The sequence below is a fragment of the Sorex fumeus genome, unplaced genomic scaffold (assembly GCF_029834395.1).
Source record: "Sorex fumeus unplaced genomic scaffold, SorFum_2.1 ptg000078l, whole genome shotgun sequence".
NCBI classification, from domain to species: domain Eukaryota; kingdom Metazoa; phylum Chordata; class Mammalia; order Eulipotyphla; family Soricidae; genus Sorex; species Sorex fumeus.
In genome coordinates this window covers 10490924-10626403 of record NW_026606135.1, presented here as the reverse complement: position 1 = coordinate 10626403, position 135480 = coordinate 10490924, and the positions used below count along the sequence as shown (strand labels likewise).

Sequence of the window (135480 nt, the reverse complement as noted above, 5' to 3'; positions counted from 1 at the left end):
ACTTAGGTCTTACTCCTTGCTTCGTCTATTCACTCTTGGAAAGTGCTGGGAAGACCATCTGTGGTGCTAGGGATAGAAGCTGGGTTGGCTGTATATGAGGCAAATTACCTGCTATATGATCTCTCCAGGGATGAAGGTTTAATGATGGCATAGGCAATTGAGGCATAGAGCATAGAAAACTGCAAACAGATTATGTTAAGAGTCTTTGCTCTGATCCTCATCAGCTGTGTGATCGTGTATAGAACATTAGATGTGTTGAAACTCAAAGTCCAACCTTATCATGCCATGAGAGAACTGGGAGTCTAAGGGAGAGTATATGAAGTGACATGTGATTGTGAAGGGTTGCTAGGAACAATTTTTCAAGAATTGAGGGCAATATAATGGAGTAAATGTTTGGAGGGCCAGAGAGACAATCCTAAAAACTTCTCAGAGTTTATTAAGGAACCACCTAGTCACATGGCTATTGATTTCAACCTTAGGGTATGAACACTTGTTCCCTCATTACCTTAAATTCCTTTTGCCACCCATCTGGTTCTTTAATGTCTAATTAAAATTTGGAAGTTTTGTGAAAATTCGACAGGAACAGTTTTTTTGTGAAATGTTTTCTCTAGTGGAGCAGATTGTGCTGCTCATCCGAGTCAGTTCTCAAACTAATTTAACTCAGCCTTGTAGCCTTCATACAGGAAGGCAGGGAAAGGAAAAATGGAGCTGTGATGAGCAGTGCCAATTGGATGGCCTCATACTCCTGACTCATTTCAGAACCATGATCTTGCCAATAGAAGCATCTCCTTTACCCCCAGTTTCAGTCTTATTTTGTTTGGGGGCCATACCTGGCAGTGCCTGGAAGGGAACATGTTTGTTACACTGCTCCAAGAATGATATGTTGTCAGGGATTGAACTCAAAGCTTCAGCATGCACAGCATGTGCTCCAACCCTCTTCCTGGTCCATCCTCCAATGTTTTTTTCCCTCATAGAGAAGCTATTAGTAAAACCAGGCCCAGAGAGATGCAGCATATTAATGTTGAGATCAGGCATAAAGACAAAGCACAATTAACCCTACAAAAGAAATATTTTGAACACTGTCTCAAAGGCAAGAATAACATTGGAAAATAGCATAGAAAAAGTCTATAGCTAAAAGAGCTTTAGAGAGCATATAAAAATGAATAGCAACTGCTTACTAAGCATTTACTATAGTCTTGACACTGTGCTTAGAAGTAAATTATCTCATCTGAAATGCACAATTGCTATATTAATTAGGACAGGATAACTACCATAACAGAGAATCTTTAAGTCTCAGTGACTTAAGATAGTAAAGGTTGATTGTTGGTCATGTCTACAGCTTCTCCAAACCTTGGAGCCATCTACTGGACTCTGTATACCACAGAAATAAAAAGGAAGAGAGTCTAAACTATGATGGAGCATGCATCACTTCCCACACTCTGCTGGCCAGAACTCAATCACATGAACCACCTTAGCTGCAAGGGAGACTGGAGATTGTTCGTTAGCATATGACAGGAGGAAAAGAAAACAGGTCTGGTGAATATAGTCTCTCCTATAACTAAGACCATTGATTCCATTTTACAGATTAAACTGGGTTTTGGGTTTTGCACAGGGCAAGGGATCACGCAAAGTGTTGGTGTCAGCACTGCCAAGTGCGGTTCCCAAAGAAAAACAAACAAACTGCGTTTTGTATTGCTGGAGCAACTTATCTACTAGCGCATAGCAAGTAAGTGGTAAAACTAGCATGAGTTATCAGCACGAGTTCTTGGTAAGCCCCCAAACCTGTCTCTAGGTTATTAGGTTTTGCAACCCTAGAAGAAACTGACACTTGTGAGCACATTTACTAAGTCTGAGGATTCTCTGCAATTTGCAAGGTAACATGTGAATGTTATTATTTTCAAGAATCTAATAGACATTTGTGGGAAGGACAGGGTACTAAGCACGGTACCTTCATTGCCTACTTGACTCCCAGCAAAAGGGTAGGTCCTTGTTCCCAATGTGTTAGATGACAGGATTGATAGGCTATTATGCTGTGTTCCCTTTTCCACTGAACCTTTATCAAAGATTTCCTTGAGATTCTCTTGTTTAATATCATCTGCTATCGTATAGCAGAAACATCTACCACATTTTAAGTTTGGGGACAGGAAATTAGAACCTTCCATCCTATTTTCTATGCCATCATCTGCATGTTCTCTGGAGCAGGTGTCACCTGAGACTACAGGTGATGTTTTTCATTTCCCTGCTCTGTGTTCCAGCCATGTAGGACTAAGAATATCTCCAAAAGGTCTAGAAAAATAAGGCACAGGCCTAGAAAAATGAGGGATTTTATAATGCCCAGGGTATTTCTGTTTTATGATCAAAGAGGATCATAGCCAATCACATACTCTTTGGCCAAATAAGTTAATAAAGGTACTCTTTACCAATCGAGATAAATAATACTTTTTAGGTTCACTCTCATGACCATAATTATTTCTCTATTTATTCCTAGATAATCTTAAGTATGTTTTTAACTTTTCTTATCATAGAATTTATTAGTTTATGTTATGTGATAAAGTGGACTGAAATTCTGTTCTGACAATAGGGTAGCTGTCTATTTGGAAGACTGTCTGAATCCAATGTGGTTTGTGGCTTTTTGGAGTCAACGGGAACTACCCTGCTCTGCAGGACCCTCAAGTGGTAGAAGTAGGTATTGGTTTCTTGCCGAGTCTAATACATTTTCAGGGTATCTTGATCATATTCCAAAGAAAGAATAACTGCTTCTTTAAATCTTGATGCTTTTGTACTCCAAACAGTCCCCTAATATAACTGTGCCTTACAATGTTATCGACCACTTTCCAGGGTCATTATGGATTCTGTATTCGGTCAGATGAAAGTTGCTGATTCTCTGGGTCTCCTTTTCTTGCATCTTTGTGGTACTGTTTCCTTTCCTAGCTATATGTCCATCACCTCTTCACCTTCCCATCCTTAAGGTTCTGCTCGGATATTGCCTTCATTAATTCAAGCTCAGGTTTCTGGACTCTTTATGGAAGAGACTAATAAAGAAAAGTGCCCTGGGGTGGTGCAAAACCAGTGACCAACCTCCAGATCCAGCCACCCAGACACTGTAGACAGGGCCTTCGGGCTAAAAGACTTATGGTGTTACTTAGTGGAAGCAGCACATTCTATGTCACAGAAGGTGCCACATTGCCTTTACACGGGAAAGTCTATACTTGTTTAGTGAAAAGTTTCCAAGGGTGAATGTGAGATCAAAGAGAAAGTGAAGTGTTTTCTTCTGACCTTTCCTAACAAAACTTTCCGATCCATCCATGTCTGTCATGTGCTATAGGCATAACTCAAACAACCCCATTCTGTGACAGCTCCCCTTTGAGGGGCACCAATCTAGTATAGCTCAAGAGGCAGACAAAAGAGCCCTTTGGTACACTGACCAGATTAGTGACAAGGTCTCTATTTCTTGAAGTAATACTAACTAGTTGATTAATTAGCTCCCCCGCCCCCCAGATTTTGTGTTCCTAGAGCACTTGTTCTTATTCACGGGTACAAGAGTCTTAGTGAGAGTAGAATCAACTCCTCTGATCATTAAGATTAAACATCAGAAACATAATTGTTTGACTATAAAGCAAATGGAAACTTTCTTTGCACCAAAGGCTGATGAAGCAAGACACACATCAATTAATTTGCTGCCATAAAGCACCTTTCATTTAATGTCTTGTTTTCTTCTTCGTATCTCTATTGTGCTGAACTCATTCAGGAAAAGTTGTATACCCAGTATTCTTGTCAGTGTTACGAAGTGCTAGGAAACTTGCCCCTGCCCCAAGGAGCTTATTGTCTGTGACCTGAACTTCTTGCTCATCCTCAGACTCTGCTTTGTAGGTGTGTGGGGAAATTCAAAGGCAGCTTTTTTGTTTTCCTCTAGAATCTAGTGGTAGTGATATGAGGAGAGGGGAATAGCCTCGTGGATGCCCACGATTTGAAGGCTTTGTTTCATGCCTGTTTGCTCCATGTGAGAAGCAGTTAGCTCTACTGATTATGTACTGTTGAGGGTGACCTTTCCAGTTTTCTCTCTTAGGAACATGTAATTGAATGTGAAGCATCTGGTGGTGGCTGCTAGTATGAAGAATTCTCAGGATAATGTGCTTGATTTTCACTTTGACATGCAATTCACATTTCTTAAGTGCCTTTTATATGTAAGGCACTGAGAAAGGTGCTTCACAAACATTATCTCATCTAGTATCATTTAAACCTCCCAGTCACCTCTGATATTAGCATTATTAGCCAGCTTTTTATAGGCAAGATAAAAGGGTGAAAAGGAAATGGTAGTTCAGGTCTCTGAAAAGTGCTAATTCACTTCCAGCGGATGAATAAGCGTACTATCTAGTTTCTATCAGATGCATTTCAATAAACATGTTTAATATTAACACCTGCCTCCCATTTGCATAATCCTTTCAACTTTTCAAAGCACAATTACTCCTTTCATTCCTCATTGATGCCTTTGCTTGTCCTGTGCTGCTGACAGTTGAGGGCTGTTTGTTTGATAATATCTTGTTTTTTCTGACTTAAATTTGTGCACAGGACCCTGTATTGTTGCATTACTAAAGTTCAGGACTAACCCCCCCCCCCCAAAAAGAAGAAATCTTGCTTCCAGAAATCAAATCTGCATTTTCATTTGCAGAGTCTCTCTGGGCTGGTGTAATTGCTGCTCCGTACCAGCAGCACACGCAGAGCTCTCCTCCCAGAGCTGATTGCTATGGTTACACCGGCCCTCAACATTCTCAAAAACTCTGTTTTAGAAATCAAAGTGCCTTTATGATATTCTTTTCTGAATTTTCCTGTCTATCAGTTGGTGTCAGTGTTAATAATAGTCAAAGGAAAAAAAGAAAGGAAAGAAGAAAGCAGGTTTGCGTGCTTGTGTCATGGGGTGCATTTATTCTTAAAAAATAAAAATAAAAGACCAGAAAGCAGAAGAAATGGAGCCACGAGGAGATGACGGCAGAGCGGACAGGTGCTTATTTAATTGCTGCAGCTGGTGCCAAGTGTTTGGCATAATTTTTCTCCTCATTTTGAGTTGGCACTAGTGCTCACTTAACTTTTTAGCTCAAATATCTGAGGAGTCTAGGAAACTTCTCCTCTTTTTTCACTTCTACAGGAAAGTAAGCAATAGTTTTCTTATAAATATTGTAAGTCAATACCATTCTGACATTTTGTTTTGGGGCTCTAAACTACCCATTGATTTTAGAAAGGGAAATTGGCTTACATGCAATTTGGCATTTTATTTGGTGTTGCCAAAATTGCTATGTGTAAGACTTTTAATTTGTTTCAAGAGATTTGATTTAACTGTTCAGACCCATATGTGTTGTGGGCATGGAGGCCACTCCTGTGAATTTTTACCAATCTGACTCTCAGTTCACTTATGGACCTGGGTTATGTGGTGGCAGGGATGGAGCCTGGTTGGGTACATCCTGGGCACGCATCCTAACTTTTGCTCCCAACAGTGTGATTTTTATTTCAGAATTATATATTTGAGTCCAGACTTTCAAACTGTTATAAAAAGCAGTTCTCTAAATTCTTCCATTGATGTGATATATTCCTTTTGCTGTTTTCATTTTCCCCCTTTAAGCAGCAAAGGGAATAGTTGCAAAAATATTGTATGAGAGCTATTGTATGCACTGTCATTCTGCAAATGTTTATGAAGCACGAGCCCTGTGCCAAACCCTTATGAAGAACAAGCCCTGTGCCAAAAACAATACAAAGAACCAGAAGGATTATGGAGGCAAATAAGATAAGGTCTTTGCCTTTCAGCACGTTTGGTCCCCAAAGGAAAGGGAAATAAGTCAGGAATAATATAATACAGTTCCTAGGGAAATAACGATCAGACTAAAGAAAAGTCTCTGTGGTAAATCGCCTCTGATGACAGCCTTAACATCATGGAAAAAATTCTTTATCTTCCCCTCTCTGAAGTAATTATACTAAGAGAATGCTATTCAATTACTTTAAGGCAATCTTTGAATGTCCACACATTTCCCATGGCCTTTATCTTTCCTATGAACATACATAGATACTGGAGAGTTTTGAAGCTAAAAAAAAATAATGTTTGGAATTTTGTTTCAAGTTGTATTCCATGGAAAAAAATCAAAAAGTTTATAGTTTAGAGCAGTGTTTTGCAACCTTTTTCCCAGTGGATCCTTCAAACTTGTTTCTTTTCTGAGGCACCCCACCCTTGCATCCTGTCCATCAGTCTCTTAGTCTGGTGCTCCCTATTCATATCATTTTTACCTGTAGCCCTCTTGGAACATCCAAGGCTCCCTCAGGGGTGGCATATGGCCCCCAAATAAGAAACTCTGACTTAGAGGGCATTAAGGCCTGGGTTCTGGTTTTGTCTTCACTTCTCCTCTAGTTACTTGTCATCCTGTAGGCTTAGCCTGAATGACACAAAGATTCTCTTGGTCCTAAAGATCTGTTGTTTCCCATTATCCTCTCAGAACCTAGAAGAGCAAGAGGTTTGAGATCAGCAGAAGTGCTAGAAGTGGGAAGGAAAAAGCAGTATTTGGGTGAGACTCTCTTATCCTCTCTGCCCTGTCACTGTCAACTTTAAATACCACAAGCTTGCAGAAAGCCATATCTCTAAAGCCACTGACAGTTCATACTTGGCCTGACTCCTACAATTCCACTGGGTGAAAGACTGAGTCTGAAAACTGTAGAAATCTAGTGAGACATTCCTTCAGGATCTACAGTTAGCTAGACTTTGTGTGGAGCCCATGAATAAAGCTTGAAGGTAAATGAATTGAGTTTATAAGGAACTGACGGAAGGAAATGGGGTATTTGTGGCAGGAGAGTGAGGAATTCAATGTCTTCTGTGGTTTCTTTCCTGTCTCATTTTACAGTAAGCAATCTGACCAGGCCCTCATTATATATGCATACATGTTGCTGAGTCTGCATGATTCTTCCTGTCCAGTTCACAGAGTATTGCCCTGCCAACCATTGAACGTTGAAATATCCCATTCCACTTTCAACATGACGCTTCTTTTGATTGATTTTATCACCAGTCCCTGTTATCTATCACATCTCATCCCAATTTATTAGCTCAGGCTTCAGGGCCCTCCGTCTTTGATAGTATTAAAAATAGCAGCCAGGATATGGAAATAACTAATATGTCCAATGATGACTGAAAGATAAATAAGTGGCGTGTGTGTATATATAGATACGCAACGTAATACTATGCAGATATATGAATAGATGAAATCTTCCGTGCTGCTGAAACTTGGATCAAAATGGAAGGCATTATGTTAAAAAAAAAAAAAAAGCCAAAGAGTGAAGGACAAAAAACAGGTGATCTCACTCATCTGTGGTATTTAGAAAGATAAAACATGGAAAAGGATAGTATCACAAAATGACAGATCTTTAGCCTTAGATTAACAAACCTATATTACCAAAGAGGGAAGCAGTGAGGGAGGGATGATATGGTGGATTAGAAATGATATTCAGTCATTGATGGAGGGTCTTGGGCACTTTGGTGGTGGTAAGGTGTGGTAACTGTGTACCTCAAGATCATAAGCATTTATGCTACTGTCAACATGGTGCATAAACTATAATCATAAAGATAAACTAGCAAAAATTTAAAAATTTAAGCAACAGGAAATCCAGTTTCGGTCTTGGCTCCTGTTTCCTTAATATTGTATGGTTTGAAGCAAATTGTTAAATTTCCTCTACCTTCATTTCCTTTGTGGATGAAATAAAAGTTGAAACTGAAATCTTTCACTGTAAATGATCTTTGGTAACTGCTGATCCAATGTAACCACCAAGGCCTTCCCTTTCTCAGAAATGCCCGGATTGAAATATGCTGGCCCCCACTGTCAATAGCATATACAAATTTGACAGGCTCTGTGTCATAAGTTTTAGTCTTTAATATGCCATTCCCCTGATTTTCAAGGCCATCTCCTGTAATTATTTGCAGCATTCCTCTGCCCTGGACAAGTCACGGATTTTAAGAGTTCTGAACAAACCCAACTGCTTCCATTCTGTCTGCTCTGGCTCTGAGCCATTCTGTGCAGAAAGCAGCTACAAGTCCTCTTAAACCCATGACTGTCAAATGCCAACTCAAAGCCCATCTTATTTACAAGTCCTTGCTGAATAACTGACCTGAAAATGATTGTTGTTTACTTAGAGGCAAGTTCAATAGCCATACCTATGGCCCCAGTGGTGTTTCACTATCCTATTAAAAAAATTAGAGGGCAGGGAGAGAGGAGGCTCCCAAGAAATGCTCAGGGGACCTGGGAGCCACTCCCTCAGTTCTCAACCAACCAGCCATATGGTTCAATGCTAGGGCTAGTGATGCAATGCTGCTCTGGCCTAGTGGGTTAAGGGATCCAGGATAATATTTTGCAGTGCTTGGACTAGAAGGGTGCATGGACCAGGCTGGATTCAAACTCTGGGCCTTATGCATGTAAGGCATATGTCCCCCTGACCACTGAGATATCTCCTCAGTTTCTCTATGTTCTGTTTTAAAGTCCAAATAATTCTTCCAATATTGCCCTTTAAAAAGACATAACTGGGGGCTGGAGCGATAGCACAGTGGGTAGGGTGTTTGCCTTGCATGCAGCCGACCCAGGTTCGATTCCCAGCATCCCATATGGTCTCCTGAGCACCGCCATGAGTAACTCCTGAGTGCAGAGCCAGGAATAACCCCTGTGCATCTCTGGGTGTGACCCAAAAAGCCAAAAAAAAAAAAAAGACATAACTGCCTTTTGTACTTACGAACAATGTTGGAGTTTTTTTTTTTTAATTCATCATGGGGTGGGGCCAGTGAGATAGTATGATATTAAGGCACTTGCCTTGCACAAAGCTGACATGGATTGCTAGTACCCCACGTAGTCCCCTGAGCATCTCCAGGAGTGATCCCTGAGCACAGAGCCAGGAGTAAGCCCTGAGCACCATTGGGTTTGATACTGAAACAGAACAATACAAATGGCATCATAAGTATTTTATCTCATTGATGGTTATTGTGAAACATTACTGAATGCCCTAGCATTAGCTCTTCTTCCAGTGTTGGGCAGTGAGGGATAAATTTTTTCAATAATATAAATACACATAGCTTTCTGAATATTTTTAGTTATTTCCCCATTGACTCAGATGTGTCGTCATTGTTATTTGGAGGCTTTCTCCCTCTTATGGAACTTGGAGTCGCCCAACTTCTATTGTCTAGACCTTCTCTACTTTCTCAGTCTCCATCAGCAGATCTTGCCAAAGGCAGACATAATTTTAAATCATAGACCCCTGCACATCAATGATTCCCTAGAATCCCTATTATTTTTTTAAAATTCGTATTTATTAGGACTTTGGGGTGAGGTTCACAACAGTGTTGGAGGCCACCGGGCTACATTCTGAGTTGCTCAGGAGGCCATGTGGTGCTGGGGATTGAGCCTGGGACCTTATGCTGGCCAGGCATGTGCTCCAGTCCGTTGAACCATCTTCTCAACTTTATTTCATTCTTCTTAAGTTACAGATGTGTTGCAATCACCAGGAAGGCTTGTTCAAAGACCCATCCACACAGTTTCTGATGCCAGAGGTATGGAGCATTTCGAAAAGTAACCTGGGGTACTAAGGCTACTGCCCCAGGATCCATACTTGGTAAAGTCATGATATATTCCTTCCCTCAGATGTTCCCAATCTTCTAATTTCCTTCTCATTCTCCTAGGACTAAGACCACAATCCTGTCTCTTTTCATTTAGTGTCTTCCATATCTGCACCATTGAGATCTCCCTTATTTTTCCTTCATGGCTTTTTAACAGTGCCCAGTTCTACCAGCCCAAAAGTCTTTTGTGAATTTTCCTGGACTTTGTGGTGCTAGCAACTCTGCTCTCTAAGATTCCAGGTGCCGCAGCCATGTTCAAGCTCTGGTGCATCCCCAGAGGTGTGAGTGCACCACATCTAAAGTGTGTGACTCCTCAGTGAGCACCACAACAAAGAATGCAAATGAGCACCACCATCAGGAGCAGGACTCCCACTACATTATATGTGCACAACACAGTGACCTCTCAGAACGCACCACATACGGCTGCTTGAGAATGCCCGAACCAGATGTGCAACCCCTGGAGAGCATCAGAGCCAAATCCAAGCAATCCCACCATGGCAACAATAACAAAGGAAAGGGGAAGAGACAAAACAAACTGGTTTTTAAAAATTAACTTTTCTTCCCCAAGCCAGTAGACTCTATAATGTAATAATAGCAATAAATGTTCTTTGACTTCCAACTGTGTTGCTTCCAGGCATCTCACTAATCACTGCATAGTTTTTATATATAGTCTCATGTGATAAGATATCCTTGTATCAACCCTCTGTAGATTTGTTTTTACAGATTTAAAAATAAACTAGTCTCAAAGAGAATCAGCAATTAATGGCCCAGTAGCACCTCTGACAATGCTAATTCCTATCTCCTGTGCCAGAGGCTTCCAAACTAGGTGTGACTGAATCCTGGGAATTTAAATGTGGGACTAAGAATCCTTCATAATCCCTCAAGTGTAAATCTGATGTGGGTGTTCTTAGAACCACATAAATTTTGAGAAACATTCCCTTAGTATTGACATAATTGGCCATTTCCTTGCTTTAAACATTTCCCTCGGTTGCTATGATACACTATTTTTCTGGTTCTGCAGCCTTTCAGAGTTAGTTGTTCTCCATCTTTGACTTCATCTCCTGCCCGTCTCTGCCCTCCGCCTTGTCCTCCCTCTGTTCTCTGTCCCCAGGAGCCCATCCACCACTTGCAGGGCTCCAACTTGGGCAGATGGTTTGCAACCTTGCCCTTCTGGCGCCAGCCTCCTGGTGAGAGTCAGGCAGCAGTGTGGAATGATTTTGGAACCGTGGGAAACCATTGCCCAGACCCTGGCTACAGGCTGAGAAAGGTGACATTGACCTGGGGCCCCAAGGGCTCGTAACACCCCTGGTTTTCCTGTTTCCTAAGATCCCTGGGCTTTGCAGCTTTCTAATCAAATCAGTTCCATCAAAGAGCTGATCACTTTACGCAGCCACACTAATGTGCTCATTCCCCGACTCATTTGCATATTTAAAGCCTTTTATCTCATTTTGTGGGCTCAACTGTGGAGCTATTAAAGACATTTCAGGCTTTGCTTAGCAGATCCTGGGAATTTAGACTGTGAAGAAAGGAGGACAGAGGAGGGATTTTAGAAGAGGCTCTTTCTCCCCACTGGAAATACTTGGAAGCTTGTAGGAAAAGCAGCCAGTAACCCCATAGAGCAGGCAGGACTCTGCCTGACCAGCCTCCATCCCGTACACCAGCTGCAGTTGCAGCAGATCTGTCTCTCCAAGCTCAGAGGATGAGGACACATTGCCGTGTTGGCAGCTCATTGGCTTCCCACACCCACAATGGCTTGCTGACTCCTCCTAAACCTTCAATATTGCTTTTTTTCAGCTCTCTCTGCCACACTGCTTACATAGGTTCCTCCTGGTGACTTTGTGTTGGTAGCTGTTTTCCTTCATCGTGTGGGTCACAGTTCGTGATTATTTTGCTCATCGTCTTGTCCGTCCTGTACCTGTTTGGAGAGTCAGCCTTCCCAGGTGGAAGTCCTCGGGCCTTGATGCCCACAGTGATTCTCAGAGCATAATGCTGGCTCATGGCAGTATCAACTCAGGCTCCCCCGAAATGTTCAGAAAGCTTTTTCCCAAGATGTCCAGGCTTTCTTTAAGACTTATCACCTAAGTATGTGGAACTAAGGTCCACCGAGGCTCTGAGGACCTTTGGAGAAACTGAAACTATTACTTAAAGAATGCAGATGTAGTGACTTTGCCGAAATAACTTTTTTGTTCTTCTTTTGCTTTCTTTTGTTTGAGGGCCACACCCTGCGATATTCAGGGCTTACTCCTGGATCATTGCTTAGGGATCACTCTTGGTAGGGCTTATGGGGAGCCAGGGATCAAACCCAGATTTGTTGTGGGCAAGGCAAGAGTCCTACACACTGTAGGCCCCAAAATAACTTTTTAAATGAGAGAACTGTCTTTTTTTTTTTAGTTTAAAAAAATTTAATGAATGACCATGAGGTACAGTTACAGACTTACAAACTTTTGTGCTTACTTTTCAGTCATACAATGATTGAGTATCCATCCCTCCACCAGTGCCCATTCTCCACCACCAATGTTCCCAGTATCCTACCACCCCTACCCTGTTTCCCCCCACCTCTTCCCTTTTACTCTCTCTCTCCTTTTGGGTATTATAGTTTGCAATCACAGTCCTCCCGTTGTTCATTGATTTGCTCAAGCAGGCCCAGTAATGTGAGACTTATTGTTACTGTGTTTGGCATATCGAATATGTCACGGGTAGCTTGCCAGGCTCTCCTCTGCAGGCGAGATACTCTCGGTAGCTTGCCGGACTCTCCGAGAGGGGCGGAGGAATCGAACTCGGGTCGGCCACATTGGCTGCGTGCAAGGCAAATGCCCTACCGCTGTGCTATCACTCTAGCCCAAGAGTTTGCGATACAGATATTAAGTGACCACCATGTTCGGTCTATAGTTTACTTTCAGCATGCATCTCCCATCCCGAGGAAGTCCTCCAAGCATCCTTTACTTGGTGGTTCCTTCTCTATCTCAGCTGCCTTTTCCCCCAGCATGTGAGGTCAGCCTCCAAGCCATGAAGCAGTCTTCCTGGTCCTTATCTCTACTGTCCTTGGGTGTTAGTCTCCCATTATTTTACTTTATATTCCACAAATGAGTGTAGTCCTTCTATGTCTGTCCATCTCTTTCTGACTCATTTTACTTAGCATGATATTCTCCATGTCGATCCACTTACATGCAAATTTCATGACTTCATCTTTTCTAACAGCTGCATTGTATTTCATTGTGTAGATGTACCAGGGTTTCTTTAACCATTCATGTGAAAGAACCCTATCTTAAGGCAGTGCAAATACTGACAGGCAAGGTTTATCTCATGAAATCATCTCCTCTCTGTCATGTGAGACTGCCCCCAATCCTTGACTCTACGCCCAGATTGAAATGATTTTTTTTTTTTTTTTTTGCTCTTTGGTCACACCCGGCTATGCACAGGAATTACTCCTTTCTCTGCACTCAGGAATCACTCCTGGCGGTGCTCAGGGGATTATATGGGATGCTGGGAATTGAACCCGGGTTGGCTGCATGCAAGACAAATGCCCTACCCGCTGTGCTATCTCTACAGCCCCAGAAATTATCTATTTCTTAATTCAGTGCATAACTGCTGCATTTGTACCATTTAATTTAGAATAGCACAGCGGGTAGGGCGTTTGCCTTGCAAGCGGCCAACATGGCCCACCCGAGTTCGATTCCTCCGCACCACTTGATGAGCCCGGCAACCTACCGAGAGTATCTTGCCTGCACGGCAAAGCCTGGCAAGCTACCTGTGACGTATTTGATATGCCAAACACAATAACAATTGTCACAATGGAGAAGTTACTGGGCCCGCTCGAGCAAATCGATGAACAACGGAGGACAGTGACAGTGACAGTGAATAAATTTTACACATATTAGCAATTGTCTTTTTATACCACTCAAGTGTCTGATTTTGTTTGCTTGTTCAGCTGTAGAAGAATTCAGAGGAGTGAGGTGTCACTCTGGGTCCCAAGGTGGATATCTGCAGGAACAATGGCTGGCAAGCGACACTGCCACCACCAAGCACTTTCAACTCTGTGAGAAGCAGCAGCTTCGCTCTCCTGTAGTTAACCCAGTGGTGAAAGATTTTAGGTGTTCATTCTGAGGGGAGTGGAGTCACTTCGCCATTAGGGCTGGCATAGAGGAAAGTGGAAGTGACATTGGGGAAATTATGAGAAACCCTGAAATAGACTACAAATTATTATAAATCAGGATCCAGAGAGATAGTTCTAGGGGTTGGAGCACATCTCTTGCATGCTGCAAGTTTAACCTCACATTGTCTTCCCTCGTTCCCCTACCACAAGGCTAGCCAGAGGCGCTAAACACTAGTGGGCCCAAGCACTGAAACATATGGCTGGGTTGGCCAAGTATGGGAATGGTCCAAGGTCTTCTGAGCAGTGCTTGAGCTCTTCCTGTCCCAAACTGAAAAAAAGGAACAGAAAAAACTACCAGGCACCCTGTGAAGAAGTTCAGAACAAATTTCCCCAAGACATATCACTTTGCCATGAGATTCTTTTGCAGAAGTACTGGAGATATTGTAGGCTCAAAGGAAAGGTTTGTCTCCCTCTTAATTAGAAGAATTAAGATAGGTGGTGAAATATATAGAATTATTAACAGAAATAACTTTAGATGACTCATCTGTAAGATAAGGCAAATATCTAATTACAAACCATCTGATCTTTTCAATGTCCTTTGAATTGTCTTTCTCCCTTTAAAGCCCCATTTCTTAGTTCTTAATGACATATCTAAATTATTTTACCTTTCTGTCCTCTGAACCTCTCATGTTTGAGGGGGTTCCACAGTGGGAAACTTAATTTGCTTCTCTTCTGTTAATTTGTTTTATGCTAATATAACTATTAGATCAGTCCAAAGAACCTTGAAAGGTCGAAGAAATGTTTTCTTCTCTAACATCTGTGTAACATCCTCTTATTATCTTTGGATTATTTTACAAAGTCACAAAAAGTTGGTACCAGTGCAAATTATTCCTAAAATAAACATACAAATACATTTTTGTCTTTTGGAAATTATTGCTCTGGGAATACTGATCTTTTTAACATCTATAGGTAAATTTATTTTAACTTTCTTGATTGCTGATATTTTTAATTTATCTTTGAACTGGTGATAAGACCTTATTATTTCTCTCAAAAATTCGCTAATAAAATCAGTAGAGCATTAAATTTGTATCTGTACAAGAGATACAATTTTAGACTGTAAAAATTTGTGATTTTCAAAGGAGATTTTTAATGATGCACACCAAAAACATGTTATGCTGCAATGGTATTCAATAAAAAAGAAAGGGTATATATATATATATATATATTTATATGTATATATATATATATGTTATCACTGTCACTGTCCTCTCGTTATTCATTAATTTGCTCAAGCAGGCCCAGTAACGTCTCCATCACGAGACTTTTTGCTACTGTGTTTGGCATATTGAATACGTCATGGGTAGCTTGCCAGGCTTTGCCTTGAGGGCGAGATACTCTCTGTAGCTTGCTGGGCTCTCTGAGAAGGGCGGAGGAATTGAACACGGCTTGTCCATTGAACCCGGCTCGTCCGGGCTGGCTGTGCGCAGGGCTAATGTTCTACCGCTGTGCTATCGCTCCAGCCCATATAAGTTAAACTTTATAAAAGTTAAAAAAGTTTTTTTTGTGTGTGTGCATCAAAGGATATTAACAAGAAATGACAACCTACAGAATGGGAGAAAATGTTTGCAAATTATCAGATAAGAGGTCAATACCAGAAATCTATAAATAATGAACACCCAACAAAAAGATAAAACAAAGAAACTTCTTCATAACTGGGGAAAAGACTTCAATAGACATCCAAAGAAAATATATAAAGGTCCAATAAGCACATTAAAATATGCTCACACCATTAATTATTAGGGAAATGTAAATCAAAACCACAGTGAAATACTTTTTTCATGTCTATTGGAATAGCTTGGCCCTCCCGTTGATCGTCGATTTGCTCGAGCAGGCCCAGTAACGTCTCCACTGGAGACTTTGTTGTTACTGTGTCTGAATAACACCAAATAGAAAACAAGTCTTAGGATTGTGAGAAGGTTGGAATACAGAATGATGCAGTTGCTATAAAGTGCAGCTTGGTGATTTCTCTAAGTTTTTAAAGTTAAGATCCCATATCCCAGCAGTTCTATTTCCAGGCATATAAGTAACAGAATAGAAAGTAGGGACTCAAGTAACTCTTAACACAGTGATGGCTATATCATTATTATTCACAACAGCCAACAGGCAGAAGGAGCCCAAGTGTCTACAAACATAAGAATGAATAAATAAATGTATAATTTTCTACAATGGAATATCACCCATTAAAATAAATAATTTTTTTGTATATTGCTGCAATAAGGATGTCAATTTAAAAGCATTATGCTTAGTGAAATAAGGCAAAAACAGACACAGGGCAAATATTACTTGATTCTACTTACACAAAATGTATTGAGAAAGTGGAATAGAGGTTATCAGAGGTTGCTCAATTCTTGTGTTGTGAGTGCAGCATCCAGTAAACTATACTCTTGTTCAGAAACACAATATTTTTCAACAACTCAATTTGCTGTCAGAAATAATGCAAATATCACAAGACATTGTCAAATATAAAACAGAAATGGATTAGCCAGAACAATTTATAATTTCAAAAGATTATTTCAAGGGAGGAAGGGACTACTGAAATAAAGTGGACATAAAAATGTCCAAAGGGTTGAGGAAAAAGGCTTTCTATTAAAGAGAGGCTGGAGCGATAGCACAGCGGGTAGGGCGTTTGCCTTACAAGCGGCCAACATGGCCGACCCGAGTTCGATTCCTCCGCCCCTCTCGGAGAGCCCGAGCCCGGCAAGCTACCGAGAGTATTCGATATGCCAGACACAGTAACAACAAAGTCTCCAATGGAGACGTTACTGGGCCCGCTCGAGCAAATCGACGATCAACGGGAGGGCCTTTACCTTTACCTTTACCTTATTAAAGAGAGGCATGAAGGTTTTCTATTTTAAATGTTTTTTTTTAATTAAAGGGGAATAAGTGTAGGGAAATAGGATGGAAGGGTGTGATCTGAGAGCAGAACAGAGAATGTTTTATGAGGAGGCCAGTCTATTCTCAGAAGGGGCTATGTGCTGGGTAGGTCAAAGTTCAGGGCTTGGAAGAAGGAGGGGAGCTTGTGCAGTTTGCTTGACAAGTAATTTGTTCTAAATGATCTGAGGAGACAAGCAGTTCAGTTTATCATTTGTGAGTCGAAGAATGGTAATTTGGAGAGCCTTGTCAGAGATTAAGCTTGAAGCATGACTTTTCTCTAAGTCATATGGGAAAGAACAATTTTTTGCCTTAAGTAGTTTTCCAGAACACAGAAATGAGGTGGGAGTGGAGGGAAGAGATTTCCTCAATAGCCTTGGTTTCTCATGAGCTTAGGTAAAATTCAACATTATGGGTTTGGGCTGGAGTAATAGCACAGTGGGTAGGGCGTTTGCCTTGTACGCGGCCAACCTGGGTTCGATTTCCAGCATCCCATATGGCCCCCTGAGCACCGCCAGGGGTAATTCCTGAGCGCAGAACCAGGAGTAACCCCTGTGTATTGCCGAGTGTGACCCAAAAAGCAAACAACAATAACAACAGCAACAACAACAAAACATTATGGGCTTGAGAGAGAGCTCAGTGGACTAGAACACATGCTCTGCATGCAAGAGACATCTTCAGCTGTAATAGTCCCCTGAGCACTACCAGGAATAAGTCCTGAGAACTGATTCAGAAGTAGCCCCTTTGCATGGTAAGCAAGCAAACAAAAGCAATTAAACATTCTCAGCATGCTTCAGTCTTTCCAGTATTGGTGACATCCTCCTCTTTGCAGACAGTATAGACATTCTTGCCTGGGGATTCTCAGAGCACTTTTACCATGTGGCCCAGCCTGGGACCATGCTGAGACTCCTTTCTGGGTGTTTCAGCTAGACTTGATTCCTTCCTTACGCTCATGCCTGCTTGACGTTTCTTTTTTTTTTTTTTTTTTTTTTAATTTATTTATTGAATCACTGTGGGAAAGGTTACAAAGCTTTCAGGTTTATGTCTCAGTCATGCAAATATCAAACACATTTCCCTTTACCAATACTTATTTTTTCCCATGAAGAACCCCAATAAAACCCCACCCCCCACCCCTCCCCGTCCCTGTGAGGCAGATGAATTCTAGTTAACACTCTATCCGCTTTGATTAGATTGTTTCAATATAAGACTCACCACTATTATTTAGAGTTTACCCCCCCCCCAAATCAGACATGCTGAAAAAGCATTGTGAAGTGATTTGCTTTCTACAGCTGGGTTCAAGAATTAAATGTTGCTTTTGGATTTCTGCTATTTTACCTATTAACCCTGGAAGTATTTCTACTGAAAGTCAGATAGTTAAGAAATTGGTTTCTGTGTTCTGGAGTCGTGGCCGTGCTGGAGAGCCGCTCGTGGGGGGCAACTGGTGGCCTCGGTAGGGCGTGAAGGGCGGAGCGAAACGCCCCCTTCCCATGAGGTTTTAGTCGCCCCCACACTCCTGGCTCATACCTGCTGTCCACAAGGCTCCCATGTGGCTGCCATCTTTCTTTCCAGAGAGGAGAGAGCGAATGGGGCAACACCCTTTCCCCTCCGGCAGACTTGATGGGCTGGATCAACGCATAGTCCGTTCACTTTTCTGCTCCAAGCTGCTGGGTTCTGCATTAAGTCCTTGTGCTTCTGGGGCCATGGCCGTGCTGGAGAGCCACTCGCGGGGGGCGACTTGTGACCTCGGTAGGGCGTGAAGGACGGACCGGAACGCCCCCCGACCCATGAGGTTTTAGTCGCCCCACTCCCCCAGCTCATACCTGCTGTCCACAAGGCTCCCATGTGGCCGCCATCTTTCTTTCCAGAGAGGAGAGGGCGAATGGGGCAACACCCTTTCCCCTCCGGCAGACTTGATGGCCTGGGTCAATGCATAGTCCGTTCACTTTTCTGCTCCAAGCTGCTGGGTTCTGCATTAAGTCCTTGTGCTTCTGGGGCCGTGGCTGTGCTGGAGAGCCGCTCGTGGGGGGTGACTGGTGACCTCGGTAGGGCGTGACGGACGGACCGGAACGCCCCCCTTCCCATGAGGTTTTAGTCGCCCCCACACCCCCGGCTCATACCTGCTGTCCACAAGGCTCCCATGTGGCCGCCATCTTTCTTTCCAGAGGGAGGAGGGCGGAAGGGAGCAACACCCTTTCCCCTCTGGGCAGAAATGATTGCCTGGATTAACGCATAGTCCTTTCACTTTTCTGCTCCAAGCTGCTGGGTTCTGCATTAAGCCCTTGCGCTTCTGGGGCTGTGGCCGTGCTGGAGAGCCGCTCGCGGGGGGCAACTGGTGACCTCGGTAGGGCGTGAAGGACAGACCGGAACGCCCTACTTCCCATGAGGTTTTAGTCGCCCCCACACTCCCGGCTCATACCTGCTGTCCACAAGGCTCCCATGTGGCCGCCATCTTTCTTTCCAGAGAGGAGAGGGCGAATGGGGCGACACCCTTTCCCCTCCGGCAGACTTGATGGCCTGGGTCAATGCATAGTCCGTTCACTTTTCTGCTCCAAGCTGCTGGGTTCTGCATTAAGTCCTTGTGCTTCTGGGGCCGTGGCTGTGCTGGAGAGCCGCTCGTGGGGGGCGACTGGTGACCTCGGTAGGGCGTGAAGGACGGACCGGAACGCCCCCCTTCCCATGAGGTTTTAGTCACCCCCACACTCCCGGCTCATACCTGCTGTCCACAAGGCTCCCATGTGGCCGCCATCTTTCTTTCCAGAGAGGAGAGGGCGAATGGGGCAACACCCTTTCCCCTCCGGCAGACTTGATGGCCTGGGTCAATGCATAGTCCGTTCACTTTTCTGCTCCAAGCTGCTGGGTTCTGCATTAAGTCCTTGTGTTTCTGGGGCTGTGGCCGTGCTCCAAACTTAACTCTGACTTTCAGGGAGAAAGATTGGGTGGTTTACTTCTCATTGATCACTTTGTATATAGAGAGATGTCTCGCGGCCACGCGGTTTTGAGAAAAAGTCCTCGTTCCCGCATACTCGAGCTGTGTTTGTAGAGGCTTCTGGTCACCGGGGTTCCATCTGGGGGAGGCGGGATGCGGCACCTACTCCATCTGGAACTTGCGGGTGAACTCGGCTCTTTTTGGAACCTGTTTTTTCTTTTTTTTTTTTTTTCCCCTCCGGGATCCCGCACCCTCCATGTGTTCTTTCTCTTATGCTTAAGGCTTCAAAGATGGCGCTGGGGGTCGGGCTGTGGGCGTGACTTCCGGAATCAGAGGTTACCTGGGAGGTGTAGTCCGGCAGATTTGAGAAAAAGTCCTCGTTCCCGCATACTCGAGCTGTGTTTGTAGAGGCTTCTGGTCACCGGGGTTCCATCTGGGGGAGGCGGGATGCGGCACCTACTCCATCTGGAACTTGCGGGTGAACTCGGCTCTTTTTGGAACCTGTTTTTTCTTTTTTTTTTTCCTCCGGGATCCCGCACCCTCCATGTGTTCTTTCTCTTATCTGACGTTTCTTTTAAGGAGCCTGTCACATCTGCAAGAGAAGGATACGAGACAGTCTCTGAGCCTTTGCTCTTCAGTCACCACCCTAAAGGCACAGTTGTGAGGGGAACGGATCATTGACTTGAAATCTGCATCGCATGCACTGAATTCAGTTCACAGAAGTGTTTTGTTCCATGTGGTGTTTTGCCTCAATTTAAAAACTTGATCTGGATGCCAATATTAAAAATAAGAATCTCAAGTCTAAAAATCTAACTTCTCTGGGAAAATAGATTGCTTTAGCAATCCTGGCCTGCATTCCTATTCTATGCCTCCTACACTATTTAACAAAATTCCTGTCAATAAAGTGTGGCATGGAAAAAGTTCTATTTATAAAGCCAAGTATAGCTTCAGATGCTGTGGCTTTTAGACAACCAAAGCAAGGATGGGTAGGCATTGTCCATCTCCTGTGTATCTCCATTCTCCTGGACCAACATAGTCATCTGTGTGACCTCTGTATGTTTGTTTCCATTTCCTACTAACAACGATCAGGTCAATCTGTGAAAGAGGTTTTGATTTCAGAGAATACGATAATTAGGGGATATTATAAAAAATGCTTGTTATATATGGCTAATTATCTGATTTCATAATAATGATTTTATGTAGCTCTAAGTAAGTGATAGATCTACTTTACAGAACACATCACTGATTGTAGCTAATCTCTACATGGTCAACTTGTGTGCATCAATTGTAAAGTCATATAGCATAGTCAGTTCTCTCTTGGTGCTTGCTCACCCCTCATTAAAAGAGAGAAGCTCAAGACTGGGGAATGTGAATCAGTGGTAGAGTGCTTATCTTGCAGGCGTGAGCTTGCTAATTTGATCCCTGCTTTGCCCTAGATATCAAATACGAACCCTATAATACAGCCATTTGTGATCCCGAGTACTGAAAGCCAGTGTTACATTTCTAGTGTACTACAAGTGAGTCACCACCACCCTGCTCATTACAACAACAACCACAAAAGGGTAAGGGGTAGATGGAGGTGGGAGTGGAGGAGTGAAAGAGGCTTTTGGGGCACAGGCAAATATGGGAGACCTGGGAAGGCATCCTTCCCTTTCTTTGGAGGAAACGTCAGTGAAGTTTGTAGCTATGAGTTAAATCTCTGGAGTAAGCATTTTGAACATAAAGTTCTTGCTCTCCCAAGCATTTCCTCATCTTCCTTCTCCCAGGGCCTCTGGGTTCCTTCCTACACCCCAGTTTTATAGCCTCGTGGCCTTATTCCTATCACTGCCCTCAGTCCTCTAGAGGAATGACCTATTTCTGTGCCTGTGTGTGTCCCATTTAAGGTTTGAGCATTGGTGGAGCAGATTCTAGCTCTTCCAAGATTAGAGTCCCATACCTAGCCAGTCCCTGAGGAAAGATCCAGAAATGCAGCATCCCTCAGTCTTCATTTTCCGTAGTGAGGCTTTTCACTTGGCATGTCCTGAGTGAGAAATAGAATCTTTATACTCACAAAATTATCGGGCAAAAAATTAATGCATCCTTTTCCCGGTGATGTTTAGCGCTGCTGGTCTCTGCTTCTCATCTCATCTGACCTGATAAGTGTCTTTCCTCTCTTAATCACAAAGTCTTCTGTCTCTGAGAGCTGTTCTATAGACATTCTGTCTCTATTTCCCTCTCCCGGGAGCAGACTGAAAAATGACAATTCATTTGGCTAATTGGTATATTGCTATCTCTCCACCTTGCTTCCCAATGTCCCTCCAACCACAGTATTCGTGCTCCAGCAGCCGCCAGATTCTTACATAAGTGACTAACCTTTGACCAAGTTTTAAAAGCAAACTATGGAGACCTGCCTTCCTTCTGCTAGATTTTGGCTTCTCAAGAACAGGCCGACCTTGACAAGTGTTCAAGGCCTGGGTGTTTTCAATCATTTGAGTGTTGACTTGTTTTTTTTTTTCCAGAACTTACAGAGTCCCCTATCTGCCTCCATCTCGAAGCCTGCAAGAAATATGTAAACTTGAGTGTGATATGGTTTCAGAGGTCCCAAGAAATCCCTTCTATTCACAAATCACAAATCACAAATCACAAATCATCCTGTTAATCGTCGATTGCCTCGAGCAGGCCCCAGTAACGGCTCCTTCATCCTAGCCCTGAGGTTATATTCAAGGCTCTTTAGGAGAATGAGACCCATCATTGTTACTGGCATTTGGCATATTGGGTACGCCACGGGGAGTTTGTCAGACTCTGCCCTGTGGGCAGGCTACATTCAATAGCCTGCAAGTTTGTCCAAAGTAGGAATGAGATAATAAGATGTCATAATAAGCTCCCGGGAGCTGGATTTTATAGTCTCTGAGTCTTGGCCGCTGATGGGATTACACGGCGCCAGGGGGCCAGGTGGTGGGTGTGACCCCCGCCTACTGGAATTTGGAGGATCTGGGTGGAGGAAGCTCGGCCCCAATCCCAGTAGGCTTGGAGATCCCTTCTATTCACTCCCACATAATTCAATCATGCCTGAAATTTCTTTTTCTTGCCAAACACTTCCATTTACCAATTCAAATTAAAGTCTTAGAAACCTCTAGGAGTAAATTTTTTAAAAAGTTAAACTTTCATTGAAATATAACATGCATACATACATACATACACATACAAAAATCATAACTCACTTAAGAAATTAATGCCAGCGTCAGCAAAACAAAACATTAGTGTTTCCTCAGTAGCCTCTTCACGTGTTTGGTGCCCTCCTAGTTTTCTCTCCTGTATCTATAGTATAGCAAATAGAAGACTGACTTGAACCAAATAGAAGACTTTTGTTTTTGTATTTATAATGCAAATAATAAATGGAATCATGCCCTATGTGTTCTTTTGCATAGATAATATTTCTTTTTGCTTTTGTTATTTTTATTTTTTAGTTCTGCCTCTTGGACCGCACCTGGCTATGCTCAGGGCTTACTCCTGATTCTGTGCTCATGACTTACTCTTGACTCTGCTCAGTAATCACTCTTGGCAGAGATTGGGGGACTATATGCAATGCCAGTGATTGAACTTAGATCTGCTGTATGCCTTATCCACTGTATTATCTCTCCAGCTCTATAATGCTTCTTTTACTCAATACTATATGGATGAGATTCATCCATGTTATTAATATAGAGTTGTAGTTTGTTTTCATGTCCTTATATATGGTCTCGTATGAGTTCATATATAAGAATTATAGTCATGGGTTGGGGAGATGATCCAAAGGGTTAGAGCACATGCTTTACTCTTTCAATTCCTGGCACCTGGTGGGTAATGTCCTCCTCTCTCCCAAGTTCCTCAAAAAGAGTTACAGTCACGTCACACATGTCATTATCAGGATCATATCTATCTTTTCCATTTAGCCACTCTTGTGGGTGAGTGATGGTTTGCATTCTGTTCTTCATTTCTACTCCTCTGATGGCTTAGTAAGAACACTTTGTTTTATGCTCTTGTGTGTCTGAGAATTATCTACTCAAGTCATAATGAAAATAAATTTAGTTCTTTATTCATTCTTTTGACTTGCTGAATGTACATGCCACAGAACTCAGATAATTGCTCTCATTCACAATTACTTTTTATTTTCCAGTAGAATCTTTTAAGAGTTCTTAAGGCCAGAGAGATAGTACAGGGTTAAGATACTTGGCTTGCACCCCAGGTGGGAAAAGGTGTCATCCCTCTGCCTATTCCCCCTGGCGACTCGGTGGCTGCCATCTTCCAGGGGCCATTAGACAGTCAGGTATGGGCCAGCAGTGATGAGATATGCATGGCCTCACAGGATGGGGGTGGAGCCAGTTTTTGTCCTCCCTGGTCCCAACAAGACCCCAGGTCGCCACCCACACCGGCCCTTCTGGCTACTGATTAAGTTGCTTAATGGCCATGATCCCAGAGACACACAAACGAATCTCGGAACCCAGAGGCTTTTGTCAGAAATCCTTCCAGACTTAATTATTAAAATTTCAGGATTCCAAAAGCTGCCACGTGACATCATATGCTGTTCATAATCAACAATAGAAAACAAATGGTCTAATGTTGCCTTTTTGGCAGGTCTGAGTGTTGGGGGGAAATCCCAAATAATAATGGTGAATCTGGTGTCTAAATATTAAATGTAATCAAAGTAGAGAGAGAGTAATGTCGAAATCATCTGCCACATAGGTAGGGGGAGGGTGTGGGATGAGGGGTATACTGGGGTTTTTGTGGTAGAAAATGTTGACTGGTGAAGGGATGGGTGTTTCATCATTGTATGACTGAGACTTAAATCCAAAAGCTTTGTAACTGTTCTCACAGTGATTCAATAAATAAATTTATAAAAAATAAAAGATACTTGGCTTGATACAGCTTACTCAAGTTCAATCTCCTACACAACTAGTAGTGACTCCTAAGCACAGCGCCAGGAGTCATTCCTAAGCATCACTGAGTATGGACTACTGCCCCCATTCTGCCCCAATAAGAAAAGAAAAGAAGAATTCTTCCAAAAAGATTTATTTAATTTAATCACAGTGATATACACAGTTACAAAGTTGTTCATGATTTGTTTTCAGTTGCATAATGTTCCAACACCCATCCCTTCACTAGTATACATTTCCCACCACCAATGTCCCCAGTTTCCTGTCCCCTGCATGCCTGCCTTTGTGGCAGGCACTTTTCTTTTCCCGTGCTCTCTCCCTCTCTCCTGTATCTCTCTCTCTTTCTCTCTCTCTCTTCTTCTCTCTCTTTCTCTATTTCTTTCAAAAAAGAATTCTTAATTTATATTTTTTTCTTTACAGTTAGCTTGTTCTGTGTCTTATTTCAGAAGTTTTCTTGCCCTAAGAAGAAGATATCATGAAGCTGTCTCCTTATGGCTTTTTTTGGTTAAATTAAATTTTTCTATCTCACAGTAATTCAATAAAAAAGTTTAAAAAATAAATAAATGTTATTTACGATGTGAGTTGACAATCAAGACTTAAAAAATAGCATTCAATTAATTTATTGAAAATACCATACATAAACCTAAATATTATATAACATACTTACCCATACTTAAATACCATGCCACTTTCATATTGTGAAGATCTGTTTCTGTACTGTATTCAAGAAGCCATTAATTACCAAACTTATTCTCAAGAGAGAATTCCTTTAATCTGAGGCTTTCTCAAGTAGTATTTAATACCTACTTATTACTATGAACTAGACATCATGCCAAACATTTTAGCTGCAACATTTCATTTAAACCTCATCAAGCCCCTAAGAGATTTGTGCTATTATTGTCTCCATTTGATCAATGAGAAAATTAAGGCTCAGAGAATTTAATAACTTGCCCAAGATCTCCAGATCCTTAATGACAGAAATTTGACTTGAATGCAGATCTGACTGACTTTGATGTGTGTCCTATGCTGCTCCTCAATTCTTTTCCATTCTCACTATCTCTAGACCGAACTCAACAGCCTGGCATTTAAGATTGCCCCAAGTCTATCCCTAACCTACCCTTTCAGCCTTTTCCAAAAAATTATTATTTAAAAAAGTCTGCTAAAACCAAAGCATTCTGCTCATATTTTTCCTAAACAACCTTGGATATTTCTATCACTAGTATTTTACTAAGACTCTTTTGCCCGGAGTGCCCTCTCCCCTAGATCCTTTCTTTGACATTAATCATAGCCTTAAGATTTAAAGTTAAATTACAGTTTAATTCCCACATCTTCCACATGACCTTTCCAACCCCTAAGCAACCCCTGTGTCTCAACCTTTTTGCTAACTTTTCTCCACAAAAATAGTTTATACTATTTCTAAAAATCAAAAGCACCATCCACAAAGTGTACGGTGATCAATAGCATGAACTTTGGAGTCAATGATTTCTAGAATTCAGTTTACTTGTTTATGACTCCTGAGTGTTATTTAATTTCTAGAAGACTGTTTCCTTGTTTGAAAGTGGCAATAATGACAGTATATACTTCATTTTTTCAATACATATTTTGAGTATTATACTAAATTTAGGAGATTTAGCATCAAATTATAGAGCTTGTGATCCCTGCCCTTGTGTTGGTAACATCTCAGTGAGGCACTGAATTATTATTATGTACGTATCTATTACAGGCAAGGAAAGAAACCCTTTTCCTTCTAGGTTCTTGGCTGGGGCTCTATCACAATAGGTAGATTTTTTATTTTATTTTTTAGCTTTTTGATTCCCACCTGGTGATACTGAGGAGTTATTCCTGGCTCTGCATTAAGGAATTGCTCCTGGTGGTGCTGGGGGACCATATGCCTGGGATAGAATCTGGGTTGGCCACATGCAAGGCAACCCTACCTGCTATACTGTCACTCCAGCCCTACAACAGGTAGATTTACAAGAGAAAGGCATGCGGTTTTATAAGCTTTAACATTAGAAATATACTACCATAACTTTTAATTTACAGGAAATAAGGATATAAATAAGTGTTTAAACATTTTATTCTAGATTTATCAGGAATAGAAAGTTCTTAAAAAATAGAAAATTTGTCATTAAGAGTAATAAGCTGAGGGGGCAGGATTACTGTTTATTTTGATTCCTCTCTGAAAATTTCCATCTCTTAACAAAATGATTTTTCCTCTTTGAGTATAGGAAAGCTACAATTCACATGGGGATCTTAATGACTTGCTTCAAGAGAGATGGGAAAGGGTAGTCACTCTGGCACCTGCCATTTCTCAAATCCCTTCCACGCAGAAAATCCAATAATCCAAAGTGTCACTTTCTGGCATAATAAGTCTCGAACCCCATCAGTAACTAAGTAATCCTGTTAGTAGAAAGGAATGGGGGCATGTGACAGGTAATCTTACTTAACTTAATGAGATAGAGTGATAATTAAAGGATTTTTTTTCTTAAGCTGAATTTTGAAGGATAAGCAAAAGTTAGGCAAGCAAAGAGTCAGGAGAACCATTGGGAGGAAGAAGGAGAAGGTAAATGTAAAGACGTGTGCATGTTGAGGAAACAGACAGATCCCAGCAGAGGAAACACCTCATCAAATGTTGTGGACTTAAGTGAGATAGCATATTGTTCCAGTTACCTAATTGTGATATGATCCATAACTCTAAAACCTAGTGATTTGAACCAACATTTATTTTGTTCATTGGTCTGTGGTCAGGATGTGGCTCATCTCAGCTCTATTCCATTTCACAGAGGATACAGAGAGACAAAGTGAATCAGGAATAGGCTATATTATCTTTTGCAATGTAGCCTCAGAAGTAATTTATTGTCATTTCTGCTGTAGTCATTGGCATGTATAGATGCAAGGCTAGAAAGAGCTATGCAGTCAAATCAAAATGTCTTTAAAAACAAGATCTCAAGCATAACATGGAGTGACTTTTGCTGCTAATCCCCATATTTTCAAACTAAGACATAATACCAATATTTTCAGCTTTTCCAGAACTATAATCTTAAACCAGCCAATCAGGAATCAACTGATCAGCCCTAGGTAAACTGCAGATAGACCCCTGCTATCTCTTTTTTTAAAAAAAAAAGTCACTATGCAATAATCAGTCTTTTTTTATATATAATTTTCTTGTTACTGCTGCCTTCTTGCTATAAAAGTCTATCATTTGGTACAGTTCCTTAGAGATCCTTTCTATCTGTACAATTGTATAATGTTCAAACAAATTCTTTTTTTTTTCCCCTCCGGGAGCTGTGGATCCCACCCTCCATGTGGCCCTTCTCTTCGGCTGTATCAAAAAAATTCTTTAAAATTTTGATATACTTTAGTTTATCTTTTAATCAATGAGCTATATTGATGTGACCATTTTTGGAAAATGTAATCTTCACGATGATATGTTAGCAGAATAAGGCTCATAGCTTATATTACAAATGTCCTTGTTATTATTAGCAACAACATTAACAACTTTCCTTACCTCACCACCTACCCATCCTAGTATTTGACCACATTTACATTTTTATATCCATTGAATAACACATTAAACATATTAGAATCAAAGATTCATGCAATTTATGAGGAGTTTCTCATTTTATATAATACAGTTTTTATTCTAAATATTCTTTCCTTCATACTAGTCAACCTTAAGAATAGGGATAGGTATTGTGCATTTTAAAAGTCCTGACTAGAGAGTATCCAGAAATGTTATATACATTAAAAGAAATATTGTTGAGCTATGATTACTAACTTGAGATTTTTCTGATCATATAACTTTTTTTTATCCTGTATTTAGTTCAGATCATCTAATATATCCCTAACATGTCTTCTATTTTACCCCTTTCAAAAACTGAAGCAGCTATGAAAAATGCAAATCCATAGTCAAATGGTCCAGTAATAACAATAACAGATCTAAGATTTTTTTGTTTGTTTTTTTATTTGTTTGTTTTTATTCTGTTTTCTAGACCACATTCAGAGAGGCTCAGAAGTCATGCCTTGCCTGGTCAGTGCTCAGGGGACAAAAGGTGATGCCAGAGAGAGATAAAATCGGAGTTTCCTATTTTAAAAGGATGTGCCCACACCCATTGAGCTGTTTCTCTGGCCACCACATATGAGATTCTTAACATGTTAGACCCAGGAGCTACTTCCCACATCACTGATGAGTTAAAAATAAAGATAAAAAGGAGAAAAGGGAAAAGGAAGGGAAGGGGGGGATGTGTCTCATATAGAGAGACAAGTCGATTCCAGTCTACACCCTCACCAGCTTTGTGGCTTTGTGCTTGTGCCACTTATGTGCAAATGGGCCTACCAATACAGCAGCCCTGGGTCTTGAAATGTCACTTAGTGTATTGGTGAAGCAGGATGTATCTATGGTCCACTGTCAGGGCCGGAAGGAACCCTGCACCAATTTGGATATTGTCACCTACTGTTTAGTGAAAAAGATGTAAAGAAATGATTATGTATCAAGTGACGAGGTTTTTTAAAAAAATAAATTCGCTGTAAGTCAGAGACAACCAGCACAGTTCAAAAATAATTAGCATTTGTGATTTTTCAGGCACCATGTTGAGGAGGCTAGGATGTTCAGGGCTAGGATGAAAGAGACGTTACTGGGGCCTGCTCGAGGCAATTGACGAATAACAGGATGATTTGTGATTTTTTGTGATGTTGAGGAGAAGCAAGATAGATGTATGAATGGCGAGGAGACAAGAACCCAGTAACTAAGCTACAAAGTAGAATGGGGTTTTCATGATGTAGAAAAGAGACCCTGAAGGATCTTCCAACAATTTAGCATTACCTGCCAGGACGTTTTATTGGTACTATATTTAAAGGATGTTTGGCTATGATGATTATCATTGGTAATTGTTACTTTGCGGGTGTCTTATCATCGTTTTGTATTAATTTTAAAGACCTGTTTCTGGATCCCATCTCCATGAGACAGGCAGCTTGAATGGAATCTGAACCGCTTTGAAATCTCCCCCGAGCCCTAATCTTCTTGTCCTCACAAATTCGGCAGCATCTCTGCCACCGGCACTGCATTTGGAACGCTATCTATTGTGTGGGTGGTGAAACGATGGAAAGTTATTTTTGTTCTAATTATGAGAACTGTTTTTATAGGGGGAGGCAGGCAGCTCTGAGCTTGAGCGGCTCTGCTGGGATGCTCGAGGAGGAGGCGTTACTAAGGTTACTAGAAAGAGGACGGCAGTGATATTCAGACAGGCTTACCCCCCCGCCCCCAATTAAAGCATCCTTTCACACGAGAGGCTTGAGCTCAGTGCGGGCAATGCTACATGGCATTAAATGCTGGGCTCCGGAGAGGGAAAGGAAGGGGGGAGACAGGAAAAAACTGGGGGGCCGGTTGGAGAAAGCAGAGCGCCACTGCTTCCCCTTCCGGCCCTATGCTTCTGTCGCCTTTGTTTCCGGGGGGAGATGTTACGCTTGTAGCGCAAAGCCCGGCACTTCCGGGACGGTGGTATTTCGGTGTGGCACGCAGCCCAGCCGGACCGGAAGCAGGTTCCAGCGGGGACCCGTATTGGAGGCGTGGAGCGGGCGGGCCCTGCAGCGTCTCGCTCCGGCCGCGGTGGTCGCTGCAGCCGCGCGGCGGGAGGAAACGGCGACCCCCGGGGCCGAGCCTGGCCGAAGTGGGAGCTGGGGAAGGGGTGGGTGAGCAGGGCCCGGCGCGGCTCGATCCTTGCTCCGCTCCCGGGAGGCAGATTCTGCAGACCCCGGCGTCGCCCGGCGCTCGTAGTAGTTGTTGACTTCGTAGCCCGAAGTGAGTGGGAGCTTCTGAGTTCCACCACTGCCTTGAGTTAGGAATGGGGGACGGGGGAGTGAACCCCCCGCCCCCCGCCCCCGGGGAAGAAGTGGGCTTGGGGAGCCTGGGGGGGCGGCGCGGTGGGGCCCCGAGGGATGTGCTCACTCCGGGACCCTTGCGGGGGCTTCGCGGCGTTTGAGGCCGTTTCAAAGGCCCGCGGAGTGGCTCGTTGAATGTTCCCAGCCCCGAGCCCCCCCCTCCCCCCCCCCCCGGGCTGCTGGAGAAGCTGAACGTGCCCCCGAGGATTATTGACTTCTGGTAGGCTGATCCCCCAGGGGTCTCCAGGCCCCGCACGGTAGTTGCTCCCTCCCCGCCAGCATGTGAAGGGGCTGGTCGGATTGGGCCCGAATCGGGCCTTGGTAGCGGACCTGAAGCCAGGGGCAGAGCTGGCGGGGGGCGAGGTCCAGGTGTTGGGGGGAGGTGGGGGTGGGCGATGCGCGAGAACGGGGCTGTAACTGGTGTAGGCTCCGCCGCCTGCCTGGGTTGGGGTGGGTTCTAGTTGGACGGGGAGAGAAGAAAGGCAGCCGCCCCCCTACCCTCGGTTGGACGGAATTACGGAAAGACTCAAGAATCGAGGATGAAACTCGAAGCCACTTTGTTTCAGTCGGTTACTTCGCCGGTCCAGGTTGCCCGGACTAGAAACTACTCCTTGCTGGCTTCGGGGCAGTGAAGTTGAGGGAGCCCCTTCCGCACCTCCTGCTGTATTTGCTACAGTGAATATTTTTTTTTGTATTTCTAATAATTTTTATTTTGTATTTTATTTATTTATTTTTTAATAGTGAGAGACCATGAGGTACAGTTGTAGACCTACATATTTTTGTGCTTGGGTTTCAGTTATACAATGATCAAACACCCATCCCTCCACCAGTGCGCATTTCCCACCACCTCGGATCCCAGCATCTCCTCCCCCCCCCAGCCCCCATCCCACCCTGCCTCTGTGGCAGGGCATTTCCCTCTCTCTCCTTTTGAGTGCCATGGTCTGCAAAAGAGGCATTGAGTGGCAACATGCTTGGTGGACAGTCTACCCTCAGCATGCTCTCCCATCGTGGGCGGATCCTCCCAACACCCTCTATTTGGTGTTCCCTTCTCTTTCGCTACAGTGAATATTAAAGTTTAAAAACAAATGTTACAGTTTCAAAATACGGATTTTAAGTCTGCTCTGGTTGCAAGCACGTATTTAAGTTTTCTGATGATTGATTGATCATGTCAGAATAGTTCTTTTAGCCATATGTTATTTATGAAATGCCCATTCAAAAATCGAGTGTGAAATAGCGGGTAGATCATCCATTACACTGCAGTAATGTATGTCCCAACTTTTTTTGTTTTTTTTTTTTTTTTTGCTTTTGGGCCACACCTAGTGGTGCTCAGGAATTGCTCCTGGCAGTGCTTGGGGGACCATATGGGATGTCAGGATCAAACCAGCATGCCAGGCACTGGTTCCAACAGGACTGGGGGGAATTGAGATCTTTCAGAATTTCTAAGAATTTTAATTAAAAAAATAAACTGAAACAAGATAAAGTAGATCAAAACAAAGAAAAGACAAGGGTGTGTGCCTTGAAGAACATATGTTTACAAGACAAAGAAAGAGGAAAGTTTTGTTGGAAAAGGTAACAGGAAGGTTTCGATCATTTGGTAGTATACGAATATAGAAAGTAGTGGAGAATAGCTAATCAGAAAAAAAGTTAACACTCTACAGTGTTCGGGGAAGCAGGAATTGAACCAAGGTCTGCTGCTGCATGCGAGGCAGATACCCCCTGTACTACCTCTCCAGCTCCCATATTCTGAGGAGATGGTTTGAAATAATTGCAATCATGGCCATGAAAACAAAGTGGATCAGTCAAACCACTTACTGGCTCTGTATAATTGATAAATTTCACTTCAGTTGTCCTTGATTTCTTAATCTGTAAATTGGAGATAATAGTCCCTAACTGTATAGAATTAAAAGTATAAAGAATGGCCCATTACAGTATCTGGAGCATCGTTGATAATAAATACACAGCAACCATGTTAAGTGAACTGTTGAACTTTCTAGGCCTGGGTTACCACCTAGAGACCTTGCTTTCAGTGGAAAGATCAAGGTCCCCTTTGTTGGTCTTGATGGGAATTAATGTGGACGTGACTCATTCTGCAATTCAAGTCAGTTATTTCTATGTGAATGGAAGTTGTGGACGGCTCAATCACTCAACAACAATATGCCCATGACTTTTAAAATTTGTTGTGAATTAGAACTTATTTGGGGGGCTATTTCATTTCCCCGACTGTTGGCAATTGAAGTTTCTTTGTTGCTGACTTTTTTGCTCCTGCCAGATGCATGGTCATGGAGGCTACGACTCTGACTTCAGTGATGATGAACATTGTGGAGAATCTGGCAAAAAGAGAAAAAGGTAATTACTTACTCATCTGTGTTTCTGATCCCTTCTAGATTGAGCTGGAATACAAACATTGTAAAATTGTGTTTTCATGTGAGGACCATTATACTCATTATGAATGTGTCTATTAAACGATGATGAATTGACTCGGAACTTTGAGAATAGTTGTGTAAAAAAATAACATATTTATGTTATGAAGGAATGGAAAGGGTAGCAGAAAAAAATAAATGCAATTAAAGCTCTTAGATTTCCAGTTTTTATCCAACAAATAAGAACTTTTAATTTGTGAATATTATAGCTAAATAGGGACCAGATTGTTGGTTTCTTTGCTACTATTTAACTTCATAATGATTTAGTTGGCAGGGGAGGGGGGGATGAAATTGGGAGCCAGGACAATTTTTATAGTTATGTGAATGAGTAGACTCTTAAGTGATCAAAAGAAGGAGTTCATGAATGATTTTCTTAAATTGAAAGATCATTTTCAGCAGATTTAATCTGGGCCTTATAAGGAGGGCTACAACTCATTGCCATATCTATGGTTAGGAACAAAGTTCTTAATCTTTAGTATTTAGAAACTTTATTTCATTCATTAACCCAGAAGTGGTTGACTGCTATTAACCAGATTTTGAGTAAATCTAGTTGAATACTCTCCTCAAGAGTTATATCTGAGTAACTCAGATTGTTCATCTACAGTCTATATTATCTGTAAATAGATCCTTTACCCCCCATAGCTGGAGCGATAGCACAGCGGATAGGGCGTTCGCCTGGCACGCAGCCAACATGGTCGACCCGAGTTCGATTCCTCTGCCCCTCTCGGAGAGCCCGGCAAGCTACCGAGAGTATCTCGCCCATGCGGCAGAGCCTGGCAAGCTCCCTGTGACGTATTCAATATGCCAGACACAGTAACAACAAAGTCTCCAATGGAGACTTTACTGGGCCTGCTCGAGCAAATCGATGATCAACGGGAGGGCCTAGTTGGATTAAGATTGTAAACAGGCCCAGAATTGGAAATATAGATCCTAGGTGATTTGACACCAAAACTCAGATTTTTGTAGTTTCATCCCCATTTTATAGAAAATTGTTACTAATTTATTTAAGTGCATCTAGCGTCTCATTAAAGATTCATGAATTTTGGGGCTGGAGCGATAGCACAGCAGGTAGGGCGTTTGCCTTGCACGCAGCCTACATGGCCGACCCGGGTTCGATTCCCAGCATCCCATATGGTCCCCCGAGCACCGCCAGGAGTAATTCCTGAGTGCATGAGCCAGGAGTAACCCCTGAGCATCGCCGGGTGTGACCCAAAAAGGTAAAGGTAAAGGCCCTCCCGTTGATCGTCGATTTGCTCGAGCGGGCCCAGTAACGTCTCCATTGGAGACTTTGTTGTTACTGTGTCTGGCATATCGAATACTCTCGGTAGCTTGCCGGGCTCTCAAAAAGCAAAAAAAAAAAAAAAAAAAAATTCATGAATTTTGAGACTCAAATCCTTCAAATATGTTCTAGTTATAAGATTTAAAGACATAGATATGCCCGTTTAGGCGAAGTGAACTCTTTTAATAATTTTTATTCTTAATAAACCAGGACTGTGGAAGATGATTTACTGCTCAAAAAGCCATTTCAGAAAGAAAAACATGGAAAAGTGGCCCATAAACAAGTTGCAGCAGAACTGCTGGACAGGTATGTTATGTCAGTATAAATCATTTTGGTTAAAGATGTTTCTGTTATCTCAGGAACTTTGGGGTTTGATTATATTCATTACACTGTGGAAGGGAAGGGTGTGTGTGAGAAAATCCTAAATTTGAACTTGCTTAAAATAAAAATTTCTTTAACAGGGAAGAAGCAAGAAATAGAAGATTTCATCTCATAGCTATGGATGCTGTATCCTTTTTGTGTCTAGATTTTTATAACTGATAGAGTGTTTCATAATCTATTTTTTTCCTTCAAAAAGTCATGTGGTCATTTCATAAGGTCACATAGACCTTTTTTAATTTTAAGAAATATTTATTGTTGTGGAATTTTGCCATTTATATTTTTTGAGTACAGTTATCTTTTGCTAATATAGCACTGTAGCACTGTCCTCCCGTTGTTCATCGATTTGCTCGAGCGGGCACCAGTAGGGTCTCTATTGTGAGACTTGTTTTTGGCATATTGAACACATCACGGGTGGCTTGCCAGGCTTTGCTGTGCGGGCAGGATGCTCTCAGTAGCTTGCTGGGCTCTCCGAGAGGGAGGAATTGAACCCGGGTCGGCCACGTGCAAGGTAAACACCCTACCCATTGTGCTATCCCTTTGCTAATATATAGAAATTATTTAGAGCCTGATTATAACTAATATTCTATAAATACATTCATAGAATCTGTTAATTTAGAATTGTTTTTCCCAACCTGTTTTTGCCAAATGCATGTTTCTCATTTTTACGCTTCTCTTTATTTTCAGTCTTGTTTCAACTCTTATTCTCTTCCTCCCTTAGGTTGAATATTCAGCGTCTTTGTAAACTTCTTTTTCCTTTAATTCATAATTTGATTATTTTTGAGGTAAAATTTGTTCGCTAGAGTGTAAGTGCTGGTAAACCTTAAAGGTACAGTGCTACCTTACCGTGCCCTGCCGTATCCTGCACCCCAGGACCCTTCTTATCTGTTCCCTCCCTGCTTTAGTTCCTGCAGTTCTATTGTCAGTGTCTGTTCGTTTACACAAGGCATTGCCTATTATCTTGCTTTGTTTACAAACTGTGTTGCCAGTTTAGAACTGTGTATTCTGATTGAATATTCTCCTCAAACATCTTCTCAGTTAAATCACTATCTTTAATAAAATATGGTGTCACAGACAGTATTAAAGATGAAATTAGCTGTTACATGCATATCCAACTCTAGAGAGAACCACTGTAATTTTTATTGCAAAAGTTAAATGCTTCTATATCTTGTTAGAATGCGTTGAAAATTGTTTGAATATTAAAAGCAAGTATAAAAGGTAACATCTAATTTTTTATACATACTTTTTTGGGGAAAACCTGTTCTCAGGATTTATATTATAAACTTGGTATCTTCTTAGTGGCTTTATGACCACTAGAATGGCTGAAATAGATTTATAAAAGATAAATCCACTTCTTACCTTTAATTTTAGAAACTTACTTGTTTTCCATGTTGTGGTGTTTAAAGTGAGCAGTGGTGAGAGTTGGTATGCAATTCAATAATGGAATTAGGAAGCTCTTTTTCTCCTCAGGTGTACACATATTTTATCACTGGAGTAATTTATGCTTGAAAAATGTTTAAGACAGTAAGCAGTAGAAGGTTTACCAAGTTACTCTTATTTGGGGATTGGGATAGTTTGGGCCATACCCAGTATTTAGGGTTTACTGCTGACTGTGCTCAAGTGTCAAGTCTGGTGCTATTCAGAGGACCTTTTGCAGTGCTGGGGATTGAACCAGGGTTGGCTGCTTACAGGGCAAGAACCCAAAATCCCTATCTCTCTAGCGCCATAATCTTTACTCTTACAATTTAATGTTTATTCTTCTAGATATTGAATGTGTAATTGTGTATAGTACATATTTGCATATTGATAAATATTATAATTTTTTTACTCAATGTTGACAGAACAAATTCTAGTGAGTAAATTCCTTAATTTTGTGCATTTTAGTATCAGAGACATACAAAATTTGTAAATGACTATATTTTATACTATGGCGGCAAAAAAGACGACTTCAAGAGATTAGGGTAAGCATCATAAAACTTACATAGAATGGGGCATTGATATCAGCATCCTTAAGAATCCACAACTGCTAAATCTTTGGATTCTGCCACACTCCCCTCATTTCCATTCCAGCTCCCTTGTTATGTTGTAAGTTGCAGAGGCCATTCATAACGTCTAGCATAAATCCCATTTTCCTTGGCAAGAGGTCTCAGATAACTTCATCTGCTGCGCTAGATATATCCTTGGCAATAACAGGGTATGCGAGGCATGCACTTACTGTATGATTAGCGGGTAATTATTTTCTTGCAAGGATATTTGACATAGTGAACTTTTTACACCTTTGTGTTTGGGATTGCTTTTTAAAAGGAAAGGCAGATAAGCAACCTTACTTTCATATTTCCCATATATCACAATTTTTTGGTTTTGTGTTGATTTGTTTGTTCTGTTCTTTTGGACTTAATATTTTTTTTTTGTATTGGTAGATGCTTAAACATTACTACAGTGTCATCTACCTCAACTTCACCTCTCTTCTCAAAAGTACTTTGTCCTTTTCCCGAACTGATAGCATCTTGAAAAGTTATCCCCTTAAACCTATTTTCTGACCTCACTCAATTTTCTTAGGGAGCTTTATTGAAATATGAGATATGGAATAGTCGTGTGTTTTAAAAGTTAGATCTCAGTAAAATGATGAAACATTTTTATTAGATCCTTAAACATTTTCATTCACTTTCCTTATCTATTTGATGCTTATTCAGCTTTCTTATCTTAGCTTCATTAATTTTGCACCATTTGTAAATTGGAACTAGTACTAGAAATGGATTAATTCCTGATCCATGTTTCTGTGGAAGCAGCCGTTGAGTAGTGGTATGGTTTTATAAATAGATCACCATATATACATACGTAATTTTTAAAAATTTTTAGATATTTTTTATTTAGGTGTTTAAAAATCTCACAGAACTGCTTAACATCCTAAATTTTAGTAATTTTATATTAAGTTGAAATCATTTTATTTTCCAGGGAAAATGATAAGACTGATATGGACGTTATACGAGAAAATCATAGGTTTCTATGGAATGAGGAGGATGAAGTGGATATGAATTGGTAATTTTGGCCATCAGAGACGTAAGGGGTCAGATCTTAGTTTTTCTCCTATCCAGGGCAAGGTTCTTGTGCAAGATTCTTGCACAGTTCTAAATCTTAGACAAAAATCACTGTCACTGTCACTGTCCCCCCATTATTCATCGGTTTTTTTGAGCGGGCCCCATAACGTCTCCAATGTGAGACTTTGTTGTTACTGTGTTTGGCTTATCGAATACGTTATGGGTATCTTGCCGGGCTCTTCGAGAGAGGTAGAGGAATCGAACTCGGGTCTGCCGGGTTGGCGGCGTGCAAGGCAAACACCCTACCCGCTGTGCTGTCGCTCCAGCCCGACAAAAATCATTCCTTGAATTAATGAATCTGGTTCATTTGATAATTTTCTGTAGAGTTTTTTTTCATTTTTGTTTTTTTTTTGGTGGGGCACAATTAGCGGTGTTCAGGGCTTGTTCCTTGCCCTTGTTTCAGCAATCATTCCTTGTGATGCTTAGGGGACCATATGTGGGGCGAAGGATCAAACCTGGTGCATCAAGGCAAGCACCTTACCTGCCGTACTATCTTTCTGCCCCCAGTATCTGTAGTTTTAACATTCTTTGACTTTGTCTTTGGAAAATAGTTCATAATATTTTTATTAAATTGTATGTTGGTATGTAGTATGCCGATTATGATCTTCCTTAAAAATTTTTAAGGTATTTTGGAAAAAGTTACGACTGATAATGGTTTAAAAGACTTAAGCATAATAAAGGGTAGAAAGTTAAGGATAAATAGCCCCTTCTCTGTCGGTCCTTTTGTGCCCCTTAAGAGAACCACTATAAAGAGTTTATAAATATTCATATTCAGATATTCTTTGTACATATAAGTACTTGGCATTTAAAAAACGTTAATATTTATACCATTTGGCTTTGCTTTCAAGTACACTATGGTTGAATTTCTAAATGTGTGAGATTTATTATTTTTAATGGGTCTAGGGAGAAGAGGCTTGCAAAGAAATACTATGATAAATTATTCAAAGAATACTGCATAGCAGATCTCAGTAGATACAAAGAAAATAAGGTATGCCTTCAAAATATGTGTAAAAGAAGGTTGTAATTCAAGTATACTGTTAATTTTTATTATACTGTATGTCACATATAATCTTAGGATTTATTTTATGGCAATATTTCTTTTTTAATTTAGTTATATCTCAAAGTAATGATTAGGTTCTTTTTTTATGAGTACCTTTGATTTGTAGCTTGCTTCACTGTACTCTCATAGATAATAATACTCATTTTTATAGTCCTGTTGAAAGCACTTGGTGTTTTTCAAAAACATCCTCAATTTCTTTTAAACTAGTGCTTATCTCTATTAGTTACTGACCTTATCAAATTCAAAAAATTACCTGACTGCAGTGGACATTACTCGAAGTTACTTATGTTGCAAGTTGAGTGTGAAATATCTATTTCAGAAGCATATAACAGAGCAGTTCTCTCAGACTGGTTTGTCTGTTGATTGTTTTTCATTTTTGAGTGCTGGCCGGGTACTGTATGTCTGCTGTGTAATATATAACATATATATGTATATATACTATATACACATACAAAAACGTATGTGTCGCCCCAAAAGAAAATTATTGTCTACTTGAAATGAGAAAGTATATAAAAATAATTAAATATTTGTATTCTATCAAGTTAAACAATATTATTAATAGAAACCATAGTTGAGGGAAAGCTTAAAATAAGCATATTTCCCTATTTGAACATGATTACTCGATATGAGAATAAGTACAGATAGAAAATTTGATGTGTTTAATGGGTTTTTTGGTGTTTTTTGTTTTGTTTTATTTCAATATGGCTACTAGGGAAGTTTGAACTATGGAGATGGATTTTTTTATTCAAGAAATAATTTTAGGCCAGCTTTAGCAAAATTAAACGGAGATTTCTCATACACCCTCTTCCCCCTACATGTCAGGAAGACCTTTTTTGTGAGAAAAGGTAGTGACTTTTCTGACACTCTGTTTTTGTGATATTGGAGAAAGTGGAAAATAATGTTTTTGATGAATATATTTTAAAAATTTGGAAACTATTGCTGTATGTATTTGCGCATGCTTCAATAGACATCCTAACCATGTTCGATGGCATGCAGTACTTACGTGCATACATACATAGGCTTGAAAAAAGAGGCAGTAAATAGGGTTAAAACGCATGTCTTGGATGCATCTGATCCTACTTTGATCCTTAGCACCATACCACATGGTCCCCCAAGCACACTCCCAAAAACTAGAAGTTAGCAGTTAAGATTTCAATTTTCCCTAGCCTTGGGTAAATTTAATCAGAATATTTCAAAATATTTTTAGTCCTGGTTAAAGAAACTTTGGTACATCTACACAATGGAGTACTATGTAGCTCTTAGAAAAGATGAAGTCATGAAATTTACATACAAGTGGTACAATATGGAAAGTATCATGCTAAGCGAAATGAGTCAGAAAGAGAGGGATAGACATAGAAAGATTGCATTCATCTGGGGGATATAAAGTAACAAAGTATGAGATTAATACCCAAGAATAGCTGAGATCAGCACCAGGAGGATTACTCCATAACTTAGAGGCCAGCCGGGTATCCTAGAGGAAAGGGCAGTTCAGATAGAGAAGGGAGCACCAAATAAAGGATGTTTGGAGGATCCTCCCAGGAGGGGAGATGCATGTCGAAAGTAGACTATGGACTGAACATGTTTGCCACTCAATGCCTCTTTTGCAGACCACAACACCCAAAAGGAGAGAGAGAACACAGGGGATTGCCCTGCCACAGAGACAGGGGGGATGGGGGGATGGGGGTGGGAGGGATATTGTCCATGGTGGTGGAAGATGGGCACTGGTGGAGGGATGGGTGTCTGATCATTGTATAATTGAAACCAAAGCACAAAAAATTGTAAATCTACAACTTTAAAAAAAATAAAATAAAATAAAGGGAAAAAAAAAAAGAAAGCAAAAAAAAAATATTTTTAGTCCTTATTTGCATTTATAATAGAAAATTCCCTAGTTCAGTTAGTAGATGATTTGTGAAAATCAATTAACCAGAAAATGAACACTTTGAATTATCTTTCCTGGTACAATACCTATGAATAAAGGTTATTGCTATCCTCATTTTGTTGAAAAGGAAATAAATAGAAGTAATGTTGCCAAGGTCAACAGAAGTAGTTAATAAATAGTAGAACTTGTTTTGTGTCTGCATCATTCTAGAGATGACCTTTAACCTTTTCTAACCTGAATAGAAAACTAAGCCATTTTCTGAAATTATCCTGCTCGCTGCGGAATGTAATCATATGAATGAAAAATCTTAGAAGTTATTGAAGAAAAATAATTTTAATTGTTATTACTATTTTTGATTTGGGGGCCACACCTGGCAGTACTTAGGGCTTACTCCTGGTGTTGTGCTCAGGGATCACTCCTGACAGTGCATAGGGGATCTTGTAGGTTGCTGACAAGCTCCTTATCTGTTGTGCTGTAGCTCCATCCCCAGAAAAATCATTTTAGGCCAAAAAATAAAGTTTTATTTAGTACTATGGAACTTTTATGACTTTCTAGTTCAGGATTCCTGACTGGTCCTATCGCCCTTGCCTGTTGTCTTGGTCCACGTTTTGCTGATGAGTAAAGACCGAGTTATGCTGGTATTTAGTTTAGTAAGAGACTTCCCAGCGTAGATGGATGTGATCAGGGCTGTGGTCTCTTCCTTTTAAATTTTATGTTATCTTGTGTATGGGAGAAAGCTGATTGTATCCTCTGGTGAACCCGAGAGATCTGTAATAGTGTCAGCTAATGAATAAGAGTATTTATTATACATGAGTTGGCAAACATTCAGGTAGGCTTTGTTGGCCATAGGATCTCTATTACAGCTACGAAGTCTGCCTTTGTAGCGGGAAAGAGCCGTACATGAATGCCTGTAATTGTGTTCTGGTAGAACTTTATTCATAAAAATAGGCAGCAAGCAATGGCTAGCTAACCCCCATGTATTGTGTATGAGGTATTGTAAGTGCTTTACATATCTATATTGTCCCATTTGAATCTCTTTACTCATAAAAATAAATTTTTTGTACTATTTTTTCTTTTTATGTGAGGAAATAGACACAAAAAAGCTGAGAACTATCTGGTCAACTTTACACAGTAGTCAAATGACAGAGCTAAGCTGTAAATGCAAACCATCTGACTCTCCAGCAGTTCTCTTTTTATTCTATTTAATCTGTTGTACCTCTTGTCTTTTATTCCATGTCACAGAGAAGCGTGTATATTTTTTTAATCAGATATCTTTTTGCCTGACATTATAACTTTTTTTTCCCTTTATTTTATTTTATTTTTTTTTTTACAGTTGTAAATTTACAATTTTTTGTGCTTTGGTTTCAATTATACAATGATCAGATACCCATCCCTCCACCAGTGCCCATCTTCCACCACCATGGATAATATCCCTCCCACCCCCACCCCCCATCCCCCCGTCTCTGTGGCAGGGCAATCCCCTGTGTTCTCTCTCTCCTTTTGGGTGTTGTGGTCTGCAAAAGAGGCATTGAGTGGCAAACATGTTCAGTCCATAGTCTACTTTCGACATGCATCTCCCCTCCTGGGAGGATCCTCCAAACATCCTTTATTTGGTGCTCCCTTCTCTATCTGAACTGCCCTTTCCTCTAGGATACCCGGCTGGCCTCTAAGTTATGGAGTAATCCTCCTGGTGCTGATCTCAGCTATTCTTGGGTATTAATCTCATATTTTGTTACTTTATATCCCCCAGATGAATGCAATCTTTCTATGTCTATCCCTCTCTTTCTGACTCATTTCGCTTAGCATGATACTTTCCATATTGTACCACTTGTATGTAAATTTCATGACTTCATCTTTTCTAACAGCTACATAGTACTCCATTGTGTAGATGTACCAAAGTTTCTTTAACCAGTCATCTGTTCTTGGGCATTCAGGTTTCTTCCAGTTTCTGGCTATTGTAAAGAGTGCTGCAATGAACAAACAAGTGCAGATGTCACTTCGACTATACATTTTTGCCTCTCTGGGATATATTCCCAGGAGTGGTATTGCTGGGTCAAATGGGAGCTCAATTTCTAATTTTTTGAGAATCATCCATACTGTTGTCCAGAAGGGCTGAACCAGTGGACATTCCCACCAACAGTGAAGGAGTGTCCCTTTCTCGCCACATCCACGCCAGCATCGGTTGCTTTTGTTCTTTTGAATGTGGGCCAGTCTCTGAGGTGTGAGATGGTATCTCATTGTGGTTTTGATCTGCATCTCCCTGATGATTAATGATGTAGAGCATTTTCTCATGTGCTTTTTTTCCATTCGGATTTCTTCTTTGAGAAAGTTTCTGTTCATTTCATTGCCCCGTTTTTGGATGGGGTTGGATGTTTTCTTCTTGTGGAGTTTAACCAGTATTTTGTATATCCTGGATATCAACCCCTTGTCAGATGTGTATTCGGTGAATATCCTTTCCCATTCTGTAGACTGTCTTTGTATTTTGGTCACTGTTTCTTTGGAGGTGCAGAAGCTTCTTAGTTTAAGATAGTCCCATTTATCTATCTCTGTTTTCACTTGCTCGGCCAGTGGCGTGGCATCTTTGAAGATACCATTAGCTTCAATGTCATGGAGGGTTTTGCCAACTTTATCTTCAGACATTATAACTTTTAAGATTATAAATATAGAAGATTCTTCCTTAAAAGATCAGTTGGTAATTGTTCAAAGTACTGTGAACAATTTTTTTTAAGTACTTTGAATTCTGTAAGTGGAGAAGAAGCTATCATGATAGGAGTTGTACTTTTTTTAGTATGATAAATGTTTGCTCCATGTTTGGGTTTACATTGTACTTAAATGTAGTGGTTAATTTGGAGGGCATAACATTTTTCCTTATCAGTTTGGATTTAGGTGGCGAATAGAAAAAGAAGTAATTTCAGGAAAAGGTAATCTGTTTATTTTTTCCCTTTTTAATAGGATGTCATTGTTTATGTTGTTGACCTAAAGTCATTAGTTAAAATCATTCCTAATGTATACAGTGAAAAATTATTCACAGAACAAAGTTAAAGGTATATTCCTGAGTAGCAAAGGAAAAAAAGAAAATGTTTCAAAGACTTGAATTTTTGCATTAGTGCATACAATGGAGAATATGTAGAAAGTGTTTAAAGCAGTAAAGATTTTGTAGCAACAGAACTTTTAATTAAATGAGTACTTGATTCTTTACCTTTATTTTTGGAAAACAAGTTGGCATTACTGTATTCAGTCAAATCTACATTTTGAAAATAAAAACTAAATGAACCTCTTGAACCTAAAATATATTTAGAACAGGCGAATTCTTATTTTGAAGAGTCATTGAGATTGGGCCTGCAACAAATGACCAAAATTTTGGTAACCATTGTTCATCGATTTACTTGAATGGGCACCAGTAACGTCTCCATAGTGAAACTTGTTACTGTTTTGGCATATCGAATACGCCATGGGGAGCTTGCCAGGCTATTGCACAAAATCAACCTTTCATCAAATAATTGTATTTTCAAGTGTTAATACTGCTTACAACTGAATAGTAACATTTAGAAGTTTAAATTTGCAACTGAAAATTAAAGGGTACCTTGAAAAATTATTAAATACTGGATAAGTTTATAACTGGTATGAAGTTAGATATGCAATAAAACAAATTGTAGATAGTAAAGGATTGTTCCTGAAGTACTTTAGAGGAAAAGGGAAAATAAAGTCACGGTTCTTTTTAACTTTTTTAGGATTACATTTTAGTATGTATATGGATGGGAGGAGAATTTGGGTTTTTACATAAAGACAATGAGAAATCCTAAAGTGTCTATTCTAATTAAAAAGTTTCATGCTTTCATTGAATGATATATAAATAGTGCTGCTATAAAAACTTTGACAGATATTTTCTAAATTCAAATAACTAAATAATTAATTGGGAAGTATAGAGAAGGTTTATTGCTGTGATTTCTTGGGAGCTTTTGATGTTTGGGGGTTTTTTGTTTGTTTTTTTGTTGTCAAAGTTAATAATTGTTGAGTAGCTTTTTTTCCCTCTGAAATCATCAATTCTGTTTTGCAACTGACTTTAATATACAATGGGCATAGATATGTATTAATTTTGTGTCAAGAGATTTAGATTTTAGATCATTGGACTTTATGACTTATTCTATATCATGTTCCAGTACTAACATTTTAAACTGCTTTAGATGTTTATTTGTTAATTAAAATGTTAATTTTAATCAACTTTTCTATAAAATATTGAAAAGGATTAACCTAGATGGAAGTGCATATATTTTGGAAAATGTATGTATTCTTTGAGTTACTCTCAGTTTTCAAAGTGCCAGGATCCCGAATAGGAAATCATTAAAATGCTTTAACTAAATTTAATACTTTTTTATGAGCAAAAAGTCCGACTTTTTCTTGGACATGTTTTCAGGTTTTTGATTTGTCATTTGTATACACTTTTGTAGAGCATGCTGTAGTTATTGTAGTCAAGTTGTCTTTTAGCACTGACTTCATAGAAATAAATATTTATCTTGAATAAATTTCAGAGTTAATATGGATCTTATTGGCAAAAGCTCTTACAGACTATCATAGTTAATATTTCTTTCTTTTTTGCAGGTCAGTTTTTCTGTGGAAATAAAAGTTGTGATAAAAAAGAAGGCTTGAAGAGTTGGGAAGTTAATTTTGGTTATATTGAGCAAGGTGAAAAGAGAAATGCACTCGTTAAATTAAGTAAGTTGATTTTAGTTGTGATGATAGATTGCCAAGTATATGTAATAGTTTAGATTAAAAATTACATAAGCTAATTTTTAATTAATGTTCAAAAATTTTACTGTATCTTTCTGGAAGTGCTTTTTTTTCTTCAAGATGTCCCAAAGTTTCAGAGAACTATGGAGTCTCAGATTTTTGCATTCCCAGTATTTAAGTTTTATCTAAGTGAAGCAATTCTAATGCTGAATGTAAGCTGATAATTTCTCTTCCCATTAACTTGAGAGTGTCACCAAATTACATGTTTGAGATTCAGAGTATCAGGAAGAACTGGTATAAAATCTCACATTAGGTAAAGACATATTGTTTTGGTGTGGTTAATAAATAAATACACTCTCTTTGTGTCAGTAAAGACAAATTTTTGGAGTGCATAATTGTTCTCCATTTCAGTCTTAAAAGTTTAGGATTATAACCTAGGCCATAGCAATTTCTCTTAATATGCATGCTTTATTGTCTGTCACTTTTTTCCCTTTCTTTTATTTTTTTAAGCTCATTTTTATGTGTCAGCTTATTTTCTCCATCATGATAGCCTTATCTGGGTCTTAATTAAATGCTCTCTCATCTTTCCAGAGCCCACATGCACTTTTTTTGCTCATTTTTGATATTGGGGCTACACCGTGTTGTGAGTAGGGGAACTGCTCCCAGCCAGGTGCTCTGGGGACCCTCCTGTCGGTGCTCAGTACCAAGGATCGAAGTGGGAGTTTCAACATGCAAAGCTTGTTATACTTTGGCTGAACACATAATAACAGTATTCTGATTTTTAATTTCCTCCTGGGAGAGCTCATAAGAAATCAAATTATTATGAACTAAGATAAGGGCAAAAGAGAAAAAAGATGGAAATATTTGAAAAGCTTTTCATTTGAAAACTTATAATACTTCAGGGAAATAACTATTCGACATTATTATTTGCATCTTTGACATATCAGACAGATGTTGATGTTGCCCATGAAACAAACACAGTTTGCTTTCAAATGACTTCACAGTTTTCCAAAGTAATGTTAGAATATTTTCAATTCCTTAAGCATTTTGGTAAAGGTAAAGGTAAAGGCCCTCCCGTTGATCGTCGATTTGCTCGAGCGGGCCCATTAACGTCTCCATTGGAGACTTTGTTTTTACTGTGTTTGGCATATCGAATACTCTCGGTAGCTTGCCGGGCTCTCCATTTTGGTATTTTTTAAAAATATATAAGCGTCTTGTTTGTTTCTGGTGGTAGTACTGTGGGGAGTTTGGGCCACACTTAATGGTACTCAGGAGTTACTTCTGCCTCTATACTCAGGGATCACTCCTGATGGTACTCAGGAAATCATTTGTGATAGTGGTGGGTAAAATGGGTTGGCTGTGTTCAAGTCATGCACCTTAGGTGCTATTTCTCCATAAGCCAATGATTTTGAAATGGAGATGTAATCAGATTGTTTTTTTTCAATTATAGTAAAGAAATAGAAACATAAGAATGTAAAATTGAATTTATGGTATTTAGCAGTATTGATGTTAAAATTCAGCAATTCAGTGCTATTACTCTATTTTTTTTTTTGATAGGATTATGCCAAGAATGTTCCCATAAATTAAATTTTCATCACAGGTAACTCTTTTAAAATGTGTTTAGCTTGGACATAAGTCATTTAAGTCATTTACCTGCACTAAATGTTAACTCAGTTGATGTCTTATTTCTGATTATTATTAATTAGTTGATTTAATTATCAGGCATTGCTCTTTGACCTAATATAGAGAAGTATACTCTGTCTTGCTCTAGCTAGTAATTCCAAATGTGAAGCTTGTGCAAGGCAGCAGATAGATGCTATAATTTTTAGTTTGGGGCTATTGTTCACATATCATAATATACTTTCAGGTTTTGTTTTAAGGCAAATCTTCATTAAGTTATTTTGTTTTGTTTTTCCTTTTGGGGTGGCGCCTCACCCAGTGATACTCAAGGATTGCTCCTGGCTCTGCAATCAGGAATCAATCCTCCTGGCTCAGGGGACCATATGGGATGCCGGGAATCTAACCCAGGTTGGCCACATGCAAAGCAAGCACCCTACATGCGGTACTATCTCTCCAGTCCTCTATAAAGTGATTTTGATAGGCCAAAACTGTTGTCACTGATGATTTTTGTGTTTTTAATGGATTGTATAGCTGGATCTACAATTATTGCGTGTTAAAATCAGGTTCCCTTGGGGCTGGAGAAATAATATGGAGAGTAGGGTGCTTGCTTTGCATGTAGTCTACCAGGCTTCTGTCCCCTCTGATTCCCGGAGCACTTCTCAGAGTGATTCCTGAGTACAGAGCCAAGAGTAAGCTTGAGCAGCTCTGGATGTGGCCCCAAAACAAAACAAAACGAAATCAGGTTCCTTTTGGATGAGTGAATTAGAATGGATCAGTGTAGTGATTCGGGAAGAAGTCCAGTATTCTATAATGTTTAGTATATGTGAGTTTGTGATATTGTGAGTTTTTAAATCAGACTCCAGTTGTTCTCCCAGTTTATCATTTACTAGTCCTCTTCTTAGGCAAGCTACTTAATCTCTCTGTAATTTGATTTTATCATCTCTGCGCATGAGGATATTAAGTTTATTGTGGGGATTAAATTAAATTGCATCTCAAATCCCTGGCATATGGTAAGCCAGGCTTAGTGGAGTCACTGGTATTAACTCACTTTAGACAAAATCTGACCTGCTATAGTTGTGGTCAGGTTTCATGGCCTGGCTAACAGTTGAAAGTCTTTTGTGAGATTCTAAAACTTTATAGAATGTCAGTATATTCATTTAAAAGTTAACCTTGTTATAAATGTGCTCTACATAGCACACAGTGAAACAAATATTATTGATAATTAGTTCAACCTTAAAATTAGAAGACTGTTTTAGACTATTTAAATGGCTTAAACGTATAATATCTTTCTCAGTAATACCGAAAGATACCAGAGAATTGTTTGCTTTGGCTCTTTACTGTAGCTTCATTAAAAAAATTTGTATGGTTTTGATCAAAAGAGACAAAAGTGGTTCGTGTTTTAAATAGTGTTTAGAAGGTCTGATAAAGCAAATGTCTTGGAAATAATCCTCTCCATTGTCTCTTTGTCCTCCTTGCAACTCCATAATTAGCACCTTTTTCTATTTAATATTCTTTGACCAGTTAAAATAATTTGCTTACAGCCATGCTACAGATAACCTTGTAAAACTAATGTAAAAAAAAATAAATAAACAGTGACAAAAGGATGAATGATTTAAAGTGGACACAGAATCTAACAATAAGCTCTCTATCCCCATGCAATCGTACCTTTACAGTGTGCCTTTATTCTTTAGAGAATTTTCTTATTTACCAATGCTTAGAATTATTGCAGAGGTTTTAACAACTTCTGTGTGCTTTTCTAAAGTATAGTTGTTCATGAATTACTTAGAAGAAAACGAGACTTATTTTTGTAATTGTCTTATAATGGTTAGTTGATAGAATATAAATAGGAAGGAGGGAAATAGTAAAACCATGATGTAGATTTACTAAGGTTTGTATACAGAGTTTGTAAAAATCATTCTTTGTTTCAAAGTGTTCCAAGCTTCAAAATCTTAGAGAGTTGTCTTAATATACTAACCTAAAATATTTACAGACTATCTCAAGAGTTTCTTTCTATATAAATTACATATTTAAAAATACTTTAAAATTGGGGCTGGAGCAGTAGCACAGCAGGTAGGGCATTTGCCCTACACTCGGCTTACCCAGGTTCGATTCCCAGCATCCCATATGGTCCCCTGAGCACCGCCAGGAGTAATTCCTGAGTGCAGAGCCAGGAGTAACCCCTGTGCATTGCCAGGTGTGACCCAAAAAGCAAATAAAAAACAAAAGTACTTGAAAATTGATTTGGGATTTTTTGCCCATTGATACTTAGTTTTGCAAAAAGTTTAACTTGAATTTTTATGTTGTTCAACAAAAGGAGAAAAGAAGTTAAGTCAAAGAAAAGAAAAGATAAAACCAAAAAACGTGGTGAAGAATCATCACATAAAAAATCCAGATTATCTTCTACAGAAGAGCACTCCAAGAAGAAGGATAAAGGTAAAGGGGACTTAGATATAATATCTAGGGGCTGAAGAGATAGTAGGACTTTTGCCCTTTACATGGCTAAACTGAGTTCAATCCCTAGCACCCCGTATGTTCCCCCTAGCCTTGCCAGGATGATCCCTGAGTGCAGAGGAAAGAATAAGCACAGAGAATTAAGAATTGCCGAGGAAAAAGTGAGAGGTTACCTGACGGATATAATTTTTTTAATTTTTTTTTTTTTTGGCTTTTTGGGTCACACCCGGCGATGCACAGGGGTTACTCCTGGCTCATGCGCTCAGGAATTACTCCTGGCGGTGCTCAGGGGACCATATGAGATGCTGGGAATCAAACCCGGGTCAGCTGCGTGCAAGGCAAACACCCTACCCGCTATGCTGTCACTACTCCAGGCCCTTTTTTGGTTTTTGAGGTTTGGCTTAAAAACAACAACAAAAAGATACAATATCTGCATTTATGATCATGAAAGATAATCTTCCAGTAATAATGTTTCATGTAGAATCGAATGCACTAAAATTGTGTATCATGGTAATCTAAAAGAAACTAACAAAATTTAAACATACTATTTCAGTAAGTTTTAAGGGCAAGTTTAGTTTTTGATTCGATTTTTGGGGCATATGACATATGCTGCAAAGTACTCCAGTTCCTGATACGGTTAGAGACCTACTATCTTTGGTCAGTACTGAACTTTTTGAATTTTACTTTCCTCATGTCTGTGCTATGTGGGTTTATTATGGAAAATCTAATCCAGACACAGTAACAACAAAATCTCCAACGGAGACGTTACTGGGCCCGCTCGAGCAAATCGATGATCAACGGGAGGGCCTTTACCTTTACCTAATAAGAATGTGAACGTTATTTTGATCTTTATTAAGTATATGGTCTACAAGTTAGTATAAAATTATAAATGCAATGATTTCAGCCATCTTGATTTCATTTTTTCACTAGCTTATGAGCTTCTTGAAATGGTAGAGAGTGGTACATCATGACTCTGCATATATGCTTAGTAAATAATTTTAAAATTCATATCCATCAGTCAACAACCTCTTACTTTTTTCTCAAAATCCTTAAAGTAGGAAATTTATTTCTTCATACATAAAATTGTTGTGAAAACACTACTTCATAGTAATCTCATTGGTTATTCAGAAGTTAAAATGAAATAATTCAAGTAAGTTTCTGCAGTGCTTATTACATAACAATTATTATGGCCGTTACTGCTAGCTGCAGTTTCAGTCCGAGAAAGTAGAGCCACTGTTTTGGTTGAATTCGATTCAGGCCAGTGCTAACAAAACGTTTGGACAGGAGAGGGCTCTCTTGTTCCAGCTATGAAGATTATAAGCTGTGTTAATCTTTGCAGACTTTTTTTTCTTTAAAAAGTAAATTTTCCTCAAGTTTTAGTTCTGCTTAATTTGTCAGCAAGCCTTACAGTTTTAGTCCCTTAATTATCTATTTCTTAATTCTCTCTTCTCCTGTTCAGATTACTCTTTTCTCACTCTTCAGCTGCTGTGTACTTCTTGGTTGCACCCACTGTTCTGTCATCTGTTCTTTCCTCCCTTACACTGCTAAAGTATCAATTTCCTGATGTTCTTAAGATCATCAAAATCCTGGAGAAAACCGAAGGCTTATATGATCTCACATATAAGGCGCTTTTCACCACTCCACTTTACTTTGACACTCCACCCACAGCATTTTCCTCTTTCTAGAAGACCTAATACTTTTTCCTTGGGGGGGTTGGCTGGAAGTTACTTCCTCTCTCCACATTCTACCTCATTTAGGTGTAAAGCAAACTTTCTCAAAGATGCTTTTTTCTTTTTCTCTTTTGTTTTTGGATCACACCTGGCAGTACTCAAGGCTTACTCCTGGCTCTGCATTCACAGGTCATTTCTAGCAGGCTTGGAGGACTGTATGGGCTGCTGGCAGGGTTCGAACCTGAGTTGATCACTTATAAGGCAAGCACCCTGGCCACTGCACTATCTGTCCAGCTCCCCAGGGATCCTTTCTGTAGCAGTCACAAATGGCAGAGAACACATTCCTTTTGCCATCATAGGATTAGCTATGTTTTGTTGTTGTTGACTTTTTTTTGTGGTGTTAGGGATCAAACCCAAGACCTCGCATATGAAAGGCAAGTTTACATCCCACCCCTTGGCTGTATTGTTATTTGCTCTCTGATGACTTAGAAACACAGGGGAGTGAAAAAACAGAAGCATAAAACAGTTGCTGCTATCCAAGCCTCAACTATTTCTTTGGAGATTTTCCCTGTAGTTCTCTTCCCTTTTTTTTTTTAATTGAATCACTGTGGGAAAAGTTACAAAGCTTTCAGGTTTAAGTCTTCCACAACGCACCCCCCCCTCCCCCCGTGCCTGTGAGGCAGATGATTTCTACTTAACTCTCTAGCTACTTTTATCGACTTTGATTACATTCATTATTTCAATAAAAGATCCACCATTATTGTTTAGAGTTTGCACCCAACAATCAGAAACTGCTGAAAAGGCATTGTGAAATAATTTGTTTTCTATAACTGGTTATAAGAACCATATGATGTCATGTGGCCGCTATTACGGCCGCAAGATTTTGGATTTCTGATATTTTACTTATTAAACCTGGAGGTATTTCTGCCAAGAGCCAGATAATTACGAGATTGGTTTCTGTGGCTCTGGAGCCATGGCCGTGCTGGAGAGCTGCTCATGGGGGGCAACTCGTGACCTCAGTAGGGTGTGAAGGACGAGCCGGTAATGCCCCCCTTCCCGTGAGGTTGCAGTTGCCCCGTCACTGCCGGCTCATTCCTGGCTTTCCAAAAAGCTCCGAGGTGGCTCTCTTCCCTTTTTTATCTGTGTTTAAAGGCACCCTTCATGGGACAACTTTGGCTTATAACTCTTTCTATCAAGGACAGATAGAAAATTTTGTATGTTATTTGTACTTTTTAATTTTACCACCTTCCTTTGATGTTTACTTCAGAAACTGATGAATTTCTTAAAAATTACTTAACTAGATCTGTCTAGATCTGTACTGCTTTTAACTCCCATTTTCTTTACCAGATAATATTTATAGAGCTTAAGATTTTTCTGTTTAATAGCATAAATGTGCGTGCGATTGATAATCACTGAGTGAATTTTCATCTATGATCTTTGAAAAAGTATTATTGGAAAAAAGATTTAGGGCCAGAATGATAGTGCACTGGATAGGATATTTGCCATGCACAATCCCTAGCATTCGAGATGGTCCTCCAACCCCATCAGGAATGATCCCTGAACATAAAACCAGCTCTGAGTACTGCCGGGCATTACCCAAATACCAAAAAAGAAAAAAAAAAGCTTATTTCTAAATTGATTTCAAATATTAGTTAAAAGTGGGGCTTTTTTTTTAATGTGAGATTTTTTTCCCAGGTTTATTCTTTTTAAACTTTTAAGTATTAATCTTGATCACATTAGAGCACAAAATATGATTCTTCATAAAATAATTTAAGATTTTAATTAGAGTAAATAAGTCTAAGGAATATATCAGATGAGAAGATGGTGAGTATGTCTATAAAACCATAATCTTTAGACTCTTGGGAAGATTTTGGTCATAGCTATACTGTCATAAAATTATTAACAAAGCAATGCTGTTTGCTTTTAGGACATTCATCCTCAAAGGAACCAGAAAGTTCTGTAAATGGTAAGTGCCCTGTCAAGCGTATGTGGGTTTCATAAAAATATATAGGTTCAATTTAATAAAAATAAGTTCGGTTATTTTCAGTTTGAATCATCATGGATTGTATCTTGGTTTGATGTAAATTATTTTTGTAAATTATTTTTGCTTTCTTTCACAGTGTCAGAATATCATAGAAAATAAACTTAAAGGGTATTATTTCTTACCCAATTTAGAACACTTACAAATTTCTTATTTTAAATTTAAAAAGCTTTTTAATAAATACAGTTTTAAAGGTGAAATCAGAAGGATAGGTAGGCAATACAGGATAGCAAAGTAAGGCTGGCAGTAAAATTACTACAAATATTGGCCGAAGAGATAGTATAGCAAGCAGGGCACTAGCCTTGCAAGCAGCCGATCTAGGTTCAATCCCCAGCATCCCGTGTAGTCCCCCAAGCTCTGAGGGATTCCGAGTGTAGATCCAGGAGTAACCCCTGAAGCTTCGTCAGGCATAGCCCAAAAACAAAAAAATTTTTTTGCTCTAAATAGTACCCAAAAGTTTTATATAGTTGTGTTACAACTGTCATTGTTCTTCCTAACAACCAAACCAAAATAAAGAAACCACCAGTAAAATGATTAATTGTACCCACACAGTAAAGGGAACTTATAGTCTGCCAGTTTTTTCCACACAAAATATTGAAAACAGACTTTCCTGTGATTTCATAAAAGCGGTGTTCATGGGGCTGGAGAGACAGTTCAGTGGGTAGGGCACTTGCTGTGGGCTGACTTGATTTGATCCCCAGCACCCCATATGGTCCCCTGAGCTCTGTCAGGAGTGATCCCTGAGCACAGAGCCAGGGGTAAGCCCTGAGCACCACAGAGTATGGTCTGAACCCTCCACTCCCCCCAAACAAAGGCAGGATGGGGGCGGCGGGGGGCGTATACATTTGTATACATAGACAGGCTGTAGATAACAAAAACAGTTTGTCATTTCTTAAAAACCTTTCAATAGACTTAAGAGCTCACAAAGTATAATTCATTGTCATGTCTAATTCATATTATAATATTGATTCTTATATAAAACTTAGAAATTTAAGACTTGGCTTACTTGGAAGTTTATAAACCCGAGAATGAGAATTGGGGAATAACAAGGCAGGGAAGTAGTTCAAAGGGCTGAAGTGCATCTTTCGCATGGCAGAGGTCTGGGTGTGATCTCTGGCAACACATGGTCTCCTAAACACCACTGGGTATGGCTCAGAAAACAAAGAGAAAAAAAAGAATTCCACTCCCCACCTCTCAGTTTTTAAAGGTGTGTGTTTGTGTGTTTGATTCACATGCACGCACACATTTTTGGAAAATAAAGTTGCTAATTAGGAAAAATTAGTAGTCTAGAAATATAATATTCCCCATACCAACTCTGTAGTCCTCATAGTTGAAATGTTTTAAGCACTGACACTTTGTTTTTATGTGACTCTTACCAGTTTCTACTAAATTTGAAGTGTAAAGATAGTTTATAGAATATAGCCAGACTGAGACTGGTAGAAGTGACTTTATAGAGTTAAAATGGAAAGTTTAGTTTTTTCCCATTTCCAGCAGACATTACTATGAGAAGTGTGGATCAACCAATGATGTCAGCTTAATGTTGGGAAAAAATTTCCCTATTCCAATTCCAATTTCTCATTATTGAAAAATCTTTTAGGGAAAGAACTTGACTTGTGTCTATTGCTCTATTTTCTCTTCCTCGCCCACTGTTTTCCTCCCCAGCTCTCTGGATCCTCTCCTTCTCCCAGAAAGAGCCTGCGATTCTTGCCCTCTCCTCAGCTAGGTCGGGAAAGGGAAAGTAGGTGTCCCTTTAAAGAACTTCTAGCTTTGTGTGTTGAAGAAACAAATAACCCACCTCAGAATGACATACTGTCCCATTTGCAACCAGAAAGCCATTTACCATATCTAGAAAACTCAGTTTACCTTAATATCGTATGCCCAAACCATAGTTCTGGGTCATAATCTGGCCTACATGGTCTTGACAGCATCAGACCTCAAATCTTGCTTTTTCTGTCTTTTGGCTGTCCTCGCCGGGGCCCTTTGGAGGGGAGCGGGTTGAGCTTTCCTCCCCGCCCCGACCAGGGCTCCGGCAGCCGAAGACCTCCAGGACCAGCCACCACCATGCTGAGACCACTCTCCGCACACATGAAGGTACTGGCAGAGGGACAAAGCCATGTGGGTTCCGGGGCCGAGATCTCCAAGCCTACTCGGATTGGGGCCGAGCATCCTCCACCCAGATCCTCCAAATTCCAGTAGGCGGGGGTCACACCCACCAACTGGCCCCCTGGTGCCATTTAATCCCATCAACGGCCAAGACTCAGAGACTATAAAAACCAGCTCCCAGAAGCTTATTATGACATTTTATTATCTCATTCCTACTTTGGACAAACTGGCAGGCTACCAAAACTATCCTGCCCACACGGCAGAGTCTGGCAAACTCCCTGTGGCATACCCAATATGCCAAATATCAGTAACAATGATGGGTCTCATTCTCCTAAAGAGCCTTGAATATAATCTCAGGGCTAGGATGAAAGAGATTACTGGGGCCTGCCCGAGGCAATCGACGAATAACAGGATGATTTGTGATTTGTGATTGGATAATATTCAATTTTGAGTTTATTTACATAGATTAAATTATATAGCAATCATCACCAAAAAAAAAAAACTCAGTTATCATTTACCCCAATTTGATTAAAACAAAATACATGAAGAAAGACTGTTTCTGAGAGGAAGAAGCATTTTAAGTTGGAGTTTTTTGATTGCAGGCATATAAACATCCCATTTTTCAGACAAGAAAAAGAACCAGAGAATTGAGATAAATTGACTAAAGTTGAATAGTTAATGACAGAGCTGAAATTAAATATAGGTCTATTATTTCAGAGCCTAATCTTTTATTATATATCAATAACTGTTATGGTCAAATTGACTATATGCTCACGTATAATCTAATTTTGGCAAATAATTGTATACATCCACACTGTCAGTGTCACTGTCCTCCCTTTGTTCATCAATTTGCTCGAATAGGTCCAGTAACATTGTGAGACTTGTTACTGTGTTTGGCATATCAAATACGCCATGGGTAGCTTGCCAGGCTTTGCCATGCAGGCGAGATACTCTCGGTAGCTTGCTGGGCTCTCCGAGAGGGGTGGGGGAATCGAACTCGGATCGGCTGGGTTGGCTGCATGCAAGGCAAACGCCCTACCCACTGTGCTATCGCTCCAGCCCGCATCCACACTGTTATTTTATTTTTATGTATATTAGTTCCATCTATAAATAAAGAGGCTTACTTCATTTACTATCAGTTAAATGAGAAACATACTTGTAAAGCATGTCTGTCACAAAGTATGCCCTTAACAAATATATAGCTATTCTGTCAGAGAAAAGGAAAATACTAGACATACTTCACAGATTCTATTTTTGTTTTCTGGAATTGATTAGGGCAGTTTTGACACCAATTTCTGAGAAAGCATCATTTCCTATTGCCTCTTCTTACCATTATTCTTAGCAGTGCCCCTCTTAGACTGGCAGAATGCAGCATTATTATAAGGAGTAATTCATAATAAGGGACCTGAAAAGTCATATAGCACAATCATTTATTTTTTGATTTTTTTCCCTAAGGATATTTGATTACTTTTCGTTTTGTGCTCTCTTTTAAGAAGAAATCTTTTATAATGTCCGTATAAATTGTGTAAAAGTTGCTTGTTTGATATGGAACTGGTGTAGAATGACTGGAATGTAGGAAAAACTTCAGAGGTAACAAGAGAGTAAGTGACTTTTAGGCCTTCTGAAATGCCTTTTGAAGTTAACTGCCCCTTTTAAAGATCTTGAATATTTTGGTTTCTGACAATAACAAGATTATATTGTAGTGGTTGCCTTTATTTTTTTTCTATGATTTTTTTCTATGCTCTTCTCTTGGTAGTAACTTTTTATAAAATTATGAATAAATTTTTATTCTCACATTCTATCTGGGACACAGGTGATTCTAGAATGCTGGCAGTCATTGATTAGAAATCTTGTTACCAAGGTTTTATAATTTTATCATCTTTGTTTACAGATAATTAGACTAGAAATGCTGTTCCATTTTTGCTATTTTTTTCATTTTGGTGCCAGAATCAATTTAGTTAGAACCAAACACACAAGTTGTTTCAAGGATCAAATTCCAGCAGGTAAAAGTTTAGAACCACAGTGAGAAATCAGTGCTGCTTCATTTTTGTATATGTTTAAGGGACATTCTGTATAGACAGGCCAAATTTGTGTCGGTTCTTTTTTGGATTATTTCAGGATTGGAGGGGAATTATTTGCTATTATAATTACTCTGTATCTTCAAATGTTACTGTTACACAGTACAGTTTTTAGTATTTCATAAATTTTAGTTTGACTAGTAGAGGATTAAATATTTTTAACTGTTTTTCTTTATTGTTTTTACTGATTTTAAAGATGATGCATGTTTAAAATACAAAAATTGAGAAAACTTCGAATGCAAAGTTAAAGTATCCCAGGTTCACAGATAATATAACCACCATTAAGTTTGTTTGGGCTTTACAAACTTATAATACACATATACATACACATAAATATTATTTATAGAAATAGCATGCCTAAAGTAATTTGTGAATATGTTAATTAGCATTAATATATAATTGCTGTATAGTATAGATACCCATATACATACGCCTATACCCAAATATATATGCAGGGTTTTTGTTTTGTGTTTTGGTTTTTGGGTCACACCTGGCAGTGCACAGGGGTTACTCCTGGCTCTGCACTCAGGAATTACTCCTAGTGGTGCTCAGGAGACCATATGGGATGCTGGGAATTGAACCCTGGTTGGCCGCGTGCAAGGCAAAACGCCCTACCCGCTGTGCTATTGCTCCAGCCCCATATATGCAATATTTCAAACATAAATCAGATGTATACTTTCTGTAACTAAAATAATTTGATATGGCATGGATATTTTTCTATGAATATATAAATATAATGATACTCTGAGGTCTTTTAGGTACCTTTATAGTATTTAACCAATTTTTTATACTTAATTGGTGAGAACTTAGGTTGTTTCTTTTGTTGTTATTTTATAGTGAACATCTGGTCTCTGCAACAATCTATGTTTTTTACTTTTGATAATAGAAAGGAGAACTTAATATGAGATATATTCATAAACACTCTTGAGAGGGTTAATGTTGAAATTGCTCCTTTGGTTTAGAGACTTTCCCATGAAATTTTAAATCCTTGTCATTTTTGCGGAGACTCGTTAATATATCTCAGCTTATTTATTTAGCTTTTAAAAATAACTTACTGGTGAGTAGAGTTAAATTTCAAGAGAGCCATAAAAATTGAAACTGAGCTGCAGTTAAATTCAAAGCTAACTACATTGGTGAATAGTTCAAAATGTCTTTTAAATGCAATGCATTTAAAAATATCTCTTTTTAAATAAATAGGAAACTCAGATGAGGAAGAAAGTACTTCAGAATCTGAACTTTGGAAAGGCCCATTACCAGAGACAGATGAAAAATCACAGTAAGTCCTAAAATTAACAAATAAACCCTCAGTTTAGGACGCTATGGCCAAAGCTATTTTGATAGCGGTAAGTGAAAAAAAAATTTCATCATAAATATTTGTTTAATACCTATAAATGCCCAGCTTGGTAAAATCAGAGTTTATAGTCAGCCATTGTTTGTGGCCAACTTATCCAGCCTTCTCGTAGTGAGTCCTTCTGTCCTCCCCTCACCTTACCAGAGGACTTTCTGGTAAGTTGTTTTGCTTAATTCCTTCAATGAAACTGTTCACTCGTTTCCAGAGCAGCCTATCCATGACACTCTAGTTAGGAAGCCCCTGTAATTTTTGAAAATTCACAGAGGTAGTCCAGAAGTTTACCTGACAGTATCCACCTTGTCCTTCAAAGACAGGTGATGATTCAGTATGTGCTTTCTTCTCTGCTATGAGTTGCATGCTCCCAGTCTCTTGTTTTCTAGCATGACATCAAAATATAATAGAGTTTAAAACACTGCAGTAAGAATTATGGATAAAACTCTGGTGAGGAGGTCAGGAGATAATAATGGTGGTTAGGATGCACAGCTAGCATGCAGATGACCCAGTTCAGTTCTCAGCACCACATGGTCCCCAGGCTTTACCAGGTGAAGTCCTGCAGTCCTCTTGACATTGCTGGGTGGGGCGCAGGAGGCCCACTAGCATCTCCAGATGTGGCCCTAGTGTTCCCTAGCACATCCAGTTGTGGCCCTAGAGTTTTCTGCATATCCAGGTGTGGCTCTGGAGTTCCATAGCACATCCAGGTACTCTGGATATTCCAGACACCGTATCACAGGGTCTGAGCAGCAATGCATCTCTGACCCTTACTTTGAAATCTCAGGCCCAGTTGGCCAAGAATCACCAGTGGGACCCCAGAACCTCCTGAGTACTGCTTAGGAGGGCCCACCCATCCACCCTCAAAAATCTGGATAAGGTAGAATGTTGTTGGTTTTTGTAATACACTGTGATGCTTTTGTAATACACTTGAATTTTATCTATTAGAAGAGGATGAATGATATCTTTTGCATAATTTATTTTGAAGATTTAATGAAATGAATAAAGTAGCTTGCATGATGCCTATAAACATAGTAAGTTCACAGTAAATTTTAGTTTTATTTCATTAGCCTTTAGACCTGTTGAATTTTGCTTATTATTCTGTACCTTTGCATGGAGCAAAAATCAGCAGTGTTGGAGAAAGAAATTTTGACGAAATTACTTCCTTCTGTGAATGTAGACTTTCTGTTTCATAGAATTCACAAATGTGTGGTCATTATAGGTTTGATTATAAAGAATTATTGCTAAAAATAAAATATTTCTATCCTACTTACATTCTTAGTTAAGCTTTCAACTATAAAAACTTTCCCTTGAACAGCTCTTAGCTGAAAATGAGAGGATATATTTTAGAGTCAGTACGTCTTTTTATCAATAAAGATACTGAGTAAAATCTAAGAAAGCAAGGCCCAAAAGGTAGCTTAGTGGTTTACAGCAGTTGCCTGGCAAGTACAAGTCATGAGTTCAAATCCCGGCGTGACCCTCCCACACTTGGAGAAGCAATCCTGGAATCTCTGCTGTTTAGCATCTTGTGCGAGAAAGGGCCCAGAAATTTAAGTTGACTCAGTGGTGCACAGTGTGCAGGGCAAGCTGTGAGGACAAGAACTTAATTCCCAGTGCATGGTACAGTTGTGTACAAGCTCCAGGCATCATTAGTGAATGTGGAGGGGCTCTACAATCTTTCATACCCAAATTCTTTGTCACCTTGCAAAAACTTGATACTGATCATCTACAGAACATCTAAATCTACTTTAAAAACTCAACTAATTTCATATATTTAAACTCTTCCTGATTTACTTTAAAAGTCTGCTGCACATTGCTATTATGCTAGAGAAGAGGTCAACCAAAACAGAATGGAGAAGCAGTGATGGAATCCAAAGTATTTTTAGTGCAACTCTTAGAAAATAAATACATAAGATACTAAGATTTATTCAATGAATGAATCATCAGATATATTGATAGATGGAAGAGAGCAACTATGTTGAATTAAAATCTTTTATTATATAATGTGTCGCCTATTTATTATTTATTATATTATATAATATATTATTAATATATAAGGTAAGGTAAGGTAAAGGCCCTCCCGTTGATCGTCGATTTGCTCGAGCGGGCCCAGTAACGTCTCCATTGGAGACTTTGTTGTTACTGTGTCTGGCATATCGAATACTCTCGGTAGCTTGCCGGGCTCTCCGAGAGGGGCAGAGGAATCGAACTCAGGTCGGCCATGTTGGCCACTTGTAAGGCAAACGCCCTACCCGCTGTGCTATAGCATAGCGGGTAGGGCGACTGCCTTGCACGCAGCCAACATGGCCGACCCGAGTTCGATTCCTCCGCCCCTCTCGGAGAGCCCGGCAAGCTACCGAGAGTATTCGATATGCCAGACACAGTAACAACAAAGTCTCCAATGGAGACGTTACTGGGCCCGCTCGAGCAAATCGACGATCAACGGGAGGGCCTTTACCATCTTCATTAATATATAATATATTATTTATATATTAATATATAATATTAATATATTAATAATATATAATATATTATTTATTATATAATGTGTCACCGGTTGTTGGTTTTAATTACTATACTTTTTTTTTAATAGGGAAGAAGAATTTGATGACTATTTTCAAGATTTATTTCTTTGAGATGGAGAAAGAAACTACATTCCTTGATGTGAAAGTTCATTTTGAAATGCTTTACAAGTATTTTCATCTACAAGTTGCATTTGAGTGGTTTGTTTTTAAAATAAAAACCGAGTTACTCCAAGATGTCAGATGCTTTGAATGCTTTGAATCTCTGGCTCTGCATTCAGGGATCCCTCCTGGAGAGCTCAGACGACCATCTGGGGGCTGGGGATCACACCCAGGCCAGCCGCATGCAAGGGAAACACCCTCCCAGTTGTACTATTGTTCAGCCCCCAATTGCTCCTAAATTTTGTAGGACTTTTTCCCCCCTTTGATTCATGGTTATTTTATCTTGCCTCAGTTACTAGGATTTGGGAGATCTCAAAAGATAGGCAAAGTAAGAATGTCATCACTCTTTTTGCTTCTCTTCCCTTTGTTATATTGGTCATACCCCTTTTGGGCACCTGTTTCCCCATTATCAGCTCTTTCTAGCTGCCTTTTGTGGTTTTCTCTTGCTTCGTTCATACTTGAACCATTTAAGGGAGTTGTTTTAATTAAATTTGACTTCCAAGTCTGAAGGTAATTAACTATAAGATAAATTAATATCACAGGAGACCCAGTGAAGTCCCAGTCATCTAAAATAGTGAACATGTTCATCAAAGTTGACTTTCCAACAGAGACTTTTCAGTTGAGATCATTTAACCAGATAATAATATACACATGAGTACTTATCTCTAGAGATGGAGTCATACAAATACAAATTTGCTTGTATATGGAAGCAATTATATAATTTTGACTTTAGGATTCATATTCCCATAGGTCTAAAGATCAAGAGAGAAAGCATTCCTAAAATATATGGACAAATTTCCATGTTTATGTGCTTTGGTTTTGGGGGGTTTTGATTTGTGTTTGTGTCATGCCTGTCCATCCTTGGGGGTCACTCCATGCTCATGGTCTCCTCCAGTGATGCTTGGAACCATGTTCCAAGACTAAAAAGCAAGCCCAGGGCTTCTGCATGGAAAGCATGTGCTTCAGCCCTTCGAGCCAGCTATGTGTTTTTTGAGGAAAATGATCATATATTCCAATTATTTTTGTTCAAGAAAACTATTTTAAATGTCATTTGAATGTGAATGATTGGCATTTAGCGGCAAAATAAGTGGCTGAATTATTGGCGTTTAGTTTATTTTTTGTTTGTTTCGGGGGGTTTGTTTTCAGAAGCTACTCCTGGCTCGGTGCTCCAAAAGACCATGCGTTGCTGGGGATCAGCCCTGGAGCTCCTGTGTGTAAAGCATGCATTGAAATACCTCCCCAGCTGTTTCTTACTTTAAAATATCTAGTGTCCAGAGATGAACCCTTATTAAATAGAAGTTACTCCTTTGCTCACATATTTATCAGGTTTCTATTTATGAGGTAGAGTGAGTGCTACCCATTGCACAAAGTACATCTCTGGGAAGCAAAATGCAGTCAATTGTGAACTATCAGAAAACAGCATATAAAGTTTAAGTCAACATTGGAAGTCCCCTGATTTATTAAATTATATCTTTTTCATCTTATATAAAGTGGAATCTTAATATTGTAGCAAAAAGTATTACTAGCAATTAGTCAATTACTAATCCCATGCCCAGTAGAACTGATTTTAGTAATAGAATTTATGTAACTAAAACATTTGGGGGGGGCTAGGTTCGACGATTCCCAGCATCACATATGGTCCCTTGAGCACCACCAGGAGTAATTCCTGAGTGCATGAGCCAAGAGTGATCTCTGTGAATTGCCGGGTGCAACCAAAAAGCAAAAACAAAACAGTTTTTGTTTGGTTTTGGTTTCTAGACCACACTCGGCTGTGCTCAGGATTTACCCCGAGCTCACTGTTCAGGGGGTCACTCCTAGTGGTGCTTGGGAAGTCATATGGCATATCAGGGATTGAGCTGGGGTTGACCCTGGAGGGACTGCCACATGCACAGCAGCCAGCACCTGGCCCCCAGCACTGTCTCTGGCCCCACAGAGGTAAGTATCGCAGGTGGAATAAAGTATTGTATCCTTTGACAGTGCTGTCTACATATCCCCTGTTTCCATACATTCTACACTGTATATAATCTCACACTGACACATTGAGAGATCTTAGTTCAAGAAAGGGCTTACGGTATAAACAGTAAGTCTCATGAGCTAAATTTTGTCACTTCTCAAATCCATATGTTAAAATTCTAGCTCCCAGATCTTCTTAGTATGTGACTCTGGCGATGGACCATGTAGCTCGGCTAGATTCATATGAATGGTGTCATTAATAAAAGTAAGGACACTGATACACACATAGTACATGTACAGAGGGAGGTGGCCTGACAAACCTCAGAACAAGGCCTTATAAAACCAATGTGCCAGCACCTTTACCTTGGTCTTCAAGGCACCACAGTGCTAAGAAAAAAATCTGAGTTCTTTAAACTATCTAGTCTGGTATTTTGTTGTTAACTTTTGCAAATGAATGCAACCAATAAAAACTTTTAAAGCATTGGTGACATTTCAAGATTATATATATTTAAAACATTCTGATTCTCCCCCCCCCAAAAAAAAATACAACTATTTCTGTCTTGTTTGTACTTTTATTCAACTTTGTTTTTCCCTTCAGGTTTTCAGGCTAACACTGTATTTTCTCTTGATAGTCTCAGGGACAGCTTTTCTAAAGGTCCTCATACTCTATGTGGTGCTTTGCTGAATGTTCCTTGCTGAAGTTCATTTGAATGTTTTGCTTTTCTTCAAAAATGGAAATGACACTCAAAATTCAGACTAATGGCTTAGTTTATCATAACATTAGACATGTTTTGGACTTTTTGTCAGCAGCACCACTTCCTGAATCTTCAGCAGCTTAAATGAAAAAGAAGAAAACGAGTATTAAAATCTAGATATCAAGTGTTTTACTTTAATGGTCTATGGTAACTACCAACTTTATAGCCTAACGGTTTGATATTAAGAATTAACCTTTAACTTTTTAAATTCACATTTAACAATTTCTAGTTAAAAAGCAATTTCATAAAGAGCCAGTTTAGATCTCTGTTCTTCAAGAGAATATCTGCACTTTAGTCTGTGAATCTTGAATTGTTGCTTGTAACAGACAAAGTTTGATTCTGGAGATAAAAATGTTTTTAATCAGCAGAGAATTCTCGGAGAAAAATTAGGAAGTAGATTTTTCATGCAAGTAAAGCATAAGAGATGCACATTCAATATATTGCATACTAAAAGGAATCAAAGGATCTAATATCCCACTGACCATAAAATTGAGATAATCATTAAATTTAGTTGTACCTTTAATTTTACTTACATAGTGGAAATTACCATCTTGGTATCTTTTTCTAAAATCCATATCAGGTTTTAATGGTTTTCCAATTGTTCTGGACGATAAATTCTAACCAAGACATTCAAGACATGGTCAGGCAGAGCTTCCTGCATCGTTAGCATCATCTGATTCTTGTGCTTTCCTTGCTCTTTTTTTTTTTTTTCAGTCTTTTTTTTTATTGAGTGAAACACCATGAGGTACAGTTGTAGACTTACAAACTTTCGTGCTTGGGTTTCAGTTATACAATGATCGAGTACCCATCCCTCCACCAGTGCCCATTCTCCACCACCAGTGATCCCAGTAGCCCTCCCACTCCCCATCCTATCCTCCCCCCCCCCCCCCCACCTCTATGGCAGGGCATTCCCTTTTGTTCTCTGTCTCCTTTCGGGTGTTGTGGTTTGCAAAAGAGGTATTGAGTGGCAATCATGTTCGCTCTATAAGTCTACTTTCAGCATGCATGTCCCATCCTGGGAGGATTCTCCCAACACCCTTTATTTGGTGCTCCCTTCTCTATCTGAGCTGCCTTTTCCCCCTAGCAGGTGCGGCTGGCCTCCAAGCCATGGAGTAAACCTCCTGGTACTTATCTCAGCCATTCTTGGGTGTTAGTCTCCTATTTTGCCACTCTATGTTCCCCAGAGGAATGCAATCTTTCTATGTCTGTCCCTCTCTTTCTGACTCATTTCGCTTAGCATGATACTTTCCATGTAGTACCACTTGTAATGTAAATTTCATAACTTCATCTTTTCTAACAGCTACGCAGTACTCCATAGTCTCCTTGCTCTTTAGACTCCATCCGGCTACACAAGGTTTTAAGTTTACAACAAGCTATTTTTACATCAAGACTTTTGTGCCTATTTAGTTTTTACCTTTACTTCCCAAGCCTTTATATTTTAATTTAGTCAAGGACTACTGTTTTCAAAATCAGCATAAGCCTTCTTCAGAAAGGCCTTCACTGAGGCCCTAGCTGTACACTTTATGTTTCTTGTGATGTTAACAATTATAGTTAGATAATCATTTATATGTCTAGCTCTTTTGCCATATGGCAAACTATGTGAGATGGAGGCCTTATCTCTCCCCAGGGTATCAGCATAGGAGCACAGGACCTTGTACAAAATACCCTCAAATACTATGTAAGTGAGTGGATATTCGAAATAGAATCTCCTATTCTTATTCTATACTTCCTTACCTTTTAAGGAAAATGCTTTCTCTCTGTGCATTCTGTTAAATACCACCAGATACTTAGAACCATTTAAAAGGAATGTTTTGTCATCCTTTTCTCAAGACTTTTCCAGATATAGATGACGTCTATGTTAAACCGTCAATCTTTTGGAGAACCCTTTGAGTACTGAGCTCTCCAGACAAAATGCAAAGCCCTGGCATTAGCATTCCTCTTTAAGATGACTCAAATAATCTGATGAATAGCTGGCCCTAAGTATTTCAGATTTTATTTTATTCATTTGTTACTTTGGAGGGCCCCACCCAGTAGTGTCCAGGGGCTTGTGCTCTTGGCTTGTGCTCAACTAGAGTCTCCTGACACGGTCAAGGGACCATACACAAGTGTTTTATCTCTATTTTCTCTCAAAAGCACTTTAGTGTAAGACAATTCTGGAGTCAGTGTTTAAAATGGAGAGTGATTTTCAAGTAAAAACTTCATCAGGAAGTAGCCGTGTGTGGAGGCACTTGGTGGATAGGCAGTCTTAGGACATCCTTCAGGTCACCCATGCTGCCATCCAGCTTTCCACGTGGGATTTGAATCTGAGAGCAAGACTGGATATCTGTAAAATTACGTACAAGGGTGTAGCAAGTTCAGAGACATTAAGCATGTTGCCCAAAGTCTCGGAGCTAATGCATAATATCGGAATTGAAATTTTTTCCTCACCTTACCCCGTTTCCATTTACTCTGTGACTTCCATATTATTTCCAGAAGCAATAATCTACCTAGATCCCTCCAAAGCAGTTCTAGAATGAATAAAGGGTCTAGCCCCAACCTTCACCTCATTTGGACCATCACTTCCATCTGTGTTTTAATGAGATCACGTTTGAACCCTCAAACCCATGAGTCAACTTAAAATTGCCAGTCTGTACACAGTAATGCAAGTTTCCGGTTTGTGTGTTTCTGCGGATATATGAGATTAAGCTCAACCGGAGCCTTCCAGTACTTTACTAGAGGGGGGGGAAATAGACACTTTACCTTTAACGACCATGTTTCCTTCTTCCTTCTTTTTTGTCTCCTCTTCAATTACCTTCATTTTTGCATCATACTCATCAGCTAGAGACTTCCATTCGACTCTATTATTCTGAAGACCGTTCAGCATCGGGGTGATTTCTTTGTGAAATCTTGAGAACTCCTAGAAAGAATTTTATATTAAAAATGAAAAGTTACATAGTTGATATTGAATGTTCTCAGAAGGAGCTGTAAGGAATTGTTATAGTGTTCACAACTGCTAAAATGAACTGAATTCAGTGGCTTGTATTAGAATCTTTCTTGTCTGCCTAAATCCATTCAGTTTGCCTTCATCTGAGTTCTCCTTTATCCCATCCCTGAATGAGAGATGAGCGGAAGCTCCCAAACTCTTTGTTTTACCACCTGCTTTTCAGAACAATACAAAACAATCTCACTGGAAATTTACCTTAGCTGAATAAAAAGAAAATACCCCCCTACCAACTGCACCCAGACTACACCCCACCCAAGCATTTCAGCGCCAACCCCCTCCCGAGGGTGGGGAATATCTCCTACTTTGGGAAATGCTAGCTTAGAGTAATACTTCAAAATGCTTTGGAGAAAAGATGCCTTAGTGGTTTTCTGGGTGGGTCACTTTTATATCTGAGTTACAGTTTCAAAGAAAAAATATCGTTTAAATGATTATATATTTCATTCAAGACATTTTACTTACTTTATATACAAAAGTACAAACAAAATCAATAAACCCAACTTGAAGTTTAGGTAGTTCATCTTTTTTGTTTCTGTCCATCATAGGCTAGATAGAAAAACAAACAATTCCTTTTAAGATAGTTTTCTAAGATTCAGTGAACACATTAGTGACACAGCTCTCTCTATATATTTAATGTAGGAGTACTGCTGTTTAAGTTGATTAAGTGATTGAATTGTGCATGAACTCCACATTACATTTTAAAAACTTTTAATTGAATATCCTTGAGATAGAGCATTATAAAGCTGTTCATAATCGGGCTTCAGTCATACAATGATCCAGCGCCTGTCCCTCCACCAGTGCATTTCCTACCACCAATGTCCCTTTTTCCCCCGCCACCATCCCCCAACACCTCCCCGCCCCCAGCCTCCCTGTATGGGAGGCACTCTCCTTCCTGTTTCTCCTTTTCCTTTTGTACAGCAATAATTTTTACAAGTAAAAGCAATTTGTATGTGAAGATACTTGCAATAGGTTGTTGCTGCAGTACTGTTCTCTCCAGATCTCCTTGTTCCCAAAATTCATTGGCAACCATAAGTGCAACCTGAAAATGAAGAAAGACTTGGGTCAGGAAAATCACTGTAGAGGATTTTCATTTTATTAGTATGAGGACTGTTTAAGGATGGAGTTTATCATCAATGGTTGAGGCCTTGTCATACCATATGTTCTTCGATTTTAAAGAGATGACATGTACAGATTATATTAAAACTGGAGAGGAGTTTCTCTTCCTATGTTAGTGTCTAAACTCATTCTGGGAATGCTTCCTATTTGCCATTGCCATCATTTTTCACCAATACAAAGGGGGATGTGGAGGATGTTTGGTATCATGATTTATTGTGTTTCAGCTTTGATGCTTCCAAAACCCTCTATTCTATTACCCTGTTTGTCTGTCAGTATCTATCATATATCTGCATGGCACATGTATATGCACACACATGGTGATTAGATCACAGCTTAATTACAGTGTTGAGAATATTTGAGGGTTAATATAAGGTTATCATAGTTTCAGAAAACTATCAAGCTCATTAACTGTCTTACTTTAGCATGAGTCAGCCTTGAAAATGTAGTAATATGACCTTTTACTGTAAGATGCTCATGATCTTGTGAAGACAGTTATGTAAACAATGTGATAAGCCTTATAAAAATAAGGTCCCCCATGTTTCACCAGGAATGATCCCTGAGCACAGAGGCTAGGAGTAAGCCTTGAGCACCACTGGGTGTGCCTCCCAAAAAAAGTAAAAGAAAAAAAGTCTAATGAGAATAGTAGTATGAAATGCTAAGATCAAGAGAAGGAAGTAAAGATATATTTATGTGGAAGGTTATATTTATGCATATCAAGAATAACAGCTGTTGGCAAGATAAAGAGAAAAGCAAGATAGTGCAGAGATAATTGATTCTCCAGAGCTTATGTGAGTAGAAGCTTAAAATGAGGCAGTGACATGGGACAGTGATAGAAAAGGAATTGAGGAATGTGAGGCACAGGTAATAACGCAAGCTTTGTAAATAATTTTCGACTTTAAAAAAATTGTATTGAATCACAGTGAGATACATAATTACAAGGTTCTTCATGACTGGGTTTCAGTCATATGATGTTCCAACATCCTTCCATTCACCGGTGTACTTTTCCCACCACCAATGAACCCAGAATCTTTCCATCCCTCCTACCCCCACCCCCACCCCTGCCTCTGCGGCAGACACTTTTATTCTCTCTCTCTCTCTCTCTCTCTCTCTCTCTCTCTCTCTCTCTCTCTCTCTCTCTCTCTCTCTCCTTGTATCTTTAGATTAGTGCTTTTAATTTTCTTAAGTTCTAGGGCACTTTTTAAATTCCTTAAGTTTGGGCTACCAAGAACTTGAGAAAGCGAAAGCCAAGAAAGATTAAAGTAAATCCCACCTACTCCCCCCACCCACTTTTCTAAAGTGACTAAAGTGACTACAACTTTTTGAAGGGAATGGTGAACATTTGCTTTTTTTTTTTTTGAAAAAAGAAAAACAAGTTGAAAAACTCTGACACTGGGAGTTTAGGTTTCTAAGTAGTGGGGTGACTGAGCAGAGCTCCAACATTGCCAGCAGCAGGGCAGAGGAAGGCTGGGGAGTGATAAATAATGAGATCAATCATAGAGAGGTGGCTATGGCACTTCTGTTGAAAGTTAGGTGGGAGGGGCTGGAGCGATAGCCAGCGGGTAGGGCATTTGCCTTGCATGCAGCCAACATGGCCGACCCAGGTTCGATTCCCAGCATCCCATATGGTCCCCTGAGCACCGCCAGGAGTAATTCCTGAGTGCATGAGCTAGGAGTACCCCCTGAGCATTGCCAGGTGTGGCCCAAAAAGAAAAAAAAGGTGGGAAAGAGAGGAAATAGAGGAGAGGGACTCCCCCAGAACCATGGGTTCCAGGGAGGACTGTAAAGGACTGTAAAGTCCTGATAGTTAGGACTGTAAAGAGGAAGAGGAAGAGCAGGCATGTCAGAGCAGAAGGAGCATGGATGCTTGATTTTGGACTTGATCACAAATATTCTATCTTTAAAAAATATAACCCATGTTCACAGTTAAACCAAGTTCACCCCAACTTCTCATCCTTTAAAGAAAAATTCTGATTAGGGTTTTTCATATAAATTATGAAGGGGAAAAGAGAAACGGTTCATCTGGTTCATCTAGTCAGTAAGTGTAAACTGGTGCATTCCATCTCTCCTCAAGAGTAAAGAAGAACTTCCATGATGGGCACTCTAACATAAGGTTGAAATCTTTAATTGACAGGTAAGGGGCTGGAGAGATAGCACAGCAGGTAGGGTGTTTGCCTTGCACGCGGCTGACGTGGGTTCGATTCCCAGCATCCCATATGGTCCCCTGAGCACCGCCAGGAGTAACTCCTGAGTACAGAGCCAGAAGTAACCCCTGTGCATCACCGGGTGTGACCCCAAAAAAGCAAAAAAAAAATTGACAGGCGATTGCTGATTGTAGAAGGGACAAGAGTTAATTCCCCTATAATGGAGCAAAGCACCTCTAAATCATCCTTGTCTTGTGCTGACATCCCTATTTAAAAAAAAAAAAACTCAAAACATTCCCTGATTTTCTAGAAACTTTTCACAGCCTGTCAGTGGTAAGGAATTCCCTAACAGGAACAATTTATTTTTGTCTTAACTCTTCAGCTTCCTTTTTTTGCTTTCAGTTTAAAGAGAAACCAATTGTGAAATGACAAGGTCAATGTAATAAAAGGCAACACTTACAAAATATGTAATCATATTTGCTAGCTATAGCACAGCGGTAGGGCATTTGCCTTGCACTCAGCCAACATGGCCAACCTGAGTTCGATTCCTCCGCCCCTCTCGGAGAGCCCGGCAAGCTACCGAGAGTATTCGATATGCCAGACACAGTAACAACAAAGTCTCCAATGGAGACGTTACTGGGCCCGCTCGAGCAAATCGATGATCAACGGGAGGGCCTTTACTTTTTTACTTTATTTGCTAGCTATAATGAAATTCCAAGCTTGTAGAGCAATTCCTATTCATTTTTTTTACATGGAATTGAGACAGTACTTGGGAATGTGACAAAGAAACGTTCTAGACTCACCTGACTTTGTACTTCCCAGGGCTTAGTGATAGCTGACAAGTCACATGCGGTCATCATCATTGCCCTTTGGAAGAAAAAAATTATTAAAATTGAAAGAGAAACTCAAAACGTGTTGCTTTTGCCAAAAGGAGGGGGGGGAGTGGAGATAAAATTTGAACTACTCACATGATAATCTCTTTTTTGGTTGGATCAATCGTTACAAATTTGATGGCTTCTTGTTCAGTTTCCATTTTCTCACAGGCATCTACAATTTTTTGAAACATGGTTCTTTTTCTAAAAAAAATACAACTGTGCAACAATTTTAGCATATAAGAACAGAGAGAAAAATTCATCTTTAACATGTGCTTTTCAGATATCCTGTTCCTATCTTGCATAGGATGCCTCAGAGTGGAGTCTAAGGGGCCAGGGCTAAGAAAATGAGGAAGACTTATGATCTCCTAATACAAAGGGCGTAAGGGAATATACACCAGCCATGGACAGAAAAAAACTGATGAGTTGGAATACATTAAAGCTAAACATGTGATAAAGGAGACCACATGATAAAAATAAATGTCACAGACTTTTATGATACTCTAATGCCTTAAAACAATAAAACTGCCAAAAAGATATAAGAAGATGATCAATCTCACTGGTAAACAAGAATACATCGATGAAGCATGTAGTTGGGGATTATTGGCAATGAGTTTGAGGAAGTAATAAAACCAAGATATAATCTGAAAAGAAATTATTTACTCTCTCACTAGTCCTTTTGTTAGCTTCTAAAGCATGAAGGCTGAACCCCTTTTAAAAATTATTTTCAGGAACCAAGACCTGGTAAGACTCAGTGATGCAATCCAGAAGGAGAAGGTCGAACCTCCTCAGTAAAGGAGAAACTTCTGTAGGAACTAAAGATTATACCTATATATGAATATATACATATATATATATAAAATCTCAATAGCCATAAGTTCAAAGTTCTTTTACCCTTGACAATGCCATGGAAAGGACTTTTACCTACTAGAAAGCCCGTAGGCCAGGGCAGTTCAAAAAACCAACTTTACAAAAGCAAGTTGCTGCACATTTTCCATTTATGGGATTGCCCTCATCCCAATTTGGGATGTATTATTGCTGCTCTTATATGTTCCTAAGTAAAAGTTCTTTGCTTCACTCTCTGTCTTCTCCTAAAATTCAACAAAAATAGGCAACAAACCTGGAATTCTGTGCAGAGGTGAGAACCTTAGCATTCACCCATTATGGGTGCCCAGGCGGACTTTTACCAGCCTTGAGTTCCCTGGGCATTTCCGCCACTTCACAAGTAGGTGGAGCCAAGTCAGGGATGAGGCAGCAGCTCCCTCTCTGTCCTGGCTGCTACTGCCTGCTGTCTGGTTTCATAAACATCCCCCTGGCAACCCACATTTGAAGAGACCATGTCGGACTTAACCAAAAAGGTTAATTTAAATGTGCCTGGATCAAGAACATATTCTCCCTGAAGACAGGGAGAATATGTATGTTTTGTACTATTTTGGTGAGAATCTGAATTGGTACAACTACTTGGTGGTACAGTTTCCCTTCATGCTTTAAAACTGAAGGAAAATGCCACAATTATCCCATTTCTAGATATGTAGCTTAGAGAAAGCCTCATTTATATATGAATATATTAGTATTTTCCAATATTAGAAAAATAGGAAGCCAATTTAAATGGCTATGAATGAATTGTGAAATTAATCATAATATTCATGCAGCTGAGTATATAGTTTGAATAATTAAATTGAATTTCCATTTATGTGAATCTTTTAAACATACTGTGTGGAAAAAAAGCAAGTTGTATGATATAATTTGTGGGAATATTTTAAATATAATACTCAAAAATATGAATAAAGGGATGAATACATATTGACATAAAGATAATAAGATTCATTTTTATATTTTGGGTTTAGGGGTCACATTTATTAGTGTCTGGGGCTACTCTTGGTTTTGTCTCAGGTCACTCCTGGGGGACAATATGCAGTATTGGGGATCAAACAACGGTTTGCTTAATGTTAGGTGCTTAGCTATATTAAGTAAAATGAAATGAATGTGTGCATGAATAAATACCTTTTAACTTAAATTTAAAAGCTCACAAATGAACATTAAAATCCCAAAATATATGGGAGTACTGTGGGCAGGGAGTTCTATACTTACTTGAAATATAAAGCCAGGTCAGTTGCTATTATTGCAATTTCAAACAAATGAATAACTGTTTCAAACTGGCGTTTATTTAGGTTCTGGAAGATGTTTAAACTCTGTAAGATGAAAGTTCATAATAAGGTACAATTATTAATGTGTTTTTGATTCAACAAATATACCAACCTAGGCTTAACAAATTATCAAGATCACGATCATCCTGTTGTTTGTCAATTTCCTCGAGCAGGCACCAGTAACATCTCCTTCTTCCTAGCCCTGAGATTTTAAAAGAGCCATTTCAATACTCTTTCAGGATTAGGAGAATGAGACCCATCACTGTTACTGGTATTTGGCATATCGAGTATGACACGGGAAGTTTGCCAGACTCTGCCGTGCGGGCAGGATACTTTTGGTAGCCTGCCAGGTTCTCCAAAGGAAAACTAAGATAATAAGACGTTGCGCAGACGCGAATTATAACAAATTATAAAGAGAAGAAAAATGTTTTTTATTTTGCTTTCAATTTTTAATTCTCAGATTAAATATAATACTGTACCTTAAGTATGATTATTTCAACTTTAACAATAGATACAATTAACAAATGTTTATATAATCAATGTGTAAGCTTTTATAGTAAATAAAAGTGTTTTCTTCTAGGACCATTAAAAAGTAAACATAAAGTTTTGTTTGTATTGAGGAACATTTTGTTTGTTTGTTTTGTTTGTGGGTCACATCTGGAAATGCTCAGTGCTTACTCCTTGAGGACTCAGGGAACCTATGGTGTTTCAGTGGTCAAACTTGGGTTGGCCACATACAAGGCAAATGCCCTACCCACTGCACTATCTCTCTCCACTCAGTATTGGAAACTTTTTTAAAAAATTTTTATTAGTGAAACACCATGAGGTACAGTTGTAGACTTACAAATTTTCATGCTTGGGTTTCAGTTATACAATGATCAAGTACCCATCCCTCCACCAGTGCCCATCCTCCACCACCACGGGTCCCAATATCCCTCCCACCCCACATCCACCCCATTCCACTCTGCCTCTGTGGCAGGGCATTCCCTTTTGTTCTCTCTCTCCTTTTGGGTGTTGTGGTCTGCAAAAGAGGCACTGAGTGGCAATCATGTTTGGTTTATAGTCCACTTTCCGCATGCTTCTCCCATCCTGGGAGGATCCTCCCAACACCCTTTATTTCTCTATCTGAGCTCCCCTTTCTCCTAGCATGTGTGGCTGGTCTCCAAGCCATGGAGCAAAATTCCTGGTACTAATCTTGGCCACTCTTGGGTGTTAGTCTCCCATTTTGTTGCTTTATGTTCCCCAGATGAATGCAAACTTTCTATGTCTATCCCTCTCTTTCTGACTCATTTCGCGTGATACTTTTCACTTGTATGTAAATTTCATGACTTCATCTTTTCTAACAGCTCCATAGTACTCCATTGTGTAAATGTACCAAAGTTTCTTTAACCAGTCATCTGTTCTTGGGCACTCAGGTTTCTTCCAGTTTCTGGCTATTGTAAAGAGTGCTGCAATGAACAAACAAGTGCAGATGTCACTTCGACTATACATTTTTGCCTCTCGGGGATATAGTCCCAGGAGTGGTATTGCTGGGTCAAATGGGAACTCAAATTCTAATTTTTTGAGAATCTTCCATACTGTTTTGGTATTGGAAACTTTTAATAAAAATCTGATAACTGTCCAATTAAAAAACATATTAAATAATCCATCAGTAATTCCAGAATAATCAGAAAAGCATTGTAAAATTTTCTTAAGCTACAAATTACTCCAGTACTTTTGTATGTGTGTAAGAAATAAAATCTTCCCAAGTTATTCTTAAAATGTTTTATTGCAACTACAGTTTGTTGTTTTTCGGGGGGCCACACCCAGTAGCTCAGGGGCTACTCCTGGTTCTCAGGGATTACTCCTGGTGGTGGTCAGGATACGTTATGAGGTGCCAGGGACCAAAGTAGGATTGATCACATACAAGGCAAAAACATTAATCCCACTACTATCTCTCAAGCCCCATAACCATTTTTTTTTATAACTTTTAGATTTTTTAAAAAAGTTTTTAGACTTTTCTTTTACAGTGTCTTACAATAATAGCCTCTTGGCATATATATCAGTTTGATTTTTTCGTGTTCTAGAATAACTGAGTATAAAGGTGGTAGTGGTTGTAAAAGGGCCTGATATTCCAGGTAGACCATTCAGAAATCAAGTGTAGTTTTTCCAAGTAAAGTTGACAGTTATGAAATACAGAAAAACTCCACTGTAATTAAAAAGTAACTTCTGTAAAGAAAGAGTCAGCAAAATATAGAAAAAAAATCTAGACTAAGTATAGAATAGTAACAGCGAACATTCACCTAATGCTTCCTGCTTACCAGACACCAAGTAAGTGCTTTATGAATAGTCCTAATCTCCTCACAATAAACCACAGCACAGCAAAGTTAACGTCACTTAACATCTGTGAAAATTTGTTTTCTTAAGTGAAGAGAGCACTCAGTGAATGCTCAATACATATTTATGGAATTTTGAGTAACAGAAGATAACTGGGAATGCATTTCAAAATTGTAAGTTGCTATAAATCTTATTACCATATCATTAATAATCTGATAGTCAGGAGGTTAACTCTAAGTTAAAATAGATTTATAAACCCTCAACGAAATGTATTTCTGTCATTCCAAAAGCTTGACTGATTCCAAAAGCAAGAAAAGAATAAGAACTTAAATTTTAAATACTATATTAAATATTTTATCAGTGTTTCTAAACCCCACCTTTTTTTTTTGGCTTTTTGGGTCACACCTGGCAATGTACAGGGATTACTCCTGCTCTGCACCCAGGAATTACTCCTGGTGGTAGCTCAGGGGACCATATGGAATTCTGGGAATTGAACCCAGGTCGGCCGTGTGCAAGGCAAACGCCCTACCCGCTGTGCTATCATTCCAGCCTCTCTCAAACCCTTTTCAACTGTACTTTCTTGTTTCCTTCCTATATCTCTTCAACCCCACCTTACCGAGGATCTGAAGTCCCTGCCATAGGACTAAACATCCCCCATTTTTGTGGTTTTTCACCTATAGCCCCTTGAAATATCTTGAGGGTCCATATGACCCCTGGTAGAGAAACACTGTACTGTATAAACTTTCACTTAAAATCCCTTTTTATAATAATTTGCAGGGCAAGAAATTTATATTTTACACGATAGATATAAGTAATAAAAAGGGTACTGTGATTTTTGCTGTTGTTGAAATAGTTCATAGTATGGTTAGGGAAATAGTTCAAAGGGCTGTGACCATGCTTTGAATGCAGGAGGCCCAGGTTTGATCCCCAGTACTTCATGGTCCCCCAAAACAATCGAGTAATCTCTGAGCAACAAGCCAGGAGTAGCTCCAAGCACTGCCAGATATGGCCCCAAACCAAATTAACAAATAGTTCCTACAAGCAACTATATTTAGTCTTTTAAAAGCAATGGAATAAAGAAATGACTATTGAGAGCACTCCAAGTTATAATAAAACCAAAGCTTGTCTAAATCAAATCAGTTTTTACTTGGAAGAGTTTATAGTAGCCCATTGAACATATCAGTCCACATTTGCCTGTGTAGAGATTATCTTCAATCTAGTCTGGACAGGCTGAGGAGAGAAGTCAGTAAGGCATTCATAATTTTTAATCACACCTTACCTGCCTCTGGTTTTGGAATACCATTGTTTCTAGTGACAGACAGTAATTTATCACATCCATCAATCCCTGTCTTTATTCACTGATGTACACTGCTCTGTTGCAAAAATAATGTGCATTATATGGTTCTGACACATACTTTTAAGAGTCAAAACCAATTTATATCATTCTTGAATTCTATTCTAGAGGGCAAAGAGGTAAATGGAGCATCTCTGAGAAAGTTTCGAGCTTTTTCGTGAGGTATCAAACCTAGGGCCTTACATTTACAAAGTATTCCATTTTGATATTGAGATACATCCCCACCCTCGACTTCAGCCTTTAAGACTTTAAGACTTCAGTCTTCAGACTTTAAGACAATTTGCAGTTTATAACAAAGAAGTCATTTAAGTCTCGGATTATACACTGAAAATTTGCACAGAATAAATCTCAGGTTATCATCACACACAGAGGTAAACCTCTTAGATGACCTATTTAATTCACTTGACAACAGTAATCATTTCATGATGTATATAAACTCAAACATATTGTATACCCTATATATAATATAGAGAAACAAACATTTAGAGAAAGCCAGTTGAAAACAATTATAGAATGGAATTATGTTTTTGGAAAAGCAGCACAGACTGCTTACTCAAATACCCCCCTAGGAGTATCCTTCTGGGTTTACCAAGAGCCAGTTACACAGAAAACATGATCTACAGCCAGCAACCAAATAGGTCAACATGGATAATGCACCAGTCATCATGATGCATGCTGCTTGCATGCAAAGCTATCCTGGTAGACATTGAACACCTGCTAGTATTATAGATCAGGGAGAAGTCACAGGTAACAAAAAAGGAAGGAAGATAGTTATGGCTTGTCTTTAACACAGTTGGCCTATAGCTTCACAGGCTTTGCTCAGTGTAAGCCTTACCAACTTCTGGAATCAAAATTGATGAGACTTGTATTTGTAAGCCTGGATACCAGTGGCTATTTGCTACGTATGTGAAAGAAAAAGATACAGAAACACATACACGTGTCACTGCTGCACTCTATATTGGTTGTATTTTTTCTCCAACCCGAAAGTACAAAACAGCTGTAAGATTGTCAGTTGTTAAGAATTGTTCTTTTTTGTTAGAAATTTTTGTTAAAAGAGATTTTTAACCATTTTTAATCTTAAATATTTTAAATTTTTGTTAAAGGATTGTTAAACTGACAGATTGTCAAAAGTTCTTTTACTTTGCCAAGGAACTCAATGTTGGATAATGATATACTTGTAAAATTTGTATAATTAAAGGGAGAACGGTGTACATCCAACGACTCACCACTGTTCCCTCTGTAGATAACACAACCTGTTTTTCACACATCACATTACCTGACTCATTGTCACTCACTGAAAAACATGAGCAAGTCTCTTCTTTAAGGAATTCTTTTCGAGTTCTATATTTCTCTTCTTCCCACTATTAAGGGTTTAAAAGAAGAGCTTCTACATGTTTTTTTTTTCAATTTATGGATACAGTGATTCATGTAAAAAATTCTGCTTTTGTTTTGTACCAATTACTAGGGAAAGGGTCAAATTTGTGGTCCATGTCTAATAAATGTTCATACCCTGCACTTTACTATGCTTTGTCTTATTTTTATCATCTACTGGCCCTCATTTTTTTCTTTAGTGCATTATGTAATTTTGGAAGCTCCATGAAACCTTTTTGGAAAAAAAAATTAAATGCATATACATGTGCAGTTTTTTAAGTAAGCAAAGACACGGCCTGTGATCCTTAGAGCAAACGGTCTCAAAATGTGGCTGCACATAGAAAGAAAGATGTTCCTCTGAGTTCCAGTTTTCTCACCATAATATGGCAGCAGAGATGATAAACAAAAAGCTATCCTGGTAGACATTGAACACCTGCTAGTATTATAGATCAGGGAGAAGCCGCAGCTAACAAAAAAGGAAGAAAGATAGTTATGGCTTGTCTTTAACACAGTTGGTCTATAGCTTCACAGGCTTTGCTCAGTGTAAGCCTTACCAACTTCTGGAGTCAAAATTGATGAAAATTCTGAGAAAGAGAATCTATCTAAAGACCTTTACATCCTGCTAAGCTGACCTTAAAACAGATGTAACAAACAACTTATAACTCTTTTGGGAAAAAATGTCAGATGATAAAAGTCTATTTGATAAGCCTCGGGATCAAGATAAAATACACAGGAACAGGGAATCCATGGTATAAATAAAGATACTTGTAGGCATACTTGTAAATATGCTTTGGGGACCATTTCAAAGTTCAATAAAAAATTGTGGAATCTGTAGGGCAAATTGTGAATTTTATGAATGATAATAATTGCTTTTAAGAAACAACTGATGAAGGAACCAGAGAGATGGCTCAAAGTGGTATAGCACCTATGTCATGTGTGGGATCCTGGGTTCAATTCCAAGCATCACAAGGTCCTCTGAGCATATCTGGGAGTGACCTTCAAGAACTGAGCCAGGAACAGACCCAGAGCAAGACCAGGTGTGGCTCAAAGACCAAAATCAAAAGGTAAGTGCAAAATATAAGTTGTATCTTACAAAACAGAAGTGAAGATACAGAAGAAATAAAAGTATTCTAATTTTTTTCACATTCCAGAAGAAGGAGTTAATAGTGTAAAAGTAACAGACAGTTTAAGAGTATCAAATAACTAAATGCTTAAGCCATTGTTTTTCATTATTTATCAAAGTCATTTGCTAATCATTTTAGACGGGGTTTTAACAAGTTACCTTGTGATAGACATCATTATCTAAAGTTTTGCTATTTTCAAAATGTGCCTTCTGTTAAATTCAAGTAAAGTCATATGTGTATATTTAAGATGAATAGAACCCTACCCAGCAATGAAAATTTATGAATCACTGACAGATAAATCTCAAGTTTATTTCTCTTCATGAAAGTCAGTACAAAAAAGTACTTACAGTATGATTGCATTTGTATAAAATCTAAAAGATTCAATCAAATCTATAGGGAGTAGGAGCTGGCTGTTGAGGATTTGGGGTGCAGAGAGGCATGGACCAAAGAGGTGCTCAAGGTATCTCTTGGGGCTGCTAGAGGAATTATTTATCATGATTGTGATGATAGGTTCCCAAGTAGAAAGCTTACAGAACTGTACACAGAAAAAGAATTGAAGTTCAACATAAACATAAAGTTGATTAAGAAATTTAACTGGCAGGGGCCAGAGAGATGGTACAGTGATTCTGTGCCTGACCCAGGTCTGATCCCCTGCACCACATGCCCTCCTAGATATCACCAGATGGAGCCCTGGAGGCCCCTGAGCAGTGCCAGTGTGGGTTGGTGGTCCCTGGCATCATGGGGCCAGAGCAGCACTGCATTCTCAGACCCTGACACTGAATGACCAGCTCAGTTGACCTAGTTTTGTTGGGAGTGGCATCTAGGTCCCCAGAGCTTGTGTGGGGGAAAGGCATTCATTTCTTCTCCTCCTCGTCCTCCTTCTTTCTTTGTTTGGATGTCACCTGTAGATTTTGAGCATCGCTCTCACTATATCTCCACATCCCCACTTGAGGAGATGAGGAGAAGGAAGGGGAAGGGAGGGGAGGGGAGGGATGGGAAGGAATTTAACTGAGTAAAAAACATATCTTAATAGTATGATCCCATATCATAAAACTGTTTTTCTTCTGGGCCTGTATGTTTTCACAGGGTAACTACAGTGAAGTTCATCCAGGACAAATGACATAGCATTTCTGAGTGGTAAAAAGTGAAGGTTTTTTTTCCATAGTTGTCTTTGAAATATTTCCTGCTGCTTTAATTTGTTTATCAGCACGTATAATTCCTGTAACAGCCATAATGCCCTTACATGTCATGTTCCAGCTACTTTCCCGGGGTTATACTGAAATCCTAATTTAGAGACTGGATACTGAAACCTCAGAGGAGCCCGTGTCCTGCCCATTTCAGTCACACCCCATTAGCTCAGCTGGTTTCACTTGCTCATACCATCTACTTTGATGCAGCACAAATCTGTGTAGATCATCAGCATTTGAGGAAATGGTTCTAAATTCATTCTGACCAGAGATCCTGGGGAAGGGGAAGCCGAGGAAAGAACAGGCAGTTCCAGTCTTCAGTGGGCTACCTGTGCCCCAAATGGAAAATGAACTGTGTGAGGGGGGATGTATGTGGAGCTATCTGGGAACTGAGAGGCTCCCCCTGAGGCTTCCCCTGCATTTATCCTGGGTTTATGCACAAGACCTGTGCTAGCCATACCTGGGTATGGCTGGGCGCCTGGGTATGGCTGGGTATGTGGTCACTATAGTGCTTCCTGCCTCCATCTGAGCCAAGAACTCCCAAATGAAAAGTTGTGTGGGGGAAAGGCATTCATTTCTTCTCCTCCTCATCCTCCTTCTTTTTTTGTTTGGATGTCACCCGTAGATTTTGAGCATCACTCTCACTATATCCCCATATGTGGCTGTAACTGAAATTGTGGTCTGACAAAAGTTGAAACCCAGAGCTCCTAGACCACCCTCTTCCTGACTGCTCTCCTCTGAAAGAGCCAAGCAAACAATGAAGCAGCTTGGAAAGTGCACAGTGAAATATCCCAGAGGAGAGGGATATTCTCCGGCTTGTCCCCATCACCCCCAGTTTAGACACAAGCAGCCCCTGATGAGGTTTGAATTTGTGCAAGCCTCCAAGAGCAACCTGCTTTCAACTGCCTTAACGTCTGCCTTGTGCTGCCTCAGGTTATTTAAACAGGTGCAGGACTGTTAGTCTATGAAGAAACAGACACCACAATATCCTGGAGAAATATTCCAGGATTAAATCTGAAGCCCATGAATCTGATATAGGGATTACACAGAAAGCGAGAGGCAAACAGCTACACAACACAACAGACAGCAGTTAATATATAACATAAAACAAAATGGCAAAGCACTTTCTACAATTGATGGAACAAAACAAAAAAAAAGTCTGAATAAGAATTTAAAACAATTCTTAAAATGATAAATGAAATCATAACAGCAAAAAAAAAAAAGAGATAGATATAACAAAGACAGAGAAACATTTAAAAGCTCCGAGCAGAAATGGTGGACTGAAAAACAACCAATGACAGTTAAAAAGTATACAACAGAGAGGGTTATCAGTACACAAGAAGAAATAATCGAGATGGTGAGTTAGATCATAGGATACTAGAAAATACCTAAACAGAGCAGCAAATAGAAAAAAGAATCAAAAAATTAAAAAACTTCATAAGAGCCCCCTGGGATGATAGTAAGAGGACATAATATCTTCATTATAAAGGTCCCAGAAGGGATATAAATCCTATTCGAATAAATGGTAGCTGAGCACTTCCCTAATTTGGAAAAGAAACTAAACATGTAATGAAAAGTGACTCAATTATTCCCTTATCAAGTAAATCCAAGCCAACACATCCCAGGAAAGGCATATTTGCAGTGGTAAAAAGGGAAAGTTAATAACACAATACCATAAACACCTAGGATAGATGAATTACATGTAAGAGGACTCCCAAAACAGAATCTAGGTTTTTTTTCCCTTTCTGTAAACTGTACAGCACATAAATGAAAAGCATACATATCTAAAGATTTAAAGTAAAAGAATTCTTAACCAAGAATATTCTGTCATCAGATTATCACTTAAGAAAAAATAAAGAACAGAGAGTTTTATCGGTAAACAAAAATGAAAGCAACTATCACTATCAAAATGGCCTTATGAGCAATATTAAAACAAAAAGAAATTTCACTTAGAGCTCTCAGACACCAAAATGGTACAATTCAGGGAGTGGGAGAAGAGTGAAATGTGACCCACTAAAATGAATGTAAAATCAACCTGCCCAATATTGCAAAAACATAGAATTTTATATATGAACCTCAAGATAACTGGAAGACAAAATCTACAGAAGAAAATCATTAGAGAAGAAGAAAAGACAGCTAGCACAGGGCCAAGGACATACATCTTCATTCATTCATTCATTCATCATCCTGTTATTCGTCGATTGCCTCGAGCAGGCCCCAGTAACGTCTCTTTCATCCTAGCCCTGAGATTATATTCAAGGCTCTTTAGGAGAATGAGACCCATCATTGTTACTGGTATTTGGCATACTTGGTACGCCACGGAGAGTTTGCCAGACTCTGCCCTGTGGGCAGGCTACATTCGATAGCCTGCAAGTTTGTGCAAAGTAGGAATGAGATAATAAGATGTCATAAAAAGATGTCCTGATAAGATGTCGCGGGGGGGGGGGGGGGGGGGCTGCGAATGCGGTTCCAGGAGCTGGATTTTATAGTCTCTGAGTCTTGGCCGTTGATGGGAATATACGGCGCCAGGGGGCCAGGTGGTGGGTGTCACCACCGCCTACTGGAATTTGGAGGATCTGGGTGGAGGATGCTCGACTCCAATCCTAGTAGGCTTGGACATACATCTTGTATCCTCAAAATCCTGGTTTAATTCCTGGAATTTCCTGGTTCCCACAGAATCACCAGATACAACACTGGGAGTGACCAGAAGTCAAGGTCAAGTATTCCAGGGCCCAAGTATCAAGACATCTGGACCAGTTGGGTATTATATTGCCTAGAGTGGCCCCCAGGATCCCTGACCACTGCTTAGGAACACTTATTCCCTACAACAAAAGAGAAATAAACTGGAGAAGGAATTCAAACACAATAAAAATCAAAAAGAATAATATTAAAGCAAGAAGCAAGAAAATATATGAGAAACAAAAGATCAGTGACACACTAGAAAATATCAACATGTTAAAACAGTAACAAAGGGGTTGGGGAGATAACTCAAAGGGCTAGAGTAGATGTCTTGCTTACTTAAGGCCCTGAGTTCAATCCCCAGCACCTTATACTCTGCCTAGCACCACCAGCTGTGGTCTGGTGAGGGAGGGGATCACAAGGATCCCTGAGTGCTGCTTGCAAGTTCCCCTCCCAAATGGTAGTAAACATATATATTTCAATAATGACCTTAATATTAACACCTGAATTCCAGTGGTCTGAATTCACCCATAAAAAGGCATAGCATGACAAGAGTTCATCCACAATCAAAATTCAACTTTTTGCTACCGGCCTACAGAAAAAACAGTTATCAAGATAAATACAAACTCAGAATTAAAGACAGAAAAACAAGCCCACAAGCAATAGCCACTTTAAAAAGGCAGATACAACTATTCTGTTTATGTAGGTTCCAATCTAAAAGCAGTAATAATTAAAACAGCATGGTACTGGAACAAAGGCAGAGCTGTAGACCAATGGAACAGAGTAGAATATACTGACATCTCCTCCCAAGCATATGATCTTCGACAAGGGGACAAGAAAAGTGAAATGAAGCAGGGATAAAGGTAAGGTAAAGGCCCTCCCGTTGATCGTCGATTTGCTCGAGCGGGCCCAGTATCGTCTCAGGAAAATCCTCTTTAATAAATTGTGCTGGCAAAACTGGACGGCTACATGCAAAAAAGTGGGCCCAGATCTCTGCCTAACGCCATGTACAAAAGTAAGATCAAAATAGATTTATGACCTCAACATCAGACTGGAATCCATAAAGTTCATTGAAGACAAAGTTGGCAAAACCCTCCATGATATTGAAGCTAATGGTATTTTCAAAGATGTCATGCCACTGGCCAAGCAAGTGAAAACAGAGATAGACAAATGGGACTATCTTAAACTAAGAAGCTTCTGCACCTTAAAAGAAAGTGACCAAAATACAAAGACAGTCTACAGAATGGGAAAGGATATTCGCCAAATACATATCCAACAAGGGGTTGATATCAAGGATATACAAGGTACTGGTTGAATTCCACAAGAAGAAAACACCCAACCCCTTCAAAAAATTGGGCGAGGAAATGAACAGAAACTTTTGCAAGGAAGAAATCCGAATGGCTAAAAGATACATGAGAAAATGCTCTACATCACTAATCATCAGGGAGATGCATATCAAAACAACAATGAGATATCATTTCACACCACAGAGACTGGCCCACATCCACAAGAACAAAAGCAACCGATGCTGGTGCGGATGTGGCGAGAAAGGGACCCTCCTTCACTGCTGGTGGGAATGCCAACTGGTCCAACCCTTTTGGAAAACAGTATGGATGATTCTCAAAAAATTAGAATTGATCTCCCATTTGACCCAGCAATACCACTCCTGGGAATATATCCCAGAGAGGCAAAAAAATATAGTCAAAGTGACATCTGCACTTGTTTGTTCATTGCAGCACTCTTTACAATAGCCAGAATCTGGAAAAAAAACTTAGTGCCTGAGAACAGATGACTGGTTAAAGAAACTTCGGTACATTTATGCAATGAAGTACTATGTAGCTGTTAGAAAAGATGAAGTCATGAAATTCACATACAAGTGGTAAAAGGTAAAGGTAAAGGCCCTCCCGTTGATCGTCGATTTGCTCGAGCAGGCCCAGTAACGTCTCCATTGGAGACTTTGTTGTTACTGTGTCTGGCATATCGAATACTCTCGGTAGCTTGCCAGGCTCTCCAAGAGGGGCGGAGGAATCGAACTCGGGTCGGCCATGTTGGCCACTTGTAAGGCGAATGCCCTACCCGCTGTGCTATCGCTCCGGATACAAGTGGTACTACATGGAAAGTATCATGTTAAGTGAAATGAGTCAGAAAGAGCGGGATAGACACAGAAAGATTGCATTCATCTGGGGAACATAAAGCAACAAAATGGGAGACTAACACCCAGGAATGGCCGAGATTAGTACCAGGAATTTTGTTCCATGACTTGGAGGCCAGCCACACGTGCTCGGGGAAAAGGAAGCTCAGATAGAGAAGGGAGCACCAAATAAAGGGTGTTGGGAGGATCCTCCTAGGATGGGAGAAGCATGCTGAAAGTAGACTATAGACCAAACATGATTGCCACTCAATGCCTCTCTTGAAAACCACAGGACCCAAAAGGAGAGAGAGATAACAAAAGGGAATGCCCTGCTACAGAGGCAGGGTAGGCTGGGGGGGATGGGGGGTGGGAGGGATGCTGGGACCCATGGTGGTGGAGGATGGGCGCTGGTGGAGGGATGGGTACTTGATCATTGTATAACTGAAACCCAAGCACAAAACTTTGAAAGTCTATAACTGTACCTCATGGTGTTTCACTAATAAAATATATATATAAAGAAAAAAAATAAAAGGAGAATAAAAGATCGTGTTGGACATTATATAATGATTAAAAGCTCCATACAACAAAAAGACCTAATTATTAATGTATGTGCACCAAAAGAATAAAAACCAAAAACACACTGAGCAGTTATTATAGAAAGAAAGTTATATTGATAGCAATGAAATAATGGTAGGGAATTTTAACACCTGTTTTACAATGGTAAACAGATCAACTAAACAGAAAATAAATGAGGAAATAATAGCTTAAATGTTAAACTAGAGTAAATGGGACATAAATATTTACAGAACATTTTTCTCCCCAAACAGAGAATTTATATTTTTAATGTGCACACAGAACTTTTTTAAGGACAAGCTATATTCTATGACACGAAACAAGTAACAATAAAATTATGAAGATTGGAACTACATCAAGAAATTTTTTTACAATCACAGTGCTATAAAATTAGAGCTCAACCACAAAACAAAAATTGGAAAAACCTCAAACGTGGAGAGTGAGCAGTAACTGGGTCAACAAGAGGATGAAAGTATAAATTTAAAAAAAGAACTTGGACAAACGAAAATGAAAGTACCAGTTATTAAAGACCTTAGGCATATAGCAAAAATGATCTTAAGAGGGAAGTTAATACAGACCTTCATAAAGTAAACTCATAAATAATTTAATCCGACAGCTAAAGCAACTGGGGGGGAAAAAAGAACAATAAATAAAACCAAAAGCTAGTAGAAGGGATAAAACTAAAAACCAGAGGAAAACAATTAATGAAGTAGAAACCAAAACAAAACCCAAAAGATTAATTAGATTCAAGATTAATTAGATTGATCTGATTGGATTAATTATGCTGCTGTTTGAAGAAAAACTGATATAAGTAGATCTATGACAAAAATAGAAAACTGGGGGCTGGAGCAATAGCACAGCGGGTAGGGCATTTGCCTTGCATGCGGCCGACCTGGGTTCGATTCCCAGCATCCCACATGGTCCCCCGAGCACCGCCAGGAGTGATTCCTGAGTGCAAAGCCAGGAGTAACCCCTGAGCATCGCCGGTTGTGACCCAAAATGCAAAAAAAAAAAAAAACAAATAGAAAACTAACAGTCATAATCAGAAACGATTTGAGAAATTATTCTATAGAAATGCTAAGGACCATGTAAACTATTTTTCAGTAAATTCAATAACCTATATGAAATGTATTATTTTTTAGATATTTACAAACTGTCAAGGCTGAAATTTTTTAAAAAATAGAAAATTCAAATTGACTGGTCATAAGTATGGAGATTGAAACAATAAGCCTCCACTTGGCCTTGACCTGAGCATAGAGTTGAGAGTATCCCTGGAGGCCAAAATCAAAAGGAAAAAGGAAAATAAAAGCCTCCCACCAGTAAACAAAAGTTCTGAACCAGGTGATTTGACCAACGAATTTTGCCAACTCTTGAGCTTATTCACCTCAACTTCCTCAAAAAAAGTCAAAGAAGGAAGCTTCCAAATATGAGTCGAATATTACACTAATACTGAAATTAAAACATTACCCCCAAAAGAGATTGTCCAATATCACTGATGAACAGAGTTTTTAAAAATTCTTAATAAAAAACTGAAAAGTCAAACTTAACAATTAATCAAAAAAATCACACATCTTGACCCCATGGCATAAAAAGATAATACAAAATAAGAAGACAAACTAGCGGGCATTGATAACAGAACTAAGGTTAACGGAGACAAGAGAAGAGGGAGAGAAACAAAATTGGGGCTGCATAAAATAGAATAATTTTCCCAAAACACTAAGAATGTTTGAATTCCCAGAAATCTATCTTCTATTTGTACAATACATTATGACATTGCAATTTAGCCTCATGAAAATTTAAGGATTAAAATTTTGGTCAATTTTCTCAGGTTAAAGAGGTCATTTCTGTCTGGTTTAAAAGGTAGATGAGCTTCTAATTCTCCAAGTGAGTTCTAATCTTCAACTGTATTGGGGTAAAAGGACATTTTAAGGATCAGGGATTAGGGCACACGCAAGACCCAAGTCCCTTCCCAGCACCACATCATGGCCAAGTATCACTCAGTGGAACCCTGGAGACAGACCCTCAGCGGCCACCAATGCAGCCCTGGTGGTGGTTCACGGCTTCACAGGCCTGCACTAAACCATCAACTTAGTTAGCATACAATCAATCACCAGGATTGATTGGTATGGGAGTGAACAAACAGACCCCTTGAACACCATTTGGGAGTCCATTCCTAAAAGAATTTGTCAATACCCACAAGATATCAACATTTGGAAATCTTTAGGACTTCCCTTATTTGTAAAAACAGTTTTTAATGCCAGTACTTTCTCATAAAAAAAAATAGAGAAGTACATCATCTCCCTAAAAGGGAAAAAAATTTTTCTAGTAGCTGAAAATTTCAAAAAAAATTATTTTTGTGTCAATTTGCCTGCTCATAAAAAACCCCGAGGTTGTATTGCACAGTGACTTTGTTTACAAGTCTTAATAATCTGCATTTAGCAGGTGGAATAGTGTTATAGAGAGGTCTTGCCAAGATAGTACTGGTCACCAGTATGTAGCAATACTTTTTAGAATGAATAATATGCCTTTTGATAGCTATCAAAACCAGTCAGACTGCATGGTCAACAACATTCAACAAATTAAGATGAAAAATCACACTCCATTATGAACACTCAAATCCCAGAAAAGAAAACCAGCATGATACTACGAGTCTTCTAATATTAATCATTTTAATATTTGCTGTAGTTTTTAAAAATAGAATTGAACTCAATAAACAAATGAAAACTTATATAATTATATTTGACACTATCTGTAATATCACATTATTATACATACCTCTTACTCTCATGTAATATTGCCTCAATCAGTGAAACAAAGGCATAACAAAAACTTTTACACAAAAGATAAACCAAGGAGTAAAATAAAAGCACAACAAATTTGTTAATAACAACTTACTCTCCCCGAATTACTTTCTTCTCCTTTTAATACTCAATGAGCAGAAATTATCATCCTTCTAATAGCATGAATTCTGCTATAGGTACAAGTTCTGATTGCTCTTTGGAACACTGAAGCTTCTGTAAAAACACAGATTAACGAGAGAGAGCCCAGTGCGTGTGACGAGAAGACCAGGATCTGGTCTTCACCATCTACTTCCCCTGCTCTCCTCCATCAATGATTCTGAAAGCACAAGTCGGAGTTGGAGTCTGGACATCCTGTCAATCTTAGGCTAATAATAAAATTCAAGCCACTTATTTATTTTTTGAGGGAGAGGGGTTTGGAAAACATCTGATCATGTTTAGAATTTATTCTTGCCTTTTTGTTCAGGAATCACTCCTGGCAGGGTTTGGCAGACCATATGTGATGCCTGTGAACTCTGTTCAGCTGCATGCAAGCACCTTATCCCTTGTACTATCTCTCTGACCTCACCTTTTCTTTTTTTCCTTCCCCCCCCATTTTGCCCTTAAAAGATTAAGATCTTTTAATTTTGAGTATTTATAAGAACGTAGCATTATCTCTAAATTTAAACATATTTTTAGGCCATCTCTCCTTTACTAAAGAAATAAATATAAAACTGGAGAAAAACCCACTCTCCAGCAGGATTATTTATCCTAAAGAATTCATGTAACTCTGGCCATGCCAAGCAAGATATCTACGAGTCATTTAAATCACTTGGTTTATAACTGTCTCAAGAGTTTTATAAAAATATAATTGATCACAGCCACAGCTTTTCCACGAACAAAAATGATGATAATAATAAAAAATAAAAATAAGAATGATTGTTTCGGGTACGACAGAGTGTTAGTATGTGTGACATGTACAAAACAAAGCGAATCCAAGACCAAACTCAAAGCCATTTCCCGCATAAAGTCTTGCTGATATTTCCTGTGCTCACCCACTAGGGAGTAACAGTCCCCTCTGGAACTGAATTTCTCTCTGGTGACTGTTATCTGATTCTGTCCCTATCCTCTACAAAGACTGGATGTCTCAAAGGTGCAGCTCATGGGGACTGGGAGACAGTAGAACTGTTAGAACACATAGCTAGTTTGTGTCTGGTCTGGTTCTAATCACCAGCTTCATGTGGTCCCCCAAGCATCAGGGGTGCAGCCCCCAAGGACTTTCTTATACCCCCATTACCTCCACATAGCCAGGTGTGGCCTGAGATACCTCTGGCATGCCCCAAGGGGACATTCCTTGAACTGCAGGTCAGATTGGCTGAGAATTGCAGGACTGGTCCCCCACCTTCCTAAGCACCACTTGCCCCCACCCCCAAACACACAAACCAAGCCCTATAGCACATGAGCCATGAATAAGAACAGTGGATCTGGAGCTTTCTTCTCCCTTCATATTTACACACACTTCACGTTCGCCATCAATATCTTCTTTCTAAGCAAACCTGTAGAGATGCTGAGACTTCCTGTATTCCTTTTCTATCTCAGCTACTTCCAGTTTGGTTGTTCAAAAACTATTGCAAAGCTTCAATATCACAGAGTGTTCTGCCTATGTTTTCCTCCATGTACTTTAAGGTTTCAGGTTTGATATTGAGTTTTACAATTTCCTTTTATCTGATTTTTGTGCCTGGAAAGAGGTCTGAGTTCAATTTTTTGCATGATGCTATCAGTTTTCCTAGCACCACTTGTTGAAGAAGCTTTCCTTGCTCCACTTCATTCTTCTTTCTACTTTATCAAATATTAAGAGAACATATATTTAAGAGTGTGTATTTGAGGATCATTATTTATTTGAGGCTCTTCAAAGATAAGTACCACTGACCAATAAGTGGAAGCAAAGGTAAATAGATAGGACTGCATTAAACTAAGAAGCTTCTGAATCTCAATTTAGAAATGGTAACCAACGTACATAGACAGTCCACAGAATGGGAAAGATTATTTACTCAATACCCATCTGATAAGTGGCTAATATCAAAGATATATAAAGCACTGGTAGACCTTTACAAGAAAAAGACATCCAACCCCATCAAAACCTGAGGAGAGGAAATGAACAGAAACTTCCTCAAAGAAGAAATTCAAATGGCCAAAAGGCACATTAAAAATTGTTCTACATCATTAATCATCAGGGAGATGCAAATCAAAACAATGAGATATCACATCATACCACAGAGACTGGCACACATCAACGAGAACAAGAAAAACCAGTGTTGGCACAAAGGTGGAGAGAAAGGAACTCTCATTTATTGTTGGTGGAAATGCAAACTGGTCCTGCCTTTTTGTAAAAACAATATGGACAATCTTCAAAAAACTAGAAATTGAACCACTCCTGGGAATATAACCCAGAAAGGCAAAAATGTATAGTCGAAGTGACATCTGCACTTGTTTGTTCATTGCAGCACTCTTTACAATAGCCAGAAACTGGAAGAAACCTGAATGCCCAAGATCAGATGACTGGTTAAAGAAACTTTGGTACATCTACACAATGGAGTACTATGTAGCTGTTAGAAAGGATGAGGTCATGAAATTTACATACAAGTGGTACAACATGGAAAGTATCATGCTAAGCGAAATGAGTCAGAAAGAGAGGGATAGACATAGAAAGATTGCATTCATCTGGGGGATATAAAGTAACAAAATATGAGATTAATACCCAAGAATGGCTGAGATCAGCACCAGGAGGATTACTCCATAGCTTAGTGGCCAGCCGAGCATTCTAGAGGAAAGGGCAGCTCAGATAGAGAAGGGAGCACCAAATAAAGGGTGTTTGGAGGATCCTCCCAGGAGGGGAGATGCATGTCGAAAGTGGACTATGGACTGAAGATGTTTGCCACTCAATGCCTCTTTTGTAGACCACAACACCCAAAAGGAGAGAGAGAACACAGGGATTGCCCTGCCACAGAGGCAGGGTGGGATGGGGGGTGGGGGTGGGGGGAATATTATCCATGGTGGTGGAAAATGGGCACTGGTGGAGGGATGGGTATCTGATCATTGTATAATCGAAACCCAAGCACAAAAATTGTAAATCTACAACTGTACCTCATGGTGTTTCACTAATAAAAAAAATTTAATTAAAAAAAACTAGAAATTTAGCTATCATTTGACCCAGCAATACCACATCTAAGAATATACCCCGGGGTCTTAAAACCACACAGTAAGCAACATTATCTGCACTTCTTTGTTCATTGCAGTACTATACAAAATAGCCAGAATCTAGAGACAACCTGAGTGCCCAAGAAAGATGACTGGTTAAAGAAATTATAGCTCATCTACACAATGGAATACTATGCAACCACCAGGAAAAATGAAGACATGAAATTTGCTTATAAATGGATGAACATGGAGAGTGTCATCTGAGTGAAATGAGTTGAGTCCGAAGGAGAGGGACAGACATAGAATGACTGCACTCATTTGTGGGATATGAAAAATCATAGTTTGAAACTAAAATCCAAGGACAGAAAAAAATAGGAACCAGGAGGAATGGTCCATGGTTGGAAGCTTGCCACAAGTATGCAGGGAGATAAAGGGCAGTTCGGACAGAGAAGGGACCACTATGACAGTAATAGTTGGAAATGATCACTTGGACAAGAACTGAGTGGTGAAAGCAGCAAATGGATATACATGATAACTTTTCAATATCTGAATTGTAAACCATCAATGTCCAAAGGAAAGTGAGAGAGATAGACATACAGAGAGAGAGAGAGAGAGAGAGAGAGAGAGTAAAAGTGCCTGCCAAAGAGGCAGGGTGTGTGTGTGGGGGGGGTAGGGTAACTGGGGACATTGGTGCTAGGAAATGTACTCTGGTGAAGGGATGGGTGATGGAACATTGTATAACTGAAAAGCAATCATGAACAACATTATGACTGTGTATCTCACAGTGATTCATTAAAGAAAATAATTTTTTAAACAAATTATTGCAATGTAGAACTATCTCCCCATTAACTTCAACATACTCTGTCAACTTCTGTAATCCACTGTACTCTTTCTGATCATTTTCTATGGTTAGTGTTTGATCCAGAGAATGTGATCTATACTACAGAGAAGCTTACAAACCTCATCCTGCAGGAGAGTCTTACTATACTCCAGGTGGTGCCTTTCCAAAATGGAAGATCCATGAAGCTTTGCTAATGGAGATGTGGATCTAGGAGGAAAGGATATGTCATACTTTTAGCTTTTCAAAAATTAGACATAAATTAATCCAAATGCCTAACTATGGGTGAATGTGGTATATATACACAATGAAATACTATACAGCCCTAAGGAAGAATAAAATCGTGCACTCTGTAACAACATGGTACTAGCAGATATTATGCTGAATGAAATAAATCAGAAAGAAAGGGACAGAGACAGAATGATCTCTCTCATAAGTGGAACAGAAACAAAGGACCAAAGGCAACAGAATGGGAGAACTCATCCACACAATTTTGTTTCGAGGGTATTTGTGAAGATGTTTGGTCCTTGGGAGAGGGAAGGGATACTCTGGTAGTGCTGGAATTATGTGTATGAGAAACCAATACTAATGGCATTGTAAACCATAGACTCTCAATCAAAGAACAAAGATTAGACATAAATCCATAGAATATGAAATCTCTATTGCTCTGATTTTTCTCTCCTTTTATCCTAACCCCTCTGAACTGGTCAAAAGTAACATATTTGAAAGGACTTCTTAGGTTTATAATATGAGGATATGCCCTTACAATACACTAGCAACTTTGTCAAAGCCCATATGATATTTTCAAGAATTGTGTTCTTTAAACAGTTAAAGATATTTATCATATGATTTCAAAATATGTAGAGTTTAAAGCACTGTCATTGTCATTGTCCTCCCATTGTTCATCGATTTGCTCGAGCGGGCCCAATAACATCTCCAATGTGAGACTTGTTACTGTGTTTGGCACGAGGAGCTTGACAGGTGTGGGCAAGATCCTCTCAGTAGCTTGCCAGGCTCTCCGAGAGGGGCGGAGGAATAGAACTCAGGTCGGCCATGTTGGCTGCTTGCAAGGCAAACGCCCTACCCGCTGTGCTATGGAGTTTAAAGCAAACTAACACAAACTCAGAGACACAGAGAATAGAATCTTTGGCAGAAGTGGGGAAAACTGATGTGAAGGGACGTAAAGGTCCAAACTTCCAATTATAAAATAAATCATATGGGTATAATACATCTCATGAAAATGATCATTAATAATAGCGCATTTTGTGTTAAAACATTTCTATGAAACTAGATCTTAAAAGTTTTAACCCTAAGAAAGCAAATGAACTCTTCTGAAAGATACAGACCAGAACTTCTTAGTCAGAGGTCAACCCTAGAGGTTCCCAGGATATTCCATGGGAAACACAGGTGATAAATGAACAGGAGGCCATGGCGTGAGACTGTCCCCTAGTAGGACAAGAAGTAGGACAGGAGGGTCATGGGAAAGAAAAAAAGGCCAGAATGCAGTCACTGTTGAGAATAAAAAAAAAGATTGAGAAACATTGATGTAGACTACTTACTGTGGAGATGATTCCACAAACAGCTAACAAATTATCACATCCTGAAACTAATATAATTTATATGCCAACTATAACTCAATTTCTCCACTAAGAGGAGATACTATCCACCTCTACATAGTCACTTAAAAGATCTCTATTCCTTTTATCTCTGTAGCTTTTGACATGTGTATATAGATGTAAGTATAATTTTATTGAGTATAATTTTTGTAAGTATAATTTTTTGGTTTTTGTGGTTTTGCTTCCTGCTTTGAGAGTTAAGAGAAATTTGATTGAGAATCTGGGGAAGGAAGGAACAAACAAACGAATGAATGGACTGAATCTCAAGTAGACTAAGTGACTTTCTGAAGGACCCTAAACCACAAAGTTGTTGGTCCCCACACAACCAAACTCCCTTTTAAATGTCTCACTGTTTGAGAGAAGGAAAGTGCTGCCATTGGGTTAGGCTGGAGGTAGGGAGGTGGGGGGGGGGGGGGTGGTGATGGACAGGAAATTGGGGACATTGGTGCTGGGTAATGTACACTGGTGGAGGGATGGGTATTGGAACACTATGTGACTGAAACCTAATCATAAGCATCTTTGTAAGGAACTAGCTCACGGTACTTCAATTAAATAAGATAAATAAAATAAAATGTCTCACTATCTTCTGGAAGGGGTAGGTGATATATTAGAGATGAAGATAGAGTGTAACTAACACAGATAGAATCTGTCACTGTCACTGTCTTCTCATTGATCATCTATTTGCTCGAGCAGGCCCAGTAACGTCTCCATTGTGAGACTTGTTGTTACTGTGTTTGGCATATCGAATACATCACGGGTAGCTTGCCAGGTCTTGCCATGAAGGGAAGATAGAACACCTATAGAAAATTATTGCAAGGATATTGGCATTGAATATTAGGCTGGTCATAGGTATTGCTGAAAGATATTAAAACATGCTAATGACATACTAATAACAAAAATGTCTAATATTTAATAACTATGAGTACCTTACCCAAGGTGAATGTTTTATATGCATTATCTCATTCCATCTTTACAGTGACACACAAGTTAGATACAATTATTATAATTTTTCCTCCATAAAAATAACGGCTTACAAAATTTAAGTAATTTTTAAATCCAGCAAATCAAAAACCACCTAAACTCAGAGCCTACACTCTTATTGCTCTTTTCTTAGGAAGAGAGGAAGATGGCAATAATGTTGGGATGGAAGACCAGTTGAAAAGAGTTTGGTAGAAACAAAAGGAGCAGCAAAGTAAGAGGTAGTGAGCCCAGAAAGACATGGTCTCTAGCTCAAGCTCAGGGGTCCTACACATGTAGGTGCAAGTGCAAGTCTAAAAGTGATGCAAGTTGGGAAAAGAAAGAGTGATAGCATGTATGAGTTAAGCAGAGTACAGTTGAGAATGAAGCCAGAAAGGAATAGGAGGTGCAAGCTTTCAAGGAGAAGAATCAGACATGGTTATGGAGGATGAAGTGTTAAGGGAACAAAATGCAATTCTCAGATTTGTAAGCAAGACAAATAAGAATCAGATATGTGAAGACACAGGAACATTTTCTTTTTTCTCAGACAAGGAAAGGCTCCTTCTAACATCACCAGTATACATCTATGTTGCCGTACTTACTTCATCTGGTACAAATTATTGGTACCTCTGTGGTCAATGTCATGGCAGAAAGCAGCAGCGAGCATGGCAAAGGCTTCAAGGTCTGTATAATATTTCTTTAGTCTTCCTGTCTAAAAAATATATTTTACACAGATATGTGCATGTGTTCATTTAGTTTAGTACACCAATATAGTACATGCAGCGAGAGTCTGCCTGCGTGGAGAGGAAAACGGCTATGATTTCAGAGAAAAATGGTCTTATCTCATGATTGTCACTTTAAGTAACTGCAAAACCCAGGAAAACCCAGAAAAATTGAAATTTTTAAGTAGGTAAGAAGGCAAATGTCAGAGTGAGAACCCAGACAAAACTATGGGGTTATTCACTTTCCCTTGTATCATCTACTGCTGGGGGCTTAAAGAATCGTGCCTATGAATTTCAAAATGACCCCTCTAAAATGATGGAATAAGTTGACAATCATTTATGTTGACAATCCATCGTGTAAGCTGACAATCACTTATGTTGCCCTGTACCTACCATCAGCAAAGTAAACATGGTCTGCCCCACGTTGAACCCGTGCCGCCAGTTGTGGTAAGTGACAGAGCGGTATCCCTTTCTCACGGTGTACATCCATCTGGTAAGAACCTGTCACCAAAGGAAGTCACTCAGTCTGTGGAACAGACTTCTACAGGTTGTAAGGTCTGTGACCATCTTATCTAGAAAGCTATGTGGGTCTTGTTTGACAGGGCTTAGGTGGATCGATTGACCAAGTTAATAATAATTTAAAGTCTAAACTGAGGTTAATCTTCTGAAACACGGGCAAGAGTGAAGTCTGAGCCATTGAATCACACTGTATTTGAAGTTAATTGCTGTCTGACCTCTACAGGTACTTTGAATTTTTCCACCGCATTTATTTCAAAAAACATTCGTAGTCCACATTTTATCAAACCATGCTCTGTGATAGGAAAGTCGCTGAAGCGGAACTCGTACAAGTCCACCGCCTGTGGCTCTGGCAAATCCTCCTTCTGTTGGAACAAGCACAGTCATGCTTAGATTACTTTCATCTTTTTCCCCTGTGCTCTCATATACCTAAAGAAAATGACTAGAGAAGAATACCCCATGGAATCCACTGAGTGCAGAGTTGTCCAGTGCAATAAACTTGCACAACCTTTCCCAGTTTCTGGTTCTGTTAAGAAGCTTTCTTTGGAAAGGATTTGATGGCAAAGCCTACTCCAGCAGCTATTACGGTTTTATAGAGAAAATACCATGTTTAGCCATAGCAGTCTTACCTGTTTTTAGTACTCCTCTGGACTAGAAGGTCATTCCTTTCTCCATTCTCATCTAGAACTATTCAATCTCAATTAATGTCATAGACACACGGTAGGGTGTTTGCCTTGCACACAGCCAACATGGCCGGCCCGGGTTCGATTCCTCTGCCCCTCTCCGAGAGCCCGGCAAGCTACCGAGAGTATCTCGCCCGCACGGCAGAGCCTGGCAAGCTCCCCGTGACGTACTCGATATGCCAGACACAGTAACAACAAAGTCTCCAATGGAGACGTTACTGGGCCTGCTCGAGCAAATCGACGATCACTGGGAGGGCCTTTACTTTACTTACTTACCATTATTTTATCATATTTAGGAACGCTTTTCCACTAGCCACTTTTTCAAGACTTCATTGCATACTGAGTCATTAAGTAACTGGTATGCATTTCAGCAGGAAACAAAGGAAGACTATCTCAAAATCGGAACTCCTGGCCCTCTTTCACAGTTAAAGTGAACTCATAAAATGTCCTCTAATACAGTAGTTTCTCAGTTTGGTATAAACAAAAGGTGATAAAAATCAATGCTTTGATTAGGGTGATCTGGCATCCAAGGTTAATTCTCTCCTTGTAGGAGTCAAAGTGTAACAAGCAGTAAAGGGAGCTTCTGTCACCACATTTGTCTATAAAGTGGACCCCTGAGCTTCTGTGTCAGGCTAGCTTGCTCTGTGTACTCCCAGAAATATCCCCTCTGAGCAGTAGATTCTGAATCGCCTAGGCCAGGCTGTCATGATCTTGTCTACCTCCATGCCAGTCATCACAAGCTGCATCTCACTCATCTCTGACCATGAGGCTCTAACTCGACCTCACTGTCTTATTTCCTCTAAAACAGTGTGCCATGATCTTGTGTCTTCATCCATTGGTCATGCATTGCTTCCCTTTCCCATGTCTAGCCATCTCGCAGCATGTGTCATCCATCCCTGCCTGGTTGGCTCCTGCTTTCCCCTTACACTTTAATGCCACACCGATACCTTTCTATTCAATCATCTTCTGTGAGTGGAATCAGGAGCTTGCCTCCTCAAATTTCTCTAGGCTCCAGAAAGGAACCTGAAGAAGCAGGTAGTAATGTGCCTGATTGAAAGTAGCTGATGTTTTACTGTAACTTTCTCATGTCCTCTAGATGGCCTAATACTTTGAAGTTTACCAGGTTGTGTGTAGAGCTTGAAACTCCAAGAGTCTTAGGCAGTAGACTACTTTATCTATAATTTAAACAATCTCTGGGGATTTAACGATAGGGGAAAAAGAAGGGGGAGACAGGAAAGAAAGAAGAAAAACAGAGAACTAGAAAGAAGGTCATTCTTTGAAGTAAAAACTTTTCTTTTAGTCCTGAAAGTTGTCAGTGAAGAGGAAAATCAAGAATTATTTGAAAAATTAGAAAGTGTGTCCTAACATATCTTATTAAAGAAACATTAAGGATAGAAGTAAAACACTTACCAAAATTGTGACAAGCTGTTTTTCTTCACAGTTTTCAATGGCATCTATGTTTAACTTCTCTTTAAATTTCTAAAATGCAAAAGCAATTGAGGCATGACATTCCTATAAAAGAGAATATTTCTGTCTTATTATCTACTTTTATAATCAGTTAAAATATATCTAAAGTTTAGGTAATTAATTCCATGACAAAGGAGCAATTTAGACACACAGAAGTTGATTTTAAAAGTCCCCCCCCCCCCATGAAGTAACCTACTATAATTAACTTCTTCAAACCCCTAATGTGGGAGTGAAGGATGGAGGGAGAAAGAAGTCTTACTTCATGTAAGAATGACAGAAAAATGAGTGGCTTGCATGGTTTTCTATTAGTCTATAACCGTTTTTCTGTATTCTGCTCATATTTTCTCTTATTCAACTCTTAGACTTTTGAATCAAATTTCTCTTAACTCTCAAAGCAGAAAGCAAAACCACAACAAATAAAAAACTCAACCTCAACAAAATTATATTTATATTTATGTACACATGTCAAAAGCTACAGGGATAAAAGGATTAGATATCTTTTTTTTTTATTAGTGAAACACCATGAGGTACAGTTGTAGATTTACAATTTTTTGTGCTTGGGTTTCAATTATACAATGATCAGATACCCATCCCTCCACCAGTGCCCATTTTCCACCACCATGGATAATATCCCCCCACCCCCAAGGATTAGATATCTTTTAAGTAATTGCCTAGGACCAAATGCGATAACCTCACCAGTATCTGTATTACAAACCATAATGCCCAAAAGCAGAGAGAGAGTATGGGAAAAATTGTCTGCCATGGAGGCAGGGGGAGGGTTGGAAAGGAGGGGTATACTGGGAACCTTGGTGGTGGAGAATGTGCACTGGTGGAGGGATGGGTGTTTGATCATTGTATGATTGAAACTCAAACATGAAAGCTTTGTAACTGTATCTCACGGTGATTCAATAAAAAGGGGGGGAGTAATTGCCTAGAGGTGAATAGTATTTCCCATTAGTGAGGAATTGAACACGGTTAGCAAATACCCACTCACTTCCCCAGTATCTATGATGAGAATAGTGAAGAGAAATGAAGGGATGTTAGGTAGAGTGGTGCATTTCACAAATAACTGAACAAACAAACAGGCAAATAAATAAATAATAAATAATAACTAAATAAAAACAAGTAAAAGTATTACATATTCAAGGATTAAGTAAATAAGAGGGAAAAAGGCAATTTAGTGACCATGAAATAAGGATAGACATGAAATGTGCTCAGACATTTCACGTGATGTAAGGAAAGTGACTGTGATGTAAGGAGTGACATGAAATGTGATGTAAGGAAAGATGTAAAGATATATTGGACTGCTCTGCCACACTTATGTTCTCATGATGATAGCTATCAGGTAAGCTGTTGGTCAAGAAGGATGAGAAAGGCATAGAGCAATGCAAACTCACAGCTTGGAGTCAAGCTCAATCAAGATAAGTTGACTTGTGGTCAACCCACAAATGCACAGATGAGAAATTGATGCTCATTGTAATATAAGACGTATTATCACTGTTATGCTGCATTATATAAGTGACTGACCTTCCTCAAAATATGTTTGGTTTTCCTGTTAGCACACCTGAATCTAGACATCAGTGTTCCAGTTCCAATAGAGCCAAAAGCTACATTGAACAAAGTTCTATTCCAAATAAGCAGCCTGAAGTCCAGTAAGGACCTGCGTACACTGAGCAACCCATGTCCTTTCCAGTCCCCGCTTCCTCAGTCTCCTTTGCTTTTTCCTGGGTCTAAGCCTACTTCATTTCTCAAACACCAGAGAATTTAGGTGATTTCCAAAAATTATTATTAGATCCACTTAACATCCATAGGACTGAATTCACAACTTACCAGAATAGACATGATTTCATCAGGAGTAGCTTTGGTCTGGTTCATGAGCATTTCCTGGGCAATGTCTTTTCTGTTTTCTAGCTTATTCATTTTGTCGTAGGTGTCAGTATTTAAAAGGGACCATCCAAGAAACTGCGTGAGAGTCTAAAGGGGAGATAACAGAATTCAATTATCTAAAATTAAACAAAAATTTTTTTAGATGCAGCAACCTGCACTTCCTTTCAATCAATCTCTATCTACCATCAACAGCTCAGTCTCTTATTTAAATCTAAGGAAAAACATACTAATAATCAGTGCCAGACAATAAAATTAACTGAATCCTTGCCTTTCAATGTGAACTATGCACCATATATTTTCATTCTAGCAAAGAAATGACAAATATCCATTAGAATAATGTATAATCTGAAAGCTCAAATAGAAGATGGAGATGAGAGAAAGAATGAGAAAAACGTAAGTGGAGTTTACTAATGGGAGAAAAATGGAAATATTTATTGAATGTGTAGGTATTTCAAATAATTTTTTTTTGCTTTTTGGGTCACACCCGGCGATGCTCAGGGGTTACTCCTGGCTCATGCACTCAGGAATTGCTCCTGGCGGTGCTCAGGAGACCATATGGGGTGCTGGGAATCGAACCTGTGTCAGTCATGTTGGCTGCGTGCAAGGCAAATGCCCTACCTGCTGTGCTATCGCTCCAGCCCCAATTTCAAATAATTTTGATTAAATCAAAAGATTATCTTTTGGCAGAAAATGTTGTTTATATAAATCAGAAAAATGGAAATGCACAATAATAACATATTGACTACAACCATGTGTGACCCAACTCTTAAACCCCTTCTTATCATCATTCCAGTTTAGCAATAAATTATGCACCTTCTGTTATTAATTACAACACTTCTGTTAATCTATAATTGCACTTACCTCAGTAATATGTTCATCATACTCATCAAAAGGTTTTCCATCCTTCCTATTGTAAAATGTAGCTACCCCTACAATTTCTTCTTTCTTGTTGACAATAGGTAGTGATAGGACATTTTTAATGACCCAACCAGTTTCATCTACTGGTCCTTTCTATAAAAAAAATAGGGAAGCATAATTTTTAACTTTTAGTTTTGAAATAATTATCTATTGATAAAATGTTACAAAAGAAATGTACAGAAATGTCACCTGCACCTCTAGGTGAAACTAGGGGTAGTTTCTCCAATGATAACTTCTCATGTCACAATAGTACACTTGAATTAGACACTAGTACAATCCACAGAACTTGTTCAGATTTATATGCAACTATGCATGTGTCTATGCAAGTTTATCACATACACAGATCTGTTAAATCTCTATTAGACTCAAGATACACAATGACTCCATCACTCCAAAGTTCTGTGCACTAATACTTTATACCTAATACCAACATACAGTCCTTTGCTTAGATTTCTTTTCACTTAAAAGGGTAATAATCTGGGGCTGGAGTGATAGCACAGCACAGCGGGTAGGGTGTTTGCCTCGCACGTGGCCGACCCGGATTCAATTCCCAGTATCTCATAGTCTCCTGAGCACCGCCAGGAGTAATTCCTGACTGCATGAGCCAGGAATAACCTTTGTGCAACGCTGGGTGTGACCCAAAAAGCAAAAAACAAAAAAAAGGTAATAATATTTTGACATTAGATGCACAATTCATAGTTGTATCAGACACAAAGTACTAGAACCAAGAGATCATATTGTAACACTCTAACCTCTCTGTTCCCCAGCATAGATGAAGATCTTGGCTTTTATTATTTGTTGTTCTTGATGTTGTTATTGTTGCTGGGGGTGGGGTAGGGATGGTGGGCACAGAACCCTTCCCACTGGTTCTCAGGAGCCATGTGGTACCAGAGATCAAATCCAATACATTGCCTATGTAAAATCAAGTGCTAATTTCTCTCCATAAGAAGAGAGTGGCAAGGGGGCTAGGTGGGGAAAGCTGGAGGAGAAATCAGAAAAAGAGTCTGATCGCAGTTGAAGCCCCCTAAGAACGCAACAAAAGTTTTTCTTTTCCTGATCACATTTGTGATAAACTGCATGGAAGTCTGAGAAGAAAATCACCAGAAAAGCTAAATCCAGGAGGTGTGGTATCTCCAACCATCTTTCACACAGACATATTGTTCCTGGCAATACATTGACCAAGAGTCATTAAAAAAAGTGGGTAGTGGCATGGAACCCCCCCCCAACAACCCCATTCCCCAGTATCTAATCTCCTTTACTCTTTCTTCTTTTCCTTTCCTTCCCTTCCCTCCCTTCCTTCCTTCCTTCCTTCCTTCCTTCCTTCCTTCCTTCCTTCCTTCCTTCCTCCTTTCTTCCTTCCTTTTCTTTCTTTTTTACTTATTTTTGTGTCACACCAGAAATACTCTGGAGTTACTCCTCGCTCTGCACTTTGGAATTACTCCTGGCAGTGCTCAGAGGACCATATTGGATACTGCGGATTAAACCCAGGTTGGCCTCATGCAAGATAAGAGCTCTACCTGCTGTACTATCGCTTGGGACCCTCTAATACCCTTCTCATTTCCTTCTCTCTCCCCCCTCCTCTTTGCCCTTCACCGAAGGATCTGATACTTGATGGCCACTGGTTCTGCCAAAGTCAGTGGGCCATCGCCCCGTGTCTCCTGGTCACTAAAGCAAAAGGGTAGTTTCAGTTGAGTTGGAGGCCGGGGGGCATAGCTGCTGCCCAGCATGAGAGGAGAGGCCTGGCAGGAGCCACGGTTACCTGAAATGTGAAGTACTCATCTGCAGGCGCATTCAGCATGTTACAGATCTGTAAAGCAAGCGGAGATCAAAGTCCCGAAACACTGCATGGCAGAGCCATTAAACCCACCAGGTGGAACAAGACAGAGTAGAGGGGCAGCAAGGGCTTCTTGCAGGTGAATGATTTGAATATTTTATATTGAAATATTTTGAAATATTCTATATTTTAATATTCTCTGCTTGTAGGTAAATTATTCATCCTAAACATTTCTTAGGTGAAAGCTTCTCATTGCACCCTGAAATTAGCTTCTGTCTTGCTGATTAGGTCTGATTAGGCCACTGGGCAGTATTTTTCCTCCTTTCCATTCTCTCAGCCTCTGGGGATTATTCTTCCAAAACAACTCACTGTTCAGCTTCAGCGAGGGGAGAACATTTATTCTGCTGGGAAGGTTTGACACTGATGTGGGCAATGTTCCCTTTAATTTCTTTTCGAAAAAGAGACTCCTGCTGTGAAATCTGAACTGAAAGGAGGTGGCTAATGGGTAGGAGGAAAAGCAGTCTTTCAGCACATCAAAGTAAAGATTCGGTATGAGACATTTTAAGTACTAGAAACTGTTCACATTCATAAGGACAGGAAAATTATTCCATTTTTAGTCATTTTAAATTAACTGTACTTAATATATCAGTATTATCTGTAACTTAATATAACTTAGGTTATATTAAGACCTCAAATGGATCTTAATTTAAAAAACAACTTTGCCTTCCTTCCCACCTTAATCCCATTAAATAGTCAAAGTCACAGAATTCTAAAGCTGAGAGGAATGATAGTCAAGTATTTACTGCAGATGAGGGAACAGAAGCCTAAAAAGGATAAAAGATTTTGTTCAAATCCTTGGGAAGTAGGTAGATGAGACCTTGAGGTGGGGTGCTGGAAGACTCAATTTTCCTAATGAAAGCCTGGGAAAATGCATGGTTTGTACCATTTGCCAATTTCCATGGTGTTTCACACCCAAGCATTTGATAACTCTCTCAAAAGTTCCTGAAAAATCTACCAATCTGGTGAGCAGATGTGATTGGGCTTCTACACGACAAGTCCTTCCATACCCTCAGACGCAAGCCAGTGCTGTCTAGAATGGTTGAACCACGCTTATTATTTTCACATGACAAACAGAGCAATGTGGAAATCCCTTAAGCTTTATAAATATATGTTTAATATATAAATGTAAGGAATTTAATTAATTTTATTATTTAATTTGATGAATGAGACCAGTTGTAGTTACTGGTTACACTAGCACGCGACAGGGACAAATGGAGACGTTACTGGCGCCCGCTCGAGCAAATCGACGACTAACGGGAAGTTAAGTGATTAAGTGTTAAGTGATTTAATTTGATTAACAACTGCTTATTCATGTTTGGGGTACATATTAATGAGACAAAAGCAGCTTATTCCTTATTTCTGACCTTTCCATCAACGATATGAGTTCTAGTGTATATATTTTCAGGCCACTAGAGAACATTTTCTCACTGGCCAAGGTCTTATAGGCCAAACTTTTATCCCAATATTCAGAATCTTCTCCCCCGCTCTCATTCTTACACTCTCTTGCTCTCTGGCTCTCTCAATTTACATTTCGTCATGGTTCTCTCTCATACCCTGTGCCAAAGGAAGTGGTCATCTCTCTCTTATCTGACACATTCTTGTTTTTACAATTCTATCTCTATGCCAATAAGCTTCATCCAATGTTTAAGATTTGAATGTGTCCGATAACTTACAAATCCATTTTCAGCAACGTATGTCGGTAACCCACTCACAAGAGTCCAGTGGTCTGCAGGAGGTGTCCTTGAGGAAAATTAAGAAAGCAAGAGAGAAATCATTGCTGTACAGAGAAATGCATAACATATAAATATAAAAGGCAATGGCTACAGCTGCATTATGATAACTCACGGAATCACTTTGATCTCTTCTTTTCCGTGTAAAATGTAATCAATAATTTTATAAAAGTTGACTTCCTAAGAGAAAAGGGAAGAGTATGAGAAAAATCTTGCTTTTCAAGAAATACACTTTTCATTGATAACTTATATTTTTTATCTCACTTAAATCAAACCTTATTTCCTAACCATATTTATCTGCATAACAAATTCTAAAATACTCAAGTCCTGATTAAAAGCTTGTAATAAAACTAGAAAAGTTATTGGATGTTTATACAAATAGCTAAATGGTAGAAGCTAACTTCTACCATTTAGTTATTCATAGTAGACAGTTCTTGGGCTTGTCTTGATTTTACTTTTAACTGATTTCTTTCTATTGTCCAGAAATATGTTATATATCACTTCAGGGGCACAAATTATGTAATTTCTCAATCTTAGTCAATGTTTTCTATACAATGAGCACTTTGCCCTTCCAGCATTGGCTTCTTTGAAGAGGTGCTTCAGAAAGAGGACTCATCAGATAGACAGTCAAAGCTGAAAGGGACTTGGGAACTAGACCGTCTACTTTGGACAGATGTAGAAAATGAGAGTTGAACACATTCCATCCAACCAGGGCCCTTCCTTTTCCTGTGGGTTAGGGTTTCAGTGATGAAAGATGCTTCCTGTCCTGGGAAACTTGAAGTTAAGAGGAAGTAATTCAAAGTCGCCCTCCCTGGTGATTCTAATCCAGCATATCTGAAGAAGGGTGAGCACATGTTTAAAAGCTGTGCAAGTGGTTTTGAGTGTCTTCTTCACTCTTAAAAATCACTGAAACACCAATCTCTGGCTTTACAGAGACAGAAAGGAGTCTAAACAATGAGTTAGCAAGAGTCACCTAGCTAGCCTGGGGACAGAACTGGGTCTTGAATGTCAAATTCTTTACTCCACTGTCCCCTGGAAAAGAGCAGCATTTGAATGCAGACTTTCTCAGGCCAGGCTCTATCCTCTAGCAAGACTGTCTTCTGGTTTGACTTCTCCGTATCTTGCAGAGACATCATCAAGGAGCAAGAGGGCAGGGGACAAGTAGACCTAGTACAGCTGCTGGGACATTTGCCTTGTACATCATCAACCCTGGTTTGGTCCCAGCACCCTCTCTGATACCTGAGACCTGCCAGGTGTGTTCCCTGAGTCAGAGCCAGAAAGAAGCCCTGAGCAAATACAGGTTTCCCTTTGCCCATAAAAAGAAAAGAACCAAGGAATATTTGTGCGCTCACTCTGCCATCTGGTGTCTTGGGGCCTTTATAAGGCTCAACTTCTCCAAGCTTGATTGGCCACTCATCATAGAATTCCTGGAAGAAAATATATTTAAATTTTATTAAGCAAATGTTCTGTGATCTAGGATGATCTATTCTTACGTGAATTTCATGTGTTTACAAATTTTGTTAATTTGTATAATTTTGGAATTCTTTTTGTGTTTAAAAAATCTATCTCATCTGTAAAATTGGAGAAACAACAGAATTTATACTATGGACTATTATAAATTAAGTGAGGATTAAGTGAATAATACAGAGCAGAACCTTGACACAGTTATTTTATATAAGATATATCAGTTCCTTTTTACATAATTAAGCTAAATCCAATAAGTTAAAAGACTTGACAAAGGTCATGCTGAGTGACAAATGTTGTCTTACCAACACTTTATTATCATATCTTCTCCCTTTCTTCCTTGCTAAGAGAACCTTATTTTATTTACAAGTAAGTTGAATTTCGGTTTGTTGGGACTTTTTAGGTGTTATAAAGGGTATAATTCATGAAAGAAAAAAATTGAAAAAATTAAGCTTTATTAAATTTTAAACTTCTACTCTGCAAAACATATTGTTCAGAGAATTAAATAGTAATCCATAGGCTGGAAAAGATTATTTGCAATCTGACTTTCTATCCAAAATATAAAAAATATTATTTCAACCAAATGTAGATAACTCAAAGTGAGCAAAAAAATTAAAGCCATTCCACCAAAAAATTTAAAACATGGGGCTTAGGCTTAGAGAAATAGTTTATTGGTTTAAGGCCTTGCCTTACTTGACTTCAGTCAATCCCCAACAAATACGGTTCTCTTAGTTCTGCCAAGAAAGATTTCTGATGACAGAGCCAAGAGTAAGCCCAAGCACATCCAGGTGTGGCCCAAAAATAAAACAAAAGGATACAGAGGTAGAAAATAAGCATATGAAAGATACCCCGTGTATTATAAATTAACAAAACAAATGTAAATAAAAATAACTCAGAAATATCACTATCTCTATTCAAATGGCTAATTAAAAAAAATTCTGTCTGCTGGTAGTATAGATGTGGAGGAATGGAACTCTCATCCTGGCAGTTCCTTACAAAGCTGAATGATTTCTCTATATGCTCCAGCAATAGTCCTCCTTGGACTATTTACACAAATAGCATTATGTTTATTTTAGTCTTATGTGTAATTAGCACATTGGAAGAAACCAAGATGTAAATGGTTAAATTAATACTGAAACACATAAAATATTATTTAGTGATAAAAAATGCTTCTGTAATGCCATGAAAAGACATAGGAGAAACTTAATGTTGAGGGGGGAAAACCCAACCTATAAAAGCAATGTACTGTATATATTTCAAAATTTTATTTAGGTACCATAATTTACAATACTGTCAATAACCAGAGTTTTATACATACATTTTAAAAGCAATGTACTGGGGCTGGAGTGATAGTACAGTGGGTAGGGCATATGTTTTGCAAGCAGCTAACCTGGGTCCAATTCCCATCTTATCATATGGCCCTCCAGCCTGCCAGGAGTAATCCCTGAGTGTCAGGTATGGCAAGGATGGAGGGAAGGAAGGAAGGAAGGAAGGAAGGAAGGGAGGGAGGGAGGGAGGGAGGGAGGGAGGGAGGGAGGGAGGGAAGGATGGAAGAAGGAAGGAAGGAAGGAAGGAAGGGAGGGAGGGAGGGAGGGAGGGAGGGAGGGAGGGAGGGGAAAAAGGGAGGGAAAGAGGGAGGGAGGGAGGGAGGGAGGGAAAAAGGGAGGGAGGGAGGGAGGGAGGAAGGGAAGGTAGCGAGCAGGGGCTCAAAGGGAGAAATGATAGTGGGTTTTTGTCCCTTATCCACTTACTCACTTATGCACGGAGAATTTTTAGAGTAGGGACACTATTCCAATGATACTGAAATGGCAACTATATGACACTCTTGTGTAACTACATTGTTAATTAAAATAATATTATTTGTGTCAGTTCCACAAAATTTTATCAGAAAAGTGAACTCTAATATAAACTATGGACATTGGTTATTATAAACCTGTCAATTATTGATTCTTCAAATCTAACAAATGTACCACATCAATGCAAGGAATTGGATCAAAGGAATAACACATCAATGCAAGGGATCAATAGGAAAACTAAAATGGGATGTCAGAAAGAAAGGGGAGAGAGCTCTGAGCTTGCTGAGTATTCTTCTCATTCTTTCTATAAATCTAAAAATGCTCTGAAATGTCTATTAATAAAATTTTTAATGAAAAAGGAAGAAAAAATTTCTTGAAAACATATGGAGCTCACAAGTATTAAAGTGAAGATTTAGGGGCTGGAGCAATAGTATAGCAGGTAGGGCATTTGCCTTGCACACGGCCAACCCAGGTCCGATTCCCAGAATGCCATATGATCCCTCGAGCACCACCAGGAGTAAGTCCTGAGTGAAGAGCCAGGAAGAACCCCTGTGGATCGCTGGATGTGACGCAAAAAAAAAAAGTGAAGATTTAGGCCTAGATTTTTTTGTCCCCAAGTGTACACCTTTGCCTAATACCATTTATTTTTATATCATCATTTCCTCTGCTCTTTCTTGAATATTTACATACTGCATCTGTTTTCTCATGTATCACATTTAATATGATATAGATTTTATAAAAAAAAAATTTAAGCAACTGAAACTCTTTGGAAAAACAAGGACCTTCTCCTTGGTCATGTCCAGAAGTCCAATGGAATACCGCTCACAGTTGAGATAGGTTCTAACGGTGTAGAGAGCTTTGTGAAACTGCCGCTCAACATCTGTGAGCTCTTCAAAAACTTTATTGGCGGACCACATAAGGATCTGAAAGCAGGGGTTAAAAAAGAAGGCAGAAAAATATGTACTATGAAAAAATAGAACATTAGAAGAAAGTGGGGCACACCAAACAAAGTAAATACTTTTTACTAAGCATTGTGCAATATTTATAAAATATATGTAAGCACTGTACAATATTTATAAAATATATATGTATGATTTCCCCATTTAGGAGACTAAAGAGTATATATTTTATATACATTTCAACATTTCCCACAGTTCCTGGCAGTTCACCCAGACCTTGGAATTTCTCAGGTGTTGTGAGTGATCTTTCCTTTACCTGGCTTCTTCGGGATTCCACACTGTACAGATAGTTGGCATGATGAAGCTTGAGGATGACAGAAACAATGTTGAGATATCTGGAAAAGACCTGCAACAGTCAGACAGAAGAGAATGAGGTTTGACATCTTTCTTTTCCTTAATCAATGAATGAACTTCCTGAGCCTCCAACTGGTTGCCCAGTATTACCTCTTCATCCTGTTTAGAGAATTCAGACCCATTTACTTTGTTAAGTGCCATAACCACAGCAAGAACCTCCTTGCCCATCAGGATTGGGGTGGCCAGCAGGTTCCTTGTGACGTAGCCAGTTTGTTTATCCATGAAGTCAGAAAAATGGCTATTCTGAAAGACACAAGCACACTTTGCCAATGCAGCACGAAGTCACGGAGTGGAAGATCTAGGAACAGCAAGTGATCATTTTCAATAGCTAAATCTATACAAATCATATGGACAGAAGCCAGGGCCCCAGCATAGCTGTCTCAGCACACACCCCCTCCTCCTCCCCTTCCTAGGGCTGCAGAAAGAGAAACTACCCACATCACAGTGAGCACTTCCCTTCTGCACTGTGCTCTCTCTAAGCCGGGCTGGGTTTGAGCCAAGAGGAAAAGGTAAGGTCTGCGTCAAGAGTACAGGACGTGGTAAGGGGAGGGCAGGAAAGACATGGGGTGTTAACAGGTGTGTGCCGGGAAGGAGAGCACAGCTTTGTTATAAATCTATTTCAAAGACTTCTTTCTATTTACGCAAGTAAATGGTGCACAAGAAAAGCAACTGGGTACAACATTAAACAAAGACTAAGAGGAATGGGGAAATGGCTCAAATGGGAGAGTATAGTATGTCTTGTAGGTGCGAAGCTCTGGGCTCAATGCTTGCCACTTCATGCTCCCTAGCTCTGTCAGATGTGATTCCACAACAATTAACCATCCCCCAAACTTCTAATCTTGCTTGCATAGCATGTCTCCACACCCATGCCTTCCTCTTGCCTGGACAAAAGTTTTCTTTTCTAATTTTGCACAATAATTTAATCATGGAACACAGTGTAAGAACTTCCCTACATCCTCATGCATATAGAGATAAATTTACCTCCTAGATTCTCCAGTAAGCCCCATCATCCACTAGACCATCCCCCACTGTCTGGCAATGGTTATCCTAATGGAAAACAATGCTGCAGTAATCATTTTTGCTTTTATTTGTGATAGATTTCCTAAAGTGGAAACCATTTTTGCTGGACCAAGTGATTGATGCAGTATTTTTCACAGATTGCTTTTACAAAACGAGTCGAGTTCTGATTTCTCCGTAGAAATTTTATTAGTTGTATTAGTCACCCATTCTACTGAGTTATGCAGTATTCCACTGAACACTTCATCCATATAGGAGTAGACACAGTTTTCCATGGGTCCTTACAGTCTCTCCATTGAACCTAAGTATTCCTTATTAGAACTGAGCTTTAACCTTATTGGCCAAAATCAATGTGGCATTAAGTCTCATAAGTTCTGAGAGTTATTGGCCAAAACTAATGTAGCATTCCTTTCATAAGCTGTGTTATTTTTATTTCTTCATGTTGATGATATGTCTAGGAAAAGTACAAACCTTGGAAGCTGAACTCTATTTATTTTCTCCAATTAAAAATGTGAACGTCCACTGTTAAATGACTGTGGACCAGAATTTTCACCAGGGAACAAGGGCTGCTTTGTCACTAGAACTTACAGCTTAAAGCAGAGCAATAGTCCTGGGCTGTGCCTTGGAAGAACTACAGATAGAGGCAGATTCACAGACCTCACCAATTCATAAACCACTAAGATAAATCTGTCTTTCCCTGGAACCTGTACTTTTGGTGGGTGGATCATTCCTGTGAAGAATTCCTAGAAGTGAAACCACTAAACAAAGATAAAGTGAACTGCTAAAGGATTGGATGCACCTAGACTTTGAGCCCAGATCTCGTCAATACTTTTCCCAGTACAGCAACACACAATTAACTCTTTATCTTGAAGAAATGCAGCATAATGGTGGGAATAATTCTGGAGTCAGATTTCGCTGGCGGAAATAAGGCCCCAGTTTTCTTTCCACTGAGGAGTGGGCGTGTTTCTTAGAACCTGAATTCTCATTTTCTAATTTGACAGTGGAGATAATGGTATTTTCTCCATGATGTGGAGACAGATTAGCATAGAAAGATTTGAATACTTAGAAACATGTATGGCACATAGTAGATCTCAATAAATATTATGATAAAAATTAAGACTTCAAGGGATGGGACATTATCCTTGAATGAGAAGTTGTTTCATCTCTTTGACAATTCTCATTTTTCTTCTAGTTCTAACTTTTCTAACCCATTCTACCCACTGAAGAAATGAGGTGTTAATGACTCAAATCTTCTATGCTCCCTCCCGAGTACCAGTACTATACCCCATAACATTGGGGTACAGTTCTGTCCAAACTATTTTGTGTTAATTCTCTCTGTTTCTAATGGCATCATCACTCACAAGTTAGGAAGTCTTCAGAATTTGGTTCTTCCCCTTAATCCACTGCTTAACTATGTCAACTCACATTCTGTTTTCTTTCTAACCTGTGACCATTGTAGACCATAATCATCTTCATTTACACAGCAAGTCTGGGCACTAAAGTATACTCAGAGCTGCAGAAACACAAGTCATAGCATGTGTACTTCACTCTAACTCCAAAACTAGTCATTTTATTCTAGATTCTAAACACAAGAAAATGTTTTTAAATTCAATTGGCTGATTTAAACAAAATATTGCTATGTTCAAAATGTGACACTTGACTATTACTGTATTAAAAAGCCCTGTATAAAACTATTTAGTGAATAATATACATGGTAGGGAAGGTGAGCCTGACTGTTTTTATTTCCCCACTAGCTCAAATAATCCTTGGTGAAGTTTCTTTGAGTAGGTCTGCATTTATCAGATTACCAATCACCCCTGACTTCTAATAAACCAATGAAAGGAACTGGAGAATATTGTGGCAGAATGCCTGGATCCCTCAGCCCATTTTAGCATTGCCAGATTGTGATGAATACAGGTATCTCTTGAGATTAGGAGTCAGAAAGAGATAAGAGGAGAGAAGTGAGAGGAAAGAGCTATAAACACTCTGTTAATTATTGAAAACATGGAACTTCTCCAACATGACTTTCTTTCAAACCATAGACAGAATGGGCACTACCCAGAGATTTGGTCAACAGCTTTCCCAACACAAAAAGAAATGATTAACTTGAGAGAAACATACCTCAGTTTCCTATTATTAAAGTCCTCCTCTCTTTCACCTATTTTAAAAGCTGACAATCACCATTTACCTGATTTGACCAGCCCCCAAGGCCCCCTCACATAAATAAAATATTAACACACCTATAATTATTAAATGCGTATATTTGGTCACCTGCATTTCTCAGGTACAGAAACTCAATCCATCACAGTTTCCTCTTTTGAGACTTCGAGTTGTGCCTAGGTCTGTCTGATGTCAAGGTTCTCTACAGATGGACTCTCTAGGTTGGAGTAGCTTGTCTATCTGGCTAGGTGTGAAGAGCACTTACTTTCCATGAACTATGCTGCCAACCAGAGAAGTTAAGCGTAAGTGTGGAAAAACATTTGTTTAAGTTCTATTTCACCAAGTAATATGGATAAATTTGTTATATGACTGACAAGGGGGGGGACTAGAGGGGTGGGAGGAAATCTTATGCTATTGATGGGGAGAAGGAGGCGTTGGTGGTGGAACTGGTGTTGGAATAATGTATAATTAAAGCAACTCTATCATAAATAGCTTTATCATGGTGTCTCAATAAGAAAAAAATAAAATAAAAAAGTATGGCTAAATAGGACATGTGTAAAAGAGATCAGAAGATGTGGATTATATCTCAAACCTGCCATATCCTGCCTAAATAACCTTGAGAAGTTTCTGATATATATATATGGAAGAAAATTAAAATATGTTCCATGCCTTCTACACCAGGTCTTCGTCAAAATTCAGTAAGATTACGAATAAGAAAACTCTTCCAAAGTTGTCAAATGCCAGACCAGAGAGATTGTACAATGGGTAGAGCACAGGCCTTGAATGCAGCTTGCCCAAATTCCATCCCCAGAACCACATATGATCCCTCAAGCACTGCCAGTGGTTCCTGAGTACAGGGCCAGGAGAAAATTCCAAGAACAGCTGGATATGGCCCCAGATCTACCCCTAATCCTCTCCGCTCCAAAAGGGAAAAAAATACAGGGTGGAAATACATAATGAGGAAATTGAGATAATTCAGTAGTTAAGGTAATTAATTTGCTTGATGAAAAAAGGAAAGTATAGTAGGAAAGAAAGGCTCATTTAATTTTTTTTCCTGACACAGTTTTACATGCTCACCAGAGTATCTCTGATAGAGCTATTCTTCATATATTTGGTCTGTACTCCTCAGGACAAGAAGTAATGTTGTCTGCACCCTTGAGATGCATATTCTTTAAATTGTGAACTTTTTCCATTCCTCTATCTTTATAAGAAATTGTATTGTTGGGGCCAGAATGATAGCACAGCGGGTAGGGCATTTGCCTTGCATGCGGTCGACCTGGGTTCAATCCCGGGTTCAATCCCGGCCAACTCATATTGTCCCCAAGCACCACCAAGAGTAATTTCTGAGTGCAGAGCCAGGAGTAACCCCTGAGCATTGCAAAAAGCAAAACCAAAAAAAAAAGAAAGAAAAGAAAAAAAGAAGAAAGAAATAGTATTGGAAGTGTTCAACTTTGGAGCAGAGTATTTAGATCCAGGAGATCAGAAATTGTATTCAGGGGCATTGGATCTACTCAAAGTTCATTGTTGAAACATAATAAAGATTGCTTGACTCTGGAAAGAGTTCTTTCCACCCTCAACCTACCCCCATGGTCTTACAGTTTTAATGTACTTTAGTTGCTGTGGTAAAATCTACAATGAGAAAGGAGGTGGAGACCTCTGTTTTAAATATAATTTCCATTCTTCAAACTTTTATTTCATTTGACAACTTTAATTTTGGTAGTGATCCTGGTGGTACTGGGAGGCTGGCGAAGCATATAGTGGTGCCAGGGATCAAACTGGGGTTGGCGGCATGTAGGGCAAGTATCTTAACTATCTCTCTGGACTCAAGTTTTCCACAAATACGTATTAATGTTTGGTCCCAATTTCAGGAAGTCTGGTGTTTCTGATCTGCTGAGCAACTTATATCAATATTTTTAATTACCCCCAATTTTATTTTCATGTGCATCCAGAATTGAAAAGAAGTTCTGGGAGCCAAAAAATTCTTAGAATTAGTAAAAATGGAGAGCAAATAAAAACCTCTGTCTCTTCTCAAGAGGGTGTGTGTCCAAAACAGTTATGTCTTTGTCCTACTTCCAGAAAAGAGGTACCAAAGAAACATGACACTCCATTTCCATCCACTGCCCTTACAAGGGCACTCACCATGGTCAACACACTAAGGCCATTTGATATTTTTAAGCAGCACCATTCTATCATTCTTATCTCAACATAGAGAGCTGGGCTCCTTAATAACAGTTTTAATAACAGCTGAGTAAAATTCTGCTACAGAAGTAATTTTACTCACCTGTTATTAAAACTGTTTTTCATATAAAAAATATTAACAACCTTATATAACATGTTCTTAGCTTTTCTGTTTTAGGAAATTGGACCTCATTTGGGGGTCTGGCAAGAAGCATACGTTCATGAGAAGACCTTAGCCTTAGGTGGTTAAGGACAGAGCTTCAAAACTAGAACCCAGAAGACTGCCTTAAGAACACTCATCAGATTAGTCATCCGCAGCAGCTGCAGTGCATCACAAAAGAACTTAATTTATTTAGTTTTGGTTTGGGGGTCAAACTCAGTTTTGCTCAAGGGCACTATGCTGAGGGTGAAAGGTTGCTCCCAGAGATGCCTCACAGGGTGGGGGTGGAGGTGGGGTCCAGCACTCAAGGTAAGCATTCAAAAAGCCTACTTTAAGCTAGCTAACCCTCCCGGAGGGAAGACTTGTAAAGGACTGAGGACTCATGGTGCCTAAGGGCAACCCTTGTACCTGAGGGTTGTCCCGTGACTGTTTGCTTTGTGCTGCTAATGTTTGACAGTTTGTATGCCTTCTGAATCCCAGGGTCCTCTCCCTCTTAATCAGCCTCAGGGAACACGTCCGGGATTAGCCTCCCCTTCCAGCTGCCTCCTTCAGGAGCTAGCAATCAATCTCTGGACAGAAAGCATTTCTGGGGTGATTCCATCCAACTCCATTCCATCACAATCTCCTCTTCCACTTTTGTTAATGGCAACCCAGTTTCCTGGAAAATGTGTGTAGACAAAAACCTGGCAGGAGAAACCTGAGGCTTCTCATGATAGTAATTGCTGAACAGAGGGATTATAAGGCTTTGACCCTTTTAATTGAGTTACATTTGATACATTTTCTTAAATAAACAGATTTCCCAATGGTGGGAATTGATCATTCTGTTTCTAAAAAACACAACAGTGTATGTAGGTGATGGGGCTTTAGAAGAGTCCAAATGTCCCACTTACATGACTGGAATTCATTCCTTTTTTGTTGTTTTTGTTTGGGGACCATACCTGGCGATGCTCAGAGGTTACTTCTGGCTTTGTACTAGGAATTACACTTGGAGGTGCTGGAGGGGCCATGTGGGATGCTGAGGATTGAATTTTAGATCAGCTGAGTGCCAAGCAAATGCCCTACCCACTGTACTATTATTACTCCAGCCCCTGGATTCATTGTTAATAAATGTGCACGATGGGGCTTGGGTCCAGTGAGTTTAATCCTTATCCAAGATCATATTTTAAAGATTTAAAAATGGACATTTGAACTTTCAGACAGTATCTTTTGTTTTCTTTCTGAACATTTTATCTACAAAGGTGGAAGCATCCATTTATGAGCAAATGTATCCAGAAAAACTGAGTGTCTTCAAAGAGTTGGGGATGAAAGGCCTGAGGTTTGATCTCAGCCTGCCCCTGTGTCCCCTCTGAAGTTCCCCCAGGGCATGAGGACATTGTCAGAGAGTAAGTAGGTGAAGGGCATTAGGCTCTGGTAGGGCCACCAGTAACTGTCAAACACTATTACTTGGGGCACTCTCTACTGATTTGAAACTCAACATGAACTAAACAGTTTAGGCTGTGTTTGTATATCTGACAGTCCTTGACCTGGGGTTCTCTTCCCTTTTGCCACCCCTCCCCCCCAAGTTAGAGGAAAACCAGTGTTAATTACAAGGATGACCCCATTAATCCTCCCTGATTTCCCACCATAGCCTTTCAGCAATCTTCCCCTCCTAATACCACCTACCTTTTTCGCATCTGGGACATTAAGGGGTTTCTTGGTGTGGGCAACCCAGCCCACTATCCCAATGTCCAAGGGAAACACAACTTCTCGGTCAGGGACCACTAGGTCGTCCTCAAACTTGGAGGTTGGGGTGACGTTGAGCAATTTGGAGGCCACCTCAGGTGTGCCGTTGCGTGCCCGACACAGGAAGAGGCTGCAGCGATCTGCATCTAGTAGCTGTGCCAGCCTCTGCAGGGCTCGGTGTGTGACCTGCTCAGGGCTGCCCACTTCCTCCTGCAGGGCCTGTAGCAGCTCACAACACAGCGAAGACTCCTCCGCCAGCGTCAGTCCAAGCCAGGGCGCTTTCTTGCTCAGCCTCTTATGGAAGTATTCCTGGGCAAACTCAGGGTGGTCCTCCAGGTATTTCTCCACAGCCTCCTGGCTCATCTCCCCCATGGTGGGGCTGGCTTTGCTGCTGGAGCTCCCCGGGGCAGACCCTCAGAGCACTTCCCTGGGCAGAAAGCCAAGTAGAAAATACATCCTGATTAGCTACTGAGGAACAGTTACCTTGGAACCCCAAGGGCAAAAAGTGCTCACCAGAGCCAGATCTGGCAAGGTCATGCAGAATGGTTGCTTAGCAGAGCTTTCAATCTGCCCTGTAACTCCTGAGATGTGACAGAAGGTCCTGATTTACAGTGGGATTCAGGAAGCACCGGATTAAAGGGTGCTTCAGGACACAAAATCCCTAAACACTATTAGCTCTTAAGTCCTCAGAGAATCACAGCATCTGAGATCTGCCAATGGTAGGCTAGCGTAACTATTGCAGGGAAAACAAAAACAAAAACAAAAAATGTCATTCTATTTCAGCCACGGCAGTGGCTGTCCACAGCAAGAAAAACAGTATGGTCACAAATGTGCCTTAAATTTACCTGGGTTGACAATTTGTAGAAATCTTTTATAGCAGCTCTATAAAGTCAGATTATTCAGACCTTGCAAGTCTTCATTTGTTTATATAACTTTAATAGAGATGGAGGGATTGGTAAAAAATAAAACTGATTTTTAATCTTTTGCTTTTTCTCTTTGACTCCTTCCTTCTCTCCCTCCCTTCCTTCTGTTCTCTCTTCCCTTTTCTTTCTTTCATCCTGCAAATAAAACCTTACACATCAAGAACTGTACTCTACCACTGAGCCCCAGTCCTCACTCATCCCTGGATGAAAATATTTCCTTTTCTTAAAAGTCCTTTGATTAACCAAGTTATTTTTATTATTCTTCTCTAAAACTCTCATCTCTCCATTCTTTACACTTTAGAAAGCTGTATCTCAAAAAATATTTTGACAGGACCTCAGAACTATTTTAAAAGAACAGATTTCAGGCTTATTACTAGAGAAGTGAACTAACAAAACATTTGTTGGTGACCCACATATACTTGAACCATAATTTAAACCCTAGCTCTTGCCAAGAGTCATGATTGCAAAGGATAACCTAGGCAACTGCAACCTCATTGCTCCTGCTAAGCATATGAACTTGCATTTTCTTTCAATAGCAATATCCAAACCTCATTTTTGCTACAAAGCACAGTCTGTTAAAACTACTTAGTGATACCTGTCTTAACTGTTGCTAGGATCTATATAATGTCTCGAGAGCTTCTGGAGTGGAAAGAACACTTAACACTACTTAGTTCTGTTTAATCTTCAGTTTATTGAGCTTTTACATCAATTAAGCACATTTTCCCAAATATTTAACTACCATTATGCCACTAATAAGTTAAACTACACATTTCATGTACCAATTTCCTATATATTTAAGTGCTTATTTCAAACATACTCTAAGACATTTAAAGAATGTCTTTAATAGAGAGCAACACAAAACATCCTGACCCTGCGCCAGGCTGTCTTCACCCGGGCAACCAGGAGGGGCAAGGGTTGAGTTTCCCTCCCCACCACAGCAGAACCCCAGCAACCAAAAACCCCCAGAATCCAACTGCACAGCCATGCTCAAGGCTGCTCTCCACAGGCTCAAACGAGCCTGACCTACTGGGGAACCTGCAGAAAAAACCAGGTATGCAGGACCTATGACTGAGATCTCCAATCTCGCTTAGAACAGGACTGGACCTTCTTCCCCCAGCTCCCCAGTTTTCCAGTAGCTTGGGCGTCAGACACACAAACTACCTCCAGTGCCATATAATCTCATCAATGGTCAAGATCCAGAGACTATGAAATAAAGCTTCCAGAAGAGAGCCACACAGAACGTCCTTGAAGCACAGTCTCAAATGCAGCCACGCGACTTCTTATACTCTAGCCCACTGATGTACCAAAAGTAGCACACATTTGTTTGAGTTTAATATATATGTTTGTAATCTCTTATACAAGGGCTTAAATGGCTCCAGGATGAAATACAACAATCTTCACACACTTTCCTTTTACAGTGGTAGGAAGGTGTTTGAATGGTATGGTTTGAATGGTATGATGGTAGGATTGGTGTTTGAATATTGTCTACAATGAACTATTGTGAACAACTTTATAAAAATTAAATTAAAAAATAATTTTAATAAAGCTGCAAACCTTATGACAAGTTCTTTTAAATTAAAACACATTGACCATTTTATAATAACTCTGCAAGTTATTGTAGCACACTTATTTAAGTCCACTTGAAGAACAGAATTCTATGACTTTCATTTGATTCTTTAAAGGTAAATTTTACCTTGCTAAAAATGTTTAGTCTTCTTGTATAGAAAGTGAAAGAGATCTATTGAAGCCACAGCTGATAGATTATGAAATTAGGGATTCTTGATCATCCAGGTTTTGCTAGAATAGAACTTAAACAGGCATTTGTAATGCTAGGTTACCTCTGATGGTAGAGTTTGTGTTTGAAGGGTTTTGTCATACCTCCCTTTGTTACCCTCAAGTATAATCTCAGGATTGTGTTCCTCAGAATATGTATATCATGTATTATGTACTTCGCAACATCCATTATCATCTCATTATAATTAGAAAACTGTAGATTGTATCTGTCAAGAGAAAGAAGTTGAGTCTAACCCCTTGTGGGACCATCTTCTAATAATTTGGGACAATCTTTCTACCCAGCTACTTTGTGTGATTGATGCAATTCCTATTTCTCTCCAAAAAGTATGTGCTAAAAAAAAATGTATGTGCTTTGCTGACAACTACCCAATGCCATCTTTAAACAGACACACACACACACACACACACACACACACACACGTATACTTAATAGGAAAAAATGTATCCATATATGCTAACATTCCCTTACTGATAAAAATGAAAAAACAAATTATATTATAGTCTTTATTTTTGTAGTGACTGCTAGATTGATCCGATGGTTCATTTTTTAAAATACGTCTTTTGAGTGTCCACTTAAGCAACACGCCCACCATTCCAGGTCCTGTAGTAGAGACTCCATGTTCCCTCTTATAGGATATTCTCCTACCCTTGTTCTAGAAGGTTATTCTCTCTCACATCATCCCTTGGGAGGATCATCTAATTCTGGCCTATGAGTGGGCCAATATGTCTTTTCCAGGTAGGAATATTCATTACCTGAAATGAGAACTTCTGACTCTCCATTCTCCCTGCTGTCACACCAGATCCAAAGGTGTCCAAAATCCCTGAGTGAGGTTGTCATGAAGGATAGCTCCTCTTAACCTGGGCTGTACATGGAGCAAGTGGGAGAATTAAACCCTTCTTTCTTTGGCCTTGCAATATGAAGTTTTTCCTTTACTCTGCATAATCAAGTTAATCCTGAATGTCATACTTCATACTATATGGAACAATAAGGGAAAGGAGACTAGCAATTAGAAAGCCATGAAATATAGAAGAGAATAATAAACCCCAGAAGTGAAAAATACACATGAAGTTATAAGTGTATAAAACTACATAAGTAGTTATGATAGTATGTAAAAAGGGTTCTTGTCTAGACTTGGTGGAGGCTGAGGAAATCCAGGTGATTATAAGAGCCAAAGTAGTAATATAGAGTATAAAGTGACAGGAGAGGGTAGTGAAAGATGAATTTAGGAAGATTTATTGGGCCAAGATTTTACAAAGTGGGTGATTCTATCCCCACCCCAGACAGGCACAGGAATGATCCAGAGCTGAGATAGTCTGGAGGGCAGTGGTGGGGGAGTGACCCTTCTGTTTGTCAGCTTACAGAAGACAGGTTTTTAGGAGGGTATTGAGCAATTACTTTTCTAAAAGTGGGGGAAGTAGGCCAAATGAATTTGTGAACTTTTGCTCAAAACTAAGAACTTTGAACCCTGGAAAGTTTGGAGGGGAAGAAGTGACGTTATTAAAATTCTTCTCTATAAACATAATCTGCTGCTACTAAAAATATGAATTAAAAAATAAATATTAGACAAGAAATGCAGATTAGGAAACTAAATTGGATTTGGCTCATTGTCAAAATACCCTAAAAATATGTATGGACTTTAATCCTTCAATTCTGCTTTCACAAATTTATTTTACAGAAATAATTTAAAATGTACATCTATCTCAGTAGTTTTTGTTTTGTTTAGTTTTGTTTTTTTTTATTAGTGAAACACCACGAGGTACAGTTGTAGACTTACAAACTTTCATGCTTGGGTTTCAGTTATACAATGTGTGTGAACTCAAAAAAGTCCGCAGCGGTCTATCTCTCCCGCTGCCAGTGTTGGGTAGTCTCATGCCACTTCCCCCACCCCGGGGAGGTCGATGGTGATGGGCAGGTGAAGGAAGGAACGAGGGCCGGGCTGGTTGGTCTTAGTTGCAGTTTATTCCAATCCTCTCTCCGTTCACTCCTGTCTCTCCTCTGCCTCCCCTCCTGCTTCTTCCTCCCCCATGCTACTTTTCATTCTCCTTCTCGATCCCCCTTCATTTCTCTTCTCGCTCTGGAATCTGGATCTGGATCCTCTTTCTCCTTCTCCATCTGGAGTCTGGATTCTGATGCCCTAGCCCACTCTTACAGTCTAGTTTTATCCTCCAGTATGAGGGGTTGGGGTAACGATTACACATAGGTGTGGTCACAATCAATAGGGGTAAAGTTCTTTCCCTCGGGGAAAGCCGCTTCTACGATAATGACAGATTCTCATTAGCAGATCGACCCACCCTAGAGCAGAATCCCATGGGTGTATTTCTCCTCTCCTTGTCCAACAAACATTTAAGCATTCATAATATAAATCATTTTGTATGGATACAGTAAGAAATACCTTAAGCTTATAGAACTGCTCTCCTAGGGCTATCTCGATCTCAGACTACAGTGCTCAGGCCAGACAGTCTTTCCTCTTCCTGGCAGGGTCCCAGTCTCGTCGTTACTTTTGTATCATGACACCATTTGTCTATGATCAAGCTCTTAACTTACAGTTAAGAATCGTGGCACAACACAGGTGGGGGGTGGATGGGGGCTATACTGGGGTTCTTGGTGGTGGAAAATGGGCACTGGTGAAGGGACAGGTGTTTGATCATTGTATGACCGTCCGAGACTCGAACTGAAAGCTTTTGTTACTGTTCTCAGGGTGATTCAACAAATAAATAAAAAATATTAAAAAAAAGAAAAGAATCGTGGCACTTTGGTCTGGCCCATGTTGATGCCAGGGTAGCTCTCAGCTTGCCCTGGGTCCTTCAGTCCCTCGTCAAGACCCTACTTTTGGGGTGCTAGGAACTAAGGGCAACTGAGACTTAAGTTGAGAAAGCAGATGCCCGGGAGTGAATAATACTCAAAGCCAATTAAATCCTAAATTACAAAAGCACAATATTAACTGTCTTCCTGTATCTATGAAAAAGGACATTGCTTTAAAGTAAACTATTCATAAGACATAAGGAGAGGAGAAAGGCAATACTAACTTACAATACAAGTTCAGTGTCCTAGAAGGATCTGACCTTACAAATTAACAAAGTCTGATTAGGGGGGAAAGCTGATTAACTGTTTGGGGAAGAGAGCATAGAGAAGTGGTTACAGGTAAACGAAGGAATGGGAGTGACTCAGGAGCACTGTGATGGGTGTAACCTGATAAACCTAAGCTCCTTGTGGCAAGAGAGAAAGGACAAATCAATTGTTATCCTACACAATGATTGAGCACCCATCCCTCCACCAGTGCCCATTCTCCACCACCAATGATTCCAGTAGCCCTCCAACCCCCCACCCCACCCCCCTACCCCAACCTGCCTCTGTGGCAGGGCATTCCCTTTTGCTCCCTCTTTCCTTTAGGGTGTTGTAGTTTGCAATAAAGGTATTGGGTGCCCATCATGTTCGGTCTATATTCTACTTTCAGCACGCATCTCATATCCTGAGCAAGTCTTCCAAACATCCTTTACTTGGTGTTCCCTTCTCTATCTGAGCTGCTTTTTTCCCCAGCATGTGCTGCCAGCTTCCAAGCCGAGGAGAAAATCTCCTGGTATTTATCTGAACTATTCTTGTGTTTGACTCCCATTCTGTTACTTTATATTCCCCAGATGCGTGCAGTCTTTCTATGACAGTTCCTCTCTTTCTGACTTATATTATCTCAGTAGTTTTAAGGGTAGCACTGTAGCACTGTCCTCCCGTTCTTCATTGATTTGCTTGAGCGGGCACTAGTAACGTCTCACAACAAATTGCGAGACTTGTTGTTACTGTTTTGGCATATTGAATATGTCAAGGGTAGCATGCCAGGCTTTGCCATGAGGGCGAGATACTCTCGGTAGCTTGCCCAGCCCTCCAAGAGGGGTGGAGGAACTGAACCTGGGTGGGCCGCGTGCAAGGCAAATGCCCTACCCACTGTGCTATTGCTCCAGTCCAGTTTTAAGGGTATTCATCAAAAACATAGTTACATAGGGCCAAAGACATAATACAGCAACTACAAAAGATTCTTGCATCTTTAAAGGGAGAGAGGGAAGAAAACGAGAAACACAAATACAGACAGAGACAGAGACAGAGAGGATTCTGTGCCTAATTGGTAGATATGACCCAGCTATTTCAGAGATCATTTAAATAGTGGGATCCAAATAATTTACAACCACATCATGAAACTGACCAATAGCTTTGTAATTTTAAAAACATAAATTTGACTCTTTGTACCTGAAAATCTTAAATCAATAACTAATCTTTTGATATTGTGGGGAGTTGGGGGTCCAACTGGTGGTGCTCAGGCTTACTTCTGGCACTGCGCTCAAGAACAACTCCTGGCGGGGTTCAGGGGATCAGACGTAGTGCTGGGGTTTCATGCAAGGCAAGCACCCAGCCAGCTACACTATCTCTCCAGCCCCAGACCTTTTCATTTTTTCCAGCAATTATTTTGGCACATTTTAAATGCAGTCAGAAGATAAATACTACCCAGTTTCCTTAGCTTTCATTTTTCTTGGCCTCTTTTTCAGGATGTGGATATAAAGGTCAGTTTGTGCAAAATTGAGCTGATTGGAATTGCTTAATTTTAAGAGTGTAGTGACATAGATTTCATATTTAGATCTTCTTTCTTTTTGAATAAAACATTTTCAATATTTTTTGAAGAATCAGTGAGCTGTTTTATGCTTATAAATTAAGAGAACACTGAATTTGATGACAAGTAACCCCGGATATCAGTAGCTTAATGGAGTGGAAGTTTCTTTCTCATTCACCTAACCTCAGTCACCCATGAGATCTCAGCATGATGGAGACTCCACCAAGCAACACAGAAAGGAGAGAGAACATGCAGATAAACAGGCAGACAGATGACTGCAGTCTGTGTGGTAGACACTTCTCTGGAATGTCTTGTACTTCAACAAGCTTGTTTGCTTTGCATTGTGAGAAAAATAAACAAAAACCAAATGGATAGGTAGTTTTTCTATGGCCTGTCTGGAAATGATACACAGAACTGTATTGTGTCCTTTCCATTGACCAGAACTTAGGCATATAGCCTTATAGAATTTCCAGTAAGTAGATTACTTCCAACAGGGCTGCTTTGTTCATGGAAGATAGTGCAAAGTTTTCAGATAGAGAACAGCTACCCTTCTCTGCTATGGGTGCTAAATCCAAACAAACTATATTCTTGAGAGACCTCTGACCAGATCTCTAAAAATAAATATTTTGCAGACTTTATGAAAAGTGATGAATTTCAATCAAATAAATTAAACCATCTACTAATCAAGCATTTACTATATGCTTGCTTCTTAATAAATCCTATGGGGCAGGGAGTGTTGAGTAGGTACCAGGACGAATAAAACATAGTCTAGATCTTCATGAAGTATGGCAAGGAAATAAGCTTTTGTATCTATTATATGCAATCTGTAAGATGTCACTTAAAACATAATTTTACTGTGGCGGAGCATTAGTACAGTGGATGGACACTAGTCTTGCACGTATCTGACCTGGGCTCAATTTGCGACCACATATGGTTCCCTGAGTCCCCCCAAAAGTAATCTTTAAAAGCAGAGTCAGGAGTAAACTCTGAGCAACACTGGGTCAAAACAAACAAATTTTAAAAACGAAAACACAATCTTCGAGAAATAAAACTGTTTGCAAAGAGTTTTTCCTCTATTTTCTGATTAAATATTTTTACTGTAGAAAAATTTAAGAACTACAAAAAAAGGTCTACAGAGGGGAAAAGAAATCACCTCAGTAAGCCTAATATTATCACATTGGAGTAATTACCATGAACATTTACCCTTTTGATAGCCTACATATTTCTATTTGAAAAATTACTTTATGAGAATAAGTTTTAAAGCACTCAGGAAAAAATCCTCTGTTGACCTTTCTTCATGCATTTGTAATCATGAAGAAACATGAGTGAGAATGCTAATATAAACTGTTTTCCATTGCCGATATTTGGGACACCACGTTCAGGATTTCTTACTAAAAGAGAGAAAAAGAGGAAGAATTACACCAATTTTTAAATGTCTAACAAATAAATATGGTGCTGCAAAAACAGTTACCATCATCATAAAGAAAAAGGACAAATTAATGAACCAATGAAAATAAAAATAAACTTTTAGACTCTAAGACCAAATTACTAGTTACCAGAAGGGAAACGGAAATGTGCTATAGGTAAATTGGACAGAAGGGGTCAGTTGTAGAGCAAAAGAGGGAATTAGATTTTTAATGGTGAACGTGATGTAATATATACAGCCATTGATTTATAATGATGATGACCTGGCAACAATAGTTATAAAACAAAATAAAGTATGCCTCTAAAACAAAAAAGAATAAAGTTATGTTCTTGCAAACAATAAAAATAATCACCATAAAATGCATGAAGGAATTGGGGAGATGTGGCTCATTTGTAGAGCACTTACCTTGAATTTATGAGGCTGAGATTTTAATCCCCAGAATCACTGCACACCATCAGGAGGAGCCCCAGCTCTGCTTTGGGTGCTAAATTGATCCCCAGTGGCACTCATGTGACTTCTGCAAACAAGATCATAACCCCAGATATCAAAACAACATCAGTGAAGGGAGGGGGAACCCATAAATACCTCACATTCATTCAAAACATGAACCACCAGAGAATGTTCTAGGAGCAGAGCTTAAGGGGGCTGGGGGCTTAAGAGAACCTTCTGATCCTAATAACCCTGTGGAGGCCCAGGCTGAGGACAGGGGGCTCTGTATCACTGTGCTGAAACAGACTTTGGAAGACTTGCACTCTGGAACGTTGCAGAGATGGGGATGCAACATTGGGGCAGGAGCTAGAGCGAGGGTCTGAAGTCTCTCCCCATCAAGGATGCAGAAAGAAGCTGTGTCTAGCTGCGCACAGACTCCCTGCAGGAGAGACTCTGGAACAAACGTATTTGAGTTATTTGAAATTCTACATTTTATGCTAAAGCTACCGTAAGTAGGACATCTCTTAGCTGGTTAGCCAGAACCAAGGCTTTCCAAGCTTCAGGGCAGTGTGTTCAATACACCCTCACTGGCCCTCCAGAGACATCCAAGATGCCAGTGAACAGGAATAGATGAGAATGTAGGATACAGAAGCAGAACCCTGGCAGGAGGAGACACTAAAAGGCCCGGGAAAGGGATGGAAGTCACAGATGTCTTTTTGGAAGTCTCACAAGTGGCCCAGGCCCTAGATAGGGCTGGACCGAGAACCAAGAACTTAATTTTGTTCCGCAGTCCCCTCTTTCTCCCCCTCCCTCTTACTTGAGGTCCGGTTGCAGCAAAATGGTCAAGTAACTCCCAGTTCTTCCCACTCTGGGCCACATAGACCCATTGATATTGTAAGGAAGAAATCATACCCCAAAAAGTCTGTTTTGGTCAATCACTAGGTCTCATGTGGGCACAAGTAGCATATTCTGACCACTTTAACCAGACTAGAGAATCCTAAATTAGAGAGAAAATATGGTCAGTACATGGTGTCATTTGACAAGTGAAATAAATCACCACAGTCACATTCAGTTCGTAGCTGACCACTGACGTTATAGAATTTTGCTCACTTCTCCCCTTTCCGTCCACACAGCCAAGTCAGCCTGGCTGTTTTGAAAACAGAATTCCAGAATGACCTGGAAGTTAAAACGCTTCATAAACAATTGGTAGACGTGTTTGACGGTGGTTTGAGGACAGCGCCACAGGGTAAAGTAGGCGACCACCAAGGTTGCTAAAATATTTCCTGCCCTGACCAGGGTTGCGTTTCTGGAGAATATTTAACAGGGAGGGTTTTATTGCTTCTAAAGATGTTGAAACTAAAGAACAAATATTGACCCAGAGGGCACCACAAGCCCTCCTAAAAGAGGGTAAAAGACATCCTTTATAACATGAAAAACGACTTGGCCAAATTTTTCCCTATCCTTTGCACAACTGACCCTAGCCGGCTGGAGGCGGCGGGGAGGGGGGGGGAGGACTTCCTGGCAAGGCCTGCACCCCAAGACACCTGGGAGCATCCTTGCTGCCGTCCTGGATGGACCCTTCAACCTGAGTCTCCGGGGCCGGTCTCGAGATGCTGGAACTAAAGCCGGGCGAACCCGTCAGCGCTGCAGCAAGGCGACTGCGCTCAGGCCCCCGACGCGGGAGCCCCACGGTGCCCGGGCGGCGCAGGCGGTGAGGCTGCCCCTCTCGGACCCTCCCTGCGCTGGGGGCATGAGTCAGGGCGCGTTATGCAAGTGCTGGCCGGCCCGGCGCCTCCCCCCTCGGTCTTTCACCCCGCGCGGTTACGAAAGCGAGACCCCCCCACCCCCACCGGAGCTATAAAACGACCGGGCGGCCCCCGCGGCGCGCTCCCTAGCAGGCTCCACGCGCGCCCGGCTTTGCGCGCGGCTCCGGGCGGTGAGCGCCGACGCGGGACGGGGGCGCGGGGCGGGGGAGGGGCGGGAGCTGGGGCGGAGTTGCGGGGAGCGGGGGATGCCGGGGTCTGCGGGCGCTCACCGCGCCCCTCCTGCAGGCCGGACTCCTGGGACGATGGAGTGGGTGTGGGCGCTCCTGTTGCTGGCGGCGCTGGGCAGCGGCGGAGAGGCGCGCGACTGCCGCGTGAGCAGCTTCCGAGTCAAAGAGAACTTCGACAAGGCTCGAGTAGGTGCCCCGGAGAAGGAGCGCCTGGTGGGGGGCACGGGAGAGGACGCCCCACGTTTCCCGGGGCATCCCTTTCCCCGGGGACCTTTCGCTCCAAACCCCATGCCTGCTTGTGTCTTCTTCCCTAGTTCGCCGGGACCTGGTATGCCATGGCCAAGAAGGACCCCGAGGGCCTCTTTCTGCAGGACAACATCGTCGCCGAGTTCTCCGTGGATGAGAGTGGCCAGATGAGCGCCAAGGCCAAGGGCCGAGTCCGCCTGCTGAAGTCAGTGGCCTTTGGATGGCTCAGACCTTTGCGTGCTGGGATCCCGGGATGCAGACCCTCGCCCGGGCAGGCGGGCGGGATGAGACAGACCCCCCCACCTCACTTGAGATCCCCCTGACTTTTACAGTAACTGGGACGTGTGTGCAGACATGGTGGGCACCTTCACTGACACTGAGGACCCCGCCAAGTTCAAGATGAAGTACTGGGGTGTCGCCTCCTTTCTCCAGAAAGGACGTGAGTAGACAGTTTGGGGTCCTGTCTCAGAAGTGGGGAAGCGGAGCTGGCCAAATCTGTGGATTTCTTCTTCCATGGCACCCTGGGGAGGAATGATTGGAAGTGGCAGAAAACCTGCCACGCAGCTGAAGTTAAGAGAGGTAGCACTACCATTGGGAGAGGTGGCACTTTCCAACCCCACCTCCTTCCATCCAGTTCAGTAAACCTCACCCAAGAACAAAAGGGCTAAGGGGCTTGTCAGCTGACCTCAAACCGCCATTTTCTAGCCCAGGCCCTTCAGTTTTCCAGAGTCCCAGATCATACCCCCCCACCCCCCCCACACGCACACACACACACCTGATTTTGCTCTTCCTGCATCCCTTTGCACTGAATCCCTTAGACAGGGTTGCAGCTTTCAGACCTCTGCAGAAGTTTAGGATACTCACTTGCAAAAATAAAAGAAGCCTCATGCAAAGGGTTGGCTCAGTCCCAGGTATCCTCAGTGCCTGTGCTGAGATTCCCACCCAGGCAGGTGCTCAAATGGCCGTGAAATCTTTTCTTTCACCCCAACAAGGGAATGCAGACTGGGAAGGCGGTGGGCACAGGGCAGGGTTTGAAAATCCTAAAAATTGGCCTGCTTATGAGAACACAATATCCACATGCTCTTTCTACCCATGTCTTCCATTCCCCCTATATTTCAAAAGCTGGAATCTATTTGGTAGCTCGAGAAGAAGGCAGACCAGAGATCATGGACTCTTGGAGCTTTCTCCCCTACAGGGAGATTCAATAAGGCAAATAAACTGAGACTACCAAGAAGGCAGAGCTTTGCAACAAGATTGGGGGAGTCATAGTCGGAAGCCAAAGGCTTCAATCTCCCAGACTAGGATTAGTGACTCTGAGCAGCAGGGATTTCTAATACAGGCCAACTTTTGCAAAACATTATTTGAACTCCTTTGTGAGATAGATTCACGTAAGGGGCTGTCAGGGAACTCTTCTAGCTTAGTGATCAAGCACAGATAGATCCTTTAATTGCTCTAATGCTGTGTGTTAGGTGAAATTGCCTTTTTTATCCAGCTGATTTTCCAGTGTTGATTTACATGGTACAGGTGGGATTGCTGTCCTCCAGGACGAAAACAAAAATAGCATTCATTTCTAAAAATAATAAAAATGGTTTCAAATAATGCAGAAGTTTCCTAAAATGATTAATTTAATGTAAAATAGATACTTTATGAATGATGGATGACAAAAAAATAATCAATGCCAGGAGGCACAAGATGGTGAAGTTTTAGTAATCTAAGAACATTGTGTGGCATATTTTACACTCTTTTTTGCTGGAACTACAATTTGTGTTAAATCATATTCAAGTGTGGTGTACACCAGCATCAATGTGTTAAAGGACCAGGATTTTCTTGGTTATGAATTTGGGAGGAAGCAGTGAAGGAGGCATTTGATTCTTTCCTCCTCCTCCTCCTCCTCCTCCTCCTCCTCCTCCTCCTCCTCCTCCTCCTCCACCTCCTTCTCCTTCTCCCCCTCCTCCTCCTCCTCCTCCTCCTCCTCCTCCTCCTCCTCCTCCTCCTCCACCTCCTTCTCCTTCTCCCCCTCCTCCTCCTCCTCCTCCTCCTCCTCCTCCTCCTCCTCCTCCTCCTCCTCCTCCCAATCAAACCCAATTGATTCTGATTTGGGACAGACTAAAATTCTATTTGGGATTTGATTTGATGGGGAAGGGGGATGTGGAAAACTTTAGCGTGATTGTTATGGATAGGAGGTGAGATGACTATGATAGAAAAGACTTTTTTTTTTTGAGATTCTTTCCAAGGCTACCTCTCAGGAATGGAGCCAGGCACTGTGCAAACTAAGTCTACCAGACTGACTGAGAGTACATATCCTCACACAACCTGAGGACCTTGGTGAGGTTCCTTAGCATCACTGTGCCTCATTTTCCACATTTGCAAAAGGGAGTGATTATGGCAACAATCTCCTGGAGTCTCATTGTGAGGGCACAGTGAGTAAACAAGCAGAAGGCACTTGGAGCAGTGGGGAAGACATGCGTTCTCTGTAAGGGTGTGCTATTACCCCTACTTCAGCCATGAAATAACGGCTTTATATTCCAGGTCAGGCTCAAGCCTTTGTTTGTAAAATGAAAACACTGAGGCTCACATTAGAGAAGTGACTCATCTAAATACATTACTAACTAGAAGCTCTTAGTGACACCCCTGACCAAGAAGTGTAGAAGGAATGAACTGTCCCCTGGTAATGATTAGTCCCTGCTTGTGTGCTCACCTACTTATATATTATATGCTTATATGGGACTTAATTTTTTTATTTAATTTTATTTTATTTTTCCAAATTCTGCTTTCATTTCTCATGCTGTTTGTGTTTTGTTTATTACTTTCTATGTTGGCTCCAGTTTAGCATTAAACACTGCTTAGTCGGGAGGAGTTGAAGGCTGCAGAGTAGCTTGCCTTCTAGGTCTTTGCCCTTCTCCACAATCTGCGTATCTGCGTGTGAAAACAGCTGTGTTTTAAATGAAAGACTCTTGCACAGAGAAAATAATGCAGTCGAAATGCTCATCTGCTGTCAGTTTATTTTAAAATGAGATGTAATAGACGGCTACATGTGAGCATGTCAGGATTCTCAGGCTGCTGTGACCTGCTGCCCAAGCCTTGGCATGGGGCCTCAGCATTGGCATTATGAGTATGCTTTTTGAATAGTTCTTCTCATGAAGAAGGCGGAGGACCAGGGGGTGTGGATGATTCTGTCAAAATTGTCTTGGCTCACTTGAGCTTCAAGGCACGTCACTGTACTCAATGACGTGTTGGGCCAGTGGGGGTATTGTATGTTGTTATTATTTTGGCAATTAGTCAGAAAAAGCTTCATCGCCACCAACTGCTGGCACAGCTGGAAAGTTAGAGCTGAGGGCTTCAGGGAGGGAGCCCTGGTTGGAGGTCTGGTTGCAGGACTCAGGTCTAGGAAACTGCAGGGACATATTCTAGGGCCATTGTAGTAAGTTACAGATCTTCAGGGTAACTGGATCACCTGAAAAAGCTCTTTCTGCTGAGTTTGCTTTAGCTTTGGGAGGACAAGCAACATGTCCAACCTGCTCTCTGTGGATCTACACCCAACTGCAGCGTAACCCCACCTGGAGTCCCATCTATACAACCTTGGTTCTTGCTCTCCCAAATTGTGTGTGTAGTTACTGACGGGAATATTTGGGGGCGACTGTTTCTCCAGATGGCTCGACTTCAGCTGCCGGGAGAGCTGATGTTGGAGGACTTGGCTCCTTATTTTCAGCTGGGTTCAGGCAGTTCACCTTTTGGCTTAGGAAGCAAGAGTCGGATAAAGATTATGAAATCTTTTAATTGAAATTTATAATTGAACGTCTTCCTCTCTGCACTATTTAGCCAAAAAAGATAAATCAGACCTACTAAGACCTTTTAAAGTCAATAACTGGAAGTGAAAAATAATTGAGAAGGAGATGGAATTGTGAAATAACTGGCACAAAACGAAGACTCAGAGAGCCCTAGTCATGGTTGTGTAGGTCAGTTAGCCTTTAGTAAAGGCAGCATTTCCTTCCTAACAGGAGGTGTTCATATAAACTGAAGCATTGTTCTTCTACTCATTCTTCTCACTTCTCATTGTTGATATTTTATATTACTTCAAGGTTTACACACCAAGCTTAGGAATAAATGTAATCCAATTTCCTCAAGAGTGCAGCTCTGCCCCTCTCAGAGGAGATCAGAAAAGTCCAAGCTCTAACAATTTTCTGATATCTGACAGTAGGTGTTTAGGCAAAAACTTCTCCCCTCTGCAGCAGAGAGATGAGTGGATTCCTAAAAGTCAGAGCCTGATAACCAGAGAGACGCCCTCCAGTGACCGGCAAGGCAGGAGGACATGTGGTTACAAGAGATGGCAGAACTAGCTGATAAGAGATAATCACCCTAATACAGGGGATAGGGTCAGTGGATGGCCTTCAGACATTAGCCCCAAAGGCACAAATATCACTGGAGATAGAAGGTAAGACAGACAAAGGAAGGTCGAATCCTGTGTTTTTTCCTTCTTCCCTTTGTGGTTGCAATGAGACAGGGTCACACATCTGGCTATATTGTTCACACACACCTGGCTGTATGCCAGAGACATCACATGCTCCGAGAGCATCAGGATCCCAGACAGCAGACCTACGGCGACTGAGCTCAGTGCATGTGGGGATACCCGGGATTAAACTCATGATTTCAAGATTGCAAGACTGGCATTTTACTTGCTAAGTCAGGGCCCACATTATCCAATTATTATTTGGAGAGACACTGTCACATTTATCTTTAGAGTGCCAGATGATTGTGGAAGTAAATGAGGTTCCCTTGAACCCCCCGCACCACACACACACACACACACACACACACCAGGACATGTTTCTGTAAAGAACAAGTTCATTTCTCATTGTCCCAGTTGTATAAGAAGCGTTAGCATTCTCTGTGGTCTGCAGCTTCCTGACAAAACAAAACAAGCTTCAGGAAGTAACTGTGGGGATGGAGAGAGCACAGTGTGTAGGACTCTTGCCCTGCATGTGAACGACTAGGTTCAATCCCTGGCCCCCCATATGGTCCCCTGAGCAATGAGACCTGGCAGTGCATTCCCCTATTGTCCCGGGACTCTGAGCATCCTTATCAGGGAGCTGAAGTGGGAGTAGACAGAGGCTCTGGACTCTGGCTCTCTGACCTGCAGATGATGATCACTGGATCGTGGACACGGACTATGACACCTACGCTGTGCAGTACTCCTGCCGCCTCCTCAACCTGGATGGAACCTGCGCTGACAGCTACTCCTTCGTCTTTGCCCGGAACCCCAACGGCCTGCCTCCGGAAGTGCAGCGAATCGTGAGGCGGAGGCAGGAGGAGCTGTGCCTGGCGCGGCAGTACCGGCTGATTGTTCACAACGGTGAGTGGTGGGTGGCGTCTCCAGCTCCCACAGCGCTGGCAGAATTTGGATCCAGAGGCCAGAGGAAATAGGGAGCCCCTAGGAGCCCAAGCCTAGGCCTTCCCCGTGTGTCTTATTGACCTTTTCAGGGAGCTGAAGCAGGAGTAGACAGAGGCTCCTTTTTCAGTTCCTGATACTCTTCATTTTTGGTGGGGACAGGGAGGAATGCACGCCTACTGGTGCCCTGGGACTACTCCCAGCAGTGCTTGGGAAACCGTGTGGTGCTGGGGATTGAACCTGGGGCCTCTCCATTCAAAAATGTGCTCCAGCACTTTGAGCTGACTCCCTGGCCCCTAAATCCAGGCCTGCCCCCAACCCCGCCCTAAGTTTGGGGGCCACACTTAGGATGTTGCTGGGAGTTACTCCGGCACGTCAGGAGGGACCATTCTCAATGGGAATCACACTCAGGCCTTTACATGCATAAAGGCCAACACCTTGAAATATCTGCCCCCTCCAACCTTGACATTTTAATTCAAACTTCAAGGGACACCCTCTTTCCTTTTTCCTGCTGCCTTAGCCTAGCCTATGGTCACATGATACACCCCGCCCCCACCCCAAGGTGACACTGACCCAAAATATATATTTTTTTCTTTTTGGGTCACACCCTGCAATGCTCGGGGGTTACTCCTGGCTCTGCACTCAGGAATTACTCCTGGCGGTGCTCAGGGGACCATATGGGATGCTGGGGATTGAACCCAGGTCGGCCACGTGCAAACAAACACCCTACCCGCTGTACTATCGTTCCAGTCCCCCAAAATACATTTTGACTAAATTTATATTGTTTGGGATTGAGCAGCTCCATGTAGCAGGGGATAGAAGATGTGGCCATTGAAACTTAAAAAAAGAAAAGAATTTCAACAAATGCTTACTTTTTCTACTTTTTATACCTATCAAATTGTCTAACTGGTTTCCCCTCACAGCAGATTCTGTTCTCTCAGCACCCTTTACCCCCGAGAAATTAGGTGGTTCAGAAACAGCTTTGGAGGGATGGTTTTGAATGACAGTCACCTCCAGCTGTAATCTTTACTATTTTTCTTATTTTTTAAATAATCTTTCAAAGATGCAAAGAACCCACGGCTTTCCTGGTATTGGGGACTGGTGAGAGACGGGGTTGTTTTCTCCGCTCATAACAGTTGTCCTCTGTTTCAGGATACTGCATGGGCACGTCAAAGAACAACCTTTTGTAGCACCATGGAGGGTGCCACGTCTCCAGGGAAAACGGCCTCTTCCTTGTCCAGCCTTCAGCTCTATTTATCTTCATTTATTTGCTCTCTCTCTCGCAAATATGAAAGCTGCCCTGCACATAAAAATGTATATGGCACTAAGTGGGTCTATCTGCCCTCTGATGTCTGCCATTACCTGGAGTTTTCCAGAGAACCACGAGAGGCTTCAGAATCCAGACTTGGATTGATTAAAATACAGTCTCCCATTTTCTATGATTCAGGTTTTGTCTGTGTCCATGCCTGTGCCTGAGTGAAAACCCCGTGGATTTCTCCCCAGCAGGCTCTCTTCCCAGAGGTTTCTTTATGACCTTTGGCCACTTCTAGGCTTCTAATCCCCATAATTAGTGGCTTCTCTCAACTTCCTGAAAAAGGAGTTTCCCTTTAACAGGGAAGGCCTCAATTGCTGGCTGGTGAGTGAAGGTTCAGCCGGGCCTCAATCAGCCCGGGGCACCTAGGGAGGCCAGAGGGCTCACCCACTGTGGGTTTGAAAGACTAAGGGGTTGGGGCTGGAGCATAGCACAGCAGGTAGGGTGTTTGCCTTGCACGGGACCGACCTGGGTTCAATTCCCAGCATTCCATATAATCCCCCTAGCACTACCAGGAGTAATTCCTGAGGGCAGAGCCAGGAGTAACCCCTG

General features: G+C 40.2%; 3 protein-coding genes across 6 annotated transcripts; 2 read left to right on the top strand and 1 right to left on the bottom strand.

Moving 5' to 3' along the window:
* Positions 1-30133: 30133 nt before the first annotated feature.
* LOC130038575 (protein FRA10AC1) lies at positions 30134-61239 on the top strand. 3 transcript variants are annotated; one of them, XM_056130406.1, is made up of 14 exons: positions 30134-30151; positions 32614-32690; positions 34254-34349; positions 34505-34550; positions 36306-36382; positions 37377-37460; positions 38423-38507; positions 43334-43379; positions 45058-45171; positions 46744-46786; positions 49121-49239; positions 52855-52893; positions 58347-58425; positions 61082-61239. In XM_056130406.1, the coding sequence occupies exons 2-14, from the start codon at positions 32614-32616 to the stop codon at positions 61122-61124; spliced, it is 948 nt and encodes a 315-aa protein (XP_055986381.1). In that variant the 5' UTR covers positions 30134-30151; the 3' UTR covers positions 61125-61239. The 3 variants fall into 3 exon arrangements, 2 of the variants coding, with proteins under 2 accessions (XP_055986381.1, XP_055986380.1); XM_056130405.1 differs by lacking the exon at positions 30134-30151 and adding an exon at positions 30160-30264; XR_008794736.1 differs by lacking the exons at positions 30134-30151; positions 46744-46786 and having other exon boundaries at positions 61082-61140.
* A 2488-nt stretch (positions 61240-63727) lies between these two features.
* PDE6C (phosphodiesterase 6C) lies at positions 63728-117224 on the bottom strand. Of its 2 annotated transcripts, XM_056130398.1 has the most exons (22): positions 116765-117224; positions 109678-109830; positions 109490-109579; positions 109057-109197; positions 106367-106441; positions 105130-105194; positions 104958-105024; positions 103210-103257; positions 101394-101543; positions 100476-100619; positions 98589-98657; positions 96714-96860; positions 96373-96480; positions 95860-95969; positions 92807-92894; positions 73081-73181; positions 71086-71193; positions 70921-70984; positions 67825-67899; positions 67323-67406; positions 66620-66776; positions 63728-63959 (listed from the first exon to the last, which is right to left on the bottom strand). In XM_056130398.1, the coding sequence occupies exons 1-22, from the start codon at positions 117194-117196 to the stop codon at positions 63898-63900; spliced, it is 2538 nt and encodes an 845-aa protein (XP_055986373.1). In that variant the 5' UTR covers positions 117197-117224; the 3' UTR covers positions 63728-63897. The 2 variants fall into 2 exon arrangements, with proteins under 2 accessions (XP_055986373.1, XP_055986372.1); XM_056130397.1 differs by lacking the exon at positions 116765-117224 and having other exon boundaries at positions 71086-71208; positions 109678-109774.
* Positions 117225-127833: 10609 nt separating this feature from the next.
* RBP4 (retinol binding protein 4) lies at positions 127834-135058 on the top strand. Its single transcript, XM_056130408.1, has 6 exons — positions 127834-127927; positions 128043-128170; positions 128299-128435; positions 128563-128669; positions 133368-133580; positions 134769-135058. Exons 2-6 carry the CDS (start codon positions 128060-128062, stop codon positions 134804-134806), a joined length of 606 nt encoding a protein of 201 aa, XP_055986383.1. The 5' UTR covers positions 127834-127927; positions 128043-128059; the 3' UTR covers positions 134807-135058.
* The last annotated feature ends 422 nt before the right edge of the window (positions 135059-135480 follow it).

Coding starts and splice junctions, on each gene's coding strand:
- LOC130038575 (XM_056130406.1), top strand. CDS start 32,614: ATGCATGGTCATGGAGGCTACGACTCTGACTTCAGTGATGATGAACAT. Junction 34,551..36,305: donor ATCTCATAGCTATGGATGCT/GTATCCTTTTTG, acceptor TGTGCATTTTAG/TATCAGAGACATACAAAATT. Junction 49,240..52,854: donor CTCCAAGAAGAAGGATAAAG/GTAAAGGGGACT, acceptor GTTTGCTTTTAG/GACATTCATCCTCAAAGGAA.
- PDE6C (XM_056130398.1), bottom strand. CDS start 117,196: ATGGGGGAGATGAGCCAGGAGGCTGTGGAGAAATACCTGGAGGACCAC. Junction 96,861..98,588: donor AACAGCTTGTCACAATTTTG/GTAAGTGTTTTA, acceptor TTGTTCCAACAG/AAGGAGGATTTGCCAGAGCC. Junction 67,407..67,824: donor TACTGCAGCAACAACCTATT/GCAAGTATCTTC, acceptor TTTTCTATCTAG/CCTATGATGGACAGAAACAA.
- RBP4 (XM_056130408.1), top strand. CDS start 128,060: ATGGAGTGGGTGTGGGCGCTCCTGTTGCTGGCGGCGCTGGGCAGCGGC. Junction 128,171..128,298: donor AGAACTTCGACAAGGCTCGA/GTAGGTGCCCCG, acceptor CTTCTTCCCTAG/TTCGCCGGGACCTGGTATGC. Junction 133,581..134,768: donor CCGGCTGATTGTTCACAACG/GTGAGTGGTGGG, acceptor CCTCTGTTTCAG/GATACTGCATGGGCACGTCA.